Source organism: Phragmites australis, chromosome 15, assembly GCF_958298935.1.
Source record: "Phragmites australis chromosome 15, lpPhrAust1.1, whole genome shotgun sequence".
Classification (NCBI taxonomy): Eukaryota; Viridiplantae; Streptophyta; class Magnoliopsida; order Poales; family Poaceae; genus Phragmites; species Phragmites australis.
The window spans coordinates 28,446,354-28,588,394 of NC_084935.1; the positions used below are offsets into that span (position 1 = coordinate 28,446,354).

General features: G+C 45.0%; 10 protein-coding genes and 2 non-coding genes across 18 annotated transcripts; 7 read left to right on the forward strand and 5 right to left on the reverse strand.

Moving 5' to 3' along the window:
• The first annotated feature begins 20,898 nt into the window (after window positions 1–20,898).
• On the forward strand, window positions 20,899–22,612 carry LOC133893426 (uncharacterized). The gene is made up of 3 exons (XM_062334432.1): window positions 20,899–21,109; window positions 21,200–21,461; window positions 22,112–22,612. The coding sequence occupies exons 1-3, from the start codon at window positions 21,011–21,013 to the stop codon at window positions 22,372–22,374; spliced, it is 624 nt and encodes a 207-aa protein (XP_062190416.1). The 5' UTR covers window positions 20,899–21,010; the 3' UTR covers window positions 22,375–22,612.
• A 13,091-nt stretch (window positions 22,613–35,703) lies between these two features.
• TRNAM-CAU (transfer RNA methionine (anticodon CAU)) lies at window positions 35,704–35,790 on the reverse strand. Its single transcript is given in 2 exon segments — window positions 35,704–35,739; window positions 35,753–35,790. It is a non-coding gene; the product is annotated as a tRNA-Met (tRNA).
• A 475-nt stretch (window positions 35,791–36,265) lies between these two features.
• Window positions 36,266–36,339, forward strand: TRNAV-AAC (transfer RNA valine (anticodon AAC)). Its single transcript has one exon. It is a non-coding gene; the product is annotated as a tRNA-Val (tRNA).
• A 178-nt stretch (window positions 36,340–36,517) lies between these two features.
• LOC133893514 (transcription factor PHYTOCHROME INTERACTING FACTOR-LIKE 13-like) lies at window positions 36,518–41,746 on the reverse strand. 3 transcript variants are annotated; one of them, XM_062334543.1, is made up of 9 exons: window positions 41,570–41,746; window positions 41,386–41,472; window positions 40,817–41,300; window positions 40,624–40,725; window positions 40,456–40,521; window positions 40,302–40,367; window positions 39,921–40,214; window positions 39,684–39,843; window positions 36,518–37,404 (listed from the first exon to the last, which is right to left on the reverse strand). In XM_062334543.1, the coding sequence occupies exons 2-8, from the start codon at window positions 41,430–41,432 to the stop codon at window positions 39,715–39,717; spliced, it is 1,188 nt and encodes a 395-aa protein (XP_062190527.1). In that variant the 5' UTR covers window positions 41,433–41,472; window positions 41,570–41,746; the 3' UTR covers window positions 36,518–37,404; window positions 39,684–39,714. The 3 variants fall into 3 exon arrangements, with proteins under 3 accessions (XP_062190527.1, XP_062190525.1, XP_062190526.1); XM_062334541.1 differs by having other exon boundaries at window positions 36,520–37,404; window positions 40,624–40,731; window positions 41,570–41,744; XM_062334542.1 differs by lacking the exon at window positions 36,518–37,404 and adding an exon at window positions 37,446–37,605 and having other exon boundaries at window positions 40,624–40,731.
• A 3,331-nt stretch (window positions 41,747–45,077) lies between these two features.
• On the reverse strand, window positions 45,078–48,487 carry LOC133892850 (uncharacterized oxidoreductase At1g06690, chloroplastic). Its single transcript, XM_062333822.1, has 10 exons — window positions 48,109–48,487; window positions 47,003–47,094; window positions 46,871–46,908; window positions 46,621–46,782; window positions 46,513–46,535; window positions 46,344–46,415; window positions 46,083–46,250; window positions 45,731–45,813; window positions 45,579–45,641; window positions 45,078–45,351 (listed from the first exon to the last, which is right to left on the reverse strand). The coding sequence occupies exons 1-10, from the start codon at window positions 48,341–48,343 to the stop codon at window positions 45,166–45,168; spliced, it is 1,122 nt and encodes a 373-aa protein (XP_062189806.1). The 5' UTR covers window positions 48,344–48,487; the 3' UTR covers window positions 45,078–45,165.
• An 889-nt stretch (window positions 48,488–49,376) lies between these two features.
• Window positions 49,377–56,190, reverse strand: LOC133892275 (protein PELPK1-like). The gene is made up of 5 exons (XM_062332961.1): window positions 55,575–56,190; window positions 55,431–55,466; window positions 55,317–55,336; window positions 52,668–53,163; window positions 49,377–50,228 (listed from the first exon to the last, which is right to left on the reverse strand). Exons 1-5 carry the CDS (start codon window positions 56,091–56,093, stop codon window positions 49,680–49,682), a joined length of 1,620 nt encoding a protein of 539 aa, XP_062188945.1. The 5' UTR covers window positions 56,094–56,190; the 3' UTR covers window positions 49,377–49,679.
• Window positions 56,191–62,428: 6,238 nt separating this feature from the next.
• Window positions 62,429–64,656, reverse strand: LOC133893474 (reticulon-like protein B8). Its single transcript, XM_062334502.1, has 6 exons — window positions 64,494–64,656; window positions 63,636–63,839; window positions 63,349–63,529; window positions 63,098–63,239; window positions 62,935–63,004; window positions 62,429–62,833 (listed from the first exon to the last, which is right to left on the reverse strand). The coding sequence occupies exons 2-6, from the start codon at window positions 63,820–63,822 to the stop codon at window positions 62,664–62,666; spliced, it is 750 nt and encodes a 249-aa protein (XP_062190486.1). The 5' UTR covers window positions 63,823–63,839; window positions 64,494–64,656; the 3' UTR covers window positions 62,429–62,663.
• Window positions 64,657–65,649: 993 nt separating this feature from the next.
• LOC133893255 (uncharacterized) lies at window positions 65,650–70,870 on the forward strand. Of its 3 annotated transcripts, none has more exons than XR_009904462.1 (4): window positions 65,650–65,889; window positions 66,277–66,401; window positions 66,493–68,763; window positions 69,681–69,805. XR_009904462.1 is itself a non-coding variant. In XM_062334236.1 (4 exons), the coding sequence occupies exon 4, from the start codon at window positions 69,729–69,731 to the stop codon at window positions 70,497–70,499; it is 771 nt and encodes a 256-aa protein (XP_062190220.1). In that variant the 5' UTR covers window positions 65,650–65,889; window positions 66,277–66,401; window positions 66,493–68,758; window positions 69,681–69,728; the 3' UTR covers window positions 70,500–70,870. The 3 variants fall into 3 exon arrangements, 1 of the variants encoding a protein (XP_062190220.1); XM_062334236.1 differs by having other exon boundaries at window positions 66,493–68,758; window positions 69,681–70,870; XR_009904461.1 differs by lacking the exon at window positions 69,681–69,805 and having other exon boundaries at window positions 66,483–68,882.
• A 1,394-nt stretch (window positions 70,871–72,264) lies between these two features.
• On the forward strand, window positions 72,265–73,557 carry LOC133892760 (oxygen-evolving enhancer protein 2, chloroplastic-like). Its single transcript, XM_062333706.1, has 3 exons — window positions 72,265–72,627; window positions 72,743–73,026; window positions 73,127–73,557. The coding sequence occupies exons 1-3, from the start codon at window positions 72,405–72,407 to the stop codon at window positions 73,385–73,387; spliced, it is 768 nt and encodes a 255-aa protein (XP_062189690.1). The 5' UTR covers window positions 72,265–72,404; the 3' UTR covers window positions 73,388–73,557.
• Window positions 73,558–87,228: 13,671 nt separating this feature from the next.
• LOC133892032 (G-type lectin S-receptor-like serine/threonine-protein kinase At1g34300) lies at window positions 87,229–89,033 on the forward strand. 2 transcript variants are annotated; one of them, XM_062332769.1, is made up of 2 exons: window positions 87,229–87,453; window positions 87,556–89,033. In XM_062332769.1, the coding sequence occupies exons 1-2, from the start codon at window positions 87,312–87,314 to the stop codon at window positions 88,740–88,742; spliced, it is 1,329 nt and encodes a 442-aa protein (XP_062188753.1). In that variant the 5' UTR covers window positions 87,229–87,311; the 3' UTR covers window positions 88,743–89,033. The 2 variants fall into 2 exon arrangements, with proteins under 2 accessions (XP_062188753.1, XP_062188754.1); XM_062332770.1 differs by having other exon boundaries at window positions 87,611–89,033.
• A 28,908-nt stretch (window positions 89,034–117,941) lies between these two features.
• LOC133891907 (G-type lectin S-receptor-like serine/threonine-protein kinase At1g34300) lies at window positions 117,942–119,466 on the forward strand. Of its 2 annotated transcripts, none has more exons than XM_062332613.1 (2): window positions 117,942–118,120; window positions 118,217–119,466. In XM_062332613.1, exons 1-2 carry the CDS (start codon window positions 118,102–118,104, stop codon window positions 119,428–119,430), a joined length of 1,233 nt encoding a protein of 410 aa, XP_062188597.1. In that variant the 5' UTR covers window positions 117,942–118,101; the 3' UTR covers window positions 119,431–119,466. The 2 variants fall into 2 exon arrangements, with proteins under 2 accessions (XP_062188597.1, XP_062188599.1); XM_062332615.1 differs by having other exon boundaries at window positions 117,954–118,132.
• An 11,483-nt stretch (window positions 119,467–130,949) lies between these two features.
• On the forward strand, window positions 130,950–131,279 carry LOC133892276 (protein TRANSPARENT TESTA GLABRA 1-like). The gene has a single exon (XM_062332962.1). The coding sequence runs from the start codon at window positions 130,950–130,952 to the stop codon at window positions 131,277–131,279; it is 330 nt and encodes a 109-aa protein (XP_062188946.1).
• Window positions 131,280–142,041: the final 10,762 nt, after the last annotated feature.

The window sequence follows — 142,041 nt, forward strand, 5'->3', positions numbered from 1 at the left end:
TCAGTACTGCCAACCTCTATAGCTTCCTCTTTGTTGTTGTCATTCAAATCGCCATTAGCCGATTGCTTTTGCATTTTGTCTTCATCAACAACCGGCTGTTTTCTCTTCTATTCCAGATCTGATTTTTCATTAGAAACACCTGTATTCTTCACATGATACACCTTCTTGACTTCCTTTCTACCCCTTCGATCAATTGACCGATTTTTTGAATCAAACTGATCTGGTCTAGAGTGAGATAACCTGTCAAATGCAGATTATTTTGGTGCTGCCCATCCCGGATGGAATGGTGCAAACGGCATAGGAGGTGGCGTCCAAGATCCACACAAACCCCACGGCAAATATGGAGGACAAAACCATAGGAGGAGGTCCCCACATCATAGACATTGGCGGCCCGAAAGGAGCAAACAGTTCTACTGCAAAATTATTCTCCCATTGCCTTTTCTTCCCTCCAAACTCCCATATTTGGCCGGTTGCCTCCCTTTTTGGCAGGCTTTACCACTCTCATATTTAGCCAAAAGTGCACTAAATGTAGGTTTTGGCTTTTCGATCTTTTTAGTGGATTTGCTCTTGTCTACATTCACCTTCCAACGGTTAACTTCGAGGCTTTTAGGCTCGATCATCTTTGGTCTCACATTGTCCTCACTAATGATCACATCCTTGCCTTTAGTTGATTCGGCTTGAGATGGACAAATCAAGACTTTCTTTCCCTTAAAGTTCACCATGTTGACGGGGAACGGATCACTATCAAGCTTCATCTTAGAACTTTTCAGCGAACATCAATTGTCCTTCATTAATGGCCGACTGAACCTGTCGATGGAAGACATTGCAATCATTAGTAGCGTGAGAATATAAATTATACCACTTACAATATGCACGCTTCTTAATCTCCTCAAGTGGTGGAATAACATGATTAGGAGATAAACTTATTTGCTTTTCTTGTAGCAAGAGATCAAATATCCTATCACACTTAGTAACATCAAATGTAAATTTAATCTCTTCTTGCCGATTCTTTTGTGGAGTCGGCTTTAAAGTGGAGCATACAAATGGTTTAGACTTAGATTTCCATGCCCACTCAGCTACACACATGTTCACACTATCATCATCCGATGAATCGTCCTCATATTCAACTACATTAACACCGGGATGATCCACTTTGTTCTTTTCAATAAACCTTTGGACCTTTCTACGCTCTTTGCACGGCTTTCTTGAGCCAAAGACCACTACAATACTTGATTTATATCCGAAAATTCTTGCTCCTCTAACCTCTCTTTGATATGTGCATGCAAACCAGCAAAAGCTAATTCAGCTAGATCTCTATCGGAGAGAGCCACATTAAAACATCGGTTTTTAGTATCTCTAAATCTTCTAATATATTCCGAAATAGATTCAAATGAATTAACTTCAACTCTGTGTCTCCGGTATAGAAATACTCATGAAACTTTTGCTCAAGTTGTGCCCATGTATGAATAGAGTTAGGTGCAAGCCAAGTAAACCAAGTAAATGCATTGCCGGAAAGCGATAAAGGAAATAAATGCAATCTTAAAGCATCATTAACACCGGCTTCACCACATTGTGCAAGAAATTGTCCTAGATGTTCCATAGTGGTTCTACCGTCCTCCCCATTAAATTTAACAAAGTCAGGCACTTTGAACCCACGAGGATATGGAAATGTATCATAGTAATCAGGATAGGGCTTTTGATAAACACATGATCTACTCTTAAGTTGTACCGCAAAATGCTCTCTCAGAATACCAGTCACTTGTTCTTTAAAGCTTTCAGGCCCCACAAGCGTTTCGGCCATAGGCCGATTAGGTGATGCATTAGCATGTGGTTGTGGCCTAAAAGGTTGTGGCTGTGGTGTATCATGAACATGCGACACTACTGTAGGATCAAGGATACCGACTAGAGGGGGGTGAATAGGCGGTTTTAAAACTAATTGACACGTGATCAAGAAAACTTACGAAATTACACTAATGATCACTAGCAATAAAAAGGGACAACTAAGAGCTATGTCGAAGGTTTGCAAACTAGGGTGACATACAACAACTTAAAGACTAGGAATATAAATTGCTTGAAGTAAATTGCATGAAAGATTAATAGCTCAACAATAAAGTAAATGCTCAAGGAAATACAAAGGATTTTTCCCATGGTATCGGTGATTTGCCGATTACCCCTAATCCACGTTGAGGTGAGTTCAAGCTACAATCCGCTTCTCTATCAAGTATTCAATTCTCCAAGGAAAAAGGACTCACACCAAGCAACTTGATCTTAAGCTGGAATTGACAAGAACTACTCAAACCTCAATTCCACTAGTGATGCACTTTGGCGCTCCAGCAAGACGTGCTCAAGCCTCTCACAACCACCACCGCGGCTTCTTCACAATCTCCTTGAAGAACTTGACGGTGCCACAACCTCCAAGCCGTCTAGGAGGCGGCAACCTCCAATAGTAAAAAGCCGATACCGCTTGCTTGAAGAATCATTAGTGCCTAATTGCTCAAACTCTTGAAATTATGCACTAGATGCTCTCAAACCTCTCAAAGATGCAACACTAAATCAAGAGAGGGAGAGTAGGAAGTCAAGAGCTCCAAGTATGTGTATTGTATGGCTAGAGTACAAGGGTGAGCTCACAAGGATCAGCCAACCTCATATTTATAGCATTCACATTAAATTCGACCGTTACTGTCGTTCTGACACACGAGCAACTCTGGCGGTCTGATCGCAGGCAACTTGCCGGTCAGATCGCCGTCTTTCCAACGGCTATGTTGACTTTGGGCACAGGATGGCGGTCGGACCGTAGACCCTCTCGGTCGGACCGCAGACCATCACGATCAGACCGCGAACCAGTTCGGTCGACCGTCACAGCCCAAAACCTTCTGCACTAGGACGGTTGGACCAAGCTACTTGGCTGATCAGGCTGCCAAGCAGGAAATGCTGTCATCGCTATACAGCGGTCAGACCGACCGGAGGCCCGGTCACACCGTCATACTGAGATACAGCGGTCAGACCGCCAATAACCAGAAACCCTAAGGCAGCCTTTTCATGGGGTTCTCAGAAGCTAAGATTTTTTTTCATCTCTATATGAATGCAATTTTGAGCAAATTGGCACTATAGAGACCTCAAGTAAACATACACCAACCCCTCTTCATAGTACGGCATTTATCCTATCAATCTGGTCATTTTCTTCTCTAGACACCTTTGACCGGCAAAAATAAAATGCCTTACGAAAATACCTTTGCCTTGAGCTACCCTTTTCATGCATTCCACTCATGCACTTTTCTAGCTCCGCAACATCTTCGTGGCTAACCTTTTTACAACTCAATTAAGAAAGTTAGTCCATAAAGATATATTGTCATTAATTACCAAAACACAATTTAGGGGCCTAGGTGCTTTCAACTACGGGCTGCATATATGGAGAATTTTGTGAAGGCACATTAAAATAAGTATCTGACAATGGACCATAGGGTATGTCGGTACCTTGCGGAGGTATAGAAGGTGTACTATATGCTACGGTGTTGTATGGAACTAATGTCATTCTTGCTGAAATTTCACTAACTCGGCTATTAGCGACATGTGTCACCGAGTTAGTTGCACTAGTTGAAGCGTTTGGCATTGGATAACAAAATGACGTGACTTCCGGTTTAATAGCATTTGGTGTAGCAAACGGTAGTGTCATAGCGTTGGCCGAACCCACAACATTGGTTCAGCTATGAATTTGATGCATCGGCGTGCTTTGTTATGTATGTAAAGGTGGTACAAACTTTGCCGATGAATCAAAAAGAGCTTGTTGATGTTTAATATCATTATTAGAAATTGAAGCATTAGCATCATGTAATTGGGGCTGATTTCTTCCTTGTTCATCTTGTAATTCAAGCACTAAAGCCCTAACACGGCTATTTAGAACATGATCTAAATTCTTAACCAATGCTTTGGAATTGTTAAACATAGCAGCACCCACAGATTGATCAACCATATGAGCGATTTGTTCTTTCAAAACATGAGGAGAATCACTTACATTGGGCTTTACCTCAGGCTTGGCATAGATGATTGATGTTAGATCGCTCTTCTTGATGACGCCTTGTCGTGTCTTCTGATAGCATGCGAGCATCATCTTCTCCACCTCCCGCTTTTGAGCTTTAATGGCTTGGTGATCCTCCTAGGGAAGCTCTTCAAGCGTCGGCGCGATGATGTTACACGTCTTCTCATCGAAGACGACGTCCCGTGAAATGTGAACACGACGTGCTCGTGGGTCGAACAACCTGTACGTCTTGGTCCCCGGCTCGTACCCGAGCAACACCATTGGAACGCTATGGTCATCTAGTTTCCGCATGTTCGGCTTGGTTACCTTGGCATGCGCCACACAACCAAGCATGTGCAGGAACGAGACATCGGGCTTCCACCCATGCCAAGCCTCGAACGGGGTCATGCCGTTCAGACTTTTGGTTAGCGACCAGTTGAGGAGGAAGACCGCTGTGGTCACTGCCTCTCCCCAAAATGTCACATGCATCTGCTTTTCCTTGAGCAAACACCGTACCATCCCAACGATGGTGTGGTTGTGCTATTCCACAACACCATTTTGTTGTGGGGAGTAGGCGCTGTGAGGTGGCGCTCGACTCCCTACTCGGTGCAGTACTGCCCGAACTCAACCGAGGTGAATTCACCACCTCGATCAGTCCGCAGTACACGCAGTCACCACCGGGTTTCTGTCTCGATGTGCGACCGGAACTCCTTGATCATCGTGGCCGCCTCGTCCTTACTGGATAGCAGTTGTAGCCACATGTAGCAACTATGGTCGTCCACCAGCAACAAGAAGTAGTGCCACCCACCGTTCGTCAACGGAGTGATGGGCCCGCACAAATCACTGTGCACGAGGTCTAGGAGACCCTTGGTGTGGGAGTTTGCTTTTTACGAGAACGCAGCATGTCGTTGCTTGCTAGCAAGACAGCTATCGTAGACTTCTCCAACGTGGTCGATCATCGGCAAGCTGTGCACCATTCCATGGAGCGCCAGCTTCTTCAGCACATCGAAGTGCAGATGAACGAAATAGGCATGCCAGAGCCACGCTTCATCCTCATGCTGTGCAGCCAAGCATACCTACTGTGTGATGTCTAGTTTCATCATGTACAGCCGGTTCTTGGAGCGCATTACCTTGGCGAGAAGACTATGCTCTCAATCACGGATCCGCAACACTCCCCCGTTGATCAGCACTTGGCAGCCTCGCTCGTTGAGCTGACCAATGCTGATGATGTTGCTCTTCAGCTTGGGGATGAAGTAGACATCCGTGACGACACGGTGTTTGCCATTCTTGCACTTGAACAGCACTGTGCCGTGGCCTTGGATCTCGACGATGGAGCCATCCCCGAACTTGACCGAGCCGACGATGCCGGTGTTGAGCTCCGCGAATGCGTTGCTGTTTCTGGTCATGTGGTTGCTGGCACCAGTATCTAGATACCACACATCGCTCTGACTCTTCCCTTCGCAGCCAAGGTTCACCTGTGTGCGCGTCTCATCGAGCTCAATGCACTCAGGGTGCTCCAGCTCCATCGAGTTGGTGAGGGCGCATGCCTGCGCCATCAACAGGATTGACTCATCGTCGTCACCCTGCACGAGGTGTGCTTGCTTGTTGCGCTTCGGCTGCCGGAAGTCCTTGGACCAATGACCAAGTTTGCCGCAGTTTCGACACTTGTTATTTTTGACATCGCGCCCAGACTCTTGCTTGCCGTCGCGGCCGTTTGAGTCACCCTTCTTCCTGCTCGGCTTGCCGCAGCAGCATCCGCTCCCACCACCTTTTCCATAGTAGGAGGAGCGCTCTCTAGGCTGTCGATCCATTTGCTGCGCCATCCACTCCACCTCGGTGAACAGGAGTTGCCCGCTCGCATTTGTCATTCAGCGGTCCTCGACTGCCTTCAACCGACTGATCACATCCTCGATGGACAGTGTGGATAGGTCAAGCAAAGTCTTAATGGATAGGGCGATCTGCGCAAACCTAGGAGGCACCACACGTAGGTACTTGTCGACAACAGCCGTGTCGTCGATGACATCGCCGACGGTCGCCATCTGGTTCACCAGATCGCTCAGGCGCAACACGAAATCCTCCACCGCCTCGCCATAACGGAACTGGATCGCCTCATACTCCTTGCGGGGTTGTTAGGATTTCGCTTTCCGCACGCGATCGGTGCTGATGCGCATGGCCTCGAGGCTGTCCCAAGCCTCCTTGACGCTGGGCTTGGTTGCCAACGCAGAAATCATCTCCGGAAGAACCGTCCGGAGAATAGCCTCTAACGCCATCCGATCTTCTTGTTCCTCAACGCCGCCGATGTCGATGACCTCCTAGAGTCCGCGAGCTTGGAGCATCACCTTCATCATCAGCGACCAATCATCGTAGTTCATCCGGGTGAGAGTTGGATACGTCGCCTAACCTCCAACCTCTCGTACCATCCGCTGCATCACGAGCGTATGATCACCATCGTCACGGTTCCGTCCTCGGCGCAGAGTGGGAGAGGGAGACCCGCGACGTCCCCGTCCCGGCAGAGTCCAAGAAAACCTCGAGCCTTCTGGAACCTATGATTCCGACATGTCGCAGGAGTGAAGAACACCAGAGACCTAGGCCCTGATACCAATTGTTGGCCCTTCGGACCCTTCCGTGCACTCACGAGCACAAGGAAGATGATGCACGACCACTCCTCACTACCACACGACCACAAGTCAAACACTTCAAGATCACTCAAGTTGAACTAGCGACCACTCATGCGGACGCGCGATTACTCGCACGACCACTCTGATGAATTAGTCGGAGGAACACAGGAAACACTCAGATGTGAGAGAGAAACATTTTTGTGCTGCACAACCACCGTGACTTTTTCGGGTTTTCTTCTTCTCTTATTTATAAACTCGACCTACCACATACAGACTCTACCGTACGACATATGCTCCGTAACTTGTTGCATCACACGTCGTAGCCAATACAGGGCAAGAAAGTCGACACGTGTTTTGTCCCATGTCTCATACCTACATCTACCGCACATTCCCAACGTAAGTATAACAACGTGCGTTTGACTCAAACACAAACGGAAAAAAAAGACACTGACAACAACAAGTTATTATATTCTGACATATATCACTAACTCAGTTGCTTTTTTTTTTTTTTTTTTTTTTTGCAATCAGGTCGCTCATGCATCTACTACCGTCAAGAGATTCTGGGCTTGACTAGAACGCGTCGGGGCGAATTGCTTGGGGCTTCCGTTGTTGTTAGAGGGAATGGAAGCTCCGGCAGAGGCCCCGAAGCCGGCTGATGCTAAACCGGTGAAGCCACGGCCAGCTGCGCCCACCGACAGGTTCACGTTGGGGACTGCTTCGTCAATTAAAAAGCGGAATGACGGTGGCGCTTCAGCGGAGTTGGGTGTGTCCCGGTCTTCCGTGACGAAGTCTACCTCGTCGGTGAATGCCAGTTCGGTGCAGAGAAGAAGCAGCAGTGGAAGTTTTGCGAAGCAACAGGACAATAGGAACTCAGCTGTTGCCAAAACCATTTTATTTCGTTTCCTTCCTAATTTCTCTCCTTATTTACATTCTCTTTATTTTCATCTATCTCCAATAGCTTCTCTTCAACAAGATTTATAAAGGAAAATGAGAGAAAATCTTATGATGAAAGGAATAGAGGTGAGAATCCCTTCGTAACGAAAACCATGAAAAGAAACTACTGGAGCTCTGAAGAGATTGAGAATGCCTTCGCGAATGGAACGGAACAGCGAAAGCATTCGGTTGGAGATGGCTAGTCCTACGCTATTGGACGGGGCGAAGAAAAGTAAGCCGGTGTCAGCCCCACTGTTAGATCAAAGCCGGCAGTGGAAAGGAAAACTTCCTTATGTCTGAGAGTACCAAGGCGGATTTGAAGAAGAACCCTGCTGTTAAGGCATCCCCAACTTCAACACTGAAGAAGGTTCAGTCCAAGACGGAGAGCTCCAATGGCAGCAGTGGCAGCACCAGGAGAGTGGCCTCAAACATTTCTCTGCACTGACCACGATCACCTTCCGTTTCAATCAGTGTCACAAAGAAATTGGGTTCTCAGGCATCATCGGCAGACAAAGGTTCTGTCTCTAGTCGGAGGAAGAGCTCAACGGCAGACAAAGGTTCATGATGCTGCCACAGGTGGATTTGAAGGCTAGAGATGAAGTGGTTAGTGCAGTTCTGCATTTTTATGAATAATCCAGATGATCGCATGATTTGGTGATTTATGTCCATTTAACAACTTTTCTGCTGCTGCAGAAACTGGATTCAAGAGGTCATAGGGTGCGTAGTCTAAAGCAGTTGAGACTATCACCTGCTCTCGAGGTAAGCTTATTTAGCCTCTTGTTCTCTCTTTTGTTCCCTGGTTCAGTCTGCTTTCCGTGCTTTGGTGACAACTAAACAGCAGAAGGTTTCCGGTTTTTTGCAAGATTGCAAGTTGCATAGTCTAGGAAGCATGCAGTAATGTAAACAGCCAGCATAATGTAGGAATGGCTGCTGACTAACTTTGTTGTTTCTAGCTTGTCTATCTGTCACACCCGGTTTTAAAGGAAACAACCAGATGTATTCCACATGTATGCCAGGATCAAGTTTACATACATGCAGCGACGTCATTAGTGATAACATAAACTGTGTCTTAAATAACGTAAACAATCCTTACAAAAGGACCCGTAGGTCTGAAAGAAAAATACTAATAAATCTTCAATTGGCAGCGGAACACCCATCCATCCACAGGCGTTGTCCGGGGGAAACACCAGCCTAGGACATGGTCTTCAATCAACGCCTTCTTCATTCTAGAAATCAGCGTCCTCGCCCGGGACTTCCTCGAAGACTTCACCTTCTGAGCAGCATCCGATGGTAGGGAAAAAGGCAAGCGTGAGTACATAAAGTACTCAGCAAGTGGAGGAAAAATATGACATGCAGGCTATTGACAAGGAAAGTTCAACTTGGGGATTTACTGCGACTATGCTCAGCTAAAACAGACTCAGACAACCTAGCAATCCTATTTACTAGATTTTATTCCAACAATATAAGAACATAACTCATCGGATTCCATCCGACTACCAGACTCACCAGATATCCCATATCCGGCTACCGACTCATCGGGAGTACCACCTCCCGACTACCCAAACCAACCCTTAAAGTTCTCATCTAATCCTGAAGAAGTCCAAGCCGCTCTTGACCGTGAGCACGGCTGATCGATCAGTTATTTACTCTGCAGAGTTTGCACACTTTACCCACGAGTCGTGATTCCCTTTTTGCCTTACACTTCCGGGGTGTATGGCCGGGGTTTCACTACAAGGCTGTTACAAAGTATCTCCGCATCTATAAGCACCCACTAAGGTTTCACCGCTAACAGGGATCCCATCCACTGCAGAGGCCCCCTCTTGTGCCACTGAACCAACCATTGGTGCGTACAGAATACGAAGAACACTAGTTACTTAGCCAGGCCGTACCCATATAGGCCTCATGGTTGTGCTGTTTTGCCAGGTTACAGGCTCCAAGAACCGGTCCTTAGGATCCCACACAAGAACATACACAAACCCTGCTGTATAGCTCCACCACATACTAGCCATCCAGTTGGGATCCCTAAATTCAAGTTACTACAAGATTATCAATTCTCCCAAGTACTTGTTCCATAGTTATTAATCAAAGTTCATAATGATTCTAATCCATGACTGCACTAGCATGACTACCCTTTTACAAGACCCAAAAACCCCAAAAAGGTTACAAGGAATGGCCATACAAATTCTAGTAAACCCTATTCATGGGATTCAAAATTAGACAAGCATGCAACTATGGAAAAATAAACTATAATGATCTATGGTTAAATCAAGGTGATCAAGGACACTTGCCTTCGTAAGTTGGCTGCTCAGAATCTTCGAAAACTTGGTCTTGAATGCTGGCACTCTGCTCTCCTCCTAAGCCGAAGAACACACCGGAAAGAAATAACAAAACAGCTAAGCACAACACACTAAACAGGAGAAACTAACTCTAAAAAGGCTATGAACGGAAAGTACACGCAGCTACGATCTCGGGGGCGCGAAAATCACCTAAATCGGAGGTCGTATGGAAAAGTTACACTAATTCTACTCTACAGGGGCTTTTCTGAAAGTTTGCAGGGTCTAAATTGTAAAACAGATAGTTCTAGGGGCTTAAGTGCAAAGTTCAGGGACCTAAACATAATTACCCTAAAATCCAGGGGCCTAATTGCAATTATCCTATAGTCCAGGGGCCAAATTGCAATTATCCAGAACTATCTAAGGGCCTATATGCAAAAACAGTGAAACCTAGGGGTTTCCTTGCAAATCTCCCTATTTTCCGAGAATAGGTGGAATTCTTTTTATACTGAAAATCCTAATTAATGCGCAATGCTGACGTCACAGGCTGACTGGGCTGCTGACTCGGCATCCACTGCTGACTGGGCTCTGCCACGTAGGACAGGGACATCCACATGGCGCGCTGACGTGTCTTGACTGCTGACTGGATTAAAGAGGACACGTGGCGGCTTTCTACTGGGTTGCGAAGGGGTATTTGCGATCTAATCAGGAGCGTTCAAAGGGGATCCGACGGCTGAGATTGATTGGGGGAAAAATAGGCCGGCGGCGATCGGAACACGGCGGCGCCGCCTCGGATCTCGCCGGAGGATCGCCGGAGACACGCTAAACCACGCTACGGGCTACCAAACTCTACGGGGAAAGGCGCAAACGGACGGGGAGCGCACGGGGAAGCTCACCGGGGGCTTGTCGACGGCCGGGGAGGTCTTGACGGCGACGGGCGACGACAATGGCGGGCGGCGGCGCTCGGAAGTCGACGGAGATCCGGCTGCGACGGCGGAGAGGCGAATCCGACGGGCGGGGAAGGTTCCTGGGGGACATAAGGTGCCGGAGGGGGGGGGGGTTAGTTGGCCGCGGGAAGCTTCGGGCGCTGCTAGCGACGGTGAAGGGCGGCGGCGCTTACCGGCGAGCGGAGAGAACTCGGTCCGGCGGTGGAGATGCGTCGGCGAGCAGCAAAACGAGTTCCTCCCGCTACTGCGAAGCTGGCGACGAGCTCGGACGCGGCGGGGAGGGCTTGGCGCGGCGGATGGCTCGGCGACGGCGGCGGCTATGGCGCTCGGCTTTCTCGGGTTCTTGCGCGTGTGCAGGGGGGAAAAGGCGGCGCTGCTGGGTTATATAGGCGAGGCAGGCGCGGGTTGTTGCGGGGCGCAGCGCGTAGGGCGGACGGCGCGGCGAAATCGGACTCGGCGCGGCAGCTGCGGGTTCGGTTCGGATACGGCGCGCGGGAGCTGCGGGACGAAGGAGCTGACGGGCGGGTCCCACTGGGCAGCGGCGCGCGGACGGGGTGGGCTGGGCTGGAAGCGGCGACTGCTGGGCTGGGCCACGGCAAGAAAAACGGGCGTCACACTATCTCAGGGACAACCTTTTATCAAGTTTGGAGGGCATTGAAATTCTCAAGGGCTAAAGGTATGCCTTGCGTATCTTTTCTTTGTTTTATCGGGAGCTTATCTTTTTGTTCCTTTTCCACTATGTGCCATACCTATGCTAATTGCTTGTTGATTCTGGGTTTGCTGCTTATGTCTGTCGTAATATTTCCAGGTTCTTGATTTGAGCTTTAACGATTTTAAGCTCCCTGGCTTTGACCCTCTCGGAAATTGCAAAGTCCTCCAGGTTTGTGCTTTCCCCGCCATATTTGATTGAGCTTATAGAAGGCTTACATGCACTAATTTTTTTGTTTATCGTACCATGTAGCCAGGGGCGGATCCAGCCCAATGCCAAGAGGTGCTGGGCCTCTTACTATTGGACTAAATTCATAGTTTGTGGGTTGAAATGATGAATTTTTTCAGAATTTTTCTCTATCTTCTTCTGGTTTTCTGGGCTGGGCCCGTGCTGCAGCCCCCCCAGCACGGGCCCTGGATCCGCCCCTGCATGTAGCAACTTTATCTTGCTGGAAATCAGATAACCTCACTTTCTAGCCTTCCCGAACTTCCTAACTTGGAGGCATGCCGCTATTTCCATCTGGTCTTAGCAGTTGATCTTTACTTACTTTGACATGGATAAATATCTTCCGCTTATCTCTCTTGCTGCACCAGTTCCTTTCTGTTGCTCAAAACAGGCTAAAGTCATTCTGTATGGCTCGTCAGCCTCGACTGCAAGTGAGTATGCTGATGTTCTTTGCCTTGAACATATTGGAATCTTTCATGAATACCTAACTGGTAGGCCATGGCCGCCGCCAGTGGAGTGGCCAGCGTCACTGTTGTTGCGACCAGCGCCGCGGCGACGATTGTTGGAGGAGGTGCCGCTGCTGTTGGTGCGCGTGGGGTTGCCGCCGTTGTTGATGGAGTTGCCGCGCGACGAGCTGCCGCCGGTGGCCAGTGATGAGGGGCCACCGGATGTAGGCTTGGAAGCACCGGTGCTGGTGACGAACGCCGAGGGATCAAGACGAAGCCATTGCGCGTCGGGAGAGGAGGGAGCACCGGCGCGAACGTGATCGTCGAGAGCAAATTTCTCCGAGGCAACTTCGAAGAGGCCACGCCATTGGGCGTAGTTGCCGGCCTGGAGATCGAGAGTGGTGGGGACGAGGAGTTTGACGCTGGAGACAGCGACCGCCTGCGCCAAGAGCGAGGACTTGGCCTCAAGCTCGGCTTCAGCCATGGCAGCCTCGCGTGCAGCGGCAGCGGCCTTCTTGACGTCAGTTGGGGCTGGTGCCATGGAACGTTGGGAAGGAACAGGAAAGAGGGTTAGGATCGTATGAGGGATTATACCGATCTTATGAGAAAAGCATGAATATAGAGTTTTGAATTTTAAACTCTGGTTTTTTCGGAGGTGCTTTTGGTTGCATTCCTGGATCTGTCCCGACGGCGATCGACACCTGCGCTCGCCGAGGATCCCCCGGCTTCCCCCCCCCCCCCCCCAAGCATTCTCGAGGCAAGAAGCGATGACCTGCCTGGGCCGCTCTCTCCATGCCCTCTAGATCCTTCGACTGGGCATTTGCATGGATGGCAGCTTGTCACCATTGGTAGATGCTGCGAAGGTCTATGGCGAGCTGCGCACTCCTTCGGTGTTGGAGACCATCCAGGCGGCACACTTGGCCGGTTTTACTGGCAAAGAGATATTGCACGCGGAGGAGAGCCTGGTCGACGACAAAGCTACGCCTGAGTTGGCCTCATGCTTAGTTGAAGCTATGGCTCTACAACTCGGTGTTCGCGTTGCGGATAACTCCTTGTCGAAGCCGCCAGGACCTTCTCATACACCTGCGAAAGGGCTCCGGCAAGGAAAGAGCAGAGGATGGTTCATGTGACCGTGGCATGGTCCTCTCCCCAAACGGCAGTCAGAGCCCTTGGTGGTCCTAGGGGATTTCATCCAGGGAGAAATATCAGCAAAATTTGGTAAGAACTCCAGTAATTTGGCCGATCAATCTCCGGTTATTGTCTCGCAAGCTTCCAAATTTTCCACGGAAGGTGACCCTTTTCAGCATGGCCGCAGTAGGCGAGAAGTTTTTGGCACATATTGGGGACGACATGCTTCCTTTTGTGCTCGATCTACTACCACATGTAGGGCTCCTTTGATCGGCACATTTGGCACATATCCTCAGCTCAAACATCCGAACATCTCTTTCTCTCCATCCTCCCTCTCTCCAAGTCTCCATCCTATGCTCAAGTAGTAATGGTAGGTGCTGGTCTTGGTTCTACTCAGGCGACGAGTGATGCTCAGGGTCGGGGGAAGACCGGTACTCTGGCCGAGGGCCATGGTGCTGACGAAGCTGGAAAGGGAGCAGGTACCTCGGCTAGAGGTTCTGGGCAACCTAGTGTAGGTCTTTCCAGGGCCTTCGGTGGTCATGGTCGGAACATGCCGACGCTTTCTTTTGCTCGCGTCTTCAATTCCCTATCCGATGCCCAGTCGGCTAGCACACTCGGCGGCTTCGAGGGCCACGCCGTACCTGGACTCGGCCACGGAGGGTAATTCATGTTCGGGGCTGGCCCTTCGACCCGCCGTCCTCCCTTAGGGGGATGCCATGGCTTTGGAGCTTGGTTTGGAGGTCAAGGACGAGCCAATGGACAAGCGCTCAGCTTCTTGAGGATGCAGGAGGCCGGCAAGCCAGATCCGGCTGCGTCTTCTGGCTCTTTGCCTCAGGCTACCGATGCAAAGGAAGGCAAGCAGCGACAAAAGAAAATATTCTGCTTCTAGTGCAAGATGAAGGGCCACTCGATGGAGGTGTGCGACGCAGTTCTCTACTGTGTCATTTGCGACAAACATGGCGATCACCTTTCCACAAAGTGCCTGATTCTAAAACTACTGAAGCCGAATGCAACGATGCTTGGTTTTGGTGCTGATAAGAAGGGCTTTTTCCAAGTGGCTCAAGCTGGTCTTTTTGGAAATGATCAAACTTCAACACCGACTGCGTTGGTCAAGGTTAAAGGTAACCACTTAACAGCTGAAATCATTCAAAACGAACTTCGACGAAGGATCCACCCTGACTGGAATTGGGAGGTAGTTTCACAAGGAGCGGATACCTATCTCGTGGCTTTTCTGAATTCGGATGAGCTGAGCAAGAAGGTGGATGCCAAGTTTCATCTCAAAGCTGAAGGGGCTACTATTTCCATTGGTGAATGGAAGTCATCTGATGAGTCAAGACCGTTGTTTCATCTGGAATCGGTGTGGGTGCATATAGTGGGCATTCCCTCGGCCTTTAGACACTACATGGCAATCTGGGCTATAGCGACGGTGCTAGATGCATCATTGGAAATTGACATGCAATGTTTAAGGAGTCGAGGCATTGTACAAGTCCAGATTGATCTTATGGATTCTAATTTGTTATCTACTAAATCAGATGTGGTTCTTGGACGTGTAAGCTATAAAATCACATTCACACTCGAAGATCAGGGCTTTGTCGCAAATGATGGCCTAAAGTCTAATCCTTCTAACTTTGAATTTACTGGTGATGAGAATGATTTGCTTGACGATGACAACGGTGCATCTCAGGACCAAGCAAAAAAGAAAGCTAAAGGTAATTCTTCTCTGGTTACCAACAACAACCATACTACTATCCCTATGAATGTGGATGGGGCTGAGCATAAGAACACGTGTCTGACTCATTTGTGCCAAAGTTCATCGCAGTGACTCCTTTCAATAAGAAGGTCGTGTCCTGCCATGCTCGCTCTCGGCACATAATCCGGAATTCACCTTCTGTTGACTTTTTGGAACATGGCCACCCACTGGTGGATGCAACAACTAGCGCCACCTATTCCCTGTAGGAAACTTCACCGACGCCGTAGTTTGGAGCAGCTCAGGGGCGCAAGGTGTGGGCACGCAGGAGGCAATGCAAGCTACCGGTGATCATTTACTGGTGGTCGCTGCAGACAGCTCAGATTCTTCACCAATTGATGATGTCCGGAAGGAGGCGCTACCAGGTCGTGCTGCTGGATAGTCAACACCTCGTCCACTTCTTGGCGATTCGATCTCGTCACCATTGATGGCAACTCAGTGGCCTTCTTTTTGGCCGGCACCCAGGAATAAGGTCACTTTGGACGAAATCTCCTGGTCGGCGCTCTGTCGGTCTTCTTCCTTGCCTGTTGCTACGACGGCTGCCATCTCCCGTGGCTGTGAGCTGGTGCTCCTTGCGCCTGGGGCTGCTGCACTGCCTCTGGTGGAGGCGCATGCTGTTGCGATGGCTGCCATCTCTAGTGGTCGTGAGCCGATGCTGCGTGCACTTGGGGTTGCTGCATTGCCTCTGGTGGAGGCACCGGCTAAAGATGATGTGCTTCCTCAGGTGGTTGTGCTGTCAAACAAGGCAACGAGCAAGAAAATAGACCTACTGTCACAAAAGGATAATCCTCCTCCGGTGCCTGCGCCGGCTATAGGGCCTAGGCGAGGTCCTCGGGCACCCTCAAGCTCACCAAAGCCACTGAGTTCAGGTGATCCTCAGGTCGCCATCGCGGTCAAACTAATGGCCCAGGAAGGTCCTCGCCGAAGTGACCGTCTCAATGCGGCTTCCGCACCTGATGGCGTCGCGGAGGCGGATGAAGATTTGATGATCAAGGCTATGAAGCGGGCTGCTGTCCATAATTTGGATTCTCCAGCAAGGGTTATGACGGTGACGGATTTCTCCAAGTCACCACGCTCGGCTGCCACCCCTCTTGATTCTAAATTAGGTACGCCACTATCTACCTCCGGAATTTCTATTGCTTCTTTACCTAATGACAAATTTACTTCTTTTTTGGATAAATTAGGTGTTTCTTTAGGTAGTGGTAGCAATAAAATAAACTTATCTATCCATGCTTTGAAACATGTTCTAGGAGACAGAATGAAGGTGGCTACCAATTCCAAAGAAACGAATAAATTGCCAAATCACAATCTTTCAAAAGATTTTAATCCTTTTGACGGAAGTGATGACGAGGACGCCGAACTTGATAGTGCTCTACTCGCTCACTTGGTTAAGGATGTGTCGGAGGTCGATTGGGATGAGACGGAGCCAGGCACAAAAATCTGTGACCATATGGCTACTGTTAGAAAATCTAAATCATCCTCTAAGACAAAAGGACGAAAGGTCCCAAATAGCGGCAAGAAAACAAAAAAAATGTTTCCCAATAAAAGGTATCTTCTGGAATAGCAGAGGTCTCTTAGAGAAATTGATTTAACGGGTCAAAATTTACATGGGCAAACTCCCTTCCTAATCCAACTTATGAAAAGTTAGACAGAGTCCTTATGACTACGGAATGGGAGTCCAAGTCTCCGTTGGTTTTTGTACACGCTCTGGATAGAGGTGTTTCGGACCACACACCATTGTTGCTGGACATCGGAATGGTGGCTTTTCCAAGGAACCAGAAACAGTTCAAATTAGAACTTAGCTAGTTAACTTGGAATGATTTTCATGATCGAGTGTTGGAAATCTTGAATAAGCCGGTAAAAGGATGTAACCGCACCCAACGTTGGAATAACAAGATGAGTGCCTTGCGCATACATCTTCGGGGTTGGATGGCCCACACCAGTGGCATGTACAAACAAGAAAAGAACAACCTTCAATCCACCATAGATGAATTGGACATTGCCTCCAAACGGTAATCATGTGCTATCTCATAAATTTTGATTAAGTTGTTTTTCATTTTCTGCCCAACGGTGATACAAATTAGAGCTGTAATTTTGCATGTTATTAATCAGACAACGTATGGTTAATTTTGTATAAAATATTACTTTATAATATTTTCTAATTATGCACTATTTTATATTCAGCTGTGAACGCTTCAAACGGTTCCACCACAATTGATGGCATTGATTATCTTACAGGAAGCAACTTCCCTTCTTGGAAAGAGAAAGTTCAAGTTGTTCTTAGAGTTTTGGACCTTGATTATACATTAAGAGTGACTGCTCCCATTCCTCCCACCGTTCGTGAGGAAAATTATGATGATAAAAAGAAAACTTATGGGGCAAATGCTGAAAAATGGGAACGGTCCAATCGCATGTCATTGATGATAATGAAGACCTCAATCTTAGTTGGGATAATGGGAGCAATCCCTGAATCCGAAAATGCTAAGGAGTAATTAGCTTCAATCGAGGAGCAATTCAAAGGCTCCTCAAAGGTTTATGTCCGTACTTTGATTCAAAGGCTCTTAACTACTAAGTATGATGGGTCCGACAACATAAGAGAGCACATTATGATGATGATTGATACGTCTGGAAAACTCAAGGGAATGGACATGGAAATATCTAAAGGTTTCCTAGTCCATTTCATTATGACCTCTCTACCTTTTGAGTTTACTTCTTTTAAGATCAACTATAATACTCAGAAGGAGAATTGGACCATGTGCGATTTGATAGCCATGTGTGTCCATGAGGAGAAGAGACTAATGGCCAAAAAGAAAGATTATGTGCATCATGTTAGCAGCCCTAGCAAAAGAAAGTTCCAAGGGGACTACGAATCCAAGAAAAGTTGCATTTCTCCACTAAGTCTAACAAGTCAGAATCCAAGGCGCCTAAGGAACCTGCTCCTTCGTCTGCTCCTGCTTATCAAGGAGCACCTAATGAGGATGAATTCCATTTCTATCACAAACTAGGGCACCATCAGAAGGACTGTGTTGGTTTTCTGAAGTGGCTCGCTAGAAAGGGTAATGATGTTATTGTATGATGTTGTTTTGGAATATCTAGAGTATGTGAGAAAATATAATAATATATAGATGGAGAAATAATGAAATGAGGAAGGAAAGTAAAAGAAAAGAAAAAAAAAGGAAAAAGGAAAGCAGTTGGGTTCTCTCCCATAGTCCTTCACAGGATGTATGTGACCTCGAGTCCAATGAATTTCTTTTCTAGCTTCCCCATCTCCGCAAGGTAAGCTCCCATAGTCTTGTCTGAGGTTTAATTCTTCTTGCTAACTTGCTTCACCACCAACTGTGAATCCCCTTTCACGAGAAGGAAGTTGATACCAAGCGCAGAAGCTACTCGAAGACTAGCAAGCAAACCTTCATATTCAGACATGTTGTTTATGGCCGGGAAGTCAATCTGCAAAGCATATTGCAGGCATTCTCCGGTCGGAGAGATGAGGATTATCCCAGCCCCTGCGCCTTGAGTAGCCCCAGATCTAAAACATATGGCACCTTGCTGGTAGCACGAGGTAGTAGGATCTGGATTTGCAGCAGGGTTCTGGGCCTGGTCGCGAGGCATTGTTGTCAGTGGGGGAATAGTCTGATACTCCACGGCTGGATCAACGATGGTGTTTGGGTCTGCTAGGTCGTCATCCTGAGGAAGGTTGGACCAGGTACCGCTTCCGTCCTCGATGGTAAAATTTTCTCGGGAGTATGCCCCACTGGCTGTGAAGTCCACATCCGTCATGGACTTGTCATCGGAGGATGCCTCCAGGTAGTTTTGTCGACAATCTGAGTTGTCGGAAGCCACAGGGGAATATCCTGACTCGCGACGTACGTTGCTTGTGCAATCATCTTGGTCATCGAGCGGTTCAAGCTTGACGTCGTAAGCCCTAGCACACACATCCATAAAACGACTTGCCTTGTTGCTGGAATTGTCATCAGGGAGGTTGTCGCCTAATTCCATCCAGTCGATCATCAGATCTACGTTGCGCGAGAGGGCAAAGTTGTCGTAGAACACTTCATCCAAGTAGCCGGATTTCGATGTAGTCTTGGGTGGAGTCAGCGACATGGTTTGTAGCGAAGATTCAATGTCGTAGGTCATGATCCCCACGGGCGGGGCCAGCTATCGACGATTAGTAAACCGTCGATCTTACGAATATGAGGTTAGGATAGAGGACACTCCCTCTTTCCCAATTATGCATCGGAAAACAGAGGTTTATATAGGTTCAGGCCTCCAGAAGGATAATATCCCTACTTCTTGTGTTCTTGTATTGATCTTCGAGACAGATTACAAGGGGGCGGTCTTAGCTAGCCTAGATGGGATCTAAACCTAGTTGGGGGCTCCTCGTGTATGGTCTTGGTGAGATGTTGATGTAGATCACGATTGCAGAAGGCTTGGGGCTCGTGGAGCGCTGATGGCTTCTGCACGGCTTGTTGTGGCATGAATTGTTTGTCCTCCGCAGGGTCCCCTAGCTCCGTATATATATGGGGGTTGTCGTGTAGTCTCCAACTCTTTTCCAAGTAGGATTATGTTATCTTTAAAGATAGACTTTCCAGTTTACAGGATACCCCGGTAACTGTGGGTAGTTTTCATACGTCTACGGATTTCTTTCCCAGACACGGATGTATTTTCCGAGAATGCATGCAACCTTAGAGGATCCGTATACATATAGAACTATTGTATATAGTAGATTTATACTAGCCATCATCAAGCCTAGTCCCACCTCGCCTGATCAAGGACGCCAACCAAGATGAGCAGAAGGAAGGGGAGGCAGGATTAAGACATGGGCTATTTTGTCCAAAAAACTTCACAATGGCATATTTACAATTTCAGACTTTATAATCGCAGATTTCAAAAGGTAAAATTGTAATGTTGTGTATTTAATTAACCCAAATTTTTACACCATGGTTACATGAATCAGTTTTCCATAGCTGTAACAGTAACTTCTTTTTTTCCCAATCGGGAGCAGAGGATTCTGGTAAGCTACTGCCACGTGCCTCTGTCCTGTCTTCCCAGTTCCAAACAGCGACCAACTGCTTGCTCGCTTTTGTCGCGTGTGGTGTGTTCCGGATGTCTGAGTGGTTGTGATGCATCGTGCAATTGTGCTCACCCTAGCACTAGTAGCGGTGTGAAGATGGCAGTGACAACTTCAAGTAACGGTGCTAATGTAACCTCCACCGACATTAAGACTCCACTTTGAGATTATGTCACAATTATATAGATCTAAACTAGGTGGAGACCATACTAGATAAAAATACAATTATTGTTCATATGTTGGATTTAGTAGTTACACTAGAGTGAAAACTCATGGCATGGAGTCAGGTCGTATCTGAAGTGACAGTAGATGTCATAAATTTGAGAATTTTAGTGTGTTATGTAATAGAATTTAAGTAGGTTATGGGAGTAACTTATTACTGTTTTTTTAAATAGTAAAATATATCTATAAATTGGATTTTTAGAAAAATAACGTAATCATGTATTCGTATCAGTGTTGTATAGTAGATCTGTACTTCATCACAGAACTCTGAAAGCTCCAGGGCTTAAATTATTTTGTTTTCCAGCTACCTAAAGATCTTGGTTCCAGATTTATCCTTCCAGATTTGGCTCCAGATCCAAACAACCTAACCGGCCGAATCATTACCCAGTGATTGGCCTGAAGGGGGAAAAGTTCAGATGGGCCAAATTTTACCAGGCCGAAAGAACACAAAAAGTGCAAGGCCTTTCGCTTTTCAGCCAGCGTTGCACATCGACAGCCAGAAAAGTTGCTCGCGACGGCGACGGTTTGGTCTCGGACAAAACCGGGGAGGAGGCGACGAGGATAAGATTGCAAAAACTCTGTAGCCGAGAGGCCACACGGACGGCGGTGAGCGGCTCCAGCAAGGCTTCGTCGATCGTCACCTCACCTGACCAATCCAGAGGCTTCTCCACAGGAGCGGATGCCCGAGTCCCCCCAACTCCAGCACACGCCGCCGCCGCCGCCTCCCGCTGAACCAAACGCCGCCGCGTCGACGGCAGCAAATGCCCAACCCAACCTGGTACCGCCACCATTTCTCCTTCCGTTTCGTTTTTGGTGGAAAAATTGAGTCTTGCTAAGGTTGCTGTTCCGTCCTTGTTCGGTTCTTGAGATTGCTGTGAAGCCGAGGATGATCATCAAGGGGGCGCTGGGGCGGTACGAGCGCTGGAATCCCGTGCACCCGACCGCCGGCGCCTTCTGGGGCATGGGGCTCGGCCTCGGCTGCGGGGTCGGCTGGGGCCCGGGGTTCGGGCCCGAGGTGATTGGATACGTCGGCGCTGGCTGCGGCGTTGGGTTCAGCGTCGGATTCACGCTCGCCGGAGTCGGCGTCGGGCTGCCGCAGCACGGCCTCATCAAGAACCACTACCGCAGCGGTAAATAGACATACCCATATACTTATACTCACTTATGCCCCTTTGTTTGTCCAGTCATGTTATTTTGTGGCGTTTCCTTCAACAAGTAATCTTACACTGCAATTAAGGGATTGATTCTTGGATTTGTGGGAGTTTCAGTTATCGGCTTAGCGCAGTACTGTATCTTCCTGTGAAAAGAAATGAAGAATGGTGATGTAAGAAAAAGCAGTATTTTCATCAACATGCAATGCCCTGCAGTGGATCTCCATTCTCTAGTCAATGATGCTCCATTTGTCCTTGTTATATAGGATTCCCTGCAACCTGGCAGGGTGCAAATGAATTAGCTAGCTGGCTAGCTGATAGTGTGCTTGTAAATGTGACATGTTCGATTCTTAGATCAGACAAACCGCCAACAGCATCATCTCCAATGGCGATGGTACCCACCTGTCGATCTTGCAGCAAGCAGTACATAGCGATAGCGTAGATGTGATTATTCTCATAAAGAGAAATATCTGATGTATATGCTTCTGTGTGCAGTAGTTCTGTAGTTCAGTGCATTCCCATTTCAACCTTGATATATGAGTATGACACATTTTTTAAATAATGGAATAAAATTAATATATATGAGTATGACACATTAACAGATTTTGCCTTTTGCATTTCATCTGTAGGCTTTGCAAGCAATGTCCCTCTTGAATCGGCAAGGTTTTATACCATGACCATCATCAGAGGTTTGGTGTGGGACGCCATCAGTTATGCGAGTAATGTAGCTTCTATGAGGAAAGAATCTCGACAGAAACTTATGAGGTTCCAGGACAACTCTCAGATTTCAGGAGGAGTTGATCTGCCTAAGCTGGGGAAGGGCGTGTCAAGTAGCATCCGGTCCACAGTGGAATGTATCAGAGCTTTCAAAGATCAGCATTGGCCTCCTTAAAAACACTTCAAGGAATTAAAGCTGGTTCTTTTATAAGTTAGACTTCATAATTGGCGGTATACTAATCTGTATTTGTTTTGGTATGAGGTTTTTTTTCCCGACTTATGAAGGGGAAGCTATTCCAGCTTAAGAAAATGTAGCTAGTCATTTATGTAGATGCACCTGTAAATATAACGATGATCTATTACCCTTTATTCAACAGTCACGTACTGTCAAATAAACTTCCACTTATATTGCACTCTGCAGAACTGTAGTCTACATTTGTGACTGTCTAATGTCAAACCTGGTATTATGGAATTCGTTTTGAGCAGAACATTGGTGGATGGACACCGGTGTATGTGCCAAAGTGTATTGTTGAAGTATATATTCAGTGCACACTTGGACTCTAACAGGTAGAGGTTTCTGTTGTTTGGAGGCGCGCAAGTGAGATAACTCAAGTACTCTCTGAAGGTGCAAACTTATCTTTGTGTTCTCCATTTTGCAATAGAAGCACAAGAGCTAGCCGCCTGAAGGCATTATACTGTAGGCTAGTGGCTAGCGCCTCAAACGCTGCGACGGAGTACCACAGGATGCTTCAAATGCTAGCATGTGAATGCTACTTGAAAGCAACAATAAGTAATATTTTTGGAACTGCAACCGCGGCTAGTTAGCTCTGATTTTTTCTTACTCAGAGATGCATTTGTTCTTTACTTAGACTTTTTTAGATTCTTCGACACCGTCTGTTCCTCAGAAATGCCTTTTTGTCTGTTTGCTGAAACCATCTTGCCACCTTGGCCATTCCTTGTTCTTGTACAGTAGCATCTAAAATGGCCAATTACGACACATCAACTGCATGTGAACATCTCCATCATGCTGCATCCATAGAAATGTGTTTTGCATGAATGGTTTCATTACAAGTGTACAACCTTTTTGAACTTGTTTTACCTTCCTTTTTTCTCATGTTCCAGAGCAAAAGAAAAGCCCTTTAGTTTTCATAAGTCTATTTACCTGCGTGTAATACTTCACTTATTGGAACAAGAGTTCGTCTTGTTTCAGCAAGTACAGCGAGAGTTTCTTCTAAGGAGTAGACTCAAATTTGGAGATAAAATTTGAGAGGAAAGAACATCATAAATATATTTATAGTAAAAATATGTACTGGGCTAGGAGGAGTATCACAGGAAGACTTTGTGCTTATGATCATCCGTGTTGTGTTGAGCGGACTCCTTCTCACCTCTTTCTTCCAGGTGACCACAACCCCCTATTTATAAGTTAGTATGTAGCTTAGTGTACAAGTTATCACGATGTATAAATATCTAAGGACCTGACCGAATTACTGGATCTTATCTTGGATAATTACCTTTTACCCTATATAGAAGATAAATATCTACCGTGGTAACTATTGTACGTTGTAACTATTGTGGTGCCTGCCCCCTGAGGGGTGAGCCGGTTGCCAATTGCAGTCCGGCGCCATCCTACAGGGGATGTCAGGACGATTTGCATCGTGCTAGGGTGTCAGGATAAGCATCACTTGCACCGGCATTAATTGCCCGTCACCTCGCGTCAGGTCGGCTGCAGGGGTGTCCTTTCTTCCCTGATATTATCTCCGAAGGCTGGCTGCATCTTTAGGCTTCGGAAGACCGCATGGACACTGGAGGGGTGGTCTGAAGGGGTCCGCAGCCTCCAGGATAAGATCTCCTGCTGAGTCCAAAGGCCAAAGACTTTGAAGTGATCTTTGATAACGATCGTCAACTATTATCCTCAGGCTGCTCTATTTTCCCCTAACACCACCCATATAGTCATATCTATCTATGCAATATCATCGGCTTCTTTTCTGGATATATATTCAGATGATTGATTATGCTCTGTATTTGGTTATGCAAACATGCCCTCCTGATCATCACATTGATCAATTGGTTATATAGGAAGATGCTGCTGATCTCTCCATCAAATTGACCACGTACAGCATGCATGCATGCGTGGTTGTGGACTACTTGTGGCATTTCAATTTCTTACAAGCGTGTTGCCATCAAGCCAACCAACACTGACATAGTGACCACTGACGGCCAGGCTCCTCATCTCATCTCTGCAGGGCCGCATCCCATGCATGCACTCACGGTGCTCGATCCTTGAGGCACGCCTCTGCCTAGCCAAGAATGCTCTGCCCTGATCGTTTTGCCTCTGACCGGCCGGCCAGCATGGCCTATCATTCGAAAGGCCGTCGCTCTTAGTACTGAAAGCTACCCTATGATCAGTAGATTTTGCTCAATAATTTCCTCTTACAGGTGTCTTAGGGATCTCGGCTTGCTTTTGGCCATTAAAAATTAGTCTGAAAGATCAATAATTCAATACGGAAATCTGCTGGTTGAAGGTGGTCTCGCTGCACATCCTTGCCGTCTCCTTATATATCTAATCAAAGACGATCTAATGATCCAAGGGTTCGGGAAAAGTATCTGATTGTTAAATTAACACATCATGTAGGTAAAAGGCTCTTGATGAAAGCCCGGCAACACACCACGGGCTCAAACCCATTTGCTCGCAAATGTCAAGAGAGGGAAACCCCCTCCGTTGACACACTAAAAGACGACTTCGTGTGTAGATCATAATTAAATAGCTAATCGATCACATCTCTTAATGCACCATACATCAAGTCCTAGGCTTGTATAGCTACTGCAATCAATTGGTGGTTAGTTCCACTAGTAAAAAAAAAAGCTGATCCCAATCCATTTTGCAGTCGGTTTTTGTACCGACTAAAACAAAGTGGCTATGACAATCACACATCATAATAGTCGGTTGCGGAACCGATTAGGATAATAGTTATCACATTCAGTTCATAAAAAGAACCGACTGGGATAACGTTATTATCATAGACGGATCCACTTGCCAACCGACTGTGATGCACACTGCAGACCCCCCCCCCCCTCCCCATAAAAAAGGTTCACGGTTACAGCTATTTGGTTCTACAATATTTCACATATAGATTTGAATACAAGCAGAGAAAAAGATAGAGAAAATTGAACAATCATCAGTTATGTGAAACCTACAAGAGACTTCTTCTGGTGTACATTTTTCTTGAATTCTAAGTTCCTAACCTACCCATGCAATGGTCCAAAATATACACATAATTAAGCAGGGACCAAATTACAGTCCCCATGTTCCCTTGTAGAGTTCTCTCTATCAAAGGCAAACAAATCTGTACAAGGAAAGCAAACAAATTCTAGCTGCACTATGTTCAGCACTCAGATCCCAATTTGAAAAAAGGTCAAAGATTCGTCCCAATTGTTATCCCAAATCTGATTGTTTTCCTCGCACCTCCTCCGCCAGGTTCTTGCCCTCCTCATTCCGCAACCACTTGTCGCTAGCTGCTGCTCGTGAGATGTGCTGCCGCCGACAACCGGTTGGGATGGACTGTAGAGGGTTGGGATGTGTCGCCGCGGAGAGGGGCCTGAGGCAAAGGGTGTGGCACCGAGTGGCGGTTGGGGATTTGGGGGGGGGGGGGGGCAGGGGTTAGGGTTAGAAGGCGGGGGGGGGGGAGATAGCTGGATGTGTGTATGCAATTTTGGGGAGTGAGTGGTCGGGACAACGAGTTGGGAGAAGAGATAAGGCTTTGAGGTCAGTCTTCATGATTGTGGTAGTACAATTTATGCGCGCATACTTCACCAATGATTTGTATCATGAACCGACGATTGGAATATAGGTATTATCCAAGGCAATTTGTAGGAATAACCGACTAGAATAATATCATGTATTATACTAGTCGGTTCATGACTATGATATATAGTATATTTTGAATCGCCTATGATAATTTGGCGGCTTGTGGAGCTTAAAACCGGCTGAGATATATATTTTCACATGCTGTTTTTCGTATCCAACTGCAATAGAAGATTTCGGACCGGCTAGAATTTTGTTATTTGTAGTAGTGTTCGTTCATATAACAAAAAAAAGTTAAACACAGAAGTACGACGCTTTGGGCTAACATGATTTATATGCCAGTGTAACTCAAGGTAAAAAACTGCTAGTGTGGTATCAAAAGAATGCGGTGTTACAATCCAACCTTTTACAACATTGGTTTTTCTTTTGGCCAATTAATAGCCACGCTTGCTTCGATCGAGACTAACTACGGCCGAAAAACGTAATGTGTGATCGATGTTGGTAGATTTTACTAGGGTCTGAGATCTCTTACCTTCCCAATCGGTTGCTAGGTCTGAAGAATTATACTATGATAATTAATCCATATATGCACCACTTCCAAACACCTAGCTAGCTAGATCAAGATTGAATTTGTGAAAGAGAAGTAATTAAATCGGTCGGTACAGATCAAAAAAACATCCATGCATGCATGTAATTAAGCACAGGCGCATGCAGTGCTACCCGGCCGTAGGAGGACCTGCCGAGATCGATCTGAATTCTGAACCATGGCAGCGTAAACGATTAGATATACTAGCTACTATATATCCAGCCAGCAGTGCTGCAGGTAGGCAGGCGTGCATGCCGCCGGCCGGCGTCGGCCAGGAACATGGATCCGGCCGACCCCCACACGAGACCGACGGAGACTGCGGCGACGCAGATGGAAGAGAAGGCGACGGCCGGGAGGAAGACAAGGGGAAGCCGCCGCGCGAGAGGGCTAGCTGCCTCTTAATTGCTGTCATTCCACATGCGCGCAGACGTGCAGGCGTATACGTAGTTAATTTGCACGCAGCAGCAGCAGCAGCCAGTCAGTACTTGTTTTGCCTCCCGCTCCCTGCGTCTCTCCCAGGTTCACAAATGCGACGAAAACCGTTCGAATTGTGCGGCTTTTGACCGATTCTATCTAGTTTGTATTTAGAAACCAAGCGGTTTTTGATCAAATTCAAATTCGAAATTCAAAAAATTGACAAATTTTGATTGAATTTGACCAAATTCTCCGGTTTTCAAAGAATACATTGGGGTCCGGTTTTCGGTCCTCGGTCACATTTGTGAATCTTGTCTCTCCCTTGGGTGACGGGCAATCACCACCGTTCACCTCAGCCTGCATGAGGTACGAATATTAGGATCTAAATTTAACCTAAATCCTTAAAGTTGCTATAACAATTATATAGTACTCTTCAAAACACACTATGAATGTATTTTCGAATTTGGGTTTTTGATCTCAAACCCTTGATAGCAGCAACTGGTTTCGCAAACGATAATATAGTGAGGTTTTCAGGACCACATCGCCACCAGAGACGATGATGATGTTGCTTTGGGTGGTTATCAAGTTAGATTTGAGGAGGTAGCTAGATCACACAAGAACCAATATACCCTCTCTGTCATAAATACTTATCCCTTTATCAAGATCCAATCAAATTTTTAAAATTTTAACCGTCAATAACTTCTAAAATATTTAGTTTGGAAATATATAAATCACACCCGTGAATTTGTCTTAAAAATACTTTCATAATATTATATTTTTATTAAATATTATAACTATATTCTAATAGAAAATAATGATCAAAGTTACATGTTGACCGAAGGGAGTAATGCGCTGCTCTAGCGGATATATATTGTGTGTTGGAGGGAGAAAGTTAATATTTCTCTTATTAAAGATAATATCATTTATACATATCTATAGCGAAATTATGTGTGTAGGAGGTGTGGGCTAAATGAACAAACAATATATGTCGCGGATCAAGCAAGATGCATGGTGCCTGTGCTTGAGTGTGGGAGATGCAGTGTTGGTTTAAGCTATATTAAGGGCACTACGGGAAAGAGGAATGTATGAAAAAACAGGATTCTTTTTTTTTTTCATTAGGGGAGGCTCCACACAAGGGCACCTCCAAGGATCAGCGTCGGGGCTCAAACCTGGGTCGCCGACTTAGAGAGCTGGCTTCAGGAACCGCTTAGGATTTTAAGTAGTGGGATGAACTGTGAAACCAAGTAAATTTATCTCATATAACAACAAACAGGATTCTTTTTTTAACAGCCAAAATCTTTCAGGGACAAGACTAAAGACAGTTAGGCATCACCCGCGGTGCATCTATTGGGATTTTAAGTAGTGGGATGAACTGTAAAACCAAGTAACTTTATCTCATATTTTTTTATTTATATATAAGTCTTGATTTTTTTTTCTTAAGTCCGAGTCACTTTTAGTTGCTGTTGGATTTTATTGAGATTAGAGGGTCGTTTGATCGATCGGATGTTGATCAAATTGATAACATGTAAGTCTTTATGCTTAACACAATATATGTTTACAAATAAGCAATCCTAAATTATATCGATCACAAAAGAATTGGGAGTATTATATCGTGAATTTCAGTAAAAAGACCGTGAAATGCTTAAAACTGAACTCCTATGCACTAATCTCACACTTCAAAAGAAAACGGCAAACTTATTTCACTACATAGAATTAGTGAAAGCAGATGTAGTATCACAGAAGTTTTCTTAGGATCCGTCACCGATAAAATACTCTTAGAATGTTGCTAAGACAAACGTGTATGTAACAAGACCGCCGTCTGGTGTAACTAAACTTATAGATGATTTTTATAAATTCGTCTGTTTTTATCATACAGACACAGATAGATCTTACAAAAAATCATTTGTGATATTGTCACAAACGGGTTTTTCTAAATGTCGTATATGTCTGTATGAAAACTTCTTTGTACATATTTATGAAAACTTCTTTGGATTTAAAGATCCACGAACTGTTTTAAATTTGACCGCTCATTTTCTCTGGCTCTTTTGACTTCCCCCGCATATAACCCGCTCATCTCCCCTGGCTCTTTGGCTTCCTACACACACAACTCGCTCGTCTCTTTTCAATATAAAGCGACGAAGAGTGTTCATCTTTCTCGCTCTACTCTTTGCCACCCGAGTGTTCATATCTTCCACACACACATAGCTACGGATTTTTTCACATCGTAAAAGCGAGATCTATGGGCCAAATCCCTTTCACTGCACTGAGGTGAGTATCGTAGGGTTTCCATCGCGGTTTAGTTAGGATTTGTTAGGTTTTGCTTTGATCTGTGTAATTGAGTGCAATGTCTTGTTTCTATTGCAGATATGCAAATGCTCTATTCACGACAATCAGGCGGTGACAAGATGAGGTTGTCTCTATCGCTACCTCCACGGTGCGGATGCTTAGCGTCGACTTCGGCTTGATGAACTTCGTATTCTTTGTTGTTGTCAAGCGTACCTATGTGGATCCTGTTTTTGCAGTGAATCGTGTTTTTCATTCTGTTTTGTATATGAAAATTTCTCTATTGTTGTTCGTCACAATAGAGATATTTTCGTGAACTGCAAAACTAGTTTGAACATGCATTTCTTGCTTAACTATGGCTGGTAGTTTGGCAGCAACGCAGTCTGTTTCTAGCTCATGCGTGAGATAGTCAAGATGGAGCTTGATCCGAATGATTGCTAGATGCTCATTAAAGATGATACTTGGGTTGACGTTGTGCTGAACCGCAGGAACCTGAGATGATGTCAATCATTTCGTCTTTTTGGAAGACGGTGTCGATCGACCAATGATGTCAATCATTTCATTCTTTTGGAAGACGGTGTCACCATGATGTCTATCATCTCGTTTTTTGTAAGATAGCGCCACCATGATGTCTATCATCTCATCCTTTTACTAGACAACGCTAGCTAGGTTTATGTGTTCTGAATAATATGTGATGTTCTTAACATTTCTGATATGTTAATGCCTGTGTTGAAGTTCTGAACAATGTGTCAATGTGTTGTTTAATTTGTAAATCATGAAATGTGTATGCCATATCATGAGGGTAGCCAGAAAGCAAAATTGCTTATAGGGGGGAATAGTCACACAAACGATTTTTAAAAAAAAACTCAATCTGTGACTCTTACTACTCACATAAGGGTTTAAAGAAACACGTATGTGATCCTTACTAAGAACATATGGTTTTTCAGAAAATCCATTTATATGTACTCTATTGCAGATAGAACTATAAAAATCTGTCATAAGGTCAATATCATAAATACTTTTATATAGATGGAACTTATAACCGTATGTGATAAAATTTAAAACCCGTATATAATACATGTTCTAAGGTAGTGTTGTTATCTAACGCTCTAGCTACAGTTTTTAAATGTCTAAAAGGTAGAGAGGGGCTTACATGCATGATCCCTCACCTCGCAACTATACGTTTAAAGTTTAGGGATAGATGTCATGCATGATCGCTCCTGACCTGCTTGCAGTACTCTGGGTCAAGATTTAGAGCGATTCTAAAGGGATAAGTTACTGCAGCTACTTTTCATGTGGATCCCACGAATGTGTATGTACATATATACAGATATGTATACGTATACGCATATGTATGTATATGCACACATATGTACATGTATACATATATATACACATACATATATGTATTGTATATACGTATGTGTACATACACTTTTTTTTGCGAAATTCCAGAAAATAAGCGAAAGGAATAATAGTTATATTGATAATTCGGCTGAAATAATCTAAAATGCATAGAAAAATATCTATAACTCAAAAAAATATGAAACAAATTTAGTTAGGTTACTATTACTGTCATCTACATGTTAAAATTATGTGGATGCATGAAAGTACCACTGTTTTCCTTATAATTAAATAAATATGTTAAATATCGATAAATTCATAAATAAATATTGAGATATCTAAAATTAGTAAATCTAATTTTTTAGTCTTCTTTTATCATGCTCTGTGAAAAAAAACAGAGACAGAGGCAGCCAAGGTGCGCCAATCCGCTAGTAATTGATTGTACTGCCGGGTTTAGGTTTTAGGCTTTGTCAATGGCACGATCTCTCACTACCTTGGCAGTAAAAAAGACTTGTGCACGCAAGCTCATGCATGGTGAATCAGTGGCTTGACCCACACAGGGTTTGGTCCACACCTATGCATGCCATGCACAGGGGAATCATATCCTACTCGTTGCCAAACACTGGCGGACAAAGGCCAGTCCAGAAGGACAGCACGGTGCAAACGGTACAAGAGAGAGATTGCAACATCCACACAAAAAGTTCAAAAAGTTCTTGGGTAGGTGCATATTAAGTATATATTCGCTTTCAATTAAACTTTGTGATATGTTGTGCAGCAGTGCATGCAGGCCATTATGTAGATGTGTACAAGCACAAGATTTTACACCCCACCATACGGACCAGGACAAAAACAAAGGCCTCCTGACAGAGTGTCATGCCGGGCCAGCTAGTGGTGCTCCTCCCCCTCTAGGGTTTCCTCATCTGTGTGCAGGTATATGATTGTCTGTGTTTGCATATCATATATGCATGGAGAAGCTAACTCTAGGGTTTCTTGTGAATGGTGAAGAGTGTGTCCATGCTCTGTAGTGCGATTCTCTGTGTACTATGTGGGATTAGGGCATATCGAGGACCTGACCTGGGTCTGGAGCTATATATATATATTCATGTTGGCGTAGCGGTGGATATGTGCAAGCCCTCTGTGTTCTCCCCAAGCACCTTCAACCTCTCGCTCCCTCGTTCCTCTAGTCAGTAGTCACCATCTTCCCTTCCCTTGCTCAGATGACTGTGGGAGCGAGGAAGAAAGAGTATGGTTCAGAAGTAGATAGGGCAATGGAGGATCTAGATATAGCATGCACGCACATCCTTTGTGATTGGGATGATAGGGCATGCATGTGCTGCTGATGTGCTTGCGTGCATGGCATATTGAGGTGAAAAACGAGGGAATATGCCTGGCTCCCTGTATGCCACTCGCACGGCTACCAACCGGAGCTGATCGGTTGCCGCTGCGGCTGGCGTGCGAGGGGCCAAGCATGGCCCTCTCTCTCTCTCTCTCTCTCTCTCTCTCTCTCTCTCTCTCTCTCTCTCTCTCTCTCTCTCTCTCTCTCTCTCTCTCTCTCTCTCTCTCTCTCTCTCTCGTCCTTAAGAATTTGGTCCGTACGTCTAACACTCGTTTATCACAATGAGTATCATATCGTATGAAATGTATCGCGTGTGGCTTATCTATGGATCCTTATGAACATCAAGACATAGTATCAGTCTCATCCAACATATTCGCAGCTTTATGAGTGGCCGGTAACTATTGCTAACAACTTACTGTTCCAATATTTGTCGGTGCAAGGTAGCATGGTGTGGTTGATGTATATATGGACGCATCTCAATGGGAAATGGTTGATGGATCTAAATAGTATTTTGTCATCTTCTTTCTTTTCCCCCCTTTTTTGCGAGCAAGTTAGACATATATATGCACGGTATGTAGTCATCTTCATTTTCCTCTCTGTAATCCAACTCGAAAAGGTAATAATGCTGGAACTAACGCATGCGCCTAGCTGCATAACAATTTGTAGACTAGTTCGCGTCGATCGGTAATATATCTAGGGATGGAGGCCAAAATATTCACCCTATGAGTATGCGCACCCATTTCGAGTTTGTAACATGTTCTCCTGAAATTTTTTGAGAAATCGTTTATGAGCTCTTGAAAAAGAGAATCTTACATAGCTTTGTGTAGGTGAACATTTCTCTTTTTTGTACAGCAAACAAATGGTCGTATTTTGCCTTTTTTTTTTTTGCAGGTGATCATGTTCCATCATATTCTGTATCTAGGGATTTTTGGAAAAAAAATTAAAACTCACAAGTATACAAACTCTTAATTGGTGCGCATGCTCCTAGAGTGAGAACTGCATTTTCCATCTAGGGTACAGTTCGTGCATCGCGTGCATGTCTTATTGAAGACATCGTACGTACGCATGCACGTCGTCCGGCGGGCCGGCCGGGCAATTTCTCCAAGCTAGCAAAACCAACCCGAGCGTGTGCAAATAACACATGAGATGAAAGTAACCGACAGATGCTGATGCATATGCATGCAAATGTGTGAGCCCGTGCCCCAGGACCGACGGTCGGACAGCCCGCACGTTCACCCATGCACCCAGTGCGCGCACGGCAGCAATGCAAATGCAATCCAACCGCCGTGGCAGTACTGGCCGGCGGCCCTCCCGTGCCGTCCGCTCAGGTCGCACGGCGAGGCATGGCCGCCCGTCCCCGGTCGGTTCGTGATCGAACATGAACAAGAATTGCACGGCGAGATACTGCTGGATCGCCTCGGAAGGCGTGGCCCGGCGACACGAACGAAAACTTGGGTGGGCTGTTGGGCGTGTCCTCTAGATGCGTTGCTGGCATCAATCTTGATGTCATAGAGATTTTTTGGTGACGAATCTTATAGAATTTTCTTCTACAACTTTGAATGGTCTCTTGTCATGCCACATGCATCACATGCATGGACCTATCGACTCATCCAGGCATGCAGCCCCGTCCGTCCGTCCCGGCCCTTTTGTAACATATATCCGTCAGCGTGTATCCATCACATGCATCGAGGCATGCAGACTATGAAGCAGTTCCAAACATCTTTGGGACACTGTATGGTGAGTAAAGGTTAGAAGCCACTGGATGATGAACCATGTAGATCTGGTAAAACGGCAGTAAAAAAAGAGATACTTAATCATCTTATTTTTATGATAAAAAACAACACTTCTGACTTCCTTGCTATTGTCTTTTAATTAAGTTATCTTTGGTCAATAAGACTCCTTTGTGTAAGTAACGTAGGAAGTCTTGATTTTTAGAGGTACTTTTAGTTTCTATCGTTGTCTATTCATGTTCGATGTATCACTATGTATAAGCAGCTGATAGAGTGAGTGTACTGATAATTTGCCAAATTGGTTCAGATTCCAGCAAAACTCGTTGGATTCTTGTGATAGAGTGATGTTGATAAGGCGTGGGAGCAAAATGTTCCATGCTATCAATTTTGTGCCAATTAAGTTTTGCCAGGGCGAGATATTCGGTGGATAAGATTGTAATGTATTGGCAATTGTGTCTTGTTTGTTCCAAACGATGGTGATAAGGCTTGGGAGCAGATCGTTTCATGTTATATTGCTCAATTAGGGATGAATTTCCCAACCAAATATCCTCCCATAATCTTATTTGCGGGTCATCTTTGATGTTGAAAGTACCATAGCGAAGAAATATTCGCTTTACCTTCATCAATGTGGCCCAGAAGTGGGAGCACCAAGTCTCCAATTGACCTGAGATAATGATTTTGACCCCAAATACTTGTTTCTTAAGATGGCTTGCCATATTCCCTCTTCGGTCAAGAATTTATATAACCATTTGCATAGAAGAGAGGTATTTTGAAATACTTGCTAATCCAGCTATTCAGCCTCTTTTCGAAGTGTTCCTCTGCTCGTTTCCAGTCTGAATTGTCGAGTTTTTGAAAATGAATTGGGATTCCCATGTAGCACATGGGAAATTTCCCCAAGGTGCATCCGAACAGTTCGCATATTTTTCAGTGTTATCCTAGGACGGACATAAGCAAAATATTACGCTCTTGTGGAAATTGATCTTGAGGCTGGACAATATCTCAAAATCAACGAGCAACAGCTTTATATTTTTGGCCTTTTTGATATCATGATCTATGAAGAGGATAGTATCATCAGCATATTGGAGAATAGAAATAACATCATCAACAATGATGGCCAACATGTCGGCAACAATATTAAACAGAATCGAAGAGAGCATATACTAGCATGCTTTGCTTACAATAAGAATGTCAGAGCTGTTGTTGATTATCGATGAAGAACGGTATTTTGAGGGTGTTATAACCTATGGTCAAAAAATATTTTGCTATGACCTGGGTACTGATAGACTGGTAGTAACTGTAGTTGAATGTGCCAGTGATTCGCAAACTGATAAAAGCAGGGGCATACAAGGTGGGGTGCACATGATATCGGGTAATTTTTTGTTTTTCAGTGATCCATCATATATATACTAGATTTATAGAACACCCTCTAATCTAATAGTAGGACATCTGATTATTTTTATTCTGGGTACACCACTGAATAAAAGAGCTAGAAGTTATTAGGATCTTTGTATGAAGCCAAATGTAACAAATCCTTGTTTGATCCACGACATCAATTATATATTTCTGGAGTCTTGTGCCATTGATTGTACTATCTCCATTTTAGTTTACTTGTCACTGCTTTTTTACTATAGCAAATTTGATCAAGTATTTTTTTCTAAAAAAGATTTATAGATACTTGAAAATATATGATACTAGTAAAGTTTTTTTCATGATAAATCTAATAATATAAAAGGTTTAAGTATTTATAAGTTTGCTACAGTAAAAATAGTGATAAGTAAACTGAAAAGGAGGGAATATCCTCTTATGCGTGTTCCTTTTGATGGGACGGCCTTCCCGAACCTAGCTCTTCTATGGAATAAGGATTTTATGTTGCTATCCTTCGTTTCAAAGAAGCTTCTTGTTGTCGTTTGGCGAAAATATGAGATGTGTTGTGTTCCTTTGGTCTTTTCGTAGAAGCTACCCAAAAGAAGAAAAAAAAACAGAGAGAGAATGAAGTGACGAAAAAGAATTGGGGTGAGAGAGGCTCGAACTCTCGACCTCAGGATCACTCACTTTAGCTATGAGACCTACGCGCTAGCCAACTGCGCCACCACCCCTTTTTGTTTGACATCTGTTAACTTTACATTTAATATAATCTAGATGCACATCAGGTGGACACAGTTGGCAAGCACCAACTCAGAATTGAGAAGCGGATGGTCAGAAGACATCGATGTCTCGCGTCCGAATAAAATGTTGGCAGTAAGCTAGAAGGTCTCGAAGATTTCTAAATCTTGGTGTGATGCCACACCATGCTTAATGCTAGGGGCTGATCGGGGGAGTCCCCTTACTCCTTCGCAGCCAATAGAAGTTCCTTAGCATTTTTTTTTTCATTCAACAGGAAGAAGAAAAGAGAGAAATAAGAAGAGGGAGAGAGAGAGGTGAATAAGCCCTCTCAACGTGACTCTTCATCAGTCGTTGACGACAAGCTCCGTGTTACCGCTTTCATCAGTCGTTGACGACAACAGGGATTTGCGCTTTCTCATGTGGTAACTAGACGACTAAACTATTTTTGTTGTTCCAATCAGCACGCAAGGTTTCGTGGTGTAGTTGGTTATCACGTCAGTCTAACACACTGAAGGTCTCCGGTTCGAACCCGGGCGAAGCCAATTTTTTTTTTGGCTTTGTCAATAGCTTCCGACATGATCATGAATGAACATTTGAAAAAGAAATCCTCTCAAGAAGAACATTATTTTTCTTCTTCTTGAGTTCAACTATATCATGTAATAAAGAAGAACGAAAAGAATATGAAACCAACTCGAGCATGAGAACCAAATCTCAACCTATAAATGCAAAACAAAATCCCAATCTCAACCGATGGCGACTCACAGTGAACCACTGAACACAGCACATATTTTTTCTCCTTCTTCTACAGTAGTTCAATCCGTCCTTGTCCAAATTAATTCAGCACAAAGCCAAGGTGTATCATTACATGTAAGGTACAGCAGTACCAGGAGATCCATCCATGGTAGCCATTGGTTCAGGCACGAAATTCATGCGATATTTGTGCATGTCCATTTACCGGCGTTGGTGGTAACCAGTTGGTCGAACTTCTATACCAGCCAAAAAGAATTCGAACGAGTTTTGACTTGAACAAATTTAGACCGTAAATTCTGAATTTTCATCAGATTACCGGTTTCAAATTAGAAGTTTGAGAGTTAAACGGTTCCTCCCGGTAAAAAATCAAACCGGTAAATGAAACCCTCTCAGTTCCTTTAGGTCTTCCAATTGAAGGTCAGTAGCTGAAGTAAAGCTGGAAAATTTGCTAGTGGACAGTCGATCCACAGGAACTCATCAGATGCAGAGTCTCATCAGGCATCATGTAACACAGTGGTCAGCGGTGTAACATAAGCGAAAAGAAGAGTGAAACTGCCGCTGTTGTATCCTCTTGCCTCTGAGATGTCGCCAAGCATGTCATCTCCACGTCTTTAGCATCAGCAGAACCATATCTGCTGATGGCGTCGCCAAGTTCATCACCCAGAGACCACCAAAGGCTTCCAGAAACAGAAAGTTTCCAAGACTATTCTTCAGATAAGATAGTGTCAGCACGAGAGGTGCCCAGGAGCTCAGGGATGCATGATCTGTCCCTGGCCTTACTTCGTATCAAAACTGATTCTTGCAGACCACTTGTTGTGACTTCTGTGCATTCCCCCTAGTTGTTTGCCGTGTGATCACTGCACAGCAAACATGTCAAAGATGATAAGGAAATTAAAGAGCAAAACATTGTTTTGTCACTGATATTCTATTGCTTAGTATAATTCTAGGGAATGCATGTGATTATTATATGCCGAGAGATTCTATTTCCCGCCGTGCTAGAATGCGGTAGAGCATGACGGTTTTTCCCTGACATCTTAATTTATGTTTGGGTGGTCAACCTGGAGAAAATACAAAAACACGCATTGATATCAGATCTGAGAGGTCATATGGCAAGCCTTATTTGATAAGTACATCATTAGCCTCTACATCATCCCAATGCTCAGGTCTAAGTTCTGAATTCTTTCTGAGAAATGCTAAGGAGATGTTGGTTGTTGATATATAATGACATAATGGGCACCATCAAGGAAGCAACTCATCATGCTAGTATGTGCACTAGTTGCTGCCCTCATGCAAGTCTTTGTCGCAATCCTTATCCTGTCAGTGTCAAGAAAGCAATGCTGAACCCAATTGTTTGTGAACTAGTCCACTTGTTTTGCAAATCTGACGAAATGGTCTATTGAATGTAACAGCGATACAATGAAATGGATGTACAACCGCCGCAGCATGAGTTAATCAACTGACAGGATAGGAATGCAAGCTGCCAAAGGAGAACTAAATATCAAAAACTGATCTATCTGATGATGGTAGTCGATCAAGTGATGACAATTTGGTACACTCCAACTTCCACACAATAAATTAACTAAGCTTAAACGCAAAAAAGAATGATACCGTGTGTAATTCAACGCAATTTAATTAGCACTTGTGAGATCATGTATGATGAAACATTGGATTTAATGGTGAAAATAGAAAAACAAAGTGTTTAGCATAATGATGATTGGATGATGTTCATGTGATGAATGGATTAACGTGAGTCAAGTTTGGAAAAAACTTGTGCTCAAAATTGGTTGTTTGTTTATGTGCAAGTGTGTTCTGAGGGTGAACATGGTCAGTAACAGGGATCGGGACTAGGTTCAGGGAGGAAATGAGATCAAGGCAGTCAAAAGGTCACATGATACATTCGATCTAGAGAACGGTGCACAAGAAGATGATCACACTATGGGATATACATGGGAGATATACGGTCTATGGTGTGAAGATAGATCGTGTCACAAGGCGTGATGGGACATGATGTAGTGGCCAGGTGTTGGCTTCAATGTGCACTGTTTGGTTTAGTTCATAGGCTAGAGCACAGGCCAGAGCAAGTGGTGCACAATGCTACTGAGAATGGCCTAGTGCAGCGCGCAGGAGGCTGGCGCTCAAGGCAAGACGGCCTAGCCAGCGCGCATGCGAGGTGCGGCCCAGCTTGCGTGTGCGCTGGCAGGCTGAGGCAGAGCGCGACAAGGCGGTGGCAACCAAGGCGCTAGTGTGCGCGGCTTGGTGCTCAAGCGAGCGGCTGCTGCAACCCAGGCGTGTGGCTAGGTTGGAGGCAGGAGTGTGGAGAAAGGTTAGGAGGTCGAGCCAGACACGCTGGTGGCCGAACAGGAGAAGGGCGGCCCGGACAGACTCGGCTTTGGTCTTCCGAATATAAAAAGCAGACTTAGGCCGAGAGAGAGAAAAAAGAGTTGTTCGGTTGAAAAAAAATAGAGAACCCACCTAGGTATGGGATTTCGTGAAAATTCTTATACGGATATTGGGGAGATGTATCTTTTGAACTCATCCATGCAATGAAGATCAACTTTTGTAAGTTGATGAGTTCGTTCTTCGTCTGTGTTCTTCATTTTTTCTCTCGATTTTATTTTTTGTGGATCTTTTAATCAACGTAATTTGTCTTGGTTTGATCCATCCAAAATCATCCTAAAGCATCCAGGTAAAGTTCTGAAAAGTTTGATTGATTGAATTTTCTTAATTTTTTTGTAATCGTGAAATTAGGATTTAATCTATTTTTGTCACCATCTATCACAGGGTCATAACTCTTGATCCAGATATCCGATTGACTTCATTCTTGTTGGGTTAGTTTTGTAACGTTGTCTAGTTTCTACTGTTAAACTTTGAGGGCAGTCGGACTTATAGATTTTTCTGTACATCATTTTTAGTGACATTATAGCAGTCCATCTAGAACGGAATACGAGAATAAATTAGCTTTTTTTATTAGGATGAATTAAATTTTGAATTTGGCTTTCGTAATCATCCACTCCCATCTGATTAAATATTATATGAGCAATCGATCCTACAGCACTTGCGCTTGTCTATTAGTACGAAGATCCATATGTACATCAACTTGCATTTCAGTTTACCAATAACAAAACTGTGCACTGACCTGTTAAACATCTAACTGGACTGTGGTGGTATTATGTTCCGGTTCCTTCAAAGGAAGATGGAGGCTCGGCCCCCAAAGCTGGAGCGGCAGTGCCAGCCAGTAACTGCTGAATCTCCCTCCGTTGTCCCATTTGAGATCCATAGCCGAATAAACTTGGCACCTACAAAGAAATGGCACCCTGAGCTAAGCTGAGTGAAATTCTGAAAGGATGAGGAGGGATGGAATTCAGAAAACAACCTGAGGTGTTGTTGCTAGTGTGCCATTAGGATAAAGAAAGGGATTCCTTGGCTCGGCGATGCGATCGGTTTGAACCTGGTTTGACACATTGGGTGCATTGGTAGCTGGAGATGGGATCTGAAGCATTTGGTTCGGCAAAGGGTTGTTCATGAAGGGTGACACTCTTTGCATTTGACCTAGGACTTGCGCCACAGGTGGCATACACGCTGAATTCACTCCCATGTTCATCGGAGACATGAGTTGGTGAGCACCGGGGTGCATCATCGGCGCCATCCCAGTAGTCATCCACATGATCTGCGTCGACCAAGAACATTGACCAAGAAGGTTACAAACTTGCAATGTTGCATATATGCCGTAAATTTGGAAGTGTTGTGCTCAGACCTGAATTTGCAATTGGAGGGACTTCAAGTAGTCAATTGCCTCATCTAGTATGGACGCTTTGTCGGTCTGAACAATCATCATAATCAACATTACTGTTAAGATAAAATTCAAATTGGACAAGAGCGTAGTAAAATGCAAGAGATTGTTTCATCACCTTGTTGCAGTGAGGCACGAGTTCTTGCAATGCTCGCATCTTTTCGTTGATCCGGTCCCTTCTTCTCTGCAACAGGGGACATCAAACCAAATCAAGAACACACATTTGCCAACCGCTTGCTACAATTCTGCAAATAGCACAAAGAGCTAAGCAGATATCAAGGCTTACCCTTTCCGATAGATTATGAACCTCGGCGGCGCGAGTCCTGCGCTTCGACGCCGGCCGCCTCGACGACCGGGTCTCGTCAACGGCCTCGACGTCGGCGACCTGCTGCTCCTGCCAAAAAAAAAAAAAAAAATCAATTGAACTGAATTGATGCAATATTAACCCATTGCCGTCAAGAAAGAAGCAAGAACACAACCTCGCTACGGCTATCGAATTCGTCCCGGCCCCTCTTGAGCAGCGCATTGCTGCCCCACCCGCTCGACGTGGACGCGCCAGCGCGCGCGCCTGGCCCGTCCGGCGGCAGCGGCAACGCCGCGTCGTCGATGTCGGCGTCGAAATGCGGCGCCAGCGACGCCGCCACCAGGTTGCTGCCGCAGAAGCTCGAGCCGGCCTCGCCGCCGGTCTTCGACCCGGCGCCGATCGTCGCCGGCGGCCGGGCGGACGCGGCCGTGTCCCCGCCCACGCGCCCATGGACTTGCGCGATGCTGTGCGAGACCCGCGAGTAGACGTCCCCGCCCAGCGCGCCGCCGTCCGGGAGCCACGCCACCGCGTCCTCCCCGGTGACGCCGCTCGCGCCAGTGTTGCCGTCGCTCGGGAAGGCCCTCTGATACGACTGCGCCTGCGCCTGCGCCACGACAACGCCGTTCTGCCACAGCAGCTCCACGACCTCGCCGTCCGGGCTGCGCCACGCGAGTGGAACAAGGTTGCACGGATCAAGAACTCGAACGAAACACACAAGAACAAACCAATTGAGGAATCAATTACAGGAGCGGTCTCCTCTGGGTCGGCGTCGGCATCGCACTGCCTTCCATGGCAGGTAGCAACTTCTTGGAGACGAAGTCACTCAGATACCTAATGCCCATAAACGATTCAGTAAGAAAGATGCTAGAGGAGGAACAGCAAAAGAACAGAGAAACGAGTGATCATGAAGAAAGAGCTGAGCTCTGACCTCTTGTAGTCTCTAGAGCTCTGCAAACGCTCAAAAACTCAAACCAGTGATGAGCACAGCAGAGGCGTGTACGCCGCAAACCGGTTTCTCAGATTCAGAGAATGCAAGAACCCGTGGGCTGCTACGGTTTGATTTCTCTCGCAGAGAGAGAGAGAGAGAGAGAGAGAGAGAGAGAGAGAGCATTTGTATGGAGGGGAGGAAGAGTTGACACCGTTGTCGGAAATCTTTCGGTCCGGGTTGCATCACTGTCAGCACCCCTCGGAATCGACAACCGAGAAGAAAATGATTTAATCCTATATGTACGCTAGTACGGGCAACAACAGTCGTGATAGATAGTAGCTATTTCTTATCAGAAGAAGAGAAATAAGTAAGGGATAAAACTGATATGAAGAAAAATATTAGAGAGTTAATTTTTAGTATTATGAAATATAACTTTAAGTATTATGAGGTATGAAAAATTAAGAATAAAATCTTTTAAAAAATATGCTATTAGAAAATAATAGTTAGAAATAATCACTAAAAATTCTCTACTACTACTGTAGTGCTGCTGCTCCCATGGAGCTCTTGTCAAATCGCATGACAAGTTGACAACTTGGAACTCGTACTCTGAATTTAGCGTGCCTCTAACCCACCAAGACTCGATTCGGACTACATACACTTCCGTACTCACTCATGTCACAAAAGTCTTACCTTTGTTTTTATTTATTTATCATCAATTTTTTAATTTTAGTAATTTTGATTTTATATATTTTTTAAAAATTTATAGATCTCTAAAACTTTCATATTATTTGATTTATCGTAAAATATATTTTATTAATATTATATAATTTTAACTATATATAGATTTTTTATAGGAAAAATGTAAGGTCCCAATTGCTACAGTAAAAAAATTAGTGATTAGTAAGTGAAAACGGATGTATTATGTTTCGGGTTGGATATCGTCAGTATTTTTAAATTTAAATTATAAATTATTTTTTATATATTAAATTTGAATGTTAAAAAATAATATGGATAGCTTTATCTCGAAAAATAACTTTATAATAGTATAACTTTACTATATTATATCAAAAAGTAGTAGATAAAAATGTGTTTTTAGGAACTTATCTAATATTTAAAATGACATTTATTTGTGATTCGACACTTTTGACCCTATTTTGCAGCATTCATGACCTACTAGGTACACACAGTTTGATGATATTTTGCAGCGTTCATGATCTTCAGCAGTGCAATTGTGCAAGTGTGGCAGTTGGCGTTTGGTCATGTGCGGCTCCACACGCCCAAATTCCGGAGCACAGCCGACTCATGGGTCAAGCCGATATCCGTTTGCAAGCCAAGTTTCAACTTCAAACCGAACCTCTACCAAATTTACATGATTTAACCAAATATTGGTTTGATTTGTGCTGGTCAGTCCATGAAGGTGGAGCGACATTCTTAAGGCATATTTGTTTTAATTTTAGATTATGGAAATACAACCTAATTTATAGAATATGTGGAAATTCATTCTTAACCGATTGTGAATTATAAGATTTTATAAGTATAATTTGGTATGTGAATTATGAGAATCAGCTTTTATATTGTAACAGTTTGTTTTTTATTTTGCTTCTGAGGCTAAAATCTATAATCAAAATCAAAAAGAAATAGTGCCTTGACAGGACTACAATATAAAAGAAGCCTGAAAATTCCTAGAGCCCGAAAAGAAGTTCAAACTGGTTAACCCGTGATTGTGGTTGTTCGGAGCCGGTTCGGATGCTTTGCACAAGCCAACCAATGACATTTGAATAAAACTCATTATTTTTCGTGAAATATTACTTGTCACTTTCTACTTAACAAGAGATTGAAGAACACTGGAGGTGTCCGCAGGCAGTGTACTTCACGCTCACACACCTTTCTTTATCCCGATTATAAATTCTAGTTTAAAAAATCAAAAATAAATAATCATAATATAAAAATTGATTCTCACATTTCACGAACAAGTTACACTATAAGACCACACAATACGTAATCTTATAGAAAAAAGCTTCCATAAAATTTGCATTGATTTTTTACAATTTAAATCTAAAACAAACCGTTCATACACCGCATTCTAGCTATTTAACCACAATCCAACTCATGTCAATTTTTATCAAAGCACGTAAACAAAGGGGACATGATTTCCATAAGGTTAGGACCAAAAACGACCACGATAACGATGCCATAAACCCAAAAATTACTCTCATAGAAAACAAGGACAAAAAATAAAGTTGCATGTAAAGTGGATGGCATTACTCTCTTAGAAAACAACTACTAAATAAAACTGGCGGGGTCCTCGGGAAAAGATGGTGCTTTTTTTTTTTTTTTGAGAAATACAGCTATCTTGACAATTAGGAAGCGACACAGCATGGGAGAGGATCATGTGACTCCATCCCTATTAAGTCCAGGAGCCATCCAATTTATAGTCGACGTTCAAAATTAAATCTTAATTTTATTAGAGTTTAATGTTTTTTAGTTATATAATATTTTTTTATTAGCTATATAATATTTTATAGTTTGGAGTGAGGTGACCATGACTTCAAACAGGTGAAGCTACGGATCAGGATTCTCTAGCTTCATCTTTTTTTATGTCACCGTGACTTCACTTTAAATCGAAAAATATTACATAATTAACTGAAAAATATTATATAATTAATTGAAAAACGTGGAACTAGTTATAAAACAAAAAAATATTACCGAACTTATCGAAAAATGTTAAACTCCAATAAAATTGTGATTTAATTTTGAACCTGGATTACAAATTAGATAGCTTCGCTCTTGGAGTGAAGGGATGGTGACTTCTACAGGGATTCCGTACTGGAGATGAATTGACCGAGACCGAAGCGGCAAATGTCTGCTAGTTTCTAACGCGCCGTGCAACCAACACGCTGGTGGGTGCAGTGCAGCAGATCGAAAGGATGCGTGACGTGATGGCCTGATCCGTCTCCCAGACTCCGGTGGGAGACCGATGGAAATCACCTTACTTCACGAATAAATAGTGAAATGTGAGAGATAAACAGTTTCATAACTTTAAATCTGATCCATCCAACTCAAATTCAATGGTTCACATTAATTTAAAGTCACTGACTTCATCCGTTGGTGAAAGCAGGATCCCATTCCCTGCTCCACTGCCCACTTGATCCACACAAGATACGAGTCCCTGTTGCGCCCGCGTCCCCATGCACATGGCGACGCAGAGCAGAGGTGATCTTTTTCTCCGACGACCCCAACACAAAAGCATTGCATCTGCATCTGCATCATGGTGAGCGACGCAAGGTAGCCGTGCTAGCGCTCTTGCAGGAGGAGATAACGCGTTGCAGCATCGATCACGCTCACGCGCCTGTGTCGTCTCGTCTGTCCTCACCACGGACTGACTAGTTAGTACTAGCAGCACTCGTCGTGCATCTGACCGACGGCACATGGAAACTGCAGCTACAACTGCACGCCCAACGCGTCAGGGTTCCTGAGCTACACCAACAGCAACTTCGCTTGGTTCAGCTACTGTAATCTGGTCGATGCGACCGTATATATATACTGACTGAAATTGTTTCACATTGGGATTACAGTGTACGCTCACTCATGATCGTTTACAGCTTCTCCACCGGGAAGCCGATGACCGGCTTCACCTCGCGCGCCATGGACCGCAGCTGCTCAACCTCGTCACCCGTCAGGCTCCACCCGAGCGCGCCGGCGAACTCCCTAGCCTGCTCCGCGTTCTTGGCCCCCGGGATCGGCACCACGTTGCCCTGGCACACCAGCCAGTTCAGAACCACCTGAAACAAGTGCAGAGACAAGGAAGAGCTTGCTCGTTATCATGTCAGAGGAATACTGCTCGAGTAAAATGCAACCAAAGTTCTTGAAATTCAGTCTTCAGAGCGTGTGTCAGATGTTTATTGTGATCGTTTCATCATCAGACCAGAGTTCTTGAACTGGTCTCTTCCTGCTACTAGTTAGTTTCTTCCAGGACATCTCTGAATATGTTCATTGTAAAATTGAGCACCTGGGTTGGGGACTTCCCGTAGTTCCCTCCAATCTCCTTGATCCTGCTAATGAGCGGTTGGAGCTGTATGGCACGAAAAGATCTTCAGTGAATAGAGTTGCTAATAGCAACAGAGATGAAGCGAAACGAAGCATTAAGGAACAAGGTGCAACCTTGGTCAGGAATTCGGGAGTGTATATCCGTCCTCGAGGCCCTTTTGGGGGATTATCTGGTGTGTATTTGCCTGTCAGAGCACCTGAATAAAGGATATAGATAGATTAATAATATAATACAGAAATTGATATTGGACAGCACAATTGAAAGCGGGATTAACATCCACTAAGCAAGCCGTTAAGTTCTGAAATAGGTAATTTGTCCATAGAATGCGAAGTCTAATTTGGCTTGTCATCTGAAACAAAATATTAGGGCTATACTATATATGCATATTTTCTATTAGGACCTTTTCCCAAAAAATAACTTAATGTAGGAGAACAGTAAAGATGAAGAAAATAAACATAATTGTACCTTGGGCTATCGGGGAATATGCAATCAAAGTGATACCAAGCTCATCGCAAGCTGCCTTCACCCCATTTTCCTCCGGATTCCTGTATATCAGACTGTAATTTACTTGATTTGACGCGAGGGGAACGCCCCTCTTCTTGAGGCGCTCGTAAGCGTCCCGAAGCCGTTTCTCTGGTATTAAATTATGAAAATGAGTGTGATCAGAGTTAACTAGTAGCTAGTACAACAAATCAGATCATATAAATGTTGAAGTCAGATCACAACCGCTGTAGTTTGACACTCCGACAGCTTTTACAAGACCTTGCTCATAAGCATCTCCAAGGCCATCCAGGTAACCTGAATCATTCAAGAACAGTGAGGTTGATGCATTGCAGAGGGTTCATACAGACTAGTGAATATTGAATACTTATATGGGTAGATTTATTTGAGATACCTTCATTGCCCCATATTCCTGGCCTGAAAAGGAGATGAGAAGAACAGTTAGGTAAATCAAGAGGAGTTGATAGACAAATAACATCGGTGAAAAGGCTGATGAACCGACCAATGAAGTTGGTAGAGCTCAACTGAGGAGACGCCAAGGCGATCCAATGAGGCCTTCAGCGCAGAAATAACACTTCCTCGACCAAGCCTCCATGGAAGAGCAGCAAACTTTGTTGCGATGGCCACTTCGACCTGTTCTTGTTGGTGCCTTTCCTTGATGAATCTGATGGAAATGGAGGATTAAGGTCGAATAATGGGAAAGATTATGGTAAACAATGATGGAAATTAATGAACAACGATATATGACACACCTTCCTAGTAAACTTTCTGAATTTATGGCTCCTGATACCTAAATAACATATTTTTAAAAAATATAATGTTAAATATGCCTTGAATGATCTAGGAAAATAAGCGATCAAACATGAAAAAGCTTGGTATCTTACCCCTGCTCCGTATACTTCAGCAGTATCAAAGAACGTTATTCCACTATCGATACTTGCGTCAAATGCTCCTTTAGCTGCCTTCAGTTTCCTATCTGGTATTTTTCAGAGTGCATGATCTTATTAAAAAACAGCCATTCCCATGTTTTGCAATGAAAGTAGCAATAATTTTATCAATTTGGCAGGCAAGTAATACATTTGCCTGCAGCTGAAGATCACAGAAAAGAATGCCGATTTCACTGATTATTTCATACTTAACATGGCAGTTTAATGCATACTGCCTACCGTTGCGGTACAAATATCTGTTGGACCTGAAATCTTGCAATGCATGTCTGTGAGATACATACATGGTTTCTTATGGGCAATGCAACAGGCACCTGATGTGCATGGGAAGTATGACCAGGATTTAAGGCCAACCAATGCCAACAAGATGCTAGAAATAAGGAATGAAAGAACAAAACATCTTGATCACACTTTCTTGTCCTGCTGGTGGGCTTCACTATCCTAATATCAGTTCGTAGCAATACACTTATTCTTTGAAATTATCACACTCTGTACCGAATTTCACAGCTGCAGCAACCTTGGCACAAAGAGACCACAAATGTTAAAACATGGGTATGCACTGTCCGCCAAAATAAATAAAAAAATATAAAGAAAATTAGGGGATAATCTCCTACTTTTTTAGATCTCATATAAAATCAAGCTACGGTATTGCTCCCGACGTATTTATTCGGTAGTGCTCTCGATATATTCGTTCGACGGCGCTCCCATAGCGTACCCACATCTCCATAACTTGAGTTTGTACTTGACTTTACGGCGTTCAATATTTGTGTTTTCACTGCAAAGTACGGGCACTAGTGATATTAATGCTAGAATTACAATGCTAGGTTTCAATGATATCATGTGGATTTACCTTGTGACATTATAAATCGACTGAAAATGTTACTGTACTATTTTTTCCTGTATAGGAATTTTAACACCTGAGCTGTATCCGGAATTGGTAGAAATTGTGCCTTAACAGCTAAAGCACAACAAAAGTAGTGCTAGTGACTAGTGAATACATTCTGCTGCAAAACGAGATTTCAAAGTCCTAAATGAAGAAGTCGTACCGTCCCACTGGAACTCGTTCCAGTAGGTGGTGTCGCCCCATGACCAGGCGCCGATGCCCAGCTTGGTCACCGCGACGCCGGACCCGCCCAGCGTCACCTTGCCGCCCTCCTCCTTCGCCGTCGTCGCCGCGGCGTCGGACGCCACCGCGCGGGGCGGCCGGAACGCCCCCCGCCGGCCCCGGGCTAGGAGGGGCCGGACGCAGCCCGCGCCGCCGGCGACCTGCAGGGCCATCATGGCAGCTAGCTAGCTAGCCGCGCTGTGTGTAGGTGTACACGGGTTCGCACGAACGAGGTGCGGATTCCTCTGGGTTCTTGGCTCGGCGTGGTGGTGTTGGCGAGTGGCGGGGAGGCGCGCGAGATTTGTTTGGTGGCCAGGACAGGAGCAGGAGGGGGGAACGATGGCGGGCAACGTGGAGGCGCCGTTGGCCGGTCATGTCAAGGGCGGGTGTGGCTCCGTCGGATGCACACGTTGGATACGGTGCTACGCTGCCTGCCGCGCTTCAAAAAATCGCCAAAAATCGTTCGTCAGCAATATTTGGTACAAAAATATGTAGTAATGCTACACTAAAAGAATAGGCTCCGATCATAAATATTTTTCGTTTTAATTAAGATTTGATCAAATTTTTAAATTTTGACCGTTAATAGCTTTTAAAATATTTAGTTAGTAAACATAAAAATTATATGAGTAGATTTATCTTTAAAAATATTTTTTAATATTATATTTTATTAGATATTATAACTATATTTTAATAGAAAATAATGATCAAAGTTGCACATCGAAGGTCGTGAAAAATAAAAAATGATAAGTATTTATGATCGGATGAAGTATTAATGACTTAATTAATCATTAGTAGGATCTAAATCAGTAATTTTGGAAATTAGTAATATAAAGCTCGGATAAATTATTGCCTACCTGTTTAAATTTTAATTTTTTCTGAATTGAGTATCACTGCCGCTTCATAGTTGAAATCAGCAGTGATAAGTATATCAATCTACATATTGCATTCAAGATACGGCAGGAATTAGCAGATTGATAAGTATATCAATCGATAGAGATAGCTTGTATCACTATCAGTTCGTGAATTCAACTAGCACTAATGATAAATATCAGTGTCAGTTTTTGATCCAGCAGTGAATTATTATCGCTTAATCACTGTTGGTTCAATAACTAATAGTAATATAGTTTTTGAACAGGTAATAGTAACTATTTCTGTAGTAATGCGACCCAATTCGACCACCATTCACAAACTCAGTGCTTTTCTTGGTAGTTTGAGGAAGCAAAACCACACGACAGCCATGTAGTTCTATCGAGTGGCAAAACATATACAAAATGATCAGTGACAAAGCTGTACTGCACAAATACGCAACACACCCATGCAATGCATCCACCACTATCGATCGCAGGCATATATATAAAATAAAGAAAATAGTATACCGACCGGCGACCACACCATGCATATACAACGACGACACGACATGTAGGTACACACAACAACGCAACAACGACGCACGCAAGCAGCAGGCACGCACGCAGCACGGGAACCGACGACGCAAGCGCGCGGCGAGTTTAGTTAGGCCTTTGGAGGTGGCGCGAGGAAGGGGATTGCTGGCATGTTGGGGATGGAAGGCATCGGAGGCAGCGTCACCGTCGGGATGGCAGGAACGGACGACGGAATCGGCGGCAGCGTCACCTTGGGCACGGCCGGCACGACGATGCCGGGAACCGGGGGGAGTGCGGCGCTCGGCACCGCTGGCACGGTCACCGCCGGCACAGCGGGCACCGCAGGCATCGGTGGCAGCGTCACCGCGGGCACGGTAGGGACGACCGCGGGCATCGGTGGCAGGGTAACCGCGGGCACGGTAGGGACGACCGCGGGCATTGGTGGCAGGGTAACCGCTGGCACGGTGGGGACCGCCGGCACCATCGGTTTCGGCACGGCCGGTATGCCCGGGACGGCGGCCGCCGGGGCCACCGCAGGCGCCGTGGGGGTCTCGGTCGTGTCGGCGAGGCGCCGCGCGGCATGGCACACGCCGCCGCTGCCCAGGAGCATGACGGCCATGACAACAGCAGCAGCAAGAGAGCTCGAAGTGGAAGCCATTGCTGTTGCTAACTCACTAGGCTAGAAAGCCAAGAAATTAAAAGCTGTGATGCTAGCTAGCTAATGTTGTTTGTGATGCAATCATGCAACGACGACATAGGCAAATCAAATGCACGGCAATTTATAGGCCAAAGCATGATAAAGCAGGTCATCAGCAATGAACGTTTGGTTGTTGATCTTTCAAGCCGTACCAAGACGGTTGTTTAAGGATTTGGTGAGGTCCGGGGAGATGTGGCGATAGAGGTGGATACCTGTTACATTGCATGCATGCATGCATGCTTCTTCTCTGGTTAGCTCACCTTCTTGCAGGCCAGTAAGCTCAATTTGCAGGACACTGAAGATGTGCATCTGACTGTACATCTGGTTGGTTTCTCAACCATCATCACATCAGCAGAAGAACTTAAACATATATATTTTGTACGGCCAAGTAGTTCGATCTCTCGCTAACCATTCGTTAGGTACAACAGCACGAAATTTGGAACCTATCAGAACATGTGTTATTTGCGGCATGAAGAATGAATCCGAGTTCCATGGTCTCGTGAGTTGTTCTTCTGCAACATATTTGATTTGAGAGACGCAATGCAGGAGTTTTGGGAGTTACCAGCGGAATCGTGCTACTCCAACACAGGACCGAATTGGTTTTTGTTGTTACTGGCTGAGTGTACTTGGTTTATTAGGAATCAACTTACGCATGATGGAAAGATTTGCTCATTCGGTTTGTATACTTTTTGAGAAGTTATTTATCATCACTGTTCATTGTTTGGCAAAATAACTTACAAACGGATAGTAAAGGAACGATGGAGCATATGGGTCTGCAGTACGCCATGTACTATCTAATACACGAAAGGATGCTCCGCCATTCGGAAGAGTCAAGGTGAATATTGATGCCACATTTTTCAAGGAAACAAATCTTGCTGGCCTGGACATTATTGCGAGAGATGACAGGGGGATGTGGTTTTTGCATCCAAACGGGTCATATTCAGCTATGCTGATGCTGGAAAAGCTAAGTCACTAGCTTGCTGAGAAGATGTTATTCATGCTATTCAGTAGATATCCCTTTCAATAATACTAGAATCTGATTGGCTTTCAATTTGTTTGGCATTACAATAAATGGAATCTTCAAGAGGATGTCTAGCTATGTTGACGTGAGAAGTTAAATTGCTCGCTAATGAGCTTCGTGAGGTTGAGTTTAAGCATGTCTGTAGAGACCAGAATGTGGTTGCTCATGTACTAGCGCAATGCACGTGTCAGGAGATGTCGTCTGCTATTTGGCTCTGATATTCTCCTTCTATAATCGCGCACCTTGATAGCTATGAACTACCCATTTGTGGGCTAATAAATCTCACCTTAGATGGAAAGAAAACAGTGAGCAGAAGCAAGGTTTCTTTCAAAAGGCTTCAACCTTCAGGTTGAGGGCAGTTGTCCTGTCCCCTGCCTACCGCTTTATGTTTTTCACAACCAGTTAAAGAACAGGTCTAGGATAAAAGCTTTTAGCCGTTACTAAACGTGCGGTTATCCGCTAGTGAATTGTACCGTTTGTTTGCGAAATTCCTACGAAACTCGCTCATATATGTGTGTGAATTTTGTAGCATGCATGGTGGGATTTCCATGCTCTTTTTTTTTTTAAAAAAAAGCGTTAAATGAACCCAGGAGCTAAACTAAGCTGCTCTACTGATGAGCCAAGGTAAGATATTGCTTATTTAATTTTGCATTGGATGTTTGTTTCTGAAATATTTTTTTCAATATATAAAACTGATGGAAGCGCATACAAAATCGCATTGTATGTTATAAGTTGTGAGGAAAATGTCAGGGGCCAATGCGCCATCACCTGTGATGGCAATGGCACGAAAAAAAAGAAAAAAAAACATTTGGGAAATCGGTCTTTTTAGTATCAAGAAATGACAACTAATTAGAAACCGATCGATCCGTGCTGACAAATGTCTTTTTTTCCCGATAACTTTCGGAATTAATTAGTTCCTGCTGAGCTTAGTACCTAAATTGACATCTCTTCAGATTCAATGTCAATTTTCCTGTAAAATAGAACATATTATCTAGGCACTTTTACTCCAACTTATGTTTTTGGAGAAGACAGACTACACATGCCTTCTGCAACAAAATATTTCGATGGGAACAATGATTTTTTTTGCAGGGCAAAATTCAGTCTATGAACTTCCCAGAAGATGACCATGACATGTTGAGTGAGTACTGCCATTCTGAAATGAACACAAAGTGACTAAAAATCAACGACCAGATTGAATTACAAAACTCGAGACCTCTCGAACTGGTATGCAGGTATATAGAACCATGCACATACATCGAATGAATAAAAAAAATAAAAAAGTATTCCAACAACCAGATCTGCTCTTGCAAACACGCGACTGAATGACACAACAATCAGAGCTCGGCAAATGACAGACACTCCACATATGCACGGACGCACCGCGCCAGGCTTGATTATGCCGAAGGAGGAGGCGCCAAGGACGGCATCGGCGGAAGCGTCACCTTAGGCACGGAGGGCATCGGCGGCAGCGTCACCTTAGGCACGGAGGGCATCGGCGGCAGCGTCACCTTCGGCACGGCGGGAACGGCCGTCATGGGGGGCAGGGCGGTGGTCGGCACGGTGGGCACCGCAGGCATCGGTGGCACGGTCACCGCGGGGACCACCGGCACCGCGGGCATGGGCGGCAAGGTCGCCGCAGGGACAGCCGGCATCGGTGGCACGGTGACCGTGGGGACCGTCGGCATCGCGGGAATCGGTGGCAGGGCGACCGCGGGTACGGTTGGCACGGTGGGCACCGTCGGCTTCGGCAAGGCAGGAATGCCTGGGACGGCGGCGGGAGCAGCAGCAGGAGTCGTGTCGGCGAGACGGCGCGCGGCGTGGCACGTGCTGCTGCCCGCGAGCATGAGCACCATGGCGAAGAGAGCTGAGGCGGAAGCCATGACTGATCTTGATGTGCTCGATCACTGCCTCACGTACTGATAATTACTTGCTACTAGCTAGAGTGCTTAAAGGAATAGCTACAAACTAACGCTGTTTATTACTGGTGATGCAAAGACATGGATCTTGCAGGGCAATTTATAGCTTGAAAAGTTGAGCATTTGTTAGCGTTGTGGCATTGGTTGTTGACCTTCCAAAACATTGGCAGCCATGGTTGAGTCTGGTACATGCTTCTTCTTTGGTTAGCTCACCTTCTTGCACGCCAGTAAGCTCAATTTGCAAGACTTAGATGTGCATGGTCTGTACATCTGGTTGGTTTCTGAATTGTGATCACGTCAGCAGAAGGATTTTATACGGCCAAGGCTAGGAGTTCCCGCCTTAATCGTTCATTGGGTGCAACAACAGTAAACAAAAGGTTTCTCTTCTTTCAAAAGGGCTAGCTTCAGGTTGAGGACAGTTGTCCTCTCCCCTGCCTAACCACTTTATGTTTTTTTGACAAGTAGTTAAAGAAACGCATTTCACTGGCATCAGTCGACGCTGTTTACAGGTGACGGGTTTGTTGGGCTTTCCTGCGAGGTTAGGGAAGGGGATTTAGGTTTTAGGGATTGGGTGAGTAGTGATGGTTTGTAAGTTAACATTTGTTATTAATGATCGAGTTTCAGATATGGATTGAAAAGCTATTTATTATTGGAGATCGATAATTAATAACGGGTGGTAATACACCTATTACTAATGACGGTAACATGCCTGTTCAGATTATAAGAGACGTATTTTTAGTGACAGGTCTCAATTATGACCCGTCACTGGTGATAGTTATTAGTGACGAGTCCATCTTTAGTGATGCAATAAGAGTGATGAGTAACATAGCCGTCATTAATGACAATTATCATCTGTCACCAATGTGTTGTTCTGATGTAATGTTTCTTGCTAAATTCCTACGAAACTCATATATATGTATGAATTTTGTACCATCGTAGGATTTTCAAGCTCTTCCTTGAAAAAGAAACATGAATGAACCCATGAGTTAAACTAAGCTGCAGTACTGATGAGGCAAGGTAAGATATTGCTAATTTGATTCTTATAGGATATTTGTTTTTGAAATATTTGTTCGACACATAAAACTGGGGTGAAGCACATACAAAATCGCACTGGCCTTTATAGTATACAATATGATAAATTGATTCTGAAATGAACCGGCGGGAGGGCTACTAATTATCTTAATAAGATAAAAAGTCCGACGACAAGCTAAATATTCGGTTAATTAAGAAAAAATTAAAAAAAACCATAAAACATAATGGGCTAAGAAACTAGCTAAATAAGACCAAGAACACACGCAACACTACAAACTGTAGCCAAAGCTAGTATAAGAGCCAACAGAAGAAAAACCGCAACAACATCGCTTCCTAGCGGCTCGCGAGATCGACGACTCTTTGAAAAGGAAAAATTTCCACAAGAGCATATAGACGGAATACTTATTATGATAGTTCATTTGCATTGAGATTTGTGATGAAGAAGTATGTGAAAAAAAATAGGGTAAATAAGAGAATCAATATGTGAATAAGTATCATGTATGATAGATAGACGATCGGGATAGATCATACGTGTGTAACATATTATGAAGTTACATTTACTATGACTCTTTGCTCCGTGTAAGCTTGAAGGCTGATGAATGATAATTTATTAGAAATCGATCAATACTGACGAAAATTTGTTGTACCCGGATAACGTAGTCAAACTAACTAGTTATAGAAAAGAAAAAAAATTGGGAAATGCCTTTTTTGATCAAGAAATAATAATTTATTAGAAATCGATCCATACTGACGACATTTTGTTGTTCCCGGATAACGTAGTAAACTTAATTAGTTATCGCTGAGCTTGTCACCTAAATTCACATCTCTTCATATTCAATGTCCATTTTTCTTGTAAATAATATCATAGGAGCATATTATTTAGGCATTTTAATTTTACGCCAACATGTGCCTTTAGAGAAGACCTTACTCGTGCTTTTTTAAACTGAATATTTCGACGGGAACATTCTTTTTTTTTTTTTTTTTTTGCAGAGCAAAATTCAGTCCATGAACTGCCAAACAGATGGAGATGGCATTTTGAATGAGTACTGCCACTCTGAAATGAACACATAGTGACCAAAAACTAAACTCATACAACAACACCATGAGATAGCTGAAGCACTCTGTACATATAGACATGCACAGAATCAATGACCAGACTGAATGACAAAACTTAAAACCTCTCCAGCGAATACACAAATATATAGAGCCACATACATCAAAAGGGAACGAAAAAAAGTACTCCAGCCATATCTGCTGATGCAAAGACAGCATGCTCAGCAAACAGGCGACAAATAATCAGACCTCGCAAATGACAGACACTCCAATCCAAACATGCACTGCGCGCATGCTTGCTTATGCCGAAGGTGGCGGCGCCAAGAACGGCATCGGCACGCTCGGGATGGAAGGCATCGGCGGCAGCGTCACCTTAGGAACGGAGGGCATGGGTGGCAAGGTAACCTTAGGGACTGAGGGCATTGGCGGCAGCGTCACCTTCGGCACGGCCGGCATGGGGGGCAACGCGGCGTTCGGCGCGGTGGGCGCCGCGGGCATCGGCGGGAGGGTCGCCGCGGGGACCGCCGGCACCGCGGGCATTGGTGGAACGGTGACCGCGGGGACCGTCGGTACCGTGGACATCGGTGGCAGGGCGGCCGCCGCAGGCACCGTTGGCACGGCGGGCATCGGTGGCAGGGCGACCGCGGGCACGGTGGGCACCGTGGGCACAGGCGGCTTCGGCACGCCAGGAATTCCCGGGACGGCGGCGGGCGCAGCAGCTGGAGTCGTGTCGGCGAGACGGCGCGCGGCGTGGCACGTCGTGCTTCCCGCGAGCATGAGCGCCATGACGAGCGCCGTGGTGAAGAGAGCTGAGGCGGAAGCCATGAGATCTTGCTGTGCTTGCTTACTGGTTACTAGCAAGCTAGAGCGCAAAGAACTAGCTCGAAACTAAGACTGTTTCTTAGTGATGCAAAGACATGGGTCTTGCCGCGCAATTTATATAGCTCAGGAGCTGACCACTGTTTGGCGACTTGGCATTGGTTGTTGGCCTGGCCATCCAAAGCATGGGCAGCCATGGCTGTTTCAAGGAGTTTGGTTAATCAGCTCACCTTCTTGTAGCTGAAACCATTTTGCATGACGTGAGCGATCCTGAGTTCCTGACTGACCCCTGCCTGACAAGTTGAGGCAGCAGGTCTTCTCTTCTTAGGTACAACGGTCAACACAAGAATTCTTTTGACGCTGTGGGCTGATCATCCTGACATCACATAACGATTACGATAATATCCTTTTGGGTTAAAAATGGCCCTGTAATACAGTGGTGCACTATTGTTGGCTGCTTGCCCCACATATAAACTCTACGGAGTAAAAAACCGTCCAAGGTATCCAATAAACTTCAATGCAGCTGGAGCCTGTAGTTACTAATGTAGATTATTGATAAAATTTGACAAGAGCTTTTATGCTCACCAAAAGAAAATTGCGCTGCTTAGACTATACAAATAGCATCGTTAATCAGAATCTTGGAATTTTAAGCTGAGCTCTGCACTCTCTTGATATATAAATAGTTCAGTTATTGGTCAAAAGTTATAAAGAAACAAATATATATGATGTGTTAGTGTTAGGCACATAACTATAATCATAGTGTAAATAATAATAGATCTTTTGCAAAAACTTAGTATGTGAATAATAAATTTATGTATCTGAATGTAAGATAAACATCTACATATATAAATTATCTAGAACGGAGTGAAGATTCTGAATTGAGCTTAGAGAAGGCCTCACTTTGCATAGCATAAAAATAAAAGTGGACTATATTTGCGAACTTTGGTTAGATTGAAGAACAATGATAAGTTTCACTATTGTTTTTATTTGGGAAATAAATTATGAGCTTCATTCAGTATAGCTTTGTTTATATTTTGTAGTGATCAACTATGGGAACATCGTCCTTAGTTTCCATATTTCCTAGTTAGAGTCAGGAATCTACATATGTTATAAGCCGACGATTTAGGATGGCAAATTTTAATTTATTTTGGTTGAGTTATCAAAAGTGTTTCAAAAAAGTTTATAGAATTATGAATAAATCAATATTTCTGTAAAAACATCACAAACTGATATTTTTGCTCTCTTGTCTATTGAAGTGCATAAATTTTTATGTGCAAAAACCCTCATAAAAGGGCTAAAAATTCTCTCAGAGAACTGTATAGTCAAATCAACATCGAAAGGATCAGAACTAGCAGAAATCTGTTCTGGCAATACTAAGAGAAATAGGTTTAGTTCGAAGTGAGTTTTAATGTCCTAGGGAAGTCCAATATAATGAGCATTTATTCTCTTTTTAAAATTTTCCGTGGAAGACATTTATTCTTAGACCTCAAGTGCTCACAAATTTATGGTAATAAAAATAACTTATGACTTTACATTGAAAATCTGCTTCTACGTACAAATGAGGATATTAAACAAACTTGTTTATTTTGCATGTGATTTTCTGGCACTCCCTGGGCCAGTGCATTTTAATTCACTAACTTACTAGGGCTTAGCAGATCTTGTAGAGTGACCTGATTATTAAACCCTACCTCCTTATTAAAACCCAGACAGAAAACGAAAGAATAGAATAGAACAATATATAACTTAAAAGCTGTCCAAATGGGCTTACACTTCCGAAAAGATAAATTCATCTGCAGGAACTCGTGGACAACAATTATATATGTTGATTTTCCACTGTAATTGTTTACGGAACACGAAAACCCCTCATGGCCTCATTAGCTGCTCCGGCCATATACATGCTGGCCATGCCTGCTGTCTTTATTGTCAACTAAGTACACCACTACGCAGCTGAAATTATTAGCTCGGAGGCATGAAATACACAGCACCTCAAAACCTCAGCACACTGGCATCGCTTATACATACAATCTCACTGCATAGATCATGGTGACCACCTCGTACGTACTCTAGATCCATTAGTTACGCGGCCGGAGCCACGTCGAAGTCGTCATCGTCGTCGTCGCCGCTGCCTCCCAGGCCCCTGAGGTTGCTCTCCAGGGGCAATGCCCACACAAGGCGATCGTGCTCAGACCTGGCCACAGCCATGTCGCACCCTCGATCGAGCTAGCTAGCAGCAAGAAGAATGGAGTTAGTGAGTTGTGTGAGTGAGTGTGCGAAGCTAGGTTCGTTGCTGAAGCGTTTGGGAGCAGGTAGGGCTATTTATAGCCTTTATTCACTAGCTAGCTAGCTCGCACGGACCAGTAGATAGTGAATGGGCAAAAGCAGAGTGGTGGCTGCCTGTCTCCTCGACGTCCAGAAGCCTTGAGCCCTTCACAGATGAGAGGTAATGGAGCTCGGTTAACGACCAAGAGGTCCAGGAATAGCTAGTGTGCGTCCGGCCGAGGGTGGATCGAAGAGATCCTGCAGTATCTGGATGGATGGATGAAAGATGATGACATGATGTGTTTACTAGTGCATGCAGTGCCTTTGCAGCAGGCAGGCAGGCAGGTGCTCTCTGTAAAAAAGCGAAAGCAGCTGGGATAGGAGCACAGATACCCGCCGGCTCGGGCTCACTTTCAGTGTTGTTCACGACATGCACTACCGCACTGTACTTCCGGGTCCACCTAATCATCTGACGTGGCTTCACGGCGTTGGATTGTCTGTGCCAGCTAGTTAGCTAGATACAGTAGCGTCGTGTCGGGGGTGCGTACTATACTTACTATACATATATAGTCCCTGTGGCATCGAGATATGTATATATACTCGTACACACGGTACACACACATCGGCCAAGTGGTACGTGTGACTTCTGAAGGGCCACATGCATGTGGTACGTACTAGTAGAGGTGGGACTTGGGCCGGGCCGGCCCGGCCCGATCCGACCTCTTCGGGCTTCGGGTCTTTCGGGCCGTGCTAGGATGGCCCGATAAACTGTTCGGGTCGGGCTGAGTTGGTCCAATCCACCTTCAGCTAGGTTCAGATCCGGCCCGAATGCACGATGGGTTTTATCGGGTCGGGCTGGCACGGACCTAGCACCACCACACTCCACCGTGCGTGAGGACGCGAACCCATTTTTTACCGGGCCAGACCGCCCATTAGACCCCATATCAAGGCCCGACCCGGTCCATAAATCGGATCGGGCTGACCCGGCCCATCAATACTCGGGTCGGGTCAGGCTTAAACTGCATCGGACCATGCTAGGCCCAAAAAATACGACCTAAAGTCCTAACTCTACGTACTTAGCTAGGAGAGCTGATGCATGGATCAATGCACGTACTTACTCTGCTACTATAATTAATTATTACATGACGGTGGCCTCGTAACGTACGTGGTTATTAGCCAGTCTTTTTTAAGGACTAAATTAAAGCCTATTCTATTCTTCTTTCCAAATATGTTCGTAGCTACCTAGTGCACGAATTGAGTGTGTTTGTGAATATCCTAATTGAGTGCAATTAGTCAACTCATGAGTTACTGACTCTAACTATCAAATCATGTATAAACTGAGCATATTTAAATTGGTTAGGATTTTTATGTAGATCTATCTGACCTCGAGTCTCGAACTTGGCACATATACTCATATTTATAAAATAGCTATATATATATATAATATACCTTGACGTCCTGTTAGTACAGAAGCTGGAAGTTATACTTTCTCTGTCTAAAAAATTATTAAATCATGTACAGATGAAATGCATGCGGGTACATTAATGATCCGGGCTTTGGTTTAGGCAGGCCAGCTAATCTCAAGCGAGGAGCTGTCTGAAGCAAAGCAATGGAGAGCTTGTTTCTGCAGCCAGGAGGAGCAGTAAGCAACGTTGGAGCCTGCAGCCTGAAGAGGGGGGTTGGGAGCTGAGGCAGAGGGAGCAGGAGATCAGAGCTCCGGAGCCGGTGGGCACGGACCGTCCGAGGTGGAGCGGCGGGGTCCACCGGCCCGAGGCGGTGCTCATGGCGAGCGGCCGCCCGGCACGGTCTCCACGTGGAGACGCCCCGCCATGCACGCTCCCTCCTCGTGCATGCGCCGTGGTGGTGAGTACGCATGGGCCTCTGCTCGCACCGGCCTTTGCGGCCCAACCCATCTTACGCAGTTATGGGCTTTTCGGCCCAGAAAATTCGCGCAGCAACCACAGATTGCTCGCAGTCGTAGGCCTGCTTCCTGACGGCCTGCAATTCATGGGCCGGTTGTCTCTGATCCCAGATGTAAGTTTTGTATTTTAGTTAATTGGTCGATCTAAAACTCAAATAAATTAAATAAAGATTCGTTCTCATCTAATTAAGTTAAAGAAAAAAATAAGCTAAGTAGTGACATAGAACTACCTATTAGGTATCTACTTGTATTCCTACACATAGTGAACACACGGGCTAGATGTTGGGTCGGTCGTCTCAGGTGGATGGTAGGTCGTCGATTTTATTTTTCGGAAAGCAAATTGATGGTACCGTGGTATATTGGTATGTGCCGATAAACTTGATCTGATTTAAATTTTTTAATAAAATAGAAATTAGATTCATTTGCAGAAACATAATAGAGCTCCTAGCTTTGGTAGGGTATTCAGCCATTCAGGGTCACTCTAACCAATCCCATTGCCATCAGTCTCAACTCTCTCAAGTCAGGGACAGAAGATGAACCTTGTTTCTTTTTGAAAACGTGCAATGCACGCATTTCATTAAGGAGAAGGTGAGTACAACATTACAACGACATTCTTGCCAACTTGGCTGAAACACCAAGCAGTAGCACACAAAGACTACTACTTGCGATATAAATTACGACCTACGATCAACGACACAGACAAACGAACTAGCACTATGCCCTAGTCCTCGAAACTGCTCGCCGTCCGCAATGAACTCTGAGAACAAATCCTTCTTCACGACTCATGGCAGCAAGATATACACTAGGACGAAGTCTTGTTTGCTCGTGCGGGCATTGATTCTTGCCCTACTGCTTCACATCGCCTTTGTGGCAGCGGTAGGGAAGAAATCGATTTATGCCTGGTGATGAACTGTCAGTCCGCGTTGACACGCTCGACCGGTGCAACGACTGGATGGTATTGTGGGTGCACCAGCGGCACATGCACTGCAACCAGGTGGCACTGGGTGGGCGCCGGTGGCACAACGACCAAATGTGAAGTGTCTCCTCGCGACCACCTCCTCACCATCCTGGTCCTCGGAGGAGGTAGGATGGAGAGGAGTAGACGCGACACGCCATCCCATGGTCATGACGCCAACTATAGTGGGCACATCGTGTATGAATACCACGCCCGATTTGCGATCAGAGGGAACCTCTTTGGTAGGACATGAAGTTGTGACACCGCGCTTCCCCAGGGCCTCGTTTGGTAGAGCTCTGGGAGTTGATTCCGCGCTAGAATCACTCCCAGCGCTGCCAAACGGGCTGGTCGGGGAGTGATTCCGCGCGGGAATCACTTCCCGTTTTGTATAGCGAGGTGGGAGCTGAAAAAATTAGCTTCCACCTGATTCCCGACTGATTCTCTTCGATTTCAACATAATATTCTCTCAGAAATCACTTCCACCACTAGCATACCAAACGATTTTACAAATAAAATCACTTTCACCCTACTTCCACCACAGAATCACTCTCATCACAGAATCAGAGCTCTACCAAACGGCCCCTAAATCCTTACGGAGCGAGTGTTTGGCGACCGAAAGCTTCCTCCTTTCGAAAGACCCATTCTTCTCGTGTGACATATGTTCCTTGCTCTCTCTCCTACACACATGTCAGTCGTTGGATCAGTAGAGGGACGGCGTGAATCAGAGTCTCATGGGATCTTTCGCGCGAGGATCATATAAAATTTCCTACCTCTTAAATCCTTTTGGAGCGGTTGTTTGGCGACCAAAAGCTTGCTCCTTTCCTCAACCATACCCAATCAAAGAATCACCTCCTTTTGTGATTTGCAGTTGTCACCGGCATTGGGAAACCGCATAGCGAAGATGGTGATAATGAGAAGCTTCCCTCTGTCTACATCAGCCCCCAAGTCGGGACCCCCATCATGGGTGGTTGGTGACAACAGAGCAGACGACATGGTGCTGTTTAGAGTGGAGTGGGAGGGGGCGTCGGCTTGGCGGGGGATGGGTCGCCTGAATCAATGGTGGGGTGGTGTCGATAGGTGGAGGTGCTCGGTGATAAGAGCTGCGGGAGGATTGGTGGGATGTGCGACGACCCCATCTTTGGATGGCGAACGGGGGAGGGGGTGGGTCGGCCGGACCTTCATTTCCAGAAACATAATACCGTATCCTTATCAATAACACCAACCTCCCTTTAATTTGTTCACTGTAAAACATAATAGCATTACACAAGTACTTCGCTATTCGGAGGGTAAAAACGGGTACTTCTTCACTGTACAGTGTACAGAACATCATCAAACACCCTTTGTTCAGGAAAGCCGAAGCTGTCCTAAGAAAACACAACAGGGGGCTAGCTAGGACAGGCGCATCAATGGCTCGGCCCAGCTAATTGAGCAGTGAATTAAACTAGTCGCTCTTCTTAAACTTGATGCTCCCTTTAGGCACCTTGCTCCGGACACCCTTGTCGAGCTTCTGGTACTGGTTCTGGAGCAGGCCGAGGATGTTGTAGAGGAAGTCATCCACCTGGTCCTGGTACTTCTCGTAAAGCACAGGCAGAGTGTGTGCACAGACGAACCCTGAACCAGACAATCAAAGCGGCAGGAATTAGTAAACACTAAACATGATGCTAATCCTCAAAGTGTCAGACGCGGTGAAGCAAGATCACTCTCTGAGTTACCGATGTAGATGACGGACAGGAAGTTGCACCAGCTCCCGATGACAGCGGCGGCGAAGAACCCGGCGATCACCTGAAAGAAAGCTCTGTTCAGTATGACGCTGCAGCTCCCACTGAAGACAATCACAAGCAATGGAACATTAAGTTAGTCACCATGGCCACTTACCAGGAGAAACTGCTTCAGGTCTCTTCCACAGGACACGTCCTGGAGGATGCCCAGGACCCTGTTCACCTGGGCGCCGACCGCCGCGCCGATGTTCGCAAACAGCTCCTCCGGTAACTCGACACGAGGCACGTTCGAAGGAGACCTGAATTAATGTTCAGTTCAGCCATTGTCAGCTACCTTCCTATGATCCATCATGGCCATGAAAGAACACAAGCTCCAGAGATGTTACACAAGCTGCACATGGTGCATACCTGCTGAGCATGCCTGCGAAGCTGGACCAGGCAAACTGAACAGCCATGCCAAGAACAAGCATGAAGCTCACGATCGTCAGGAAGTGGTAGTCGAGCCACTCGAAGAAGACCCAGACCGCGGTCGCGACGGCGAGGACGCTCGAGGAGATCTTCTTGTTCCTCCACAGCAGCACGTCGGCGGCTGCGATCGATCGGTCCACAAGCAGGAATGATCACCCGTCACAGATACATCAAGATGCTTTATGTGTGTTGCCAAGGATAGAATAGAAGTTAGCAGAGTTGCATACACTTTCCACCGCCCAGAACGTGATGGACAGACTTTTTAGTCTGACCACTGAACAGCTTCTTCGCCTGGTTGGAGACAGAGCCCTCGTCGTCGAACCTGACGGACTTCTGGTTTGGCAGATTCTCGGCGATGGTGTCCATGATGCTGCTCATGATGTTCCCCGCCGCATTCTCTGAATGCTCTGGCATCTCTGTGTCTCCCGAGTCTGATTCGGTAGATATACAGGTAAGGTTGCAGCTTCATTTCACATGAAAAGTGAGTCTATTTGACAAACCATGCACAGCTTCTTCAGCGTCTCCCTTTCAATAGATTCAGCGCTAATTTGTTGAACTTACTGTCTCATTAGTCATTTCTAGCCATTTTCTACAGAACTCATAATTGGGCAAATCAAAAGAAGATGCTCGCTGGGGCAAGTGGATTAGGAAAGCAGCTGTTTTTTTTTCAGTCTCCACTGCTATATTCACCAAAATTGTGAGTTCTCTTTGAGCGAATTCGATCGCTCCAAGAAGCAAGATCTACACTTACTGAACCAAATAAGTTCAGGAATCCTTGTCTGTAGCCACACACTCAGACAACACCAGGATTATTCAGAAGAACATTTACACGGAGAAAAGTGAAATGGGTTACGAACTTATGATTTGTGAACTGATCAAGAAAGGCAGGACACAGCAGACCATCTCACTACGATGTTTCTGACTTTGAAGAGCTCTACCTTCATTTTGTCTAACCAGATCCCCGATCCCGCCTTATTCTAAGCAGAAAAGTAGAGCAAGGTTCTGCAGATTCCTCATAAAGCAACCAGGGGGAAAAGAGAGAGAGAAAGAAAAGATAAAGCGCTAAAGAGATGAATTTAATTTACCGACGAAAAGCTGTATAACGCGGCGAAGTGGGGAGCTTGATCTTGTGAGGTGATCGCAACGCAATGGGCAGCTCTCTAATGGCGAATGGCCATTGGTGAGGTAGCAGCTGATTGATTGGAGAAGATTGGTGGGTGGGAGAGGGAAGGTTCGCTGAGAGGGACAGGTGGGCCAATGGGGCTTGCCTGATTGGGCTTTCGGGGGGGAGGGGTGTGGAGAAACGTGACCGATATTTTTCTTGTGCGAATTCCCTATATGCTACTGAAAATCTTCAAATTACCTCTGTACCATTGAAATTTTCGAACTTCCTTCCCATTCATTTTAACTTTCGTTCTACCATTCCGTTCACATCCCGGCTGAACCAGCCTTCAAAATTACCGTTCACCTAAGTTATTACTATTCACTGGTTCGGTTTCTCTAAAAATAACTAGTCATTTTTTTTTCTCAAAAATCCTAATTTTTTTACATGTTTCATAATACATATGCAACCTATTTTAATTGGATTCACCAAAAATCATATTTAGAATTTAAATTTAAATTTTCTAAAAAAACTACTTTTATAATTTCTAATAATTGTTAGGGTCTCAAATAAAATCCAAAAATCTAAAAAATTCATTAATATTTTTATTATGTGATGGAATAATTTATAAAATTATTTACATTCCTAGATTATATGATGAAAAAATGAGTTCTTTTGTAATACTACATTTATATGCAACATGATAGAATAGATTGAAATAAAGTATTACAAAGGAACTCACTTTTTCACTATATAATATAGAGATGTAAATAATTTTATAAATTATTTCATCACATAAGAAGAATATTAGTAATTTTTTTTAGATTTTTAGGATTTTATTTGAGACACTAACAATTATTATAAGTTAAAAAAATACATTTTTAAGAGAATTTTAATTTAAATTCTACATATACTTTTTTATGAATCTAATTAAAATAAATTATACATAAATTATAGAACACATACCAAAATTTTTAGGATTTTAGAAACAGAAGACCACTTATTTTTATAAACCGAACAATGAATAGTAACGCGGGTGAATAGTAACTCTGATGAACAGTAATTCTGAAGTTCAAAAATTTCAATTACATGAAGGAAACTTAAAGTTTTTTCAGTGGCATACAGGATTTCGCCCTATTTTCTTCCCTTTCTCTGCGGTGCGGTGAAGTCAACCACCACCTTCCCGGCGTCTGGCGTCATTTCTACACTTATCACTTGCCCGGCACTCTGGTCCCCTCTGACGCATTTCTACACCTCCTCGGCCTGTCCGTCTCGGCCTCCCCGGCCGAGATCGCGGCGCTGACGCAACGACGGCGGGAGGGATCCCCGTGGCCCGGCACCGCGGCGGCGGCGGCGGAGTATCGAATCTTCTTGTACAGGTGTGCTTTTTTTTTTTTCTAGGATAAGGGAAAGGTTTCATCTTTCTTTTGTTGGGCGGTGCAGCATCAGATGTGATTTCAGTTTGGGTCCGTGTAGAAGCGAGGTGCTAGTTCGCCACAGGAAAGGGGGGATATTGGGGCAGATGGTTTCTTAATGCGCGTTTCCAGTTTAGAACGCTTAAATCGATTGCGATTGGCTTCGTAGAATTTTGTTAAATATGGGTGGGATCACAATGCTAATCGCTAAAGATTGGTTGCTCTCTTGTTGGAATGTGAATGCGTTACACCATTATCAAGAAATGCACTAATGTTCATAACGTCAACCTGCTGCTGTTTTATTATGATCATCAGTTCCATTTTGTAGCTGATGTTGTATTCTTCGTACAGTGACATTGTGGCTCTGTAAGGCCTGAAGCATTTTAGCCAGAAAACATCTTGTTTCTTCTGCATACGGTTGTGTGCACTGAAGCTAAAACAGCAGCTTGATTGATGTCTTTATAAGTTCTGCAACGGTATGTCCACACCACAGCCGAAACATCATCTGTTCTGGTTTTTCATTGGTTGGTTTCTAATTCTTTCTCTTAATCTCGTAGCACCTTTCAGGTAATGGCAACTAATGGATCCCTAGATGAGGGGAAAGAAGATAATGCAGGCCAACAAACAGTGGTTGACGAGGATGATTTTGTCGTCGAGGAGATTGGAACCGATTCTGAGGAGCAAGACGCAGAGAAAGACAGGGAAATCAAGGAGCCCAAGAAGGGAATGATATTTGCTAGTGAGAATGATGCAGTTGCATTCTATAAGAGATATGCTCGGAAGAAGGGATTCACTATAACAAGGAGAAGCTCCAAAACTGAAGATCGAAAATTGCGATACTTCACCCTCGCTTGCAGCAGACAAGGCAAGGCTCAGTACACCTGAAAAAATAAATTACAGCCTAATCCCTCCATGAAGGTGCAATGTCCAGCTAAAATAAAATTTTCACTTCATGATCCTGACAACAAATTCCGCTTAACTTCGCTTACACTTGTGCACAATCATGATCTAAGTCCAAACAAAACTAGGACTATTGTATGTCAAAAGAAACCTGACTTATCTGCTAAAAGAAGACGGCAAGCGTCAAATGGTAGATCAGAGGTTCGTGCAAACAAGAAGATCAGTTCTACTCGCGTGCAAGCTGGAGGCTATGAGAATCACCAATTTGGTGAAAATGAGTGCACAAACAATTCTGAAGAGGATAGAAGGCTGAAGCTTGGTGTCAGAGATGCACATGTGCTATACCGATACTTCTTCCGCTTGCAGTCCAAGAATCCTAATTTTTTCTATGTCATGGACTTCGATGAAGACTCACGGTTGCAAAATGTTTTCTGGGCAGATGCAAGAAGTAGGGCTGCATGTGAATCTATCTCAAATGTTGTGAAATTCGACTCTACATACCTAACAAACAAGTATGAAATACCTTTTGCTTCCTTCATTGGTGTAAATCGCCAAGCCTCTCACGTTGCTAACGGTCAGTCGAGCACGGTCTCACTGAGCTGGCCCGGATTCGAGGCTTGACATCCTCTTAATGAAATCTGAGGAGGACGTCCTCCCCCTCGGTGCTCATTTTGTAAATCATCATGGTGAGTCAATTATTTTGGGATGCGGCCTACTGTCAAATGAGGACACTGAGAATTTTGTATGGTTGTTCAAATCCTGGTTAGCTTGCATGTCAAACAAACCACCAAAAGGCATAATTACTGATCAGTGCAAAGGAATGCAGGATGCTGTTGAGGAATTTTTTCCTGAATCTTGCCATAGATGGTGTTTGTGGAATATCATGAAGAAGATTCCAAAAAAACTCTGGATTTTCAGAACTCAAAAATATCAAAATCGCTTTGTCAAATGTGGTGTATGAATCATTGACAAAAAGTGATTTTGAAAAGGTTGGATAGAGATGATTCGCAAGTTTTGCCTTTAGAACAATGAATGGCTCACTGAGTTATACTGTAATAGGCAGAAATGGGTGCCGGGTTATACGAAAGATACCTTTTGGGCTGGCATGGCTAGCACAAAAGAGTGCAAAAGTGTCCATTCTTTCTTTGATGGATATGTCAGTTCTGAAACTACATTAAACCAGTTTTTGGAGCAATACAACAATGCATTAAGAGACATGATTGAGAAGGAAAATATTGCTGATTGTAAGTCTTTACAAGAAGTGGCACCTTGCATCACTCATTACGATATTGAGAAGCAGTTCCAGTTAGTGTATACAAACAAAAAGTTTGAAGAATTTCAGGAGCAGCTGAAAGGTAAAATCTATTGTTATCCAAGTCTTCTGAGACAAGAAGGTTCAATTTGTATATTCAAGGTTGTGCAAGATGTTAAATTGGGGAGCAACAGCTTAGTTTGGACTTTACTGTCTGGTTTAATGGAGATGGATGTGATGTGAGATGCATGTGCCATCATTTTGAATTTCGAGGGATCTTGTGTAGCCACATTATATCTGTACTTGCTCTAATGAAGGTCAAAGAAGTGCCCTCCAAAATCCAAATATGTGTTGCAGAGGTGGAGAAAGGATTTGAAGCGTGCCCACACTTCTATTGTATGCTTGTATGATGATATGGTCAATACACCTGTTGCACGGCGTTTTGATGAGTTATGCAAATCCTTCTATGAAGTGGCAGAGAAGGCAGCAACATCTGATGAATTGTTCAACTTGGTGATGGATGGCCTTCGAGAGTTGAAACTAAAGGTCGAAGCGCAGCATGCTATCCATGATATTTGGAAAGCTAATCCTGCAGAGCAACAAGATGTGGGCATGTGATGAGGGAGCTCCTTTCTTCTGACATGAACAGCTGAAATTCTTTCAATGGTTCCCATGTAAGATGTAAGGTATCTTTCTTCTAGCTGAAACATTGCAAATAGTAATGGACTAGTGACTGAAATCTGGACCTCCCATGAGCCATGACTGATGGTTTAATTTGGTTGGGTTTAAGTACTTTGTGTTTTGAGATTGGCTATACTTCTTGCTTCTGCGGCTCAGCCAGAGGTTGGGTTAGGTTTCAGGCTTATTGGAGCACAAGGGAAGCCTCCCCGCTGATATTTCCACTCTCTGAAAATTAAACAAAGGATGTGGCTTTTAGCAAAACATACTTGGTTTTTTAAGGTTGTATAGGATCAGAATTCAATCGCATTATCAAACTAACCAACTCTAGTCTGTACAGATGGTTAAGTAGAAATAGTGTGCCTAATTATGTATTGCCTGCTAGGAGTTAGCGATACAGTCAATTTTAATTGATAAAATGATTTTTTAAAAATTATTATTTGGCAAAGCTGCATAATATATCTTAACTGTTGGTGTGGGTTTGATCTTGAGAAATAACACATGCGAATTGGGAAGTTAAACTCTTAGAGCATGCAAATCACATAGGGTAATCCCTCTTTTTAACTATGGTCAACTTTTTCTGGACTGTATATACTTAGAACAGCAATTGAAGTCAACTGTACCTTCAAACTAACAAGGTCTAGATGGCTGGATACTGCACTAGAATTTACAGCAAAATAGGACGTCTATATTTAGCTTGTTGTGTCCTTGCAAAGCATTGAGTTATTTGCTGCATTTTAGAGCTATTTCCTCCCAGTATATTTTAAGGTGCAAAGCAGAAGTAAATAGGACCGACCACTATTATTTGCCCTGTTGCCAGTTAACATTCATCTGGAGAACCTCTGCACCTCACCAAATTTAGCTTCATCTTCTTAATTTAGATTCTTATATATATGATCTGCAATCTACCACCTTTTGTTTGCAGCCCCTCCATTTGCCGGGTTTGGAATCTCGATTCCAGGGGGAAGTCACGATGAGGCCCCTGTGCTACGTGACTTTCTTGGCCATTTTGTCTATCAAGATACATTTTTGTGCATCAGTACGCCTCCTAGCTGAAAATCCGGTGGTGGTTCCAAATGGTCAGCCAGCTGGTGCACTGGCACCGGTTCCTCCTGCCGGACTGCCGGCGAACGTACCGGCTAACATTCTGGCCAACCTGCCCGCCAATGTTCCACCGGAAATGGTAGCCAACGTCCCACCGGAGATGCTGTCCAAGCTTCCCGCCAACATCCCGCCGGAGATGCTGTCCAAGCTGCCCGCCAACATTCCACCGGAGACGCTGGCCAACATCCCACCGGAGACGCTGGCCAACATCCAGGCGTCGCAGGGCCAGCTGCCGACCAACATACCACCGGAGGTTCTGGCCAACCTACCGGCGATGCAGGGCCAGCTACCGGCAAACGTCCCACCGGAGGTGCTGGCCGGCCTCGCCGCGGCGGCGAAACAACCGGGGCAGCCTGGGGCCGAGAACGCCGCGTCGGGTGTCCCACCGGAGGTGCTAGCCGGCCTCGCCGCGGCGGCGAAACAACCGGCCCAGCCCGGGGCCCAGAACGCAGCGTCCTGTCTCCCCGCCGGTATTCCACAAATCCCAAAGATGCCGGATTTCTCTGGGTTGGCGGACATATCATTCCCTCCAATGCCGTCGGGGCCGAAGATGCCGGAGATGCCTCGCAACATCACGCTGTTCGGCTACGAGGTTCCGATCCCCAAGTTCATCAGCAAGATGGTCGATAGCCAAAACTGAGGCGGTGAAGCCAAGCTAGCTCAGCGTCGACGGCACCATCATCGATTAAAATTTTGGTGAAATTTCATAAATTTTGGAGGAGAACGAAATATCTAATTATGTTTTTTTCACTGACATGAGACTTATGGAGCAGAGGATGAGAAATGACTGAAATTTTACAAATTTCGCCGATAAATGAAAAAATTGTAAAACAAAATTAAAATCCCTGGACGACACCAAGGGTATCTGCAGATTGACTGAATTTTCACTATGTCGCCAATGTGCTTGATTTTGCTCATCATTTTGCCGATATTTTGGTTTGGGTGCAATCTGGCAGGAAAACTGTAATCTGATGGACTATACTCTTGCCATGTATATTTCTCATTACTCATTTATGAACCACCAGCTAACTTTTGCAATTTTGCTGCACCTTGCAATGGCCTTCTTCCCTGTCATGCCATCAAGTCATGAAGGTTAACTTGAATTTGTGTTTGAATTGAGTTTGTTGTGCTGATATTGGACCGGTATTAAAACATTATATCCAACTTGAATACCCACAAACTTGCGAGTTACAAGGATAGGAAATCTTAATTGAATCAGTATCCAATGAGAAATAGCCTGATGATCGGAGCTTGGTGGGTTTACAAGACCTGTAGCCTTGTCTGGTCCTGCTTGATTGGTCAATGACAAAGTAATATTTCTGAATTTCTCGACACTTGATATGCATTCTGCTGCTAAATGTTAAAGATAATATGTTCTTTAGAACCTGTAGAGGTATCGGGTTCTTCTGCCGGGTTGAAGCTTCAACATTGATCCAAGCACTCACCAGAACAGACGATCAAGTAAGTTCATCTCGCATTTGGTTAAACGATTGGCCACGTTAGTGAGCCGACACTGCCCCATCCTATCCAAACAAATTCGACCCTTGTTGAGGCGAGTTCTTGTACATTCTGACGCAACTCGCAAATGCAGTGATCCAGAAAGAACAGATGCCACCCATCCGGTCCATTCGGACGACTGTTGTTTGCTAGTACTACCTACCGGTTCACACAAAATGTTACTCCGCAAATCACAGCCAGACAATCTATCCTAGAACGACAATAATCGGACCCGTCATGTCGGCTATTCTCTTGCCGTGTTAATGTACAGCGAAATTCCTGCGTTCAAAAGCCTTTTAGAAGTCAACAATCTTAAGATAGAACCTGTTTAGTAGAGTTTATTCTGATTTAAATTTTATAGAGAAAATAATTTTCTAGTTGAAAATAATTTTTAGTGATTCTTTATAATAAACTCTATATAGAAAGTGATTTTGTAGAGTAAATGGATCAGAGAAAGTTGATTCTTTTAACTCTAAGTATCTAATTCATTATAGATAATCACTTAAGAGTTAAAAACTGTAAACTGCAGTTTGACAAAACTCTCACTATAAAAAAAACACTTTGGGAGATCATCAGAGAGCTGTGGTAAACAGATCCATAATCACATGTAAATTCCGTCGAAATATAATTGAATAAATCTCGCATACAGCGTGATTGGGGAATTCAGGAGATCTCAGTTTATGTGCAACTAAACAAATTTGCCGTAGATAGCATAGCACACACCATGGCAGGGCAGGGCAGGGCAGGACAGGCAGAGATGGTGAGGGCGAGAGCCAGTAGATTGTGTTCGCCCAGACCTCGCGATCCGACGTGGCCCAATGGCGCGTCGCGGAGCCTTATCCGGCGGCGTCGCCCCTGATCCAAACTCCATCCGCTTGGCCTCCGCCCACCACAAGTGGCCGCCGCGCCGCGCCACGGCGACCCCACCGCCCCCTCCCCTCGTTAACACTCTCGTGCCTAGTAGCAGCTGGTGCTAGCTAGTGGTATCCACCCACATTCTTCCAGCTAGAGCGAGGGGGCAGCCGGCCAGCCAGCGAGCAGCGCAGCGATGGCGTCCACCTCCTGCTTCCTCCACCAATCCACCGCCCGCCTCGGCGCCGCCTCCTCGCCCCGCGCCGCTCCCGCGCGCGCCCAGCTCTTCGTCTGCAAGGCCCAGAAGCAGGACGCCGCCGAGGGCGACGTCTCCCGGCGCGCCACGCTCGCGCTCCTCGCCGGCGTCGCCGTCGTCGGCGCCAAGGTGTCCCCGGCCGCCGCCGCCTACGGAGAAGCAGGTAAGCAACCGAATCCCGCCATGGACGCCCGTGCGTCGTGCATGCAAGCTAAGTGAGATCGAGGAGAGTCTGGAATCTAATAGGAAGCGCGCCTCTTTGGCCAATTCTTGAACAGCCAACGTGTTCGGGAAGCCCAAGACGGACACGGAGTACATGGCGTACAGCGGGGACGGCTTCAAGCTGCTGATCCCGTCCAAGTGGAACCCCAGCCGGGAGCGCGAGTACCCCGGCCAGGTGCTCCGCTACGAGGACAACTTCGACGCCAACAGCAACGTCTCCGTCATGATCCAGCCCACCACCAAGAAGACCATCACCGAGTTCGGCTCCCCCGAGGAGTTCCTCGCCCAGGTGGACTACCTGCTCGGCAAGCAGGCCTACAGCGGCAGGACAGACTCCGAGGTACGTATCCATGGCGCCTCTTCTTGTACTTGCTTGCAACAGGAGTTCGCTTCGCTGCAGTTCGTTTCAGTGACGAGTGTGTACGTACGTATGGTTGCAGGGCGGGTTCGAGTCCGACGCGGTGGCCACGGCCAACATCCTGGAGAGCTCCGCGCCGATGGTCAACGGGAAGCAGTACTACAGCGTCTCGGTGCTGACGAGGACGGCGGACGGCGACGAGGGCGGCAAGCACCAGCTCATCACGGCCACCGTCGCGGACGGCAAGCTCTACATCTGCAAGGCGCAGGCCGGCGACAAGAGGTGGTTCAAGGGCGCCAAGAAGGGCGTCGAGAAGGCCGCCAGCTCCTTCAGCGTCGCATGATGAGATCGGATTTGATTGGTTCATGGGATGCACCGTGTGTAGAGATGGCATATGCATGTGTGTTCCTTTGATTGTACATGAGAACAAACTAAGAGAAGTCCATTTCCCTGCAAGGATTTCTTTCATCGATGTTCAAGATATCTTAGTGCTAATAATGCTTCATTTTTGTATCTTCTGTTGGAACATTAATTTAGAAAAGGTAAAATTGGATTGGATGCATGCATATTTGGCTAGTTGCTGGAGGTAAGTGGAGGGAGAGACAAAGTAAGATGGAAACTGGATGAATCAGGTGTGTACTTGCCTAGATCACTGTACAGGTTCATGGCTTTTGGTGGAGTTGTGGACATGAGAATGGTTGACATATGGCAAACAGGTGTTCCACTAAAAATTCAAATTTTTTTGTGGATGGTTTGGCATGATAAACTGCAGACAGCAGTGCAGCTTGTTAGAAGAAATTGGGATGGAAAAAAAAAAGCGCAAACTGTGTGGGAAAAGGGAGTACGTAGACCATGTACTCTTCCGATGTCCTGTTGCTGGTGTTGGGTTCAGGATAGCCTGGGGTGGTCAGCGAATCCGACCGGGGTGATAGATTTTGAGAACAAAATATTGAAACAAGCAGGATGTAAATCAAACAAAAGAAGCATGTGTCATGTACCTGAAGAAAAGTGTAGCTGAACATCAGAGTCTGGTGCGCGGGAAGCAGGCGGACGAGGAGAGTGAAGCCGATCAAGTAAAGCTGTGGCAGAGGAGGCCCAAGAGCAACCGGGAGCTTAAGCCCAATCCGAACTATAAGAACCCATCCCAGGATCTCCTATACTTCCTATATCAATCTCTAAATTAAGTAGATGATACGTATAATACAATAATTATAATATCACAATCATACATCGTACATAGAAAATATTATGGTTATAGAGTATAAAAGGTCTTCACACCGTACTTGTACACTACAAACCTAACCTAACGGCTAACAAAAGCACAGCGAAACGACTACCTAAAACTACAGGTAGCTAGGGTGTGAACGTGACTACTGATCTACTCCCCATCCACGCCTTCATCTCTAGAGAAGTCGACATCTGTTTCCTTATTTGAATAATAGCACGAATGAGTACGAAAGTTACTCAGCAAGTCCTATACTATTTCAAGATGTTGATAGATGCATAAATGATATCTCAATGATAAGGTTTTACGGTTTAATTTTAAGCGTAAAGCAATTTTATACAGTTATTCACTTGTATTTTCTACTGTTAACTTTGAAATAGATCAAACAAGATAACAAGATATATCTAGAGATTTTTCTGTCCTATGAGGGACTACACCTCGCTCCGCAGTCCCTATCATTGTATCTGGTGTACCTCTAGCACTACACAGCTCCTGACGGACTGAGACAACAAACTCATCACATAGACATTTAGTCCACACACTCACTTATCAAAGATACACATGCCCCGAGTTTAATCCAAGAAGTCATTGATTCGCATATCTATGACCGTGGATACAACTATTCAAATAGATTTACACTCTACAGAGATTGTACACTGTATGCACACGATATGCTCAGCCTCCATTCGTTGCAAGTGGAGGAGTGAATCATACTGAGACACTTCATTCACCTTTCCTTGCTAGACCATACTACGAGATATCCTAAGTGCTCCAGGACTACGTAAGAGATGCCAGGGTGCCACCGGGACTTTCGTAAAGAGTCTGGATCAATAACATCCCGCGAATACTGTCACGTCCCGAAATCCATAATTGTGTGTTTTAATCCTAAAACATGCAATTTCAGCTTCATGTTCCAGTTTGGGATCACTGGAGCACTTCACTTTGAGTCAATGAGGTGGGAGAAGGAAAAACTAAGAGAAATAAAGGAGCTGGAAGCAAGTCTGGACTTTCCTCTAGGTAAATGAGCCCACTTGGGTGGAAAATATCTCTCTATAAGTGGGCAACAGCTCTCTCTCCCCTCAAACTTGCCCATACGTACTCCTCACCCACTCCACCAGATAAGGCTTTTTGAGGAAGCAAGTTGGAGTTGGTTGTCTCTCACTCTCTCTCTTAGGCTCCCTTTTTCCCCTTTTGGATCCCTACCTCTGGGAGCAAGATCAAGGTACGTATGTGGTACTCACGTGACCATCAGCTCAAGGACTACTCGTCCATCCAATTCATTTTCAGTTTCCCCGAAGGAATTCGAGCTGGTTCTGAACTTGTTTGGTGTTCTTTGGGAGAAGCAAGGAAGCAGCAGTTTTTCCTCTCTTCTCCAAGCCATTTTCCGTCGTTTCCTCCTTCAACTGGCGGTCACCAACCTCAGCAAAGGACCTTGGGTGAGTCTGCTAGACTCCCATGGCATGTATGCTCATTTTTGGTTGGATAGATCTTGAATCTGGAACTAGGGTTGCAAGGTTCTTAAAGTTCTGCAGTCTGGGAACAAATGAGGATTTCTGTGGATTTGAGTTAGGAATCATGTTGCTAGGCGGTTGAGCAAAGTCTAGACCCTGTACACCCTTCTAGGCATTTTTACTTTTGATTTAGAGAGACTCCCAGGTTAGTTTCCTCGGAGCCTACTGTAGCAAAGTGCTCGGGAGTGCTCGGTTAGTTTACCTGGGAGCCTACTGTAGCGCCGAGTACTGTTCACCCGAGGACCCCGGGTACTGTTCACCCGAGCACCCCGAGCACCCCGGGTACTGTTCACCCCGAGGACCCCGGGTACTGTTCACCGGAGCACCCGAGCACCCCTGTACTGTTCACCCCGAGCACTCCCGAGCACCCCGTGTACTGTTCACCCCGAGGACCCCCGGGTACTGTTCACCCGAGCGCCCCTGTACTGTTCACCCCGAGCACTCCCGAGCACCCCCGGGTACTGTTCACCCCGAGGACCCCCGGGGTACTGTCCACCCGAGCACCCCTGTACTGTTCACCCCGAGCACTCCCGAGCACCCCCGGGTACTGTTCACCCGAGCACCCCCGAGCACCCATGTACTGTTCACCCCGAGCACCCCCGGGTACTGTTCACCCGAGCACCCCGGTACCGAGCACCCCCGGGTACTATTCACCTCGAGCGCCCCCGGGTACTGTTTGTCCCGGGTACCCGCGAGTACTGTTCATCCCGGGCACCCCGAGCACGGTTTATCAGGCTTTCCTGATAGCTGATAGCTTGTAAAATTCGTAGTTAATTCGTAGGGACTCCAAACTTTTTGAGACCACTTAGAAAGTTCTGGTTTGGACAGTACGATCTTGGAATAATGTTGTCATGTATTGTGGAGCATATTTTTCTTACATGGTCGCATTTCATACATGCTCATTACATTGCACGCGTTGCTTTCTGTAGTGAACGCCGATCCGTCGATCCCGGAGGCCGTGGGCGATCGTGAGGCGTCCCACCTTTCTGATCCAGGGCAGCAAGGCAAGCATCGTTCATATTGCACCGTGTCTACTTGAAAATTTAATATGTTATCTACGCTTATGTATACATTGCATGTGTCGGGTACTGAGTTGGGTAGAACCTATGCCGATGCATTATCCCATTTCGGTCACATGTCATGTGTTGTTCCTAGGAGCCTAGTGGTGTCATCGAGGTCTAATTTTAGTTCGCTATGCTTAGTGGTACTTAAGCTTTTCGGTAGAAGTCGACGACGGCGTCCACCGTTGTTGCGAGCCTAGGATTTATTACTTGTTCACACTTATGGTTGTGTTGATGATGAGTCGGTTTGGTGAGTGGTGAGTTGAGACGAGGTGTGGGCGGTGTTAGGGGTGTCATCTGCTCACGAGGAGTCCTCAGGCAGTTCGGGGAGGGAACCCGGACATCGTAGACCGCTTGCACCGGTTAAGCACCGATCATCGGTGTAGTCGGCTTTAGCACATACCTTACTCACCACATGCTGATATAATGGTAGGCGAGCTGATTACCTTCGCAGACGTGGTCATGTGGGCCTCGTCATAGACGGTGTGAGTCCGGTTTGAGTCCGGGCTTTTAGCGGTATTAGTTTGCTCGGGGAGTAGTTCTAATACCGCCGTGCTGAGCTATGGTTGATCCACATGGTTGGGCCTGGTTGGGAAAGGTTGTCACGGGTACCCTCTTGTGCGCATCTTAGCGGGTGGCACAAGCCGTATGGTCCCTGTGTCGTGTGGGTCCAGGAGTATCCCCCTGCAGGGTGTATAATCAGTTCGAACTGCCGCGCTCTCGGTCATGAGCATCGCTATCGCTTATCTCCACCGAGCGACCATATTTTGGTCGTAGAGTTTCGATGTGGGTTGTGGCATGGTTGGATTGGGGTGGTTTGGTCGGTATGTGGTTGGTGGTTTGGTGGGAATGGTTTGCTTTTATACACTTGTTGTTATATATCTGTTTTGATCAGTTGGTTGGCAGGGTTTGAGTCGGTGGTTGTTTAAGTCAGTTGCTTACACCTAGAGTCTAGGTTGCTTACTGCTTAATAAACTTAAACATGTCTTAATCCTTGCTACAGCTTTAAATGCATGATCCTTGGAGTCGAGAATATATATACTCATACTGTGTAAGACTTGCTAGTACCTTCGTACTAAGGGTGCTGCCCTTAAGTTGCTTCCAGGTTCGCAGGTCGGCGAAGAAGAGGCAGTGTTCGGCTACTTTGTGCCTGCCGATCAGGGTGGCGGGCAGGAGTAGCACCTTCTACTCCGAACTCTGGCGCTTTTGGTATGGAGCCTAAGGGCATACGGCTCCATACTCTTTTGTTGTATAGGTTTTTCTTCCGCTGCATAGTAGTTGTTGTTGTTCCTCTTTTGTTGTAAATTGTGGAAGCAGTTGCTTGTTTAACAATGGTAATCCAGTTTAATTATTTGCTCTCTATTAAACTGTGTTGTGATATTTGAGTTGGAAGGCATGTGTTCCGATTCTGGGCACAAAACACGTGCCGGGACTACCGGAATGGTATTCTGGTTAATCGTCGAGGTTGTGATTATGAATAATGATCCTCCTGATGATTAATTAGAATACTATTTGGACGGTTCCTCACAAATACCTAGTAGACGCTTGGGTTCTTATTGCTCACCCGGCCCTCCTAGTAGAAGTCCAGCTCAGTCGGGGGAGAAAAGTCAAAGCATACCCATACAGGACGTATGGTTGCACTAGGTGGCTTAGCATAACGGCGCAATGATTCGGTATTTATACGGCCGGGTAGGCATCTTTCGTTGGCAATGAATACCACAATGGTAGCTCAAGCCCCTAAGAGCATCCTCGACCGGATGACTATTCCACTTGCCCCCGTCAAAACAGTTTTCACCCATTTTACACACCGCTCGTCATATCCCGCACTATATCAAGGATTCTACATTCACCAAAGATTCATGGCATACGAGTTGAAAGGATTAATAGTGAAACAACATTTTCGAAGAGCTGTATTCCACTAGCGACACCATTGAAGAGGTGTATTCCATCCTAACACTACAACAGATTTGGCATTATATGACAGTCAATATTCATCACAAAATGATGATTTTTTGTCATGGATGATATTTTATGATATAAATCCATCGTCAGGCCCATCGTTATAAATAATGCGTCATATAATATATTTGACCAAAATTTCATAAAACGTCATAAAGCTGGGGTAGGCTGCCCGGCTAGGTAGCATGGATTCTATGATGAAATTTTAATCGTCATGCAGTAACCCATTTGTGATGAAAAAAGCTTGTCATGCAGTTGCACTTTCTGTCATAGTTGAGTGATGTACCAATTACATGAATAGAATTTGTGACGCAATATAATTGATATGAAGTATGTTTATCACAAAAGGTATAAACACATAACAATAAATTATTCCATTTATAACGATAAAAAAATTTCAGTTACATTTATACCAGCATTCACAAGTGTTCATACATTACTCCACACACAATCAGTAACCAAACTGAGCTGTGCTACATCTATACAGATTCATAAAAAGGAATGCCAACAAAGAGGCCAAATAATTATCCTGTCTTTGATCATACTCGTGGTCTTCATATCTTGAAAAGCATAACGGAGAAATTCAGTGTGCATAATTATCCAAAGTTATTAATAGTTGGCAGAAGATGATGATAACTGGTTCAACATATACATCGAGAAGGATTGTGGTGCTACGCAACATATAATACCAGTTGCACACAGCAAGGATAGGTGAATTACTCGACTATCTTCCTTAGATGTCGGGATAAATATAAATGTTGAATTTCAGGAGGCTCAAACACTCAACCAGGAGTTACTGAATTGAAATTTGCACATAACATCTGAAAAAGGGCAATATTCTTTGTATAAATAAATTTGATTAAACTCAGATGTAACAGAGATAACCATAAAAGAGTCAGAACTAAAAAAAAAGTAAACTTGCTTGCTATTCTTGAAGTTATTGTAGTACATTAGCACTACAGGAAGGAAATAAAGTGCAACACTATCTCTGTACAACTGACTTCTAGTTCATGTGCAGACTAAAAACTGGAAATCAAATGTTATTATTGCTTTATAGTGTAAATGGCAATGCTTACTACCTGCTAACAATACTTCCTTTCATCTCAATCCAAGCCAGCTCCTCTCACATCCTTGGTCTCAACAATTGTGCTACATGTGTTCAGATAGAAAAATTTCAGAAATCAATATCAAGATGCGCTAGCTGTTAAATGAAAAGGAAAGTCATTTTAAGTAGATCATTGTGCTCTAATGGCAAAATTTTTCCATAATAATAGCAAGGAAAAAGGAATGGGGAATAAGCTATCTTTGTAGGCATTTTAACGAACACATGGTGAGCAGGGTCTGGGTGCCACTATATCGACCAAATCTAAAACTTAAATTTTGCCCCTAATTCAGATGGATTGCAAAACCCCAATTCAAACCATAATCCTACATTTTGTCCAAGAGAAAGCTGACCAATAAAAGCACTAACTTGCTTTGCTTGAAAGAAACTGAAGTAGCAGTGAGATAATTGGAACAAAGCATTATCAATTCTTGAACTTGATGAATCGAGGGTGCTGGGAGCAGGATTACTGTTGGTGCTAAATTGGTCAACTAGGGAACAACGCAGCCTCCTTGCAGCAGCCGGCAAGGGCCATAGCTTCCGGATTTGGTCATCCAGCAACTGGTCGATTGGCCTCCGGGGGACGCACACACGTGAGTTCTGAGGAGGCCAGGAGGAGTCTGCAACTCATGGTGGTCAGGTCGCCACATCGGCAGACTCGTCTTGGGAAGCTAGGCGAGCGGGAGAGGAGTCGATGCGACGCTACCCTTTGGAGCGAGCTGTGTGCGATGGATGAAGAGATGTGCGGTGAGCGGTGCTAGAGGTTGCGGCGTGTCAGATTAGGGAGAAGCAGAGCAAGGGGGAGGCTGCTTAGATGGCATTCGGCGGTGAGGGAGATGGGTCAGCCGACACTGGGATAGGGCTGCAGCATGTGTGATGGGTGATAGGGTAGGAGACTAGGGGCCTGTTTGGTTTGAGCCCTACCACACCCAGTCAAAGCATCGGCGCTCCTAGGATTTGGCGCAGGATTTCACCGCCACCAACTCGCCCACACGTGGGCGAGAAAATGAACTAGCACGGCTTACGCACGGGCGCAGGCGTGTGGGCAAGACAAATCATTGGCGCCAAACCAAACTCACGTCTATTTTGGCTGGGCACGCCTATGATTGGTGGGGTATGCGTTGGTGTCAAACCAAACGTGCCCTAGGAGCAAATGGATGGGTGGCTCCATTTCCGTGAGTGTTGAAGGTTGATTAGAAATTTTTGGTCCAAATTTTGAAAGCCCACCACAACATGGAGTGTCCGCCCAAAACATTTATGATGAGATATATTACTATGGTCACAAATTGTTAAATCTTTTATAAGAAAAGCATGTAATCATCATGGATTCTTTGAATTTTTACGACAAAAAACAATTAACTGTCACAAAAAGTAGCTGCCCAAGCTGCCCTACTTTGCTTCAAGACAAAATCGCTCAGTTCGTCACAAATGATTCAATATATATGACATTTTTGCATTTCGTCACGAGGGTTATCATCATAAAAAGCTAGATTTTTTGTAAGCATGCTAGATGTCACGGCGTTGTCCGACATTAATATAGATAATGACAGGTAAATCCTAAGGTGATATGTATTCTGGATAAGATAGTAAGGCATGACAGTTGTTTGATAGGATTTAACTACTGTAAGCAATTGAAATAGCGCAATACATAGCACATGCGATAATAAGTCATGTTTTAAGTTGATCACTTAGTTTGTTACAAAACATAGGCTCAAAATGATCAAGGAGGTCGGACTTACCTTCTCTGAAGTCTTCTTCTAAACCTTGGTCGAAGTCAGGTTCCTCGGGGTTCTCCGCGAAATCTTCCGGTTCTGTAAACGTGATTACGATCAATAATGGCTTATACTAGAGAAGAATCAATTAACATCAAATGGAATACCAAATGAGCTCTAATGGATATCACAAGGTTATAGAAAGGTAGATCTTGAATTTAGATGAATTTATGTGAAAGAATCATCGGAATTAGAGTCAGAACGGAGGAGTTATGACTCCAGAAGATTTAATCTAAAATTAAATCGAGAACTTATGAAATAGCACTATTCATGGGTGGGACCCACTGAGCAATGATGTGGGGCCCACTGTATAGTATCCAGGTGGGGTCCACTATACAATGCCCTGTGGGTCCCACTGGCTCGGGTTGGGCTGGACTTGGGCTCGGGCCCATCGGACGATGATTCAACCTATTTGTCACAATGTCCCACATGAGAGAGAGGGCCGGTGTTTGACATGGGCCGAGACACTGGGGCAGCCCATTGGGGAAGGGCGACCTTGGCTGAGGCAAGTTGCGGCGGCAGGCAATTGTAGCAGGCTGGCCCGCCAATGGCCGAGCCGGGCTTGGCCTGCGCGGCAGCTCATGCCGACGTGGCCTGGGGCCGTACATGCACACGTGTGTCGCCGGATGAAGCAGAGTAGAGAAGGTGGGTGCTGACGGTGAGAAATTTTGGCAGCGCCTCATTGGCATCCTTGCTGGAGTTGAGCTGCCGACTCCACCCCATGACAAGACTAGGCGGCCGGGGACCCACGGGGGCACGTGAACCCATTTTTGGGGTCGACGACGGCAAGAGGTCACCGGAACGGGTCCAGTCGATGGCCGGAGATGGACATGGTGGCGGCGGCTTGATCGACGATGGAGAAGAGGAAGGAGGGGGCGATTTGGCCAGCTAAGGGCAGCTACAGGCTCAGCGCGAGATGAAGAGTCTGGCCAGGGGGCTCAAGGGCCGAGGGCCTGGTTGTGGCCCGACCGGCGGGGTGCGGTTGAGGCGCAGGGGCGATCAGTCACCGCGGAGAGGTGCGCCGGCGTCGGGCCGAAGGGAAAACAAAGCGCACAAAAGAAAGAGGCGGGCAAGGGGGAAGCTCACCGTGCGTCCATTTGGCCAGAAAGAGCGTTGCAGCAGCAGAATCGACGGCAAGGTTAGTGGCAGGGAAGGCTCGGCGTCGAGGTCCTCCACTTTGGGCTTTGTGGCAAGTCAACGCAGAGGTGACAGAGGCTTTGGGTGGTGGCCCTTCTTCCCTCTCGTCGCAGCCAGCTAGTAGGACGACGATGGCGCAGTGAGGTGACAACAGTGAGGAAGAATTGGGTGACAGTGGATTTGGGGGAAAAGAGAAGGAAGGGGGGGGGGGTGACAGTGAATTTATAGAGGGAGAGGGAGGAACAGAGAGGCGGCAGCTCGGTGCCTCAGTGAACAGGACGGTAGCAAGGCAACATGGCGGCACCCACCTTATTTCGCATGGTATGGCAGCTCTGCGCCAGCCGTGCACGTGCTGCGGGCACTGAAGTTGCACGGTGTCAGGGCAGCTCGGGCTGTGTGTGAGAGAGTTGAGAGATGGGAGAGTGCAGAGAGGCGGCAAGGAATTCGCCAGCGCATTTAATACGCCGGTCGCGGTGGCGGGATAGCACGGCAGCGTGCATCGAGGAGGGAGACAAAGCCTCTGAGCGGTGGGAACCACGTGGCAGCGAGAGCAGGGCGAACAACTTTGGGTTGGCGCGTGGGCAGTCGCTGGGCTGTGGGGCGTGGGAGCTGGGCCGGGGAGGCGCATGGGTTGGGTTGGCAGTGCTCGCGTGCATGCACGTGGCGGCTGTGCGTGAGGTTGGCCGGGCTGGTTCGGAAGGGAGGGAGCGGGGCCACGCTGAAGAGGGAGAAAGAGGAAAAAGGGGCGGCCCGAAGAGAAGAAAGAAAATAGAAATGAATTTGGGATTAAATTCAATTGGGAAAAAATGAATTTTGGATTTGGAAAAAGGATTAGGGATTTGATATAAATTCAAATAAGAATATTTGAATTATAGAATGGATTTGAAGCTCTGACTTTGGGAAAGGATTTGGATTCAAATTTGGGATTGAGCTGAATAGAATCTAAGAAAAGATTTGAAATTGAGAGACATTCAATTTCAAATCTCCACTCAAGAAACATAAAAACAAATAAACCAAAAAGCATATGATTTCAATTTATTGTGGGGATTAATTTAGAAATTAATTTGGTGCACTTTGGAATACATACATACAAGTGCGTGTGTATATATTTCCTTGATTTTATGTGGTTTAAATAATTAGATTTTTTTCAAATTGGAGTGAATTTTGCTATATTCTAAATACTTAAAATTTGGGATGTTACACAAACTACCTGTGCTCGGAGTGGGTGTCCAAGTAGCTGGCCCGTTGTAGCAAAGAGAGGGAGAGTTCAGTTAAGACGAGGGATGAGACTTGTGTAAGGGGTAAGAAGATTGTTGTAACAACTGAACCGGCTTGTCTGGCTGAACGGCGGCGAGGTTCCTATGGAATCCGTTCCCCGAACTATCCACCCAGATATCTACATCGATGTTAGATCATAATAACATGTTCCTGTTATCTGGAGTTTTCTGGGCTCTTTGGCATACCAGGAATGAATGGGTTTTCTTCAACATTCTTGTGTCATCTACGAAGGTAATTGCCTACAGGGCTTTTGGTTTTCTTTAGCACTGAAGAAAATTAGGGCAAAAAGAAGACCTTCAACAAGTGGACGAGATGCTGCTCAAGTTGCAGGAGGGACTGCATCGGCTGTGAAGATGTAGGGCATGAAGATAGTAAAGATGGCGAAGGCGACGGCGAAACCTGTGCAGAGCAGCTGAGATCCAGTTCGGGGGTAGCAGTATAAAATGGATGGTGCCCAAAAAATATTTTGAATTGTAACTATGGTTTCAACCTTAATAGCCTTTTGCAAAACTCTAAGTGGCACTTAGGTGTGTAGATGTTGGTCATTTTATTTTGGTCTCGAGCCATGGCAGGCACAATTTAAAAAATTGCATCCCATTCTCTTCCATGTTTGCAAGTCCACCATGTCTCCACTAAATTTCTTCACGAGGTACATCAAAAGGAGCATTCTTCTCTTCACCCATTTCATTTTGGGTTAAGAAGATGGGAATGAAAGTGCATTTGTCACTATAAGAACAGTGCACTAAGAGGTGTGAAGTGGGAGAGAGGGATGTGATGGTTCATGTTTTGAATAAAACAACATTTTGTGTCTTGTATTTGGATCGTTACTACGTTAGATTTTAACTAACAAATCCAAGATAGGTTGGTGCGGTTCCTCTACATCTAAGACACTAGAATATCAAACCTCAAGTGAGAAAAGACATGAGAGAAATATTAGCTAGTAATTGTGAAACCATCATTTTTAATTGGAAGGTACACCAAAGGACTTTGCCCTCCACCCTAGAATTTTGGTGGAGGTGTACAGGGTAAGTTGTCAAGAACTAGTTGGGGTGGCATAAGAGGAATGGCAGGAAGAGATCTTTGGAGATAATGATTTTGGGAGATGGTACGCAAAAGACTTGTTCCATCCGTGAAAGATGGACCCGGATCCTCTGCTTTAATTGTGATTAATGCAGAGAATCACTGTGTGAACAGTGTAATGAGCAACAGCTACAGTAGCCTGCATTAATTAGTCGATATTACTGTAGTAAATACTGTAGCAACAGTGATATGGCATACTGTAGCACCGAAATTTACTGTTCACATATTGCTGTAGCGACAGATCTTGGCTCTCCGTTTTTGATCGGACGGTGCACGTTTACCTTAATACAGAGGATTGTAGCCTCTTTGTATTTGCTTCTCCAATGCAGAGGATCTCAGCCCGTGTTTGTTTGAGCTTCTGCTTTTGAGTTTTTCTGAAAAGCTGTGTTTTTAGCTTGTCTGAAAAGCTGCTTTTGGAAATAGGTTGTTGATTTCTACAATAAATTTTTGGCTTCTCAGCACATAGCTTCTCAGAGAAGCACATCTCAGCGAGCTTCTCAGCTTTAGTTCATTTTCCTCAGAAACAGGCTTCTGGCTTCTCAGAAACCACTTTTTCAGAACCTCGTTTGTTCTGCCTTCTAGCTTCTGTCAGTAGCAGAAGCAGTTTCAAAAGCAGCAAACAAACACAGCCTCAGTCCGTGAAAGATTGTCATGACAGAGAATTTCATCATCAATCTCAGTGTTGAGATAATTGAGGGTGAGTTTTATACTCTGACGCCATTGTTTATGCGCAGCAATCCCCGGACCCGAATCTGATACTAGTATAATATTATGAGTAGGCACAAGTGTGCACCATATTAAAGGACGTCGCAGATGAAAAAAAAATAAAATCCAAAGTGACTTCATGAAGCAATCATGACAAGAGGACCAGATTTGGCAGATCAAACTGCAAATTTGATATTCTTTGATCATAACTACAAAAGAGTGCATGTGAGTTCCGCCCTCTTACTACGCTCTAGACCCATTAATTAGGACCCTTGAATTCTTGCCATATACTAGAATGTAGTGGTAAAGAATTACATATCCCTAATCATCTTGAGCCCTACTAAATTGCATCTACTAGCCTTGGGATGAGATTCTATGCATGTTAGCTTGATGATGCCATACCGCCTCCACCCTTGTTCTTATATAGGCCCCGACGAGTCCTCTTGTCTTGAAAGTATGATTCCTACTAGGACTCTTAGTAGGATTATAAACCCTATTGCATAAAAAGTGTATTTCTATAAAAAGCATGCATAAAAGTGTTACCAGAAAAAGTTGTCTGTTTTTCCTCAGGTCCTAATTAAATCTTGAGCATACAGCCATATTTTTCATAAATTCTATTACTCATGTATATCTTTAATATAAATGCAGACCCAAGGGTTGATGGGCCAGTGATGCCTGGAAGAAAAATAGGCACCCCGCTCTCCTGCCATGGTTGGCACGCAGCGTACGCACTCCGGCACTCGGGAAATCGCAAGGAAGGGGAGCAGCTAGCGACAGCCACTGAGACATCAGACACGGTGAGTCGGTGACGAACTTGCTGCGCGCTTTCTCCAAAGCCTGACGACAGCAGTGACAGCAATGAAGCGGAGATAAATTTTATAAGATCGGATCTCACCGTGAGACCCGGTCTACGTTTTGACACATGTCTCTACATGTGCAAGCATATACACGCACGTGCCGTAGGATCATGCTTGAACGGCACGGATGAGAATCTCACCGGGGTCTCACGCGTACGGATCTCATAAAATTTACCTCCCAATGAAGCAAGCCGGCCGGCCGGTCGGCGATGATTGTACGTAGTGCCAGGCATTCATGATTGCTTTCGTACGTGCGTTGACAGATTATGCACCTGGTGCCGAGTTGTTTCTTCCTCCACCAATGGTTCCTAACGCGCTGGTGAGAAAGACCACGGTTAATTCTCCAGTTCCCACGGGAAATTTGTTGCGGTGTAAGAACGAGAGAGAGAGAGAGAGAGGTAAAAGAAATTTCTAGTGAAATTTTATCTTACAAAACCGTGTAAAGTTAAAACGTACGAACGAAGTACATACACATAGATTACGCACGGTACCCTAGCTCGTAAATGGTCTATATATATGCGCAGGACATGGCTTGACCTGGTATGCTCCTCTTCGACTAATTCTTTCCTCCTCATCAATCATGCCCTCAAGGCCATTCCCGAATATCCCAATGTTCACATATGATTTTGAGAAATTGTCTAGCAACGATTTCGACAAATCATTTACTGATTTCCAGGAATCCATGTTCAACATCTCCAATTCCTCTATGATCGTTGGCACCGGTGCGTGACTACGATTTTTACTTATTTCTGGTTCTTGTTCTCGGCCACACCGGGATAGCATCATCTTAATTACTCACGTGTCTAATCCTGTGATGGATGCAGCTCTTTCGATGCTAACTATCGGAGCAACCTTCTTTATGGTCTACCTCGTCTACAGATGCATCAGGGAGTACGGCCTACCGTCCATCAACATCAAGAGCACCACCAGCGGTGGGGCGGCCATGGCGGAGCTGACGCCGCAGTTGCCGGACTCCCTGATCCGGAACACCACCATCGAGAACTTCCTCAAAGAGATCGCCAGCGAGAAGGCCATCCGGTTCACCGCGCAGCAGCTCGCCGGGTACACGCAGCACAGGTCCGCCGAGCTCGGCGCCGGGGGCTTCGGCGCCGTCTACAAAGGCATGCTCCCCAACGGTCTCGACATCGCCGTCAAGGTGCTGCACGAGCACATGGACAACGAGGTCACGGAGCAGCAGTTCATGGCGGAGGTGGGCGCGCTCTGGAGGACCAACCATGTCAACCTCATCAGGTTGATCGGCTACTGCTTCGACGACGGCATGCGCGCGCTGGTGTACGAGTTCATGGCGAAGCGCTCGCTCGACAAGTACCTTTTCGATCGGAGGCACGCTGCCGGTCCTCCGGCGCTGCTCGCCGTCGCCGTCGGCGTTGCGCGAGGCCTGCGGTACCTCCACAAGGAGTGCCAGAAGAAGATCATTCACTACGACGTCAAGGCCAGCAACGTCCTCCTCGACGATACCCTGACTCCGAAGCTCACCGACTTCGGGATCGCCCAGCTGCTCAGCCGCGCGGACGCGCACGCCCCCGTGCACGGGGTGCGTGGCACCATCGGGTACATGGCGCCCGAGGTTGGAACGCCGGCGCCGGTGACCGAGAAGTGCGACGTGTACAGCTTCGGGATGCTCTTATTCGAGATCGTCGGCCGAAGGAAGAACATGGACAACAGCGCGCCAGACAGCCACAAGTGGCTGCCGTTGTTGGCGTGGACCATGTACGACCGCGGCGAGCTCATGGACCTCGTAAAGGAATGTCATTCCATGGCTGCGGCGGATGAGGAGCAGTGGAGGGAGACGGTTGAGAGGATGTGCAAGGTGGCGTTCTTGTGCGCGCAGGAGCAGCCGGAGGCGAGGCCGGAGATGAGCATGGTGGTGATTATGCTGGAAGGGCATGTGGCCATTCCTACTCCGGTGTATCCCTTCGGTTGGATGTACCCTGAAGAGGCGTCAGAGTTAGGTTCTGGAAGCGAGGTGATCATCTCCCTAGAGACATGATCTGCAGTGATGCCTCCAAATTGATAGTTCAATATATTAATTACATGGTCTAGTGTTGTTACGAATTGAATGTTTATGTACATGTTTATTTTGTTTGTAAAAGAGCATGTATAAACTCTAATTGGCACAAACATATCGTTACATCTTAAGTAGCACATAAACTCTTTCAGAAAATCCATCCAATTAGTCCTCTCTTTAGCGTAGGGCTAGCAATTGGACTTGTGGGTACATGCACTTGCAGGTTTTGTGCCTAACAGGTCTGGATTCAGATTTAAATTTTCGTCAACTAGTTTGACGGGTTGGATACCTAAAGGGTTGGGTCGGGCTCTGGTTTTACCTTTTGCCCACAGGTGCCCACATGTCGCCTGGTATATTAGAGGCAGAGTATTACAGCAATCCAGTCTGTGTAAACTGAAAACCCTAGCTCCTGGCCGCAACCACTCCCTAACTATCGGCTACCGCACAGGCTCACCGTTCACAGCCACAACAAATCCACCATCCCATACTCCTCCCCAGCCTGCCAACCACTCCCAGTTGTGTACTCACGTCACGTCGATGCCTCCTCCCTCGCCCACCCATGCCTGGCAAGCTCCTCCTTCCCCCGGCCAGCGACGGATCTCCCCCGCCCGCTCGCGCCTGGCAGTGGCAGCACTGCAACAGGCCACAAAGGCACAGATCCACTCCCTTTAGGGGGCTTCCGGCGTCTGTGCATCTGGGCGTCAGGCTGTCCCGGTCACGTCGCCTCCTCCCCCGTCGGCCCGCACCCTGCAAAACTATAGCAGCAAGTTGCCACCGATCTAGTGGTCTAACCGAAGCCGTAGCCGCTGCCCGCCTGTTGACCACTGCCCGGTCGCCGCCACGCGTCCACACAGGACCACCAAGATGCCAAGTCCTCCGCAACTGGCGACCTCCTCCCTCCTCGGCACGACATCTTCCTGTCTAGGAGCCGCAACTCCGCAAGGTGAGTGCCAAGATCAGTTTGCTATTTTGGTTTTGGTCTAGATGATACTCCATTGCTTTTCTCCTAAAAGCATTCTGGAATAGCAGTAGAGCGCATGATTGAAAATCATCATTTAAATTGGCATGCAACTGTTTTTCAATCCGAAAATTGTTTACAAAAATAATGCTAGATTTGTACTGGTTTCTCAAAACTGGGCATTGAGAAGAATCATTTATGATCCTGCTTAGACTGGTAGTTTGTTGACACTGAGAGTAGAACATTTCCATAAGACAAAAACGAAAAGCTCTACTTGTTAACTCTTGTTCAAACACTAAAAAATGTGGGATTTCAGGACTCCGATGCAAAATTCCTCATGCAAATTTTGTGATGCCATACCTTGTTGGTGGAAACAAGAGGGGATAAGTGAGAACTTCAACAGGAGAATGTTTTCTTGTGCTACCATACCATGTTTATCTTCAACAGGAGAATGTTTTCTTGTGCTACCATACCATGTTTATCTGTCTTACTATCCTGGATAAGTAGTAGAGTTGTTTTTTGTTTCATGATTATTACCTGTCAAGTTTGTGAAAAATCTTGAAATGTTTATCATATGCTCATACAGTCATATAGAAATAATTTTGAATAAGGTGCTCATCTTTGTTCATTTATCAGATTGGAAATGTCTACCGCGGGTTCAATCTCATCACAGGTTGTGGGTGTTGCTGCTTCTACTGGTACACCGGCAACACCATCTTGCCCCTCTAGCCATGATCCTAATGCTTCCGTAGGAGATCATACACAACCAAGTGAAGGTACAAATGATGTGTTGATAGATGATAGTGTCACTGTTGGAAATAAAAGAAAACTTAAATCTGCTGTATGGGAGGAGTATGTAAGAATAAAATGGGTAGGATTGGAAAGCTAAATGCAATTGGTGTAGTAAATTACTTTCAGCTAGCTCAAAAAATGGGACTACACACTTGCATAACCATCTCAAGGTTTGCGAGTCTCGTCAGGCAAAATGTGGCCTATAGCAATCTACTTTGAAATTATCTTCAAATCAAGATGGCACAGTCCCTATTGAGAAATATGTCTTTGATCAATATCTTTGTAGAAAAGAACTAGCACTAATGATATGTGTCCATGAATATCCATTATCTATGGTTGATCATGCTGGGTTTCGCAAGTTTTGTGCTGCAATGCAACCATTGTTTAATGTAGTGTCAAGAAACACAATAGGAAGGATATTTTGGATATGTATGAAGTCCAAAAGGTCTTAATGCTCAAGTACTTCCAAAAATGCGAATCTCGCATTGTCGTGACTATAGATATGTGGACAACAAGTCACAAAAAAAGGCTACATGGCGGCAACAGTGCATTTCCTTGATGATGATTGGAAGCTAAAAAAATTTCTTAGGTAATAATGAAGATTCTTAGATTCCCTTTGTTTGTTTTGGTTATTCTAATGCTTCTTTCTCGTTGGGTTATTCTTATTTTGCAGGTTTATTTATGTGTCAGCCCCGCACATCGGTGACCATATTAGTGATGTTCTTCATGAGGTTCTCATGGATTGACAGATTGAGAGGAAGGTATCATCCATCACTCTTGACAACTGCACCACCAATGATAATCTTATGGTCAATATGCTTGATAAGTTGCATGTTAGCTCACTTGTCTTAGAAGGTTCATTGTTGCATATGCGTTGTGCTGCACATATCTTAAATTTGATTGTGAAAAACAGATTGGAGGTCATCGAGAAGGGCATTGAGAGGGTTGGGTATAGTGTTGATATTGGTCGGCCACTCCCAAAAGGCATGAAAGATTTGAAAAAATAGCTTCCCAAATGAACATTGCATACACCAAAAGAATTGGCCTAGATTGTAAATCTAGATGGAACTCCACTTTTATCATGCTTAGTACTGCATTGGAGTATCAAGAAGTATTTGTTTGTCTTGCACAGCACAAAAAGCAATTCACTCCTATTTGTCCAACTAGCGATGATTGGAAGTTTGGTAGAGAGCTTTGTGATAGATTGAGATTGTTTTTTGATATAACTGAGCTACTGTTAGACACTTGTTATGTGGCAACTAACGTTTTCTTTCTTAAAATCTACGGTATTTATTTTTCTATAAAGACATGGCGCACTAGTAATAATCCCAGGATTGAAGAAATGTCAAAAAGATGAAATTGAAGTTTGAGAAATATTGATCAGATGTTCATGGTCTTATGACGATTGCTACTATTTTAGATCCTAGGTACAAACTTCGTCTCTTGAATGCTCTTTTTGATAGAATTTATGGACCAGAAGTTGTCGCTAAAGAAGTTGCAGAAGTCAGAGATTTGTTGTACAGCTTGGTGGCACAATACCAAGACTATGGAGGTTGTTGCGACAACACATGGTGCCCATGCTCCTAGTACTAGTGTTGCTTCGAACTTAGGAGATGTTTTAGTCAATAGCATACTTGATAAATACCTTTCTTCAGAGCCAGATGTGTCATCTTCTTATGTGCGCACAGAGTTGGATTTATACTTGGAAGAGCAGTTGTTGCTAGAACAATAGATCTAGACATCATTCATTGGTGGCAGTATGCAGGTCTTAAGTTTCCTACTCTATGAAAGATTGCTTGAGATATCATGACTATTCTTGTGACCACAGTAGTATCTGAATCAACCTTTAGTACCGGTGGGAGGATACTTAGTCCACATCGTAGCAACCTTGCACCAAAAATGGTAGAAGCACTTATGTGTTTGAAAGCTTGGTCTCGTGCTGACATGCTTGGTAAATAGTTTACTTGAAGTTTGATATTTTAGTCTTTTTTCATTTCTTTCAATTATAATAGCACTAACTTTTGCAATTTGCATACTCTATTCTATTAGGTCATGAGTCCATCGTTATGAATGCATTGATGACTTGTCTAGAGGATGAAGAGAAAGCAATGGTATTATTCTACCATCAATCAATTATTTTTTTTACTTCCTAATATTTATAACTCATTGTATATTTGATCTTTCATTGCTTAAGGACGACCTCAAATATACAATAATTGAATGATCATGCTTCTATTGGATATTGTTGGTGACCTGTGTTATCAATGTGCGCCTGCTGCTATTATAGCGTTGGAGGCTTGGAGCTGGACAAAGGAGACCTTTATAATATGTTCTACTTATTTGGCATGAATAAACTTGTAATAAGTACTTGTAATATTTGATTTAGTTGGACTGTTGGCATGATGAGCACGCATGCACTTGTAATATTTGAGTGTTGATTGCTGAACTAAACTTAGTGTTGTGTTGATTGTTGAAGTTGAACACTTGAAGTCTTGTCTTGATTCTTGAACTTGTAATATATGTTGATGACTTGAAGTGCCGCTGTTGTTAGTGTTGTTAGAGTGTTGAAATAACACTTGTAGTCTTGTATTGATGTTGTTAGTGTTGTTGAGCTTGATGTTAGCTTGTTAGTGCTGAAATGTGCTGAAACGTGAAATATGTTGCTGGCTTACTGCTGAAATGTGCTTCTGGCGTCCTTCTCTGCTACTGCTGAAATGTGCTGCTGGCTTGCTGATTTGCTGCTGTTGAAATGTGCTACTGGCTTGCTGATTTGCTGCTACTGAATTGAACCCGACGGGCGCCCGACGGATTTGAGTTTCTGTTTTAGCATGTTTGGTACTTCAGGTTCGGGTAGGTTGGGACTGTCGGATTTTGGTTCGGACATTGTTTTGCTCCACTCGGACTCGACCTAACTCATTGCCAGCCCTAAGTTTAGTGCTAGTTATGCACCACTTTAAGCATCAGTTTGATCAAGTGTCTACTTCATTGGTATCTGATCATTTGTGTCACTTGCCGACTAACATTAACTCCAAGTATACATATGTTGTGTGCTTTGCATGAATTTGATTTATCATATGAAATGATGGCAATTTAGCACATACAACGGAATCAAGGAGGAACCTGTGAGAATCAGTCCACTGTTAGATAGAAAAGATCATCGAGACAAGTCTAGAAGAACATGGGCATGTGTTCAGGCCCAGGAGGCATTTGCACCGACTGACACAATCCTGTTGCCGATCGGCAACAAGGCCTGTGACTACTTTGCTTCGCACTGAAGGAAGATATTCATCCACAAGCATATTTGGGAAGTTTACTCTCCATCCAAGTCAAGAGGATGTTCCTTCCACTACTACGAAAACTATTTTTTATGATACATAAGGTGCCTTTACATAGACAGTTCATTTAAAAAACCGTCTAAGAAGTTGGCCAGGGCCCCTACAGTTACAGACCGCCTGTGAAAACAAATCTTCATAGACGGTTACTTATGTAAACCACCTGTGATAATGGATGATTATCACAGATGGCTCATATAAGAAATCGCTTGTGTAAAAGATGATTTCCAAAGGTGGTTCCTTATGTGAACTGCCTCTGGAAATGGATATCTATGAAAAAAATTATAACTTTTTCATACGAAGTCGGATGAGAAAAAACTCTATATTAAAATTGTAGTCCTCGACGAGATCTAAACTTTGTACTAGAAAATGTTTTCATTTAAAGTCATTTAGATGTCTAAATAATCATTTTAAACTTCAAATTTGTCTAGAAAACATGAGTTTAAAGTCAAATTTCTTTTATTTCGAATTTATTTTTCTAAGGTCAAAAACCAATGTATATATGTTCAAAGTTTCAACTTATTTGATTTCAAACCTCCATTTCTAAGTTCAAGGTGTTGGATCATATGTTTCTTTTCCGATTTGAAAAGTTCAAAATCAGTTAAATACATTGGAATTTTATTCGACTATGTCAGTGAGGATGGGGAAGGTGGGAGAGTGAGGCGCGTGATAGAGGGTGGTACGTGTCTTCCTGTTGTAATGCGCGCGTCTGACATAGACACTCCCTTTTAAAATAGTACTAGCTATGTGCTCATGCGTTGCAACAAAAACATAAATATTGGATACGGTAACATCAATCACAAACTCAAGGTATAGGGATGTGGATATGTCATGTGAGCGTCGTCGCACGAATATGTCGGGGGCGATGCCGTAGTTTGATTCAGATGAGATTCAAAAAAGAGGAGACGATTATCCGCTAATTTTTCTCCTAATTTCTTTATTTATTTTAATTAGTAAAACAAGTCTCATATTTGTAGCTGGTAATGAGGCGGGGAGGCCGAAGGATGAGGCTGAATGGCAAAAGTGGGTAAATTATTCGAATTTTAGGGATTTTATTAGATGGGAGAAAACTAGGAGAAGAGATGACGCGGGAACTAACTGTTATATAGTAGATACTACTAGCTTGTTCCCTGATACAACACTTGAAAACCTATGTGCTGCCCCTTTGATCCATTGGCACGTGCTCTCATGCATGTGCATGAATTACATAATTTTTTAATAGTATTATTTTATTAAAAAATTATAAAAATAATTACTAAATTCACAAAATTGTAAGAATAGATACTTGTCGGCATGCAGAGTGCCGCCTAGATACATGTTGGTACTTTGTGTGCTGACTTGCTACGTGACAGAGGGCCTGAGGCTATGTCGGCATGTGGAGTACCGACAGGTCATGGCCTAGTTAAACGGGGGTGCCATTGAGGCTTTTTGTGGATTGAGGAGACCTGTCAACGCTTGGGGTGCCGAGGTGCCACATCATGTCATGTCGGTATTCCAAGTGCCAACAGGCCTATTATTACTATACGATCGCCGATCGGTTTGTCTTCTTCCCGAACGCTCAGCGCTCAAGGCTGAGAGCAGCGACGCGTGGAGGAGAGGGAGCGGCAACACATTGAGGGAGGAACCGGTGACATTGTACGTCTACATTCACCGGAACAATTTTTTTAGATTCGAATAGGAATAGTAGTAGGTAGAATAGAAAAAAAATGTAGGTAGAGTAGAGATAAATTCAGTACGATAAAATTAGGTTAGAGACATAGTTGTGTAGAATAATAGATAGAAAATTTAGAGTATGATATTTAGAGTGTTTAAAAATTTTAGTGTAGGATTTTCATGGTATAGATAGAAAAATTAGAGTAGAATTTTCGTAATATAAATAGGAGTATGATATTAGAGTGTTTAGAATTTTACGGTACATGTAGAATAGGAAATGGTGTAGGCCTATAATTTAGGAAATTTTGGTATATGCCGAATATGAATTATGGTTAGATTTGAGGCATATACATAGTAGAAATATTCGATTCATTTAAGATTGGGAACATTGGTACAATGTAAATTAGGTTATTTATTTAAAGAGTTGGTAGAATTTGCTAGGATTTGATAAAACATTTTTTAGGTATATTATTGATTAGGTGCGTCTTACTATTAATTTATATGTTTGGTTAGATTTGGTAATTTTATGTAACATTGATTCTAGAACGCGTTGTCAATGTTCATCGATTCTAGAATGTGTCGTCAATGTTCATCGATATTGTCGGTGTAAAGAATAATAGGGTCCCCTGGTAGTGCTAGGGTTTAATAAAACATTTTTTAGGTATATTATTGATTAGGTGTGTCTTACTATTAATTTATATGTTTGGTTAGATTTGGTAATTTTATGTAACATTGATTCTAGAATGTGTTGTCAATGTTCATCGATTCTAGAATGTGTCGTCAATGTTCATCGATATTGTCGGTGTAAAGAATAATAGGGTCCCCTGGTAGGGAGAACCACGGCTGTCAAATATTAGCCTTTTCTATACGTTATGATTGTGCAGGAGCATGATCCCTCGACGCGTCTAGCCAACGACCACACGATTAGTTCTCCGACTAATCCCCAGGTCTCAGAGGGAAACCCTGTGACCAGTTTTCTCTGGTCACGGAGCAGGTATGTGCCTAATCAGTCTAATTTTATTACATACTTTTTCACTCAAGTGTTTTCTCTTACCCATATCGTCCTTCCTGGTGGACCTAGGCGTGGCTGGCATAGGCTTGCCGTGGCCCGTCCTGTAGCATTAAACACTACTGGACGACCTGACAAAGGGTGATAGTAGGTTTTGCAGGAGCGCAGACGATGCATGGGGACAGGACCTGGCAGACCAGGCGATAAGGATGGCGCGGGCATGGGAGCGATGTCACAGACCCTGCAGACCGATAGGGCAAGTGGAATGCGGCCACTCGCTGTAATGATAGGCATATGTTAGAAGGTATAGCTAGGCCTAGGTCTAGCTTGGGTCCCTATATAAGTCCTCTCTCCCTCGGATATCTAAAGGGAGGGAGACACGGAGAAGAAGGTAAGTGTATCTAGTTCATTCAGACCCATATCAAAAAATACACAGCATGCAAGACTATTATCCCCAGGGAGGCCCGGACTTGGGTAACCCCTGGTGTTCTTGAGTTCATCATACACACGCAGCTAGAACATATGGCCCCAGGTCGTGAATCACGTGCCCGTCGTCAGGTATACCCTGGTATCATGGTCAGCTGCAACCCTCGATATTTGGCGCGCCAGGTAGGGGTGTGTTTTTCGCATCTTGGTAAATTTCTAGAGTATGTTTGGGCTACCTATGGCTGGATCCACCGCAACTGATGAGCCTAGCTCCAAGGACTCAGGTTGTCGTGGGGTGTTCACCATGAAACAAGATCCAGATGAGCTCGGGGGTTGTAGAGACCTTCACACTGTTGGGTCCTGACGATAGACTCCAGGCCGTGTGCCTTGGGGGAAAACCGTCCAGGCAACTACAGAGCCGTCCAGAAAGTCCCCCTCCACGTTGGGATGGTTCGCCAACCGTCCCGTGCATTCCCCTCTTTTTACGGAATGACCAAGAGCTACCGGCAAGGTAAGATCCCTAATCAGGTAAAAGAGTACCCTGAAGCTAACCAGATATGAGCCCTCTTTGAGCAGGTTCATCTGGAGGACGAAAAGAGGGTCTTCCGTTCTTCATTTTTTCTAAAAGAAAGAAAAGTCGCTTTTTTTTGCGGATAGTAGGAAAAGAAACAGCTTGTTCAGAACATCAGAAGACCACATGTTGCGGATACGGTACGGGTCGTCTGGCAAGAAGGGCATCCAAAACCAGGGATGGACGAGCACAAGACCATAAACATCGATAGGTCATTCATGATAAGGGGAGTGGGGTCTAGAACGAGCTTGACCCCACCAACTAGCGACCTCATCAGGTACATAGTTTAGTTATATTTTTTCCAATTATTAGACGATATTGCAGAGTATAAGGGCATGCACAAGGGTTACTACACCAACTAGCGATGAGGGACTCACTACTGGGTGTAACCCAAGTGCATATAGGGTGCCAACGCTCGGGCCAGCCAACGGCGATGCTACGAAGTAAGAAAGCTAGAGCTACGCTTCATCGACTTTGAAGTCTAGCACTGTCCCTCGCAAGGATAACTTCTTAGGCTAGTGAGCTGGCCCATCTGGCCTCTTCTTACGTACCTATCCTGGTCGAAGTCTTTGAAAAAAAAAAGAGTCACACGACCACCCACTGCGCTCTTGGACCAACATGGAAGGGATGCTCTGCTTGGAAAGGAGCACCAGAGGCAACACCTTTGGAGGCAACGCCTTCTTCAGTGCCATCAATCTCGGGTGGCCATCATGTGGTCGCGCTGCTTGATTCGGGTATGACCTGGATATCAGATCTCAGACTACCTTCAGAATCAAGCAACACCTGACGATGACATGTCAGCAGAAAAGGTCATGTGGTAAGCTCGTAAAAATAATCTTTGGTAGAGGGACGCCTTTACCACCAAAGGAGCAACCACTTTTTACTAAAAAACATCACTTAGGAAGGGGGTAGCACAATGTTTCCCAACATCCTCGGAGGCATCAGTGGTGGTCGCACTTCATACCGCTCTCTGGTTGGAAAAGCATTCTGATAAGGATTCTCTTAGCCCACGGCTCTCCAGGATGCTTGCAAGTTGATGAAATGATGCATGTTATGATTGTACCATGGCCGATATATCAACCAACTAGCCCAAGCACTGAATAACTACGAACCACGAGACTCGATTCGCCAGTCAGAGATCGTCTGTCAACCACCTTCAATGGCCAATTGCTCGGGTAGTGACCAGTTGGTGCGGTGAGAGGGTGATACAGACCTAAGCAAAGAGTTTCGCGAACGTGCTCTAAATCCAAGCATCCCAATGCCGATGAAACCCCAGACGTTTCCACGACCACAAGGTTCGAAATGGACACTGGTCGCAGGCAACTCTGATGCGTTCTATAATTCCCGACCTGGCATGGTCAAGTCCACCACGGAGGTCGGCCACAAATCACACAGCTCGCGAAACATCAGTTCTATATGTAAGGCTGCTTGAAAATGAGCCTGTTTTCCTATTTTGCAGGGCCTTCCAAATGAATGTGGAAACATGACTTGTAAGTCTTTTAAAGTTCTAGAAACTAGGCTCTCTATTTTGCAGGATTTCATGAACAGAAATGATTTCCCACCAAAATGTAAGTTTTTCCGTTTTAAAGGCTTGACCGCCTGGTTGAAGTTTTTCTTCTTCCGACCAGCAGCCAAGTTTTTTTTCCACCCGATCGCTCACCTTGATGGGGGTGAGAACCAGATGTGGCCACTCGCGCAAAGTCAAAGGTATAGACACTCGTAGGATCACGACCATAAGGCCACAGGTCATAATTTGGGTCGAGCGCTGGTCACCACAGAGGGGCTTATCGTGCTAAAGGCCACCCTAACGACCACGAGGCCACAGGTCCCAACCCGGGTATAGCGCTGGTCGTCACCGAGGGACTTGTCGGACCAAAAGTCATCATGAGCGTAGGAACCTAACTCGCGAGCGACTACGCCATGGAACAAAAGCAAGCCACTCGCGCAAAGTCAAAGGTATAAACGCTCGTAGGATCATGACCACAAGGCCACGGGTCCCAATTTGGGTTGAGCGTTGGTCGCCACCGAGAGGCTTGTCGTGCTGAGGGCCACCCTAACGGCCACAAGGCCACAGGTCCCAAATCAGGTCGGGCGCTAGTCGCCGCTGAAGGGCTTGTCTCACTAAGTCATCATAAGCGCTTGGAACCTAACTCGCGAGCAGTGCAACGTGATACCCCCTGCATTGCAAGCACTCCTAATCTACTTGCTACCCGAGCATAGGAAAAACTTACTTAAATAACATGTCCTCTCATTACAAAGCAACCCCCCAGGCAACACCTGAGGACTGACGTTAACTTTTTGATCAGTACATACGGGGCCCAAAAACATGTGACAGGGGATCAAACCGAACAGTCCAAAACAGTGAATGAATGACATTCAGATATAGGTCATCTTGACCTCGAAGCTCCTCCGTGGTCCTCGTAGTGTCGGCAAAGCCTTCAGAGACTGCCGGGATAAGGTCAATGTTTGGAAAATGCTCCTGGGCACAGGTCAAGGCAAGGCAAGCGTTGGTGGCTCCAACATCTAGCAAGTGGTCACCCGCCATCATGCGAAGCCTGTCCTCGAGATCATGGGCCTCCTTGGAGGCCGCCAAAAACCAGCCAATATGACCGATCATGGTGTTCCCGGGTGTCGGGCAAACCTGAATGTTGGTGGGCTAGAGCAACGAGTCAAAGGGGGTAAAAGCCCAGCTAAGGCAATCATAGAACTTTTCGCACCGCTCATTGTTCTCCTTGATTGTCTGCTCATAATCCCTCCGCGTCACGAGGAGTTCATCCTGAAAGCGGCTGAGGCGATCATATAACTGTTCTCGCTGCTGGTCGTTCTCCCAGGTCATTTGCGCTAGGTCCTGTCGTACCATAAGCAGCTCCTCCCGACAAGCTAGTCAACAAATAGGACAAGAGCCATGCAGGAGTCAGCAGGTCAAAATTTTACTTAGTAGCCTACGACTGCACGTAGCTCGGATGGTCAGACCAACATACCTTGGAGATCGCTCTACAGACTTGCTCGCTCGATCGCAAAACCCCGCTCACATTCAGACACCGCCTACAGACTGCACGTAGCTCGGATGGTCAGACCAACATACCTTGAAGTCATCGGTAAGCGTGGTCGAGGGCATGCTGCGGGTAGAGGGGCCGGCTGGCTCTAGCCACGCTCCATTTATAGGCGTGGTCGGGGGCTCGGAGTGAGCACCAGGTTTGGACATGTCATGGATTCTACGACCACAGCGGTGACACAAGCTTATCAGAAAATAAAAGGCATCATCCAGATATATTACAAAACCTGAGTTATTGCCCCGTTCTTACTCCTCGGCGGTCTCCACCCTAAAAACAGACTCTACGAAATCTACAGCCCCTTAGCACTCCTGCTGTAGCTTCTCCTCGGCTTCAGGTCCGGTGGCCACGACTCCCTCCCGAACGATGTCCGGATCGAAGTTGGGGTCACGACTGTGGTAGCACTAGAGTTCGTACCCCACATTCTCCCTCGCTGCCTTTGCCACATCCTCCGCGGCTCTCGCCGCCAGGATACCAGGGAGCTCGAAAAACCTCTCCGAGAGAACCTTGGTGGCGCGGGCCTAGGACAGGGCTGTGGATCGTGACTGCGGTTGAATGATGTCCAGCTCGAGGTTCCCCAATGGATCCGCCAATGCCTTAAAGGCATCGAGGAGAAGGCCGTGGGTGGTATGCTCGTTCACCTTGAGCTAGAGGTTCTCGACGGTGAGTGCAGCTTGCTGGTGCTGGAGCTCGTCGTACTTCTGCTGAAGCACGAGCCTCGCCTCCTTCTCTTGAGCCAGCTGCCTCTCCAGCTCAGCGTACCTACTCACCATTGCTTCCTTGTCGGCAACCAGCTTGCAGACTGAGGCTAGGAGACGGGCGACCATGGAGAGCAGGTCAGATTCTAAACAGGCTCCACGACCAGCTTCGTCGGCACAAGAGTCACGATTAGTGCTCCCGGGGCCGAGGCCGATGCTGGAGGAGGGACCAAAATGCCCTACTATGGAGCTGGAGAGGGAGTCATTACTGGGGCCGTAGGAGTGGTCGAGGGCCTGCAACATCAACGGAACCACATAATCAAAAGGAGAATATGAACTCAGTGTATCCTGCACCAACCAGAGAACTCACCGCAGATGTGAAGACATGAGCACGAGCCTGGTCCTCACAAAGCTGCTGGACTGGCTGTTCGAGGAGGATAGGCCTGCGGACGACCCACAGATGCGCTTGGAGGTGTCCAGGACAGACGAGTCCCCTTCCGGTCTTTTCCCCCTAAGTGAAGATGCTCGGTCAGCAGCGGCCTGACCGATCTTGGTCTGGGAAGAAGGGGTCTGGTCGAGGGATGTCTGGTCGGTGGGCAGCTGGTCAGGGTGAGGCTGGTCAGAGTAACACGGGTCAGCCGCCTGTTGACCGGCGCCACTCTCAAGACCACCACCTGCAGCCTCTGTTTGGTTCTAGGTAGTCTGGCCACCTCCGCGACTAGCTATGCTGACTTCTACGGCGGTGGCCTCGGCAATCACCGGACGTAAACGTCGACCAGTGGATGATCCTGCCATAACACGAACTATGAAACCTCAACCCATGGGAAGATCGGGGATCAAAAAGTCTAAGAAAAAACCAGGCATACCATGCGGCGGGCCCTCTCCGAGGGCTATAGATCGCACAGTGGAAAAGCATCTCACGAAGGTCCATTCTTCCTCACAGCGGGCGCCATTAGGAGTTTGATCCGCTAGTCGACGACATCGTCGGCCAACTCTGAGATAAGGAACACATAAGATACCATACGATCAACAAGCAGACACCATGAAAAGGGATGCGATGTTACTTATGGAGCTTTCTCGAGTGACATCATCCCTCCCTGTGTACAAATAGGCCCGGTGCTCTCTCCTCCGCAGAGGGCACAGCCGGTGCTTGACAAAGTCACAGACGATGTCCGCTCCCGTCAACCCGGAGTTCACAAGGTTCTTGACCCGGGCCACGAGGACCAATAACTTTGTGGTGGGCACGGAGGTGGTTCCCCAATCCTCGTTGGACTGAGCTGGTCCGCTTGGCACGCGGATATTAGCCATGGCATCCTCGGTCTTGAGGTAGAACCAGTCATCCCTCTAGCCCGACCATGAGGACTTAAGGCCCATCTCGGAGTATGAGCCGGCGAGGCCGTCGAGGAGACGAAACCTGCATCTCTCGGTGGCTGGCCCGACCAACGGTCTGGCCATGTAGAAGTACCTAAAGAGATCGAGGCACGGCTCGACCTCGATAAAGTTCTCGCACATGTGAGAAAAACGCTCAGCTTGATAATAGAGTTGGGGTTGAGGTGGAGGTGATGGACGTCATACAAGGAAACGACGGTAGTGAAGAACTCGGAGAAGGATGGCATGAGACCGGTCATGAAGAAGGAGGCAAACTTCATGATCTCCCCCTCGTGGGGAGCAGGCGTGTCCTCCCCAGCACGTTACCCAGAACAGAAAAAAGGTGGCGAGGGAGTAGATGGCTCTAGTACATCATGTTCAGCCTCGCCTCTGTGCACTTCGACTTGGGAAAGTTTGGCTCATTGCCAGTGTGTAACGCCATGGGATTTCTGGGGGGGGGGGGGGCTGTAAGGAAAGTTCTGATGGAGAAGAAGGCGATGAGCGTTGGGCTCTAGGGCTTAGTGACTGGGGAGATGGTGAAAAGTTTCATGGGGAGCCTTTGGCTATCCAACTTATAGGGCCAGCACGATATCCCAACCGCCACGAGCCTAGTCGTTTCGGAATTCAAGAGGCTGCATGGGGAACCAAAATCCTCTCGGGTCCAGCGGCAATTAAAGTTTCTCTCTCCCGTGCACACGCCTTCCTTTTTTCACTCTCCTAGGATTCTCTCTCTTCGGACGTTTAACCATTCCTCGGGATGTGATTTTCTGAGCCAACCATGAAAGTGGACCATGTCGCCGACCACTCCTTAGGCGAATTCATGTTCACCCGGGGCCCAAATGGTACGACTGGGTCCGACCATGACCATATGACAAACTGCTCAATCTACCGTATCCGCGAGGGAGCTCGGGGGCTACTATCAGTATAAAGAATAATAGGGTCCCCTGGCAGAAGGACCCACGATGGTCAAATATCAGCCTTTTCTACACGTTATGAGGCAAGAGCATGGTCCTCTGACGCGTCCAGATAACGACCACGTGACCAGTTTCTTCGACCAGTCCCCAGGTCTCAGTGAAAAACCCTACAACCAGTTTTCTCTGGCTGCGGGGTAGGTATGTGCCTGATCAGTCTAATTTCATTACATACTTTTCCACTCAAGTGTTTTCTCTTACACAGGCCATCCTTCCGGGCGGACCTAGGCGTGGCCGGCACAGGCTTGTCGTATCCCATCCCGTAGCATTAAACACTATAGGACGGCCTGACAAGGCATGGCAGTAGGTTTTGTAGGAGCGTAGACGACGCGTGGGGATGGGACCTGGTAGACTAGGCGATAAGGATGGCGCGGGCGTGGGAGCGATGGCACAGACCCTGCAGACCGACAGGGAAAGTGGAATGCGACCACTCGCCGTAATGATGGGCATAGATTAAAAGTATTAGTTATACCTAGGTCTAACTTGGGTCCCGATGTAAGTCCTCTCTCCCTTGGATATATAAAGGGAGGGAGACACGGAGAAGAAGGTAAGTGTATCTAGTTCATTCAGACTCATATCAAAAAATACATAGGATGTAGGGCTATTATCCCCAGGGTGGCCCGAACCTGGATAACCCCGGTGTTCTTGAGTTCATCATACGCACACAGCTAGGACATATGGCCCTAGGTCGCGGATCACGCGCCCGCCGTTAGGTATACCCCGGTATCATTATCAGGGGCAACCCTTAATAGATATATTATTAATTTATAGGCTTGGTTAGATTAGGAAATGTATATACAAAATTTAGGATTATAAAAATTTAGATACAAACATAGGAATAGAGACATAGACTTACAATAGAGAAAATGTAGAACATGTAAAGATGTAAAGTAGAATAGTTGCAATGGAGTATGTTCAAAATATTGAAATTAGAGGATAATTTTTAGAGTAGGAATAATTTTGATATGATATAGTAGAGTCTAAAGGAAATACATTATTTAGAATATATTATGTAGTAGTACCTCATTTCGATTTAGTATAAATCTAGGATTCCAATAGTTAGGGCAATTTATAAAACTAGAGGAGAATGTATGCAGTAGGTAATAGATGTTGGTGAAAATTATAGGTATAGAATATATATAGTATATAAGAATATGCGGTATGTTTAAAATTGGATTTGTCGGTTGGAATATTTTGGTAGCTGGACATAAGATTGTTTAGCGTTTTATAGTGATATTAGTATAATTTGTAAGGTAATTACAGTAAATGTAGCTTACGAAATATTTGTATTGTATGTTGAATCAGGGATGTCGACTGTAGTTGGGTTTATGGTTTTTTACGGTTCTAGATATGTCATGCATTGTGATAATGGGGTGGACTTAACTAACTTCCAGTATGTGGACACAGAAGACTAGTCCAGGAGAGATGCAGTGGTCCCAAGTGGCTGGCTGTATAATCTGCTGCAACTTAGTCTGACACATCAGCGGTTGACGGTGAATGTTCTGATTCCTAGACGTCGAGAAACCAGCTGGTAGTGGGAGCTCTGGGAGCTTACATGTTCGAAGCAACGGTAGCAATTTGTATCACTAGGGTTGAGACAGGGGTTTTCCCACTGCATCCTTGTAGAAGCGAGCGATCTTGGTTCGGTAGAAGTCAGGCCTAGCACCGTAGAAGTTGTAGGTGAAAATGTTGTCCATGAGGAGGTGCATGAGAGTGTGGCTCCGGAGGTTCCCCTGTGGACTAGTGCATCGATTGAGATACAGACGGCAAGAGAAGAATGTAATGACTGGGAAAATAATCAGGTCACGATGCTTGCTGATCATGGGGAGAGGGACAAGGCACTTGTGGACCAGATGGAGGCAGATGACGATGAGTTCAGCATATTTGTGGACTCAGGTGCAGGAATCCCGGAGGAATAGACAAATTTTGCATTGGAGAAGTTGATGGTGAATGATGGACACGAGTCGTCTCATGGCAGTATGATTACATCATGGTGGCCAAAGGTCTTATGTTTCATGACAAGGTCTATTTGCAACATGCAGTGAAGAGATTGTGTTTCTCGCAGAAGAGGGAGTTCGAGGTGGTAATTTTCAATCCTCGAACATATGACGTGAAATGTTTAGGTGAAGGTTGCACGTGGCGAGTCCATAGATTCTTGTCGATGTGTGACACTGTATGCATGGGTAGCATCCATTGTTAAGCCACATACTTGCAACTTGGGCTGACCTCTACGCGCACACAGAAACATGACCGCTGATTTTGTTGCAAATGAGATGTACCCAGAGATTGTGAATAGACTACTATGTCCCCATTTGGAATTATGAATGCTATCAATAACATATTTGGGTATGACATTTTGTATGACATGGCATGAAGAGCGAAACAGAAAGTGTTAGAGAAGATGTTTGACACATATAAGGACTCATACCATAACCTACCATTATTGCTAGAGGTTATTCAGGGGAGGAACCCAGGCACCTGCATTGCTACTCATAATTTTGCAAATATAGATGGAGATCGAGTCCTTCAGCAGGCGTTCTGGTTGTTCGGTTGTATGATCGAGGCATTCTGACATTGCTGGCTGGTGATATGTGTGGACGGGACATTCTTCACATGCAAATATAAGGGGAAGATACTCACAGCTATTGGGGTAGATGGTGACAACCAGGTTGTGCCTTTGGCGTTTTCATTCGTCGAACACGAGTCTACAGATAGTTAGTTGCGGTTTCTGCAGTGGGTTAAGAGAGGTGTTGTTGGTAACAGGCCTAATGTGTGTATCCTCCACGATCGTCATGCATGCTTGTTGAATGCTATCAACACATTGCAGAATGGTGCAAGCGGGGTCTTATCATGGCCAAATTTACATAGTCGTTGATGCATGCGGCATCTTTGAGTAAACTTCTACAAGCAATTTAAGTGCAAGAGGTTGATGGATCTTTTTAAGAAGCTGTGCAAACAGAATCAAAGGAGGAAGTTTGATGCTCTATGGGAAGAGCTGGATAGACTAACTGGTAGGAATATGGACAAAGTTTTGAAGAAGCCAGTTGTACCAAGGGAGGAGGAGCCTGAGGGCTTAGAGCTTTTACCACTTGAGCTGCAGAGTGTGTCCAGGAGGAGGAATGGTGGAAGGAGGATTAAGTGTTTCTTTGACTGGATCAGACATGAATCATTGGAGAAATGGGCACGTTATTGTGGACACTAATGGTCACATTATGAAATTATGACAACTAATCTCATCGATGTTTACAATTGGGTAATGAAGGGGAATAAGTCATTGCCATTAGTGGCAATTGTGGAGGGAGTCACTCATGGAATGCAACGGTATCTCCGAGAACGTTACAGTAAGACTACGCTACATTTGGGCAACCCGCAACAATACGACAAGCCTAGGTGCAAGTACGAATGGTACGCGAATGAATAAGAGTACGCGAACATCAACTACGACTACAAGGAGGCTGAGTCAATGAGACGCACGGATGCTAAGCGATCGAAGATGACGCTATAGGAGCTCAATGAAGAGCGGTGGGATAAATACCTCACTACATGAGGTAACATACAGGTTCCTCCACAATGTGTGTGCGGCCTACCGGCTTTGTCGGGCTTATGGCATGTGGACTGGCACAAGGGTACGTGTATAACAAGCCCTACCATCATTGATGCAACTTTCAAGAGATCCGCTAAGAATATCTAGATGAGAAGCCTCTATCTTTTCCACCAACCAGTAGAAGTTTTTTTGCACCCGACAATCTGTCTTTCCATAAGCCATGCTTTATTTAGCGATGGGGTACTACATGCCATTGTAACTTGTCGTAGATTGTCTAGGGAAAGGGTATGAGTCGGTGCATGTTGCCTTATGTAATGTAGCCACATACATGCAACAAATACATATGATGAGCCTTATATGTGATGTAATTTACTTTCATCAATAAAATGGCCGGCATATATCATAATGCCAATATATCTTTTCTACGTCCAATGGTTTCCTAGGATTACATACCTTCCATGCAGAGGCAACAATAACTCGTTGCTGAACTTTTGCAAAATGTGATGACCACGCCAAGCAACAGCTTTCACAGAGAATCTCTACCAAGCATCAATGGCCCAACTTTTCCAGCTTTCATAAGGAATCCCTGGTCATTTGTCCTTGTACAGAATACTCCCATGCTCCAACCCCCAGCCATGCTCATGCACCAGCCCCGGGCACCATAAATAACCCTAGTCTGAACCATGGGTGGACCATTCCTTCCTCACCTCTCTCAATTGCAATATCTTCCTCAACTCCACTAAACCCATCCAAGAAACATTGGGCGTCCCCAGGGGGTCGAACTGCGATGTGCTTCTATGGTGACCTTTGTAGGCTTCACGAGTCACAGGATATCTCCTACACCTATGACAGGCGTTTTTTCATGTGTGTCAACTACCCGTACGACCCACCTCGACATGGACCGTATGACTACCCACCGGTATAGCGATATAAATCACTCACGTGACATTTTTTATATGATTTCATGTATCGTCTTACTAATCTTCCCTCTTATTTTATTTGTCCAGTCTCCTCCACTTATCTGTGATTTCATGGGATGACTGGATATTGAGCAAACTGAGGACTAGAAGTAGTGGGTCGATATGAGCATGCGGTGGAGAAGGCAAGCTTACGAATGCCAGGAGTACGAGCAACAGTAGGAAGACCGCATGAGGAAGGCAGCGAAGGAGCGCACCAGACTGAAGCACGTGAAGCTGAGAGGGAAATGAAGCGGGAGATGACCCGTCGCGCTAAGGCAACAGACCCTGATGACCTCATGAAGGGCAAATATCATAGGTGCACTTAGTATAGCATCTACTGTAACCCGGGCTATTTTTATTCCCTAAGTGATGTTAGGTTTAGTAGTGGCACGTTATTAGATTAGTCTTTAGGTGTACCGTAACTGCTAACGTTTGTTGTTATCATCTCTTTATGGTTATGGTCCATTCGTGCAATGACAAAAAGCTTCATATCTCATGTAATGTTTATCATTGTATGTAACCTCCGTGCCAAGTTCTATGATAATTGTACTTCACAACTACTATTATTAAAAAAATTAAATTTTGTATCCTCCCAACATTATTTCACTAAAAAAATTACTCACACAATTTTATATCAATTAAATAAAGAAATGTTGGCAGAATTACATCGAACCAAAATCAAGGAAAAAATGAACCACTCCATAATACCGTTTGGATAACTATTTTCACAACAAACATTTTTCACCAAACCATGCATTAAAAAATTAACTAATTTTTTTATTTTTGGTACTAACACAAAAATTAAAAAAAACATATTTTCACCTCACCAATCAGCGAAAAAATATATTTTTCTATTTTCATTGTGCAATAATATTTCGCATATTTGAATTCGAAGGGCGAAAAACTAGTTTTCGCATATTCATTATGCAAAAACTAGATTTCGCTGAATGAATTTGCAATAGTGGTTTTTTTTGCAATTTTTTGAATTTGTGAAATATTTTTGAAATTATCATAAAAAAAGTTATATTAAAAAAAATTGAGATATGGAAGTACACTGAATTTTACTCTGACTGAGCCTTATTAAATACATGATTATTCCCAAATTAAAAAAATTATTAATAAAAAACAAAAAAAGAGGTTACCTATCGGTATTTCAAGTCCTGATATGCCGGTCGGCTGTTACCTAGCGTGATAACCATATCGGTATCTACCCGGGGGCCTGTCAGCATGCGGAGTGCCGATGTGCCTTTTCGACACCACATGTGTGCTGATAGGCTCCCAGACCCACGGTCACGTAGCTGTCAGCATTTAGAGTACCGACGGGTTCCTTGTCAGTACTCCGCGTGCCGATATGTAATTATTCTTGTAATTTTTTAAATTTAGCTATTATTTTTACAATTTTTTAATAAAATAATATTATTAAAAACTCTCATGCTTCTCTTCAATATCCAAACATAATACAGTATGATTGTGTTTATAAGAGTGAACAATTCGACTGAATTAAAGTGATTTCGTTTGTGCACATGGAAAAACTCTAAACACATATTTTACAGGGCTTCCAAACAGGCTTTCGTGACATTTAGTCATATCGTTATTCGCTGACGCAAATAAAAAATGTAACCCGCATAAGCACTATCGTTGCCTTCATGTCGAGTTGTCGACAATGTTTTACCCTTCATATATAATCTCCTCTTCACCTTGATTAATCCAACAGATAAACAACTAAACAATATGGCAGGGGTGATGACTCGCTAGACGAACACCAGAGAACCCCCACGAAAACCAACACATCCAGCTTTGCCTTTCAGGCATCACCCTATACCACTTCAAGCCTCGATCCTCACAAAACTCCATCTGCAGGTCAGATGTTGCCGAATTGAGCTAGTCAATCATAGGTCTGGTTATGGGTAGCCCGGGTCAGCAAATCCAATCCGACCCGACTAGTTCATGGGTCATGCTTAGGCTTAACTCTTCCGGCCTATAATGGGTTACGGGCTGGACTTAGGCTTATAAAGACCTAGAGCCCAAAAAAACCAGAAAAAAAACCCGAACCTAACCTGATCTACAGTAAGTTTTAGGTTAGACTCGGACTTAGAAACCCAGCCTAGTGTCGGGCTCAGACCAGACTTAGGCTCGCAGATTTCCTATCAGGCTTTTTAAAACTCGGCCCAAAGCCCGGTCCAGTCCGGCAGTTCAACAGGTCTGCAATCTCAATCACTTGGCAGTTGCCACATCCTACTTGCTTTGTCAGGTCAGGAGGCAGTACGAAAGCACTAAAGCGGCAGCAAGAAGTCAAGGTGGTGGCAGCAGCGATGACTGCATTCATGCATTCACATTCCTTCTGACATGCGCACTTATGCTGACGCCGCTAATTCGCCCACGAGCTGGGAACTCGCGCTCCTTCTCCAGAACCCCTTTCTTTTTTTTAAAAAAAAATCCCTTCGTGTCTTTCTATTTTTTAAACTTTTCTGTTAAAATTTTTGAGGAAAAGTTTTAATTTAAATTTTTGAGAAAAATCTTTTTAGGAAAAGTTTATCTTAAAACTTTTGAGAAAAAATTAACAAAGAAAGTTTAGAAAAAAGTTAACAAGAAAAGTTTTATATTGAGACACTAGTGAACTTGGTGGACCGTTTCGCTGGGACGCGTAACTTGTACTGCTAGCGCGCGCCCGTGAAACAGGATTTTCACACTTAGGCCTCTCACAATGCACACTTACAATTATTCAATAATTATTTTCTCGAGGAGGGGAAAGGGTATTTTACGTGATGCTTAATCATTTAGTCCAAGCATTCATCACAAAGACCTTTAATGTAAGAATCGTTTTCATTAATCTACATGGACTACTTTCTGTTAAATTAATCTAGCAATATCTTTTTCAACAAAGAAACTCATTTTTCACCATATATTTATTTTTAAAATTATTACATATAAATGAAGCATTAAAAAAAACTTACTTTTTCACCATATAAACTAGGACTAAAAATAATTTTAAAAATTATTTCATCATATAAGAAAAATATTAGTGATTTTTTCTCAGATTTTTAAGATTTTAGTTGAGACCCTAATAATTGTTAGAAGTTATAAAAGTAACATTTTTGAAGAATTATAGTTTAAATTTTAAATATGTTTTTTAAATGAATCCAATTAAAATAAGTTGCACATAGATTATAGAACATGTATAAAAATTTTAGGATTTTTGAATAAACAGAGTACACTAATTTTTTGAGAAACTGAAAACCACCGCACTTATGAACAGCATGAACAGTAACCGAACGCGAAAGCGGTGGGTTCGTGACACTCTGTCCCTGAGTATTGGTGGGTTTGTAAAATAACCTAGAAAAGTATTGGGTTTGTAATAATTAGGATAATAAAATGATGGATCTGTAAAATTAACTCAATATATTTTGATTGTTGTTGTAGTGTCTGTAATTTCGAAATGCCTCTGCCTTTTCTTCGAGGTGTTATAGCAGCATTTTGAGGCGGCATCATAGCATATTTCGATAGTCATGGACTCATGGTAACACACATGTCATCATAGTTTATCACTATGCTCAGCAGATGCAACATTGAACTCATTTTATATTTAAAGTTGAACATATGCCGAGTTTGACACTGTTTTTTTTTTCAATGGTTAGGTTTTTTTTGGGCGGATCAATGGCTACCCAATTTGATTGGATCAGATAACTTAAATGTACTATTTCAACAATTCAAATAAATTATTTTAAGAAAAAGAGATGAAAAAATACATATGGTGTGCTTGGATTGTACCATGCCTAGCCCCGCTAAAGCGCTGGCTCGCTCAAGATTAACAAGCGACGTCACGCCCGGTTTGCCAGTGTATAGGCTTAAAAATGAACTAGAAAATACCACGCCATTGGCGCGGCGTATTGCCCGTCGCTGAATATGAATATTTATGCATTGATTTTTTTCATTGTAATTTGAAGTGGTAATATCTACATATGGAGGACCCGTAATCATAAATCAGTACAAACAGAGGCTGTAACTTGTCAGATTTGATCACTGGAGCAACACTATAAAGGATTGCAGGTTGCTGGCTGATTTCCCATTTGACATATTCAACACTATAAATGTGCTGGTCGAAGCAGATTGCATGACATTTAAATCCCAAGAAAAAAATATGTTGATTTCCCATTTGGCATATTCAACACTATAAATGTGCTGGTCGAATCAGATTGCATGACATATTTAAATCCCGATACAAAAATATGTTTCCAACAGAAATTTTGACAAGCAAAGTTCAGGTAGCACAATATATTAAGTACATATTATATATAGCCATATTACAATATATATGTTCAGTACATATCACCAAAGTTAGTAAAATAGATGAAGCAGCTTTAAGTTTGTGACAAATAATAAGTTGGGGATAGGTCATTGGACGAATTTATTTTCATTTTATTCTGGTCATCTAGAGGTCGTCCTATAAAAGTTGACCATAGGAAATGATACAGACAATGAGTTAAGGAGAATGAAAAGTGAAACAATGTAAAGAACAGAGTAAATGATAAGGGACGAATAGAAAGCTAACATAAATTTAGCATCTGAAAAAGGCATTAACTCATTGTCAAGACATTAACTTTTCCAATTGAATGTACTGTATGACACATAACTGGTACCTAAATGTGGTTCATCAAAGTAGAACTCGACCTTACTTTTCCAAACCTACATTAAGTAGCAACAGAAATGTACAATATATCTCAGATCAGGAGCAAGCTAGTGAATTGTGATTTGGAAGGACAAAAATAAATAACAAAGGGAAATGCAGCAATATGAGATGAATCAGGGAGTAGAATTAAAGAAGTGTTGAAAGGAAATAACTACTTTGGACCATCATACCATCATAAAATTTATTCTATTCATCTTTTCATGGCATAATCAAAAGGAGAACTAACTAAGGGGAAGCTCAAAGGAATTAAGTTGAATTTATCTGACTTGACAGTTGAATGCTTAGGTCATGAGCATGGGAATTAAAAACAAGGTTGATGTTACCCAGCAGTTTCATGTCTCTGGTTCTGTAATCAAATGGGTCCATGCATGAAAACATGATAATATGAGTGGCCAGCTCATGTCTTCCAGGGTGCCAAATTATGATACTCTTGTTAGGCAACCTGCAAGATACTTGAAAGTATTAGAAAAACGATATGAAAATTGTTAACCATTGTAGTACAAATCTCCCTTTGTACTTGTAGTGATTACCTTAATGTAAAAGCAAGTAAACCTCAAGCATGATGAACAGGTAGCATAGAGAAATAGAACATCAGTTTGGCCCATAGGTGACCACCAAGGTAAATGAAATTAAAGATATACTCACTACGTAAGAAAATGGGTTGCTTGGATTTGGACACTATTCATACTGTTGCGTGCAATGCAGAGAAACCTAAAGCAGATCATATAATTGCACGAAACAGAGTATGGGAAAAGACTATTCACTAATACAGTGAAAATGCCAAGAGATATATGGTGGAAAACTTACCTCAATAGTCAACAGAGGCTGCAGAAATTCAAGTAATGGGTAGCGTAAGATGGAGAGGAAGATTGGACCTAAAAATAATAGGAGGTGAACTAGTAAATATACTACAAGAATATTGTTATACGTTTGGAACCAGGGCACACGTGATCTTCATAGGGATAAAGTAAATGGCATAAACGGCTCAACCTTACTACAATGGCCATTTGCAGCTTTCTGTCTTTGTTTTAGTTTTGGTGCTTAAGAGCGTGTATCAGAATTCTAGAAATAAGCACAAAGTTTTCTAGAAATAAACTGATCTATCAGATGTAATCGATTGTTAATATAATGATATATTGCCATATGCATGTTCATGAAGAAAAGATAATCCAAACAAAGTGTATTGACCTCCTCTGTATTCATGATGCATACGACAAAATTCCTAAACTTTATTTGCTATGCAAATAACTCCACAACTTTATGTGCAAAAGAAGAGGCGACATACAGATATGATCTGTAGCTTAAATACTACATAGGAAAGGGAAAACTTACCTATCATGAGAAGAGCAGCATCTTCATACATTAAAAAAAAAATCGCATGAGCAAAGAGAAATAAGCTACATTAGAACACAAGAGAACTTTTGTTCAGCAGTCCTTATATCAGCCCTATACAGCCATCTGCCCCTAAAATATAATGCGCTACCAAGAGCATGCCGTTTATTTAGCCATAAGGGAAGAGGTAGCAGTACCTTTCTTGGACTATTTGGCCCACAAGTGTGTTAATTTTCAGAAATAAGAATGGCAAAAGATCCCTTTACTATCATTAGTTCCATGCATCATTTGATTGCAATTTTCTGCTCACAAACAAATTCAAAATAGCTCCGAAATGTTGTGCCCCATGCAGAATCACATAGCATGTTGTGCTGATTCAATTAACTATAACATATAAATATATATCCTCACATTGCTTACATATACTGCTGTATACATTTCACAAGTTAAAAATCCACATAAGAAAAAACAAAGAATCATATGTTATGCAATTAACTAAATATCCATTACCATTCTTCACCGATGTAAATAGAAACAGCTCTAAGTTCAAATCTTGAAAGGACAAAGTCATTTCCTTGCGGACCATAGTTTCCAGGAAACACTAAACAACATAATTTTGAAGGTTTATATTTTTCTACAGTTGATTAACTGAATCGTTTAGCTTCTTAGCACAGGTACCACAACATAATTTTTAAGGTTTATATTTTTCTACAATTGATTAACTGGATCGTTTAGCTTCTTAGCACAGTGCCACAGGTTAATCAGAAGATGTGCTTATAAAATGGAAGGAATTGAAACCGTGCATGCTGACCTGGGCAAGAACTATGATGTTATGTACTAATTCCCTACTATGAATAATACAAAGAAAAGAGAGCAGCACTTGAGTTCAGCCATAAATGGATTGTTGCTGAGTATGCAGCAAACTGAAGAACTTGGTTTCATCCCACAACCTCAAGTTATGTGCGACGATGACAGAATCCATGGGGGAAAGGAGGATAGCAATAATGTGGATCATTATGTCTCCTCGCTGGCATGGATAAATAAATAGAGAAATTCGAGAACAACGATGTAGCCGTACTGATGTACCTTGGCAGGTAAACAGATCATGCAAGGTTGCTTAGCGTCCAAAGCAATTCTTTTTTGGCGTACACTAATGTCCTAAACATTTCTTATTGGTGTCCTAAGCATTTCATCGAGCTCCTCGTAAGCACCACCAGTGACAATGCTCAAATTGGTTCCATAAACAATCGGAAAACTGACCTCCACATCCTTGAGCTTTTACATGTCTATGCTGATAAGCCAGAGATCAACCAAAACACTTCAGAGTGTGTGGTGCTTAGGTGTGTGAGTCCCCTGAGGAAGAGCCAGCAGAGTGCTTCAGAGTTGCAAAACAGATCAAGATCAGAAACACGACGACACAAGGTATGAAGCTCTTGTTCGAGTGCCTTTGCTGTTTCAGACTTATTAATCTTTTGGAGTAGTACTACTTTGTTTCTATTAGCATTGCTAATCAGTCCATGAGCGAGAAAAATTAAGGAGCAGGAACAGGTGAAAGGTACTTTACTTTGGCTACAAATAGGTGAGAGAATCTGGTTGCATGGCTACATGATGGCACATGAGCCTTGAGTTCCTTGAGAGGACGCATCAATCGGAGGAGGAGGAGCACCTTGGAGCCATCCATGGTGCCGCCGCTGACCACGCACGCAGAGCCGCGGAGGAGCCCGGCGGCGCAGGTGGGAAGCGTAGGGGGCAGACAGCAGCAAAGGGGATGGATTTGAGAGTAAGAAAGTTTGGGATTTTTTTTTTACTCTTCACCAGCTCACCCCACACACGCACCTACCCCACACACCTAACGCACGCATATATTAGTTCTACAATTACACATAGTTTGAAGAAAACGTCCATCTAAAGATCATTGAGACCCATTAAAAATCCCGTAGACGATGAGCACATCGTAATCCCTTCTGTAGAGACTCGTCGGAGGAGTTGGAGAAATCCAAAATAAATCAGCATCGAGCCCGGGTGGGTTCAGCTCACCACTGAGTCTTACCACCGTGCCCACGTTCGCAAAAGTTTGGGATTTGAGGTATGTGTAGCATTTGTGGGGGAAAATTACTACCGATGGTTAGACAGGTATGAATATTGATGAGTAAATGTTTTTTTATATTGTTAATAATTTTTAAATTATACAAGGTCCAATTACAATAGTACGTGTACAATAATTAGATCTTCAGATGAACTCATTATTTACTGTTCATATTTTTTTTGATAGATTACTACTAAATTATTATGATGTTTTATTACTTAGGAATATGAGAGAAGTAGCACGGTTTTACCCGGATGTCACCCCTCAAAGGTCAAGTCTATTCGGACTTGAGGCTGAGCTCTAGTAGTGGTCGTGGTCGAGGTCGTGATCGTGGTCGAATACCAGGACAATACGTTAGTAAAACGGTATAACTTTCTCATACGAAGTCTATTTTAGACGTTCTTGGACTTCCTGAAAAAACTTACGTCGAACCCTTTCCATTAGATCTATGTTTGATCAAATATTCCTTATAGTTTAGTCAGAGTCGAAGGAATAAGGTGTTGTGTTACCGTTTTGGACCCTGTCGAGTTTTGTAATCGTGTCAAGATTGAAGTCCAGGTGGTGCACGCCTCTTTCCACGGCTGCACAACCCTAGGTTGACCCCCTCATGTTTCCCTATAAATATACGGTAGTCGTCATAGTTTAGGCTTGAGTTTAGCTTAGATTATTCTGTTTTAGACAGTTTCGTCATTTATCGGTTTGTCGAACTCTAAACTCGAATACTTCATTGGTAATTAGTAATATTCAGATTGCATCTACCTGTTCTTGCTTGTGTTCTCGATTCGCTTGCTGAAAAAATCTTCTTAGTGAGATCAATCGCGTCTTGATATGGTTGATAACTACGGAATAGTGATGTAGTGGTTGCGAGGCTTCTCGATCTGTTCTGTTCAGAGTATTTAGATCATCAACATCGAAGTTTCACCAATCGACTTATCATATTAACTTTCAAAAGATCGGGTATTCCTTCCTATACCTAATGCGTGTTTACCTGATCTTCCGAAAAAATTTTATAGCATTGGGTGAATCTAAAATTAAAAAAATAAATTAAAGATTCACTCACATCAAATTAAATTTAAAAAATAAATTAAATAATAATGATTCGGAACTACTAATTAAATACCCACTTTCATACCTAATGCCGACGTGATGCGCCGTTCAACACCACACTAATTTTATGCGGAGATAGATAGATAGCCTGACAATATCTTCGGTATATTTAACCCGTTGTGGCAACGATCTGGTCCATGATTCCTCTCACCTCTTGGCTCTATCTCTGTCTTTTCTTCTTTTCTTCGGAGCTCAGGCCCCAGCTCTTTGTAGAATGGGATAATTCTTTGTAGAATCGTAGCTTCCTGCCTGTAAATGCAATAAGATAATGCCGGGGCTTTGAACGTGGACGCAAATGAACAAATGAGGTGACAAGGCTGGAGAAAAACACTGCAACTCTGCACGGGGTAGGTGAGGCTTTGACGGGATTCGGGCGCCTGAGGAAATTGACAATTTGCAGGCAGTCGCACTCAATTGGGAAGAAAATTCTCAGGTTACAGGTGTCTCACTTCTGCTGACCGTTGAATAAAAAAGAACGGTACATATCAGAATATCTTAGAATTTTTTCCGTAAAAATTCTCATGAAATTTTCTTCCTAAAATTATGGACTGTTCACACCAATCCGCTGCTACAGACCTAGAGTTAGACCTTCCATGCACGCAAGGGCTTCTTATTGGTCAACCGTCCGAGCCTATTGCTCAAGTGCCTATAACCATACGCTTTACTGCCTCACTCTCACGCCAGCTTCCTGTCCTCGTCCTGCCTTGCAATCCTGTGCAGGCCGCCCCGTACACGAATCTGGGCTGAACTCAATCGTCAGCAGGTACAACTAGTCCGGCCGGCCGGCCGGCCAAGATGGAGAACGCCGACATTGGTGCGTGAGCAGGTGCAACTACTCCGGCTGTCCTATGACGTATCGATCTCTCTTGCCGGATACTTATTACGATCTTGTTTTGTTCGACTCTTTCAGTGATTGCCACGGCCATATTCGTCCCGTTCTTGGCCATGGTACTTCTCCGTTTGTGCATACGCTGCGATGCGTGCTTCGCCGTCCGGAGGAGAACGGCGACGACGCAACCCTACGAGGTGGTGCCCGACCACCGGATCAGGAATGTGACCATCGAGAAATTCCTCTCGGAGATCAAGCACGAAAAGCCGTTCAGGTTTGCGCCGCCGCAGATCGCCGGCTTCACGCAAAACTACTCCACCCGGCTCGGCGCCGGCGGCTTCGGCACAGTGTTCAAGGGCGAGCTCCCCAACGGCCTCGCTGTGGCGGTTAAGGTTTTCCACAGCAGCCTCGACCAGAGGTCCGAGGAGGAGCAGTTCATGGCGGAGGTGGGCACCATCGGCAGGACCCACCACATCAACCTCGTTAGGCTCTTCGGCTTCTGCTTCGACGACGACGTGCGCGCGCTGGTGTATGAGTACATGGAACACGGCGACCTCGGCGCCTGCCTCCTGGACCAGGGCCGCGATGTCGGCCTCCCGGCGCTGCGAGACATCGCCGTCGGCGTCGCGAGGGGGATCCGGTACCTCCACGAGGAGTGCCAGCAGAAGATCGTGCATTACGACATCAAGCCCGTCAACGTTCTCCTCGACGGCGACCTCACGCCCAAGGTCGCCGACTTCGGGCTCGCGCGGCTGGTGAACCGCGCGGACACGCACGTATCCATGTCCGGCGTGCGAGGCACCCCTGGTTTCGCCGCGCCGGAGCTGTGGATGCAATCAGGTGTCACGGAGAAGTGCGACGTGTACAGCTTCGGCATGCTCCTGCTAGAGATCGTCGGCCGGCGGAGGAACTTCGACGAGGCCGCGCCTGAGAGCCAGCAGTGGTTCCCCAAGCTGGCGTGGACCAAGTACGAGAGCGGCGACCTCATGGAGATCATCGCCACGCCGAGCCGTGACCATTCTGTATTGGTTATCGACGATGATGCGCAGCAGTGCAAGGAGACGGTGGAGAGGATGTGCAAGGTGGCGTTCTGGTGCGTGCAGCAGCAGCCTGAGGCGAGGCCTCCGATGGGCGTGGTGGTGAAGATGCTGGAGGGTGAGATGGACATCGCTCCTCCGGCGAACCCGTTCCAGCATCTGATGGCAGCACCGGTGGTGGCGAACCTGTGGACGACGACAACGAGTAGCGGGAACACGGTCTCGGCAAATAGCAACTGTCAAACTTGTTGTATTTAGTGTACAGAAACTTAATCAATATATTTGTATTTTAAATTGCTTTTAATATAATGTTGAAGTGTATTAAGTAAAACGGTACCTTGTCTAACGGACTTCGTAGGGGACCTAACAACTAGAGAAGCATACTCTCCGAGGTCTGGTTGATCATGCTATTAGGGTGTGATCACAGCGACCAGTCTAACGCCTATAGGACCAGTCTTCATATACCATCGTTTACACCCGCGTCCAGCACTACTGATCGCAGGGCTAGATTTGATGTAATATGTCTAGAGCGCAGTTGCTAATATTAACTCAAGTATTTTCTTTCCCTAGGCACCAGCACCAAAGGACGAAGTCATTGACGACCCTGTTGGGCATTGTCCCGTCCCGTAGCATTAAATGATGCGGAGTATAACTTTGCAGGCCGGTACGGTGGCGCACGGTGGATAGGACGTTGTTAGCAGCCTAACCAGGCAAGTGGACAGGGTCGATGTAGAAAGTCACTGTCCCGTCCTGTAGCATTTAATGCTATGGGGTAGAACTTTGCAGGCCGACACGGTGATGCACGACGGATGGGACGCCATCAGCAGCTCGACCAGGCAAGTGGGTGGGGTCGGCGCAAAAGGAGCTTGTCATGTCCTGTAGTATTAAATGCCACAGGTGTAACTTTGCTGGCCAACACGACGGCGCACGGCAACAAGATGCATGGTGCCCTCAGAGCAAATGGGCACACCTGGTCCTTTGTAATGATAGTTTGGATTAGATATTAGGAGCAGCAGAGGTCTTCTGTTTGGACTCACATGTAAGTTCTCCTCCTACCTACTATATAAAGGGACGAGGATCGGGTCTAGGAACTAACGAGAACATCATCTGTAATCAACTGAGATCCTTCATAACACGCATGACGTAAGGTTATTATCCTCCGTGAGGCTCGAACCTATATAACTTCTTATGTCCCCTAGTTCACCAAACACACACACCCGTTTGCTGAAACATCGTCCACCAGCATACCTGGAATCACTGTCAGGGATCTACCCTCGACATTTGGCGCGTCAGGTAGGGGGTGCATTTTGTCATTTCAGCAAGTTTGAAAAAACTTGATCAGGCCACCCATGGCTGAATCCACGGCAACCGCTGAGTCCCGTTCTAAGGACCCCGGCCGCCGCGAGGTGTTCGTCATGGGATACCACCTGGATGAACCTGGTGTGCTCTAGGCATGGGACACCGAGCCAGAGTTTGAGAGCTCCGAGACCCAACACGAGGTCTACATGGCGGACTATACAGCAGGAGGCACTGAAGACCCAAACGCCTCAAACGCTAGTGGCGAACCCCGACTTTACGTCCAGAGGGAAACCAGTTTGGCACCGGACAGGCAGGTGCTTCAAGACAACCCCGCATCCCCAGCACTATCCTGAGGAGCCCCTACACAGAGCACAGTCCACGATGGTGTCGTCGCCTAGGTCATCGTACCGCCCAAAAGCCGGGGGCTCCACACCTCGCGACTTATCGCTGCTCCGCGCTCAGCGTCTCGATTATGAGACTATAACGCTGACGTAGAACCTACAGACCCTGCGGATCCTCCTCAGCCACCCACCGATACCTGTACTGGAGGGCTTGCCTGTGGCACCATGGCGGCACAATCTTGCCCTCCTGGTCAAGACCGCCCAGCGCCAGACCACATCAACATGCACCGCGCCTATAGCAAGGGCCGGTGAGGGTCACGATCGCTAGGGATCACAACAGGGCCCACGGCGGAATAGGTCCCGTTCCCCCCCAACCACAGGGAGTACTCGCAGACCACCTCCACGTCCGGACAGCCAACCCTCCGACCTGCGTAACTCTTTGCGCCAACGTGACCTCTGGGGCGTGATCCAGAGCCAGGTGGCCACTAGAGAGCAGGAGGACAGGGCTCGGCGCGAGCAGAAAAAGGGCAAGCAGCCCTGCCGCATGCCTTCCCCTTGCAGGGAGGCATCGGACGGCTTCACCCCTTCGCCGGGACCCCGAGACCGCCGTCTCTCTCCCTGGGCGCGCGCCGCCGCCCAACAATGAGTGGCTTCCCGTTACAGGACAGGGTGTAACACCCTATCCATCAGGTTACGTGAAGTGTGTTGGCCGGACAAGTTCCGGGCAGTCCTAGCCGAGAAGTATGACGACTCGAGCAACCCGGAAGAATTCTTGCAGATCTACAGCACCATGGTGTAAGCTGCGGGAGGCCATGGGAAGGTCATGGCCAACTATTTCCCTACCACCCTGACCGGTTCTACCCGGTCTTGGCTGATGAACCTCCCCCGCGGTTCGGTTCACTCCTGGGAGAATCTATGCGACTAGTTCATCATTAACTTTCAGGGGACCTACGCCCGACCAAGGGTCGAGGACGACCTATATCATATCCAACAGCGATAAGGAGAGTCATTGCGAGACTTCATCCGGTGTTTCACTGAACGCCGAAACACTATTCCAAGGATCACGGGAGAATCTGTGATCATAGCATTTAAACAGGGGTCAAATGCTCGAAAATGGTCGAGAAGCTGGCCACCTGGGTAATCCGAAGCACAACCAAGCTCTTCGAGCTTGCGGATAAGTGCGCGCAGGCCGCCGAGGCCTCGGAACGACAAATCGACACTAGGGCGCGACCTGCATCCGAACGGCCCACCCCTGCCAAAGGGGTCGACCGGAAGGACAAGAAGAGCAAGCGCAAGGCCGGACCTCATGAAGTCTTGGCGGTCGAGCAAACCAGCCTAACACGCTGGTGCTTCGAAAAGAAAGAAGGAAAAAAGGGTCGAGGCTACTGCCCGATCCACTGTACGGACACCCACAACCTGACCGAATGCAAGGTTGTGCGAGGTATCATCGACCAAGAGCTCAGAGAGCGCAAGTACAAGCACGACGATGACGATAAGGACAGTCTGCCCCCGACCAGTCACCACTGGGGTACCAGCAGGCCGATCTTATGGTCCATCACATCTTCGGAGGTACCTTGATATATTCATCTAATAGGGAATACAAATCGATGGTCCGACAGGTGTGGGCAACCGCATCAGACCCAAGCTTGCGCCTGAAGTGGTCGGAGGTCCCACTCACTTTCAGCCAGGCTAACCACCCCGCGTGCGTCCGTCGCCCTGGTCGCTACCCCATCGTGGTCAAACCCACGGTGCGGAACATCCACCTGGGCCCTGTGTTCATTGACGGCAGAAGCTCGATCAACCTCCTCTTCGCCGATGCACTAGACGCCCTGCAGATTCCGAAAAGCTCATTGAGGCCGTCTCGACCTTTCTTCGGGACCACTCTGAGCCCCTCGGCCAAGCCATTAGGGAAAATCGAGTTGCCCGTCACCTTCGGCTTGCCGGACAACTTCAGAACCGAAAGAGTCCTTTTTGATGTAGCCAACTTTGGGACTGCGTATAACGCAATCCCAGGCCGACCAGCGATGGCCCAGTTTATGGACATTACCCACTACGCATACCAGGCGATCAAAATCCCTTGGCCAACAAGGGCCATAACCGTTGCTGGCAACGCCAAGACAACCCTGCACTGCGACAAGAGGAGCCTCGACATGGTCGAACTGACTCCCGAATCGCATCCCGTGACCACAAAACCTAGCGGGTGGCCAGAAAAAGTCCATATCATCTCCAGCCCCGATGATCGACTCAAGGAAGTGAGTCTGGACAACACCAACCCGACCAGGTCGGTCCAGATAGGGGCCGCCCTGGACCCCAAATAGTAACTCGCCCTCATTACCTTCCTCCAGGCAAACACGGACGTATTTTCATGGAGTTCGTGTGATATGCCCAGAATCCCCAAGGGTCTGATCGAGCACAAGCTGTCTATACAACCAGACGCACGACCAGTAAAGCAGAAGGCGCGTCGGTGCACAGCTGACTGAAAAGAAGCACTTCGTCAGGAGATCGATAAGCTCCTCGAGTAGGCTTCATACGGGAGGTGTAATACCCAGAATGGCTGGCTAACCCAGTCATTGTCCGGAAGCACAATGGTAACTGAAGAATATGCGTCGACTTCACCGACCTCAACAAGGCTAGCCCGAAGGATCTTTTCCCACTTCCCCGAATCGATCAGCTGGTTGACTCAACTGCCGACAGTGATCTGTTATATTTCTTAGATGCATGATCGGGGTACCATCAAATTAGTATGTATAGGGAATATGAGGAAAAAAATAGCTTTTGTTACACCCTTTGGGGTCTTTTGCTATGTCAAAATGCCTTTTGGCTTAAAAAGCGCCGGTGCCACTTACCAACGGTATATTCAACTCATTCTCCGACCACAGCTCGGAAGAAACGTCGAGGGATACGTAGATGATGTGGTCGTCAAAAGCAAAACCAAGACAAACCTGATCGCAGATCTCCAAGAAATATTTGACAATCTCCGAAAGTACCGCATAAAGCTGAATCCGGAGAAGTGTATGTTCGGAGTTCCGTCAGGGAAGTTGCTCAGATTCCTCATATCCCAGCGGGGGATAGAAACAAACTGTGACAAGATCAGGGCTATCGACTAGATGTGATCCCCGACCAGGTTAAAAGAGGTTCAGAAGCTAACAGGATGCATTGCTGCTCCGAGCAGGTTCATCTCAAGGCTAGGAGAAAGGGGACTGCCGCTCTTCAAACTCCTAAAGAAAAACGACCACTTCTAGTGGACACCAGAGGCAGAAGCAACATTCCAAGAGCTCAAAACGTACTTTTCCTCCCCTCCCGTACTAACCGCGCCTTGGCCCAACGAGGAGCTCTTGCTCTATGTTGCCTCAACACCACAGGTGCTGGTCGTCGAGCGGGATGGTCTCCAGCGACCAGTATATTACGTCAGCAGGGTCCTGCACAACGCGAAGGCTCGTTACCCACAGACTCAGAAACTGCTATACGTCATCCTAATAGCCTTTCGCAAGCTCAGACTCTACTTCCAGGCTCACAAAATCAAATGATTTCCTCGTTCCCAATTAGGGAAATTCTTTATAATAGAGATGCGATAGGAGGAATGTCAAAATGGGTAGTAGAGCTTGGGGGATTTGACCTCCAGTTCACCCCCCGGACTTCTATCAAATCCCAGGCACTGGCCGATTTTGTAGCCGAGTGGTCGTCCTTTGAGTCCGAGCAGGTACCGCGATCAGAGGCAGACGAGCACTGGACCATGCACTTTGACGGGTCGTTCACACTGAAGGGAGCTGGGGCAGGAGTGGTTCTGACCTCACCCACCAACGATATCCTCAGGTATGTAGTTCAATTATATTTTCCAGCAACTAATAACACTGCTGAATATGAAGACCTCTTGTCCGGAATGCGAGCAACCTCCACACTTGGGATTAAACGACTGTTAGCGATAGGGGACTCGCTTCTAGTCGTGAACCAAGTGCAAAAGGAGTTTCAGTGCTCTGACCTGATGATGGCGGCATACCTCGCCGAAGTGAGAAGACTAGAGTGACGCTTCATCGGCTTTGAGGTCAAGCACGTCCCTCGTAAGGACAACTTCCTAGCCGATGAGCTGGCCTATCTAGCTTCTTTTCATCAACCTGTCTCGGTCGAAGTCTTTGAAGAAAGACTCTTACGACCATCCACCGCAGTCTCAGGCCAAGGTGATGGGGATGCTCCACTCAAAAATGGAACACCTGAGGTAACACCTTTAGAGGCAACGCCTCCCTCGGTGCCATCGACCTCGGGCGGTCATCATGTGGTCGCCCTGCTCAATTCGGGTATGACCTGGATGGATCAGATCTCAGACTACCTTCAGAATCGAGTAACCCTTGACGATGATGCGTCAGCAGAAAAGGTCTCGCGGCAAGCACGCAGATACTCCCTGGTAGAGGGACGCCTCTACCGTCGAGGGAGCAACGGCCTTTTACTGAAATGCATCACTTAGGAAGAGGGGAGCACAATGCTCTCTGATATCCATGGAGGCATATATGGTAGCCATGCTTCGTACCACACCCTGGTCAAAAAAGCGTTCCAGCAAGGGTTTTATTAGCCCACTGCCCTCCAGGATGCCTTCGAGCTGGTGAAACGGTGCGAGTTATGTCAGTACCACGGCCGAAATACCAACCTACCAGCCCAGACACTGCAAACCATACCACTCTCTTGGCCTTTCGCTGACTGGGGGCTCGATATCGTGGGACCATTCCCCAAAGCCCCAGGCAGTTTTGAATTTCTGTTTGTGACCATCAACAAATTCACTAAGTGGATCGTGGCTGAACCCGTCAGGAAGATCACAACCACAATAGCGATTAAGCTCATACGAGGGCTAATAGTGCGGTTTAGCAGTCCAAACCGCATAATCACGGACAACGGAACTCAGTTCACCAATAGTGCTTTCCAAGACTACTGCGATGAAATTGGGACCAAGGTTTGCTATGTCTCTGTGGCTCACCCCCAAAGCAATGGACAAGTCGAAAGGACGAACGGGATGGTACTATAAGGGATCAAAACCCGGGTCTTTGACCGGCTTCAAAGCTATTCAAGGCGTTGGACGAACGAACTCCCCACAGTACTCTGGTCGCTACGGACGACCCCCAGCTGGGCTACGGTTGAGACCCCTTTCTTCTTGGTCTTTGGCACGGAGACCATGCTCCCCTCAGAAATCGCCCTCCAGTCGCCTCGAGTCAGCAACTACTCGGACGACGACCAGGTGGCGCAACGAGAGGATGACATAAACCTGATCAAAAAGTTCCGCGATCGTGTTCTAATTTGAGCCGCCCAATATTAGCAGAGCCTCAAACGCTACCATGACCGGAAGGTATGAGAACGAACACTGGTTGTAGGTGACCTCGTCCTTAGGCAAATTCAGAATAAGGCAGGTAAGAACAAGCTCTCCCCCAAGTGGGAAGGGCCCTACAAGGTGATCGATGTCACCTGGCCTGGTGCGATCAGGTTAGCCATGGAGGACAGTCGAGAATTACACAACTCCTGGAACATCTCCTTGTTGTGCAAGTTCTATGTGTAGGGTCACTCGAAAATGGGCATGTTTCTCTATTTTTGCAGGGCCTTTCGGACGAGCGTGGAATACGACCTGTAAGTGCTAAGATTAAAAAAACCAGACTCCCTGTTTTGCAGGACTCCCCGATCGGCTACGGGCTCCCGACAGGTTGATTCTCCGACCACAACATGCGACCACACTTAACGGCCATTACGGGATCCACCAAACAACAAGGCACCCTGGGAACAGTACAAAGCCCCATCCAGCATGATAATGGGGGTACGAATGGCCGGAAGCTACAAACACCAGGCCACACACCCTCACTCGGGCCGAGCGCTAGTCACCACCGACGGTCTTGTCGAGCTATGATCTGTTCTACGCTCCAAGAACCTAACTATCAAGAGGGATGGAACAAAGACGGGCGTCATGAAACCTCAATATTTTCCATTCATAAAAAGGAAGGGTAACAAGCTGACTAGTTACATCCGATCGGACCAACTATCTTGGTACATGCCTTCCGTATCCTCCATGGCTCAAGTAACTAATGCAAAGTTGACAGAAAAAGCCCGCCAGATTCTCATCTCTACCTACCTCTGAACGAGTCAAGAAATCTCTTATACTCCTCCCTGGAACAGCAGCGCTCCAGGGATCGGGTGATGACCTGCATAAGGGCCAGGGAGGGAGGCCAAGGCAAAGGCCATGCTGGAGCTGATGACCGACCCCGGCATGCCCTAAAGACCTCTCTTCCTCTTCATATCCAACTCTTCCTCTTCATCGATCTCCTTCTCCAGAAGGTCCCAATCGATCCACTCCTCATCATCAGAAATATCGATGACCTCGGCCGAGGGATCCACCCAGGCGGAAGAGCAAGAAGGGCCAGCAGAAGGTGGCCTTCTTTGGAAGAGCGGAAGCTTGATGGTCGTCGGCTCCAGTCTTGTAAGCATCTACCTCAACCTCGCAAGCGCATCCGCAATGAAAGTTGCCTCCAAAAACACCTCAGTAGGCGGATATGGAGGCAGAGGCGACTCCACCTCCGCCGAGTCATCCAAGATCATCGACCCCTCCGGCGATGAAGGAAGGGAGTACGCCATGGCCTCAGGGTCTACCTACACTAAGAAGCGGAGCGCGAGACATGATAGAGACGAATGGGCTCTAGGCACTAGAAGACCTGAAGGGAGGAGGGAAGGCAAGGGGGTGGATCGGAAGGCCATCAAACACTCGTCTTTTAAAAACCCACAGCGGCACCCTAACAAGCGTGGCATTCAAAACACTCGAAACCTGAGGGGGTGCGCTGATGGAGCCAAGAGTCCTTCAGGTCTAGCGGCAACCAATGTCTCTCCTCTCTTCCCCCTTGTTTTTCTCTCTCAGGACACTTAAGCCTTCCCACATGACACGAAATTCGAAGTCAAGCTTTGGGAACCGACGACATCGAGCTACCACTCCCTAGGCAGACTACGTTTACCCGGGACCCAAGTGGCACAACCAGGTCGAACCACGGTCATGGGGAGGCTTGGGGGCTACTGTCAGTGTACTAAGTAAAGGGGTACCCTAGCTAACGGGCTTCGCAGGAGACCTAACAACTAGAGGAGCATACTCCCCGAGGTCTAGTCGATCGTACAACCAGGGTGCGACCACAGTGACCAGTCTAACGCCCGCACATCTAGTCTCCCTATACCATCGCTTACACCCGCGACCAGCCCCACTGGTCGTAGGGCTAGATTTGACGCAACCTGTCTAGAGCGCAGTTGCTAATATCCACTCAAGTGTTTTGTTTCCCTAGGCACCAGCACCAGAGGACGAAGTCATGGACGGCGCAGTTGGGCATCGTCCCATCCTGTAGCATTAAATGCTGTGGGGTAGAACTTTGCAGGTCGGTACGGTGGCGCACGATGGATGGGACGTTGTCAGCAGCCTGACAAGGCAATGGACGGGGTCGGTGCAGAAAGACATTGTCACGTCCCGTAGCATTAAATGATGCGGGGTAGAACTTTGCAGGCTGGCACGATGGCGCATGGCGGATGGGACCCCATCAGCAATCCGACTAGTCAAGTGGATGGGGTCGGCGCAAAAGGACCTTGCTCCGTACCGTAGCATTAAATGCCGTGGGGTGGAACTTTGCAGGCGAGCACGGCGGCGCACGGCAACAAGATGTATGGTGCTCCATAATGATAGTTTGGATTAGATATTAGGATGAGCATAGGTCTTCTGTTTGAACCCACATATAAGTTCTCCTCCTCCATACTATCAAAAGAGATGACGACCTCGTTCCTAAGGGGAGGAAAAAAGAAGGGTCTGAGAACTAGCGAGAACATCATATGTAATCAATTAAGATCCTTCATAACACACACAGAACGTAGGGTCTTCGGGAGACCCGAACCTGTATAACTCCTTGTGTCCCCTAGTTCACCAAACATACACACACCCATTTTCTGAAACACCGTCTACACGTCCACTGTCCAGCATACTAGAATCACTATCAAGAATCTACCCTACACTCTACCATCATGAAATTTGCTGGAGGACACCGTTCAATCTTGGTTTTGCCGATGGTCACCATTCATTCGTGGCAATTTACTGACGACATTATAGATACTAAAATATTCATTTTTAGAATTAGAGGGGAGAGAAATAAGATATATAGACTAAAATACCCTCGGTTGAGTGAGGTCTATTACTTCGGGAGGTGTTCTTCCTCCGATCTCCTTTTGTTGTCTGTCCTTTTGATGGCTCATTGTTGTTGCACTAGGCTGCTTGCCTACGTGTCACGACTGCTGTGCACATTGTTTGGCAGCACAGGCCTCCGACGTCTGTGAGAAATGGTGATGTTATAAGAGTAGGTGAATTAAGATATTTAGAAATTAATAAGATAAAACTATTTCGATTGTTATCTAAATGTGCTCTAGATTTATCTAGTGTGTCTACTCTATCACTTAAGAGGATTGCAGCATACTCTAGCAAGGTAAATTGTAAGAATGTAAAGACGGAAACGTAAATAAGGTAGAGAGATAAGTTTGGCATAAGGGATTTTTATCTCGTGGTATCGATGACATGAATGCTACCACTAGTCCACATTAGAGCTCCATAAAAGATATGCACTCGGTCGCCAAGTCTCTTCCGGTCACGACTCTTGAGCTACCAAGTCACAAAGACAAGGTCTCAAACATGATGAGCCACCAAACCACCAAGATAAGGTCTTATCACTAGCCTCTTTTCTGGTCACTTGCCGCCGTGATTACTTCAAAACTTGAGCTACCAAGGTAAGAGTCTCAACGTCCCTATACACGTATCTTGCCGTCGCTCCATACCAAGTTGGAGGGTAAAAAACTTGTGCCATCAAGGCCTAAGATATCGGTGAGTCACCAAGACTCCAAGCCGCCGACGTACCACTCGATACAAGTTAGGATCACTCCTTGATCACTTTTCCAAGCTGCAGCACCTAGCTACAACTCACTCTAGTCCTATAAGCACTAAACACTCTCTAATCTTGTGCTTAATCGTTTTGAATGATCACTTTAAGCACTTTGACGGCTTGGATGTCTTATCAAGTATATATGAGCTTCCTCTAGACTCCAGCTGTATGCCACACCTTCAAATGACTGAGTGGAGGGGTTTTTATAGTCTCAAACTCGCCAACTACAGTTTTCCCAACGACTCAGAAAAGATGTTAACACCGGATGATCCAGTGAGAACTTAGTACTAACACCGGATCATCCGATGAGAACAGTAGTACTAACACCGGATCATCCGGTGAGTACAAACTCAAAAACTAGCCATTGGACTTCCACTCAAAGCCACTGTGAACACCGTACACTCTGGTGTGTCTTCAAATCCATCGTCAGACTTTCCGGTGAGTTATCTTGAGCCTTTGCAGCCTCTCTATGTAAAATGCTCCAATTCCTTCACCTAGTGTTCATTCCATTCACACCAGACCATCCGGTGACTTAAACATTCTCTTCTTTTCCCTAAAAATGCTCTAGTGTAACTATCTCTGTGATCACCGGACTATCCGATGAGTTGATCTTCATTCTTTAACACTTGCAGTCGCCTTTACAAGAAATTCTCCAATGCTATAATCCGGTGAGCATAAATCAAGCATTGGATCTTTCGGTGGGTTGATCTTCAGTCTTCTGTACTTGCATTCTTTTACGCAAGAAATACTTCGGTGTTACCTAGTGCAGATCACCAAACTATACGGTGAGGTCCTTAGCCTTCTCTCCCTTTGTCTGAAATACTCCGATGAGTTCAACACACAGAGTACAGGACCATCCAATGAAGTTATCAGCCTTCACTTTGCCTTTGAACAAAATACTCCGGTGAGTTCAACCCATAAATATCGGACCTTCCGGTGGGACAAATATTTCTGGGACCTTTTCAGTTCAATCAAATATCCCGGCTACAGTGGCTTCTTGATATATTGCATCCATGAAACCTACTAACATATATTCTTGAAAAACATATTAGTCCCAATGACCATGTTATCATTAATCAACAAAACCACATGTCTAATATGACCATTTTCGCTACAACGTCATGTCCTGCCACCACGTGTCAATGCTCGACCGCTGCCTCTTTTATCATCTCCCGACCTGATCCATCAGCCACCACTCCCAAATCCAACTAACTCCTCCATGGATCATCTGAAGCCTCCTTCCATGGCCATCTCGGCGGCGCCAGACACGTCGAACCCTCATGCCTTCACCTGCAAGCTCCCGCACTTGATCTATGCGCTCACCTTCTCCCTGATCATTCCCGTCATCGTGTTCGACAGCTTCCTCAAGGACCTCCACAACCGTGTCTCCCTCCTCTCCTTCGACCCTGTCCACCCCTCTGCAGCCTCCTTTCACGCCCTCCTCGGGCTATCCTTTGACCACTCTTACCCAGCCACCAAGCTCCATCTCAACCCCGAGCCGCCGCCCCACCCCCTCCTTGCATCCTCCTCCGACGTGCTCTGCCTTTGAGGTATGTGTGCCCCTCACCTCCTTCAACTGGAACGAGGTCAAGTCCTGCCGCGGGCATGTAATGGCTTCTAATTCTCAATGTCTTTGTAAGGACCTTAGGCTCCGTATATATATAGGGGCATACGTCCTCTGGAGTCTTCGTTTCTATTATTAAAGATAACTTCTCTGTTTACGAGATATTATGGGTTCCTATAGGTAGTTTTTATTCATCTAAGGATCTCATTCCTTGAGATAGAGATATGCTCCAAAAATATCGGGCAACCCTGGAGTACCCGGATATGATACTTATATACTAAGTCATCGTTATGAAAGTATTTTTTGAGCCAAATCTATACATATGATTTTTATATTTCTAAACCAAGTATTTTAAACGTTATTAATAATTAAAAATTTAAAAGTTTGATCAGATATTATTTAAAACAGTATATGTGATGGGATAGAGTACACACCTACTAGGTTGGAGGCCAAATGGTGGGCCTGCTGGTGGTCTCATGTTTTGTCTCACCCTCGGATACTGTACACCACCCCCTAATTTGCCATGTAAGTCGTTGTGCCGGTGCTCCTCCTAATTTGGCACGTAGTAGAACTCCATTAGATGGTTGTGCTGGTGCTGATGCATCTAGTAAAGAGAAACAATACGTTTTTTATAATGTAAAAAAACATACGATCATGAAAAAAAGCGTAATTTTAAGAACAATTATCTTAAGCCGACTGAGAAGTATTTTATATGAGTAAAATGGAAAAAATGACAAAGCTTACTGCAAATTACTTTAAGCATAATCTCATAGTACAATGAGAGCAAAGAGAGAGAAAAGATAAGCAATGAGTAAACTGAATTTTTTTTATTACAAGAAAGACACATGCGTCTTCTATCATACATGCCATACATTTAAAACATTGAATCCACTAGCTCTTTGTAAAATCCGTGAACATTAGGATTTAAACCCTACTGGTAGACGAAGTCGTATTCCCACAACTCTACCACACCACCGTGAGGTAGTTCCGATGAGTAAATTGATATAATGATACCCTAAACCAAAAACTCAAATAGGCATAGTGCCTTGACTTTACACCTTATGACCTTAGCAACAATAATTTTTACGGTAACCAAATTTCTCAAACAAATTTTGCAATTTTTTTTTTTGAAATTTGGATCATTTTTTTCTTAAAAAAAAGGTGAAATTGGAGCAAATTTAAAACAATCTTTTCTAGAAAGATTGAAATTTGGATCAAATATGTGTTTGACATTTTTTTACGAATATATCAGTTTATGGTACCCGCCGGTAAACACAAGAGAGAAGGTTTACCGATGGTAACCAACCGGTAAATGGAATCCTGTTTGGATCCCAATACCCGTACCAAACAGATCCTTAAAGGTATGGTGTGTATATCATTGCATTAAGTAGATATAAAAATTTGTTGCAAATTGATTACAACGCCTGGAAAAACACTCACTACTATACCGATAAATTTAGAGAGATCACAGATACACTAAGCAACCAAAAGAAACGGGAGTGTGCTAAAGCTAGGAGCATACATTAGTCTCGGAATAAATAACCTAGTTGTCATGCTCAAGCCAAACACCGGAAATATCAACGAGCTCTAGCCAAAATATCGTTGATTTCCCTTGATCCAATCTTTGATTCTTTCGTACCAGTTCTAGACAAGAGTCCAAACTCGTAAGTTTAGTAATTGTTGATGATTATTAAATCGCTGATCTAATAAATTTATTGGAGAATAGTAGATGCTTTGAGTAGATGAATTATAAGAGAAATACATACGTGTTTTTAGATAAGTTCGAGTCTCCGTGAGGATGATAATCCTATGTCATATTATCTTGTATTGATCTGAATCTGTTAACAAGTAGTATAACTAGTTTAGATGAATCTAAATCTAGTCGACAACTTCTTTCTTAGGTTCTGTTGTCTTGTGGAACTTGTATCTTTTATGATGACTTGTCTCGGGTCGTTCTTCGAAGGGGTCCCTCGGTTTCGTATATATAGAGGTGTTGTATGTCCTCTTAACTTTTTCTTTCTACTCTTAGAGATAGATATTTTCGCTTACAGGATGCCTTAGGTACTTATGAGTAGTTTTTTTTTTAAGGATCTCTTCCTAAAGATAAAGATATATTTTGAGAATTATAGGACACCCTAGGGTACCTGGATACGGTAACTATCCATTATTTATCGTCAAACCCTCCATCAGTACGTAAAATGAGTTTGCAACGGTTCAAATATATATGCAGCAAAGATAAGATTTTTGTTCGGCCATATCATCGAGTAAACTCGAACTTCCTATTAGGATAAAACATCTAATCTGGTTTTATGGGTCTTTAAGATCATCTACTTAGGATTTCGAACGCCTCCGAGTCCTCAAGAGAGTTCTCGAGAAGGTATTTCTTCCGGGTAGATTTTTTTAATCAGCTCAAAAAATTATCTTGTCCTTGTCAAGTACAAGGGAGATAAGACTCATCACTGGCTAGGCTCGAAAGTTGAACCATCGCAGCGGAAAGTTTGCGCGATGGTGAAAAAGATTTTCCATCATGAATGCGAAGGGATCATTTCTCCATCCTTTCGACAGCTCCCATACTCTGGAAAACCCAATGGGTAAATGATTGTGTCGGAGTCTACCTCTTTTGTCCGCGTCGGTCAGCTGAAAAGAAGTAGCCTTGATGATATAAACATTCGAGCGTCGAACCTTAGCTGCAACAAACTTGAGTTTGATCATGGATTCTCCTCCTACTCCTAAGTACACGTCCTCTTCTACCAACTACTCACCTTTTTCTCCTGAGTACACACCCCTCGCCCTTCCATCGTCTCTCATAAAGTGTGGTTTAGTGGTGAAGGTTATCGACGTCCCCTCCGACGAGGAAGTAGAAGAAAGGACTGCTACTCGCAGCATCCCTATTAAAGACAGCAAGCCCCAAAGATCTGATGAGATCCTCTGCAATCCTTTTAAAAGAAAATTTCTTCCCTTCTCAATAGGAAAAAGATATGGACAAGAAGTTTTGTTCTCCTAATATACATGAAGCCCACGGTTGGTAATCAGGGGAGGATTCCTAGATGGGCAGTCTAAAACAACCGAGTGCGCGTGTGAGTACAAGTTCTTGAATTGTGGCTTACCTTAGTTTTAAAAAGGTATTAGTTTGAAGATAGGCTGAAACATATATTGATAATATGATAAATATTACAAAATATATTCTAAGTACTTACACATAGAACTTACGAAGCGGGTTGATATTCCAAGAGTTTTTAAGGACTTGGCTATCTTACATAGCTAACCGATACGACCCTAGTTGATTAGATCCGACCACCCTATAGGGACCTTCCCACTTTGGAGACAGCTTGCTGTTGTTTTTTGGCTTTGTACTTGTCGTAGAACTAGATCTCTAAGTTTGAAAGATCTTTTATAGATGTTCTAGTCGTGGTAGCGTCAAAGAGCTTGCTGGTACTGTATTGATCTTATCAACACTTGCGTCCTTTTTTCTTCAAGAATATTGAGGTCATCCTGCCTTCTCAAGATTTCATCCTTATTAGCGTATAATTTGACTCAGGGAAATTTGATCTTTAGTTCACAAGGCAGCATTGCTTTAGCCCCATAGACTAGAAAAAAAAGTTATTTCACTCGTTGCCCTGCTGGACATCATTCGGAGTGCCTGTAGTACATTAGGCAACTCGGAAGCCCAGGCTTTAGCGTAGGCAGATAAGCGGTTGAAGACACGGGTTTTTGTCCACTAAAGTACTAGGCCATTTGCCCGCTCGACTTCTCCGCTGCTTTGTAGATGTGCCACGGATGCAAAGCAAATTGTAGTGTCAAGTTCCTTGCAGTAATCGATGAAAGCTGTGTTGGAGAATTGAGTACCGTTGTCGGTGATGATCCTACTCGGGACACCGAATCTTGTCATGACGTTTTTCATGATAAATTTATTGGCAGCCGCTGACATGATTTTTCCGACTAGCCCAGCTTCAATCCACTTGGTAAAGATGCCAAGTGCAACAAATAGGAACTTGAAGCCCCTAGTTGCTACCAAGAAGGGCTCCAGAATATCCAGTCCCCAAATCGTGAATGGCAACAACAAAGGTATCATTTGTAAGGCTTGAACTGGTTGATGTACTCTTCTGATGTAAAATTGACAGCTTGTACACTTTTTTACCAACTTGCTCACATCATGGAGAGCCGTAGGCCAATAGAAACTTTGTCTAGAAGCCTTTTCGACTAGGGTTTGGAAGGAAGCGTGAGCTCCACACACCCCTCCATGGATTTATTCGAGTAGTTCTCTACCCTGCTTCTGAGAGATATATTTCATGAGTACTCCGTGAGCACCTTTTCAATAAAGAACGCCATCACCAAGGTATACATCTTGGATTGATGGGAAATTTGCTCGGTCAGTGCATCATTATTAGGCACAACTTGATCTTCAAGGTACTTGCGGATTGCGGTCATCAACGAAACTTTGCTTTTTTGAGCTGAGCCACGAGTTTCCCCATGACTCCTTTTGGGGCATCAATCCCTAGCGAGCCCTCGAGCTGATTATAGGTCTTTTGGACCACCACTCCTTCGGCTACATTTGCTGATGATTTCACAAACATCTTTGAGAGTTTTCTATGAAAATCCTGGGTTGTCTTGGAGATCGTGAGGATGCTGTGCAGGCAAGACTATCGGCGAGGCAATTATCCTTCTTTGGGATATACTTGATCTCGAGTCCGATGAATTTCTTTTCCAGCTTACTCACCTCTGCGAGGTAGTCTGTCATGGTCCTATCCGAGGTTTGATACTCCTTGATAACTTACTTCACCACCAACTGTGAATCCACTTTCACAAGTAGGCGGCGGATGCCAAGAGCAGAAGCTACTCGGAGCCTGGCGAGCATATCCTCGTATTCAGCTATGTTATTCGTAGCCAGAAAATTGATTTGCAAAGCATATTGCAGGCTTTCTCTTGTTAGAGAGATCGGTATAATCCTAGCCCCCGCACCTTGAAGTGTGAGAGATTCGTTGAAGAATAAAGTTCGTACAGCGGATAGGTTGTCGTGTTCATCCCACGGTTGATCTGGTTCTGTCCATTCGGCCATGAAGTCAGCAAGTGCTTGCGACTTGATTACTGTTTGAGACACGAAGCGAACATTGAATTCTCCGAGTTCAACTGACCACTTGGCAATTCGACTGATTGCATCTCTGTTGTGCAGGATCTCACCCAATGGGAATATTGATGGTATGGTGATCTTGTGAGTCTGAAAGTAATGTAGTAACTTATGAGAAGCCATCAACACCGCATATAACAGCTTCTTCACTTATAGATAGCATTCTTTAGAATCATGGATCAATTCACTGATGTAGTACACTGGTCGCTGGCTTTTCTCTCATATATCTTGCACTTTCCTTTCCACCACCAATATCGCGCTTATAGCTCGTGGTCCAGCCATGATGTATAAGAGTAAATCTTCATTAGAGTTGGGAGCAACTAGCACAGGTGATGAAAGATACATCTTTAAATTGTTGAATGCCTCATCTGCTTCTTTTTGACCACTCAAACTTGTCATGTTATCTTAACAGCTTGAAGAAGGGAAGTCTTCGATCTCCGAGATAGGAAATAAACTGACTAAGGGCTTCCATGCATCCAGTTAGTCTTTGAACTTCTCGTAATGACTTAGGGGTTGCGTCTCTTCAATAGCTTTAATATTTTTAGGATTGACTTCTATTCCTCGGTAAGGCACTAGATATCCAAGCAATTTCCCCGCATCGACTCCAAATGTGCATTTTTCCTAGTTTAGCATGATCTGATTCTTGCACGGGTTTCTGAACATTTCTTTTAGGTCAGAGACGAGATCTTCCTTATTTTTGGTTTTGATGACATGATCTGATCATGGAGTGTTATCTGCATTTCTCGTTGGTATGTGGCACCGGTATTCTTCAATCTGAAGGGCATTTTAACATAGCAGTAGACTCCAAATAGGGTAGTAAAGGAGGTATTCTCCTCATCTTCTGGATTCATGCTAATCTGGTGATAAACATAATAGGCATCAAGAAGGCTTAGATAGTTGCAACCAAATGTGGAATTAATGATCTGATATATTCATGGTAGAGGAAAAGTGTCCTTAGGATAAGCTTTGTTGAGGTCCGTGAAGTCGACACACATTCAATTTTGTCATTTGATTTTTTAACCACAACAGGGTTTGCGAGTCACTCGGGGTGATCCACTTCTCGAATAAAGCCTACCTTGGTGAGCTTTCAATTTACACTTTAATAGCTTCTTTCCAATCGGGTGTGAAATGTTAGGGTTTCTGTTTGACCAGATTTGCATTAGACCAAATAGCTAATTTACGCTCAATCACTTCCCTGGGGATCTCGGGTATGTCTAACGGTTGCCAAGCGAACATGTCGGTGTTTGCCCACAGGAAAGTGATGAGCACAAGTTCCTATTTGGGATCTAATTTAGAACCGACCTAGATGGTCTTGGATGGCTCCGTTGAATCCAGGGGAACTATTTTTACTTTGTCGTGAGACTTCACGACGGCCTTAGGCCTTGAGTTCTTCATCTTTTTGTCAGGTTGATGTTGTGTGGCCATATCTAAACTTCATTTGTCATAGTGTAAGCCTGTCTTCGTGCAGCCCCGGATGGTGATGAATCCCTCGGGTCCTGGTATCTTCATACACTGGTAAGCGTACTATGTGACAACTATGAATTTGATAAGAGTAGGTCTTCCTAATATGGCATTGTATGCCATTTCAAAATCGACCATGTTGAACATAATTTTTTCTGTCCAGAAGTTAACTTGCTTCGCGAAGGTAACTGGTAGCGATATTTAGCCGAGGACTCATGTACTATAGCATAGAATGCTTGAGTAACTGGCTTGATTGCAAACCAGGAGATTTGCATTCCTCTGAGTGCATTAGTGAAGAGGATGTTCAAGGAACTTCCTCCATCGATAAGGATCGGGTAACCCTGCAATTATTTATTGTTGGCTCGACTACTATATGAAAGCGATCCAGCCGTACAAAGGTATTAGGGTAGTCTTCTTAGCCGAAGGAGATTTCAGTGTCTGATCACTTCACAACTTGACGACCCATAGGAATAGCAAATAGGACTTCTCGAGTCACTGTCTTGTACTGTTGCTTGGACTCCTAGAATGCCGAACCACCAAACATGTGGTTGATCTTCCTCTCGCTCTGCTGGAAAGACATCATGTCTGTGTCATCCCCGCTGCCATCCGAGTCAAAGTCCCCGCTTTGGGTCACGAACTGGACCTTCTTTCCCTTGGCCATTTTTTAGACTTTTGCCTTGACCAACTTTTTTCAGAGGCGGCACTTGTAGATATTGTGGTTGTTGGTTTAGTGAAAGTCGCACCAAGGCTTCCCATCATTTTTGTCTCAGCCTGATGTAAAGCTTCTGCCCCAGGAAGGATCTAAACGCTGGTTGGGATGAACGTCGGACAGATCTGCAAAAACCTCATCTGACATAGCTTCTTGCCCTTACCTCCCTTGGTTTATTTTTCTGCGCTTTCTCTATACCTTGTCATCGCTGAGCCCGGGTTGGGGATGTTTGATGCTCCGAGTCTTTTTCTTGACGTAGAGGAGCACATCCTCGGCCCTGGCAGGCTTATCAACAATTTGCATGAGCTCCTTAACAGTTTTGAGCTCTTTTCTATCAATGTCTTCAATGCAACGGTGGCTCTTAACCCCTTGGGTGAACGCTTGGATGATGTCATAGTCACTAATCTTGGGTATGGTGTTCCGAGTGTTGTTAAAGTGTCACAGGAACTAGCACAAGGTTTAGTTCGCCATCTGCTCACAATGGTGGAGATCATTTTTTGTGTCGAGGTGAATGTACCCTAGAAGTTAGCTCAGAACATGTCGCAGAGCTGCCCCTTCAACCATGTCTTGGATTCCCCTTCAAGGGCTGTGGGGAGGTAACTCAGCATTACCTTCTCGTTCACACTAGCTACTTGGTTGGTTGTGCTATAGATCTGGAGAAACTCAATGGGATTTGTGCTTCCATTATATTTTTTATTGTCCCAGGAAGGAACTAGATGGATCTAGATTTAGTCGGTGACTTCTTTCTTGGCTTATGTTGTCTTGTGGAACTTGTATCGCTTATGATGACTTGTCCCGACTCGTTCTCCATAGGGCCCCTCGGTTTCATATATATATAGGGGTGTCGTATATCCTCTGGACTCTTCCTTTCTATTCTTGGAGATAGACCTTCCCAGTTATGAGATGCCTTGAGTACCTACGAGTAGTTTTCTTTCTTTCATGAATCCCTTTACTAGAGATAAAGATATGCTCCAAGAGTTACGGGACACCCTGGAATACTTGGATATGATAACTATCCATTATTCATCATCGGTAACTAGTTTTTTCCCGAAGAATGAAAGCTCTATTTCATTACACATATTTGAAATACAATCCTAAGAAATATGTTGCTCAACACACACGAGACCCTACAATATCCACATGACAGTCTGCTTTCATCGCATTGTGAGTTGTGTGAGCTCATGCCCTACACAATGTAATTTTGCTCTCTTTTCACATGACCAACAATCTATATCTATACTCCTATAAAATGCATTAGTTGTGGCAGATCTGATCGATCTCCATCGCCCACTGAGTTTATCAAATGGTCACCGTGCAAAGTTTGATCACATCCCTCCTTCAAAAAATACATTAAATCTCCAATTATTTGACTTCAATACCTACACATCCAATATTAGCTGTCCATATATTCCAAAAAGATATTCAATTTGTTATTATTTGCCTTCCATATCTAGACGTCTAATATTTGTCTTTCATATATTCACCGCTGGGTTTCTCAAGAGGGTGTCACTACGTGAAAAATAGACAAAGGAGACACAAAATTAGTGGTGAGTCATCGCGACCCATCACTAAAAACCCATTAGTGACGGGTCCCACTACGACCCATCACTAATGTACCATCTAACTGAGACCCGACATAGATTTGTCACTAATGAGTGGTCATTAGTGATGGGTCGTAACTTGACCCGCCACTGATGATAATAGTGACATGACCCGTCACTAATGACCAAATCATGAGTGACGGGTCATCACTAATGACCAACTCATGAGTGACGGGCCGTCTTAGACCAGTTATTAATGACGGGTCAAGTTGTGCCCTGCCACTAATGACCTTTATTAGTGACATGTTATCCTAGGCCAATCATTAGTGACGGGTCAAACTACGACCCGCCACTAATGATCAACTCATCAGTGATGGGTCATCTTAGGCCAGTCATTAGTGACCCATCACTAAGGACGGTATTCACAAAAAAAAATTAATTTTCTTTTATTTTTTTCTCACCTCAGCAGCACTAGAATATGAATCATTGTACATTCCTGCTCAAGTTTGATGTGAGGGGTGGTGGCTATGGACATAAACGCGTATTCCGAAAATGGTGCAGAGACTTCATGGAGCGAGAACTCAATCTTCCAAGCCGAATTTGGCCTCGATAAGTTTACCGAACATAACATAGTGGGGAGAAGCGGATGTAATTTTTTCTGTAGATGTTCGTAGAGTACAAAAATGTTTGTAGATGTCCTTATGAGATATTCAGAAATTCATAAAATATCACTACAAATTTGGATGAAGGGAAATTTTATATGTAAATTATAACCCTCAATAAAATTTAGCAAAATTAGTCATTAGTGATGGGCCATGTTATGATGCGTCACTAATGACGTTCGGCAAAGAAGGTTAAAATGATAAAATATCCTATCACAACTACATGATAGGTGAGGTGGTAAGAGTGCTACGTGCGCAAGGGTGAGGTCGCGGGTTCAATTCCCACGGAACCCAGATTGAAAACAACGTGAAAAATAGCGTGCCTTGTGGGCATGCGATGGGCATGCGTGGGGATGACTTGTGTGAAAAAAATATATTTTTCAACTTTTTTGTGTCAAAAATGCGAAAAACATTCACCAGTCATTAGTGATGGGTAAAGATTACAACCCTCACTAATGACTAAATATTAGTGATGGGTAACGGTTACGACCCATCGCTAATGATCTTATTAGTGACGGGTCATAACCCATTACTAATGACCTCTCATTAGTGACACGTTTGGGGTGATGGATGTGGAACCCGTTATTTATGAATTTTTTTCATGTAGTGTGTGCCGCCTCCCTTCACCTACATCACCGACTTTCTGGAGAGGGTGCGTCGTCGCTCGCACATCGCCTCCTCCACCATTTACCATAAAGATCACTTCTGTCACACTCTCTTTATACTAAGGTATTATATGAGAATTATTTTTATCCCCTCACAAATCATCACCATCTTGATCCTTCTCACAGCGTTGCTACAGACAGCCAGCTCTGGACGATACGATCCCCTTCACATTGTTGTCTAGGTACTTACCATTCTCCTCCCTCTTAAAATTACATGATTATATTTTGAATTTCATTCATGCAAATATCTCTTTTATCATATATATTATTTTACTTCTTCGAATTACTATATCATGTTGAGAAATAAATGAATTTTAATGTTTTCCTAGGCTCTTTCTTGGCTGGACTAGCCTAAGCCCATGCGATGAAGGGTATATGCTTCGCCTTGGTCCTACTAGGGTTGATAGAGATGGAAAATGAGAGAGCAGGAGAGCGAGCTGGCAGTGGTGGTGGCGATACCGCACCTTCGATTCCCTCGGGGGTCATGGGGTGTTGAAGGGTGTGGTTGTGTCTATTTGTAGGCCGGCTCCTTCTTCATGGTGCATTTTTTATTGGAAAAATCTCCATCTCTTTGTTTCCTCCCT

Excerpts from the sequence above, each read along its gene's own strand:
- LOC133893426 (XM_062334432.1), top strand. The coding sequence starts at position 21,011 with ATGCCCGAGTCCCCCCAACTCCAGCACACGCCGCCGCCGCCGCCTCCC. Across the intron at positions 21,110-21,199 it reads CAAATGCCCAACCCAACCTG|ATTGCTGTGAAGCCGAGGAT; the intron begins GTACCGCCACCA and ends TCGGTTCTTGAG. Across the intron at positions 21,462-22,111 it reads CAAGAACCACTACCGCAGCG|GCTTTGCAAGCAATGTCCCT; the intron begins GTAAATAGACAT and ends TTTCATCTGTAG.
- LOC133893514 (XM_062334541.1), bottom strand. The coding sequence starts at position 41,432 with ATGGAAGGCAGTGCGATGCCGACGCCGACCCAGAGGAGACCGCTCCT. Across the intron at positions 40,522-40,623 it reads TTCATAATCTATCGGAAAGG|AGAAGAAGGGACCGGATCAA; the intron begins GTAAGCCTTGAT and ends CCCCTGTTGCAG. Across the intron at positions 40,368-40,455 it reads TCGTGCCTCACTGCAACAAG|ACCGACAAAGCGTCCATACT; the intron begins GTGATGAAACAA and ends ATGATTGTTCAG.
- LOC133892850 (XM_062333822.1), bottom strand. The coding sequence starts at position 48,343 with ATGATGGCCCTGCAGGTCGCCGGCGGCGCGGGCTGCGTCCGGCCCCTC. Across the intron at positions 46,783-46,870 it reads TCAGAAAGTTTACTAGGAAG|ATTCATCAAGGAAAGGCACC; the intron begins GTGTGTCATATA and ends CATTTCCATCAG. Across the intron at positions 46,251-46,343 it reads CGGAGTGTCAAACTACAGCG|AGAAACGGCTTCGGGACGCT; the intron begins GTTGTGATCTGA and ends ATTTAATACCAG.
- LOC133892275 (XM_062332961.1), bottom strand. The coding sequence starts at position 56,093 with ATGGCTTCCGCCTCAGCTCTCTTCACCACGGCGCTCGTCATGGCGCTC. Across the intron at positions 55,467-55,574 it reads TCTTGGCGCCGCCACCTTCG|ATATGGCTGGAGTACTTTTT; the intron begins GCATAAGCAAGC and ends TTGCATCAGCAG. Across the intron at positions 53,164-55,316 it reads AGTGCTTCAGCTATCTCATG|CACATCAAGATCAGTCATGG; the intron begins GTGTTGTTGTAT and ends GCAGTGATCGAG.
- LOC133893474 (XM_062334502.1), bottom strand. The coding sequence starts at position 63,822 with ATGCCAGAGCATTCAGAGAATGCGGCGGGGAACATCATGAGCAGCATC. Across the intron at positions 63,530-63,635 it reads CGTTCTGGGCGGTGGAAAGT|CCGCCGACGTGCTGCTGTGG; the intron begins GTATGCAACTCT and ends GATCGATCGCAG. Across the intron at positions 62,834-62,934 it reads CCTGTCCGTCATCTACATCG|GGTTCGTCTGTGCACACACT; the intron begins GTAACTCAGAGA and ends TGTCTGGTTCAG.
- LOC133893255 (XM_062334236.1), top strand. The coding sequence starts at position 69,729 with ATGAGGCCCCTGTGCTACGTGACTTTCTTGGCCATTTTGTCTATCAAG.
- LOC133892760 (XM_062333706.1), top strand. The coding sequence starts at position 72,405 with ATGGCGTCCACCTCCTGCTTCCTCCACCAATCCACCGCCCGCCTCGGC. Across the intron at positions 72,628-72,742 it reads CGCCGCCTACGGAGAAGCAG|CCAACGTGTTCGGGAAGCCC; the intron begins GTAAGCAACCGA and ends ATTCTTGAACAG. Across the intron at positions 73,027-73,126 it reads GCGGCAGGACAGACTCCGAG|GGCGGGTTCGAGTCCGACGC; the intron begins GTACGTATCCAT and ends GTATGGTTGCAG.
- LOC133892032 (XM_062332769.1), top strand. The coding sequence starts at position 87,312 with ATGCCCTCAAGGCCATTCCCGAATATCCCAATGTTCACATATGATTTT. Across the intron at positions 87,454-87,555 it reads CTCTATGATCGTTGGCACCG|CTCTTTCGATGCTAACTATC; the intron begins GTGCGTGACTAC and ends TGATGGATGCAG.
- LOC133892276 (XM_062332962.1), top strand. The coding sequence starts at position 130,950 with ATGGATCATCTGAAGCCTCCTTCCATGGCCATCTCGGCGGCGCCAGAC.